At 41.9% G+C, this 107744-nt stretch overlaps 3 protein-coding genes and 1 long non-coding RNA gene across 6 annotated transcripts; 3 read left to right on the plus strand and 1 right to left on the minus strand.

Annotated features, from left to right (window-relative positions):
- Positions 1-22262: 22262 nt before the first annotated feature.
- Positions 22263-37200, plus strand: LOC110493211 (synaptoporin-like). The gene is made up of 5 exons (XM_036950132.2): positions 22263-22491; positions 24388-24512; positions 30044-30242; positions 33862-34053; positions 36032-37200. Exons 1-5 carry the CDS (start codon positions 22468-22470, stop codon positions 36410-36412), a joined length of 921 nt encoding a protein of 306 aa, XP_036806027.1. The 5' UTR covers positions 22263-22467; the 3' UTR covers positions 36413-37200.
- A 7523-nt stretch (positions 37201-44723) lies between these two features.
- LOC149975934 (uncharacterized) lies at positions 44724-48302 on the minus strand. Its single transcript, XR_016487921.1, has 2 exons — positions 47977-48302; positions 44724-45343 (listed from the first exon to the last, which is right to left on the minus strand). It is a non-coding gene; the product is annotated as an uncharacterized LOC149975934 (long non-coding RNA).
- Positions 46092-87446, plus strand: LOC149975935 (sodium- and chloride-dependent GABA transporter 2-like). 3 transcript variants are annotated; one of them, XM_090205449.1, is made up of 15 exons: positions 46092-46479; positions 64348-64556; positions 68709-68843; positions 69981-70121; positions 70492-70582; positions 70724-70856; positions 70969-71103; positions 71488-71591; positions 73148-73272; positions 73467-73579; positions 73752-73889; positions 74208-74310; positions 76114-76214; positions 82000-82170; positions 82821-87446. In XM_090205449.1, exons 1-15 carry the CDS (start codon positions 46439-46441, stop codon positions 82980-82982), a joined length of 1902 nt encoding a protein of 633 aa, XP_090061575.1. In that variant the 5' UTR covers positions 46092-46438; the 3' UTR covers positions 82983-87446. The 3 variants fall into 3 exon arrangements, with proteins under 3 accessions (XP_090061575.1, XP_090061576.1, XP_090061577.1); XM_090205451.1 differs by having other exon boundaries at positions 46324-46479; positions 68774-68843; XM_090205450.1 differs by lacking the exon at positions 68709-68843 and having other exon boundaries at positions 46318-46479.
- A 4516-nt stretch (positions 87447-91962) lies between these two features.
- Positions 91963-94722, plus strand: LOC149975936 (sodium- and chloride-dependent GABA transporter 3-like). The gene is made up of 4 exons (XM_090204188.1): positions 91963-92214; positions 93804-93948; positions 94148-94260; positions 94436-94722. The coding sequence occupies exons 1-4, from the start codon at positions 91963-91965 to the stop codon at positions 94652-94654; spliced, it is 729 nt and encodes a 242-aa protein (XP_090060314.1). The 3' UTR covers positions 94655-94722.
- Positions 94723-107744: the final 13022 nt, after the last annotated feature.

Raw genomic sequence — 107744 nt, forward strand, 5'->3', positions numbered from 1 at the left:
TGTAATTGTCAATAAAATCCTTTGACACTTATGAAATGCTTGTAATTATACTTCAGTATTCCATAGTAACATCTGACAAAAATATCTAAAGACACTGAAGCAGCAAACTTTGTGGAAATTAATATATGTGTCATTCTCAAAACTTTTGGCCACAACTGTACATACTGTATTAATGCTGAAATAAAAATACACCATTTACCATTAAACTACATATTTAGTTACGGATATAAGGATATGAACACTAAATAAACCTGTATGAATTTTGTGGATTGTAGCATACAGTGACTGCACACACACAAACATTGTAACATCAGATCCGATTTCACTACATACTGTAGTTGAACTCAGACTAAACCCATTGATTTTACAAATCTGATCACTGCCATAATCATAAACCAGTTAGCCATAACTAGTGGTGACCAGGGCTGCAGGTTCACTGATGATGACAATAACTAGCACAAGCTGTGATGAGCAAATAGTTCCCATGTTAAGTACTGTACTAGAAAATGTTTGCATCTAAGAGGCACTATGTAGATTTAGGAACTGCATTACTCTGTCTGAAGGAATGTGATTTTAAGATTGATGTTTTATAACTGTAGCATATCAAATATGGTGATTGAAGTATGTAATTGTGTCTGACCTGTGCTTCATGTGACGTCAAACTGTCATTCAAACTCAATTTACCAAAACAATATCAGATCTCGTTTCCACAATTGCATCACTGGAGAGGAGGATAGGGCTGTAGTTCCATTGAAAGTTATGATTCTTTAAAGCGTGTCTTTGAACTAACATTTTGGACTGCTCAAAATTCCTGGTTACTATGGCAACTTGAGCGATTTATTTTGAGGAACGGGATCGTCTCTGACTCTGTGCTCAAGTAGACCTATGTCATTTTCTTCCCCTCTCAAATGAATATACCACCTGGTAAAAAGAGAGCGTGCCATGATGTGGGATTCCATGAACGTGCTGCTATATATTGTTAAGACAATTTGGGAAATGAGAGTTTTTATTCATATGTAGTCCTCTGAAATTTCAAATAAAATCTGTAATCTTGTGATTTATGCTTTATTTGCATAAAATAAATACAATTCAGCTTATTGATGTTTCATTTAGTGGGTAAGTTAGATATTGACCAAAGTAATGGAACAATGCAACAATGGGCTTACTACCAAGTACCAACAATCTTTTCTCCCAGCATGATCGCTACCCAGCTGGTCTTTAGAGGAAGGGGAGACCAGTGCTCATTTGTTGTCTGCTAATTACTGTAATCATTATGTTGGACCGCCCATCTGCCCAACAGAAATACAGAACCGTTAATAAAAGTACTTTATGTTTCACAGGGGTGATGGTAAAAAGGTTAGTGGGTGTTTAATATAGTCCACCACCAAGGTTATAAAGGAATACTAGAACTAGAGACGCAGTATAAAGAGATGCAGTATGTATGTACAGTACCAGTCAAAAGTTTGGACAAACCTACTCATTCAAGGGTTTTTCTTTATTTTTACTATTTTCTACATTGCAGAATAATAGTGAAGACATCAAAACTATGAAATAACACATGCAGAATCAAATGTTAAACAAATCAAAATATATTCTATATTTTATATTTTTCTTTGCCTTGATGACAGCTTTGCGCGCTCTTGGCATTCTCTCAACCAACTTCATGAGGTAGTTACCTGAAATGCATTTCAATTAACAGGTGTGCATTGTTGAAAGTTAATTTGTGGAAATTCTTTCCTTCTTAATGTGTTTGAGCCAATCGGTCGTGTTGTGACAAGGTAGGGGTGTTATACACAAGATAACCCTATTTGATAAAAGACCAAGTCCATATTATGGCAAGAACAGCTCAAATAAGAAAAGAGAAATGACAGTCCATTATTACTTTAAGACTTGAAGGTCAGTCAAACCGAGAAAATGTCAAGAACTTTGAAAGTTTCTTCAAGTGCAATTGCAAAAACCATCAAGCGCTATGATGAAACTGGCTCTCATGAGGATTGCCACATGAAAGGAAGACCCAGAGTTATCTCTGCTGCAGAGGATAAGTTCATTAGAGTTACCAGCCTCAGAAATTGCAGCCCAAATAAATACTTCACAGAGTTTAATTAACAGACACATCTCAACATCAACTATTCAGAGGAGACTGCGTGAATAAGGCCTTCGTGGTCAAATTGCTGCAGAGAAACCACTACTAACACCACGCCCAAACCGGACCTGCGCATGCGTCTGTGTGCTTCATCGTGCACAAATTGATTTTGTCCCCCCACACCAAACACGATCACGACATGTAGGTTGAAATACCCTAGACAGGTCAAAAAACACATATACCCACCCTTGTCACCCTGACCAAAATAATACAGCAAACATAGATAACTAAGGTCAGGGCGTGACAGTACAACCCCCCCAAAGGTGCGGACTCCCGGCCGCAAACCTAAACATATATGGGAGGTTCTGGGTGGGCATCTAACTTTGGTGGCGGCTCTGGTTCTGGACGCCGCCTCCCCTTCTTTACTCCGAGTCCGCTCTTGTAGCACCGACCCGTGGATCATCGTCAGCTCTGGAATGCAGATCCTCGCCGTAGGCCCCGGGCTGGGGACCCTCGCTGCGTGGATCGTAGCCGGATGTTCTGGACTGGGGACGTCGCTGGAGACCCCGGACTGGGGACCATCGCTGGAGACCCCGGACTGTGGCCCGTCGTTGGAGGTTCCGGACTGTGGCCCGTCGTTGGAGGTTCCGGACTGGGTACTGTCGCCGGACGCTCTGGACTGGGTACTGTCGCGGACGCTCTGGACTGGGTACTGTCGCCGGACGCTCTGGACTGCCGAGGCGCACTATAGGCCTGGTGCGTGGTGCTGGCACTGGTGGTACCGGGCTGGTGACACGCACCTCAGGGTGAGTGCGGGAAGAGGCACAGGATACACTGGACCGTGGAGACGCATTGGAGATCCAGAACATAGAGCTGGCTCAATACGTCCTGGCTGGATGACCATTCTAGCCTGGCAAATGCGAGGAGCTGGAATAGAGTGCACCGGGCTAGAATAGCGCACTGGAGACACCTTGCGCATCTCTAAATAACACGGTGCCTGACCAGTTACACGCTCCCCACGGTAAGCACGAGGAGTTGGCTCAGGTCTCCTACCTGACTCAGCCAATCTCCTCGTGTGCCCCCCTCCAAAAAAATCTTGGGGCTGCCTCTCGGGCTTCCGTGCTAGCCGTGTACCCTCATATCGTCGCCGTTCCTCCTGTGCCTTCTCCACCTGCTTTCATGGCAGGGTCTTGTCCCCTGCCATTACCTCCTCCCAGGTCCAGGATGTCCTCCGCTCCTCTTTCTCCTGGGTACACTCCTTTTTAGCACGCTGCTTGGTCCTTTTTTGGTGGGTTATTCTGTTACGTTCGTCGTAAGGAGGAGAACAAGGCGCAACGTGATATGAATACATAATCTTTAATTAAACGAAGAAACACAAAACAAACTTACAAAATAACAAAACAAACATGAAGCTATATAAACCGAGTACTGACACAAGCAACTACACAATAACCCACAAAATACCCATTGAATATGGCTACCTAAATATGGTCCCCAATCAGAGACAACGATAAACTGCTGCCTCTGATTGTGAACCAATCTAGGCAACCATAGACATATAAACCCTTAGATTAGAAAAAAATAAACATACAAAAACACATATACCACCCTCGTCACACCCTGACCTGACCAAAATAATACAGAAAACATAGATAACTAAGGTCAGGGTGTGACAATTATAGACATACTTCTCCCCAGTTTACACTTTACTGTTACTCCAAGCAGTTTAGTCATCTCAATTTACTCAATTTCCACATCATTTATTACAATATTTAGTTAAGGTTTAGAGTTTAGTGAGTGTTTTGATCCAAATACAATGCTTTTAGTTTTAGAAATATTTAGGGCTAACTTATTCCTTGCCAACCACTCTGAAACTAACTGCAGCTGTAGCAGTAATTTCAGTCGCTGTAGTAGCTGACGTGTATAGTCTTGAGTAATCCACCTACATAGAAACTCTGGCTTTACTCAAAGTCAGTGGCATGATGTTGGTAAAAATGGAAAAAAGCAAGGGGCCGGAACAGCTACCCTGGGGAATTCCTGATTCTAACTGGATTATTTTTGATATGCTTCCATTAAAGAACACCCTCTGTGTTCTGTTATACAAGTAACTCTTTATCCACATTATAGCAGGAGGTGTAAAGCCATAACACATAAGTTTTTCCAGCAGCAGATTATGATCAATAATGTCAAAGCTGCACTGAAGTCAAACAAGAATGAGTGAATGAATGACAGTCATATAATATACTGTAATAGAAATAAGGCCCATAAAAAAAATATCCTCCCTCATCTTAAATGTCAACGACCGCCACTGGTGTCGTCCCTAACAAGATGTGTTAAAAATTCCAACACAGTGATTGTTTGAATAGCAACACAACATTTGCCGTCCCTAACTAGACACAGGGATGTGTCAAAATATGTTTTGTTTTTTTAAACACATTGTGTTGTTTTCCACTTAAATCCATTTTAAAATACTGTTAATAACTGGAAAGATGTGTATAAAAAAATATATTTATTCAACTGATTCATACAATTTTTGGAGGGCAATGAAGTTATACAATTTGTAACTGGGATTTAGGTCAAGTTAGTCTCCCTGAAAACATGACAGCATATCCAATGGTCTGAAATTATTTATCCTAAACATTTCATACTCTTTTCTACCAAATAAGCGGGTGTCGTAATACATCACAAAATACATCACAGTGGCAATTATAAGAAACACCTCTTCCTTTTAACATTCTGGAATGATGTGAACTATTTATCCAAAAACACATTCACCTCTGTTGTCACAGTTCAGAGGGAGGAAACTTTGTTCTGTAAGTCTGACTTCAAGCAGACCACCATAGTCCCTGTGCCCAAGGAAGCGAAGGTAACCTGCCTAAATGATCACCGCCCTGTAGAACTCACGTCTGTAGCCATGAAGTGCTTTGAAAGGCTGGTCATGGCTCACATCAACACCATCCTCCCCGATACCCTAGACCCACTCCAATTCCCATTCCTCCCCAACAGATCCACAGATGATGCAATCTCAATCCACACTGCCCTTTCACACCTGGGCAAAAGGAACACCTATGTGAGAATGCTGTTCATTTTGTACAGCTCAGCGCTCAACACCATAGTGCCCACGAAGCTCATCAATAAGCTAAGGACCCTAGGACTAAACACCTCCCTCTGCAACTGGATTCTGGACTTCCTGACGGGCCACCCCTAGGTGGTAAGGGTAGGCAACAACATGTCTGCCATGTTGATCCTCAACACTGGGGCCCATCAGGGCTCTGTACTTAGTCCCCACCTGTACTCCATGTTCACCCACGACTATGTGGCCAAAAACGACTCTAATACCATCATTTCATTTTCCGAAGACACAACAATGGTAGGCCTGATCACCAACAACGATGAGCCAGCCTATTGGGAGGAGGTCAGAAAACTGTGTGGTGCCAGGACAACAACCTCTCCTTCAATGTGAGCAAGTCAAAGGAGCTTATCATGAACTACAAGAAAAGGCTGGCCGAACCGGCCCCCATTAAAATCTACTGGTTGCATCATTGCCTGGTATGGCAACTGCTCGGCATCTGACCAGAAGGCGCTGCAGAGGGTAGTGCGTATTGCCCAGTACATCACTGGGGCCAAGCTTCCTGCCATCCAGGACCTATATAATAGGCAGTGTCAGAGGAAAGCCCATCAAATTGTCAGAGACTCCAGTCACCCAAGTCATAGACTGTTTTTTCTGCTACCGCACGGCAAGCTGTACCAAGTCTAGGACCAAAAATCTCCTTAACAGCTTCTACCCCCAAGCCATAAGACTGCTGAACAATTAATCAAATGGCCACCGGACTATTTACATTTTCACCCCCCTCCTCCATTTGTTTTGTACACTGCTGCTACTCGCTGTTTATTATCTAGGCATACTTACTTCACCCCTAACTACATGTACAAATGACCTCAACTAACCTATTACCCCGCACACTGACTGTTATTGTTATTTTATTGTGTTACTTTTAGTATTTTTTACTTTAGTTTATTTGGTAAATATTTTGTTTGACTCTTCTTGAACTGCACTGTTGGTTAAGGGCTTGTAAAGTAAGCATTTCACGGTAAGGTCTACACTTGTTGTATTCGGAGCATTTGACAAATAAAGTTAGATTTTATTTGATATAAGTGGTCGTCAAAATACTTCACAGTGCCAATCCTAACAAACATCAACCAACACGTCTTGTTTTTCACATTCTGGAATGATGTGAACTGTTTCTCCAAAAATACATTCATCTCCGGTGTCACAGTTCAGAGGGAGGAAACTCCCTCTTCTATAGGTCTGACCCAATACATTAACTGAGTGTGCAACATGGATAGTGCGACAAATTCCAAAATCATTGTCAATAGTTTGCTGGTTTTGAAAGGGCAGATTGCTTTTTTTGCAATTATCCTACCATGAAAGGAGAGGCATTTGGGATTTTTCGTCAGCAGCTCGCTCAATTTCCAGCTGAACATACTCTCGACTTGGTTCTTGTAAGCTAATGTTAATGCTAGCCGTTTCATTGGGCAGTTACACTCTAATCTCATGCACCATAACTTTACAAGTGGTGCAAACATTGCAATCATACACCATTAATGAATCAAGAAATTATGCTTAGAGATGAGCGGCCTATCTGGATAGAGGGATTTAAATAGGTTGTGATGGTCTTTAATCAACTGCTTTAAAATCACAGCTAGTCCATTTGTGATTTCAGGGGAACATATTATGATGCATATTTCCCTCAGAAGAACAACTGCCAATTCGGACTTTGCAAATTGACGTGGTCCAGTAAGAAAGGCAAGAAAATGATGACACCGAGGTTCTCAAGTTCAGATCTACGCTTGGTTTATTCTTCTCATTCCCAAAATAAAAACTTGATATTCTGTAGTTGCTGTTAAAAAGTGAAACGTTTTTTCGTCATAGATAAAATACTGTAACATTAGTTTTACTTCCAAAGGGGCCAAATATTCTAATACATAATGCATTCTCAGTCAGTTACATTAAAGTATAGAAGTGTGTTGAAATGGGTGTCCCCTGTTGAGCTGGAATCATTAAGCCTGATTATTATTATTTTTTTTAACCTTTATTTGACGAGGCAAGTCAGTTAAGAGCAAATTCTTATTTACAATGATTGCCTACCCCGTCCAAACCCGGACGACGCTGGGCCAATTGTGCGCCAACCAATGGGACTCCCAATCACGGCCGGATGTGATACAGCATACGGATGTGATACAGCCTTTGCTGTTGATAACTTTTTATTACGTTTCTCAAGCTTATCTTCATTAAACACATGTTGAACAGTTAGTTTGTCAGTCAAACAAAAATTGCAAAATGTGTTAGCAGTCTGCTGTTCCCACATGCTTCAAGAGGGCCACCATTGTTCCTGTTCCCAAGAAAGCTAAGGTAACTGAGCTAAACGACTACCACCCGTAGTACTCACTTCCGTCATCATGAAGTGCTTTGAGAGACTTGTCAAGGACCATATCACCTCCACCCTACCTGACACCCTAGACCCACTCCAATTTGCTTACCGCCCCAATAGGTCCACAGACGATGCAATCGCAACCACACTGCACACTGCCCTAACCCATCTGGACAAGAGGAATACCTACGTGAGAATGCTGTTCATCGACTACAGCTCAGCATTTAACATCATAGTACCCTCCAAACTCGTCATCAAGCTCGAGACCCTGGTTCTCGACCACGCCCTATGCAACTGGGTACTGGTGGTGAGGGTAGGTAACAACTTCTCCACCCTGCTGATCCTCAACACTGGGGCCCCAAAAGGGTGCATTCTGAGTCCTCTCCTGTACTCCCTGTTCACCCATGACTGCGTGGCCATGCACGCCTCCAACTCAATCATCAAGTTTGTAGACGACACTACAGTGGTAGGCTTGATTACCAACAATGACGAGACGGCCTACAGGGAGGAGGTGAGGGCTCTCGGAGTGTGGTGTCAGGAAAATAACCTCACACTCAACGTCAACAAAACAAAGGAGATGATCGTGGACTTCAGAGGGAGCACCCCCCTATCCACATCGACGGGACAGTAGTGGAGAGGGTAGTAAGTTTTAAGTTCCTCGGCGTACACATCACGGACAAACTGAATTCGTCCACCCACACAGACAGCGTGGTGAAGAAGGCGTAGCAGCGCAACCTCAGGAGGCTGAAGAAATTTGGCTTGTCACCAAAAGTACTCACCAACTTTTATAGATGCACAATCGAGAGCATCCTGTCAGGCTGTATCACCGCCTGGTATGGCAACTGCTCCGCCCACAACCGTAAGGCTCTCCAGAGGGTAGTGAGGTCTGCACAACGCATCACCGGGGGCAAACTACCTGCCCTCCAGGACACCTACACCACCCGATGTCACAGGAAGGCCTTAAAGATCATCAAGGACAACAACCACCCGAGCCACTGCCTGTTCACCCCGCTATCATCCAGAAGGCGAGGTCAGCACAGGCGCATCAAAGCAGGAACCGAAAGACTGAAAAACAGCTTCTATCTCAAGGCCATCAGACTGTTAAACAGCCACCACTAACATTGAGTGGCTGCTGCCAACATACTGACTCAACTCCAGCCACTTTAATAATGGAAAAATTGATGTAAAAAATGTATCACTAGCCACTTTAAACAATGCCACTTAATATAATGTTTACATACCCTACATTACTCATCTCATATGTATATACTGTACTCTATACCATCTACTGCATCTTGCCATCTTTATGTAATACAGTACATGTATCACAAGCCACTGTAAACAATGTCACTTTTATATGTTTACATACCTTACATTACTCATCTCATACAGTGCCTTGCGAAAGTATTGGGCCCCCTTGAACTTTGAGACCTTTTGCCACATTTCAGGATTCAAACATAAAGATATAAAACTGTATTTTTTTGTGAAGAATCAACAACAAGTGGGACACAATCATGAAGTGGAACAACATTTATTGGATATTTCAAACTTTTTTAACAGCCCCTTTACTTTCAGTGCAGCAAACTCTCTCCAGAAGTTAAGTGAGGATCTCTGAATGATCCAATGTTGACCTAAATGACTAATGATGATAAATACAATCCACCTGTGTGTAATCAAGTCTCCGTATAAATGCACCTGCACTGTGATAGTCTCAGAGGTCCGTTAAAAGCGCAGAGAGCATCATGAAGAACAAGGAACACACCAGGCAGGTCCGAGATACTGTTGTGAAGAAGTTTAAAGCTGGATTTGGATACAAAAAGATTTCCCAAGCTTTAAACATCCCAAGGAGCACTGTGCAAGCGATAATATTGAAATGGAAGGAGTATCAGACCACTGCAAATCTCCCAAGACCTGGCCGTCCCTCTAAACTTTCAGCTCATATAAGGAGAAGACTGATCAGAGATGCAGCCAAGAGGCCCATGATCACTCTGGATGAACTGCAGAGATCTACAGCTGAGGTGGGAGAATCTGTCCATAGGACAACAATCAGTCGTATATTGCACAAATCTGGCCTTTATGGAAGAGTGGCAAGAAGAAAGACATTTCTTAAAGATATCCATAAAAAGTGTCGTTTAAAGTTTGCCACAAGCCACCTGGGAGACACACCAAACATGTGGAAGAAGGTGCTCTGGTCAGATGAAACCAAAATTGAACTTTTTGGCAACAATGCTAAACGTTATGTTTGGCGTAAAAGCAACACAGCTGAACACACCATCCCCACTGTCAAACATGGTGGTGGCAGCATCATGGTTTGGGCCTGCTTTTCTTCAGCAGGGACAGGGAAGATGGATAAAATTGATGGGAAGATGGATGGAGCCAAATACAGGACCATTCTGGAAGAAAACCTGATGGTCTGCAAAAGACCTGAGACTGGGACGGAGATTTGTCTTCCAACAAGACAATGATCCAAAACATAAAGCTAAATCTACAATGGAATGGTTCAAAAATAAACATATCCAGGTGTTAGAATGGCCAAGTCAAAGTCCAGACCTGAATCCAATCGAGAATCTGTGGAAAGAACTGAAAACTGCTGTTCACAAATGCTCTCTATCCAACCTCACTCAGCTCGAGCTGTTTTGCAAGGAGGAATGGGAAAAAATGTCAGTCTCTCGATGTGCAAAACTGATAGAGACATACCCCAAGCGACTTACAGCTGTAATTGCAGCAAAAGGTGGCGCTACAAAGTATTAACTTAAGGGGACTGAATAATTTTGCACGCCCAATTTTTCAGTTTTTGATTTGTTAAAAAAGTTTGAAATATCCAAAATTCGTTCCACTTCATGATTGTGTCCCACTTGTTGTTGATTCTTCACAAAAAAATACAGTTTTATATCTTCATGTTTGAAGCCTGAAATGCTCAAAAGGTCGCAAAGTTCAAGGGGGCCGAATACTTTCGCAAGGCACTGTATGTACTGTATATACTGTACTTGATACCATCTACTGCATCTTGCCTATGTCGTTTTGTACCATCACTCATTCATGTATTTGTATGTACATATTCTTCATCCCTTTACACTTGTGTGTATAAGGTAGTTGTTGTGAAATTGTTAGGTTAGATTACTCGTTGGTTATTACTGCATTGTCGGAACTAGAAGCACAAGCATTTCGCTCCACTCACATTAACATCTGCTAACCATGTGTATGTGACAAATAACATTTGATTTGATTTGAAAAACAGTGAATGACAAGCAAGGTTGTCAGCTGTCAAGAGGCAAATGGTTCCATAGAGCAAATGGCTCTGACCTTTGATTTCGATCTCAATACCATGACTTTCAAGACGTCTAATGTCTGATAGTGGCACCAATATTTTGCCAAACCCATAAACTTCTCTATCCTTAGAATTACAAGTGAACGTTTGTAAAGTAATAGTTCGACTCAGGAAGCAAGTTCCTCAAATAGAAATATACAGTCCCCCATTTTGGTTTTAGAACCCTAAGGATTGGTTGTTGACAAATCATCATAGTACAATTGTATCCGCAAGGCATCTGGACAGCTACTGTACAATGGATGTGTTTCAAACTGTGTACCTGTCACGGAAACTTCCTCTAGGTCATCAGGCTGCTGATTATCCCGCACACCTGTCACCATCATCAAGCGCACCAGCGCCTCATGATACTCACCTGGACTCCATCACCTCCTTTATTATTTTACCTATATCTGTCACTCCCCTTGGTTCTTTCCTCAGGTGTTATTGACTCTGTTTTCATGTTGATGCATTGTTTGTGTTTTGTGTTTATTATTTTATTTATTTGTTGAAACACTCACTCCCTGTATTTGCTTCCCGACTCTCAGCGCACATTGTTACAGTACCATCAATAGTCATAATTTTACCATCATCTACACCAGGGGTGTCAAAGTCAAATGGACGGAGGGCCAAATAAAAAAATCAGCTACAAGACGAGGGCCGGACTGTTCGAATGTTCATTGAAAAATTTTTAAATGACGCATATAGTCTAGTGAACCTAATTGAACCTACTGAAAACCTAACAAATATATTACAATATGATCAGATAAATAAAGCAATATTTTCTTATGGCTCTGTCAGTAATCTTTAATTTTCAACAGACACAAAAGACAAATTTCCTTTATATAAATATCCCCATAACATGAACATTAAATGAAAGAAACCGGTATTCAAGGCACCATCAGTAGACTATATTTTCTATTTTAGCAAAAGTGGGCTAAATTTACTTCAAAGAAAAAACAATAATAGCAATTTTCTATCATCCACTCAACTGAAATATTTTTAAAATATAATTGGATTGAAATACAAAAAAATAAAGTGCAAAAATCTATTAATCAAAAACAACACTTTGTTTAAGGAGAAGTAACATGCAGTGAAAACAAATATTAAATTTTAACTTTTAAACTTGAACTGAGTAAAAACTCTAAATATGTGATTGCACAGTAATGTTCACTTGTTTGAGGTTGAGGGTGATACTTGGTGGTGTCCCATCTTTTCCACAAGTTCATCAATGTTCGGGGTAAGGCTCTGAGCTGAAGAAATCCTCAGAATTGAGTGGAGGTGTTCAGCAGTAAGTCGACTTCTGTGTGATGTTTTGTTCAGGTTCATCAAAGAAAACAGTTGTTCACACAGGTATGTGCTGCCAAACATAGACAACGTTTGAGCAGCCTGGATGCGCAGCTGGGGCATTGTGCCGGGGAGGAAACGGGCGAACTCCGCAGCACCCACTGCCGCATATTTTGCCCTCAGTACATCATTGCATTGGAGGTCAATCAACTCCATTTGGAGGTTTGGTGGTGAGCTTTCCACGTCAACAGCAAATGGGTTACCGAGCAGTTCCAACCTGCTTTTTTGTGCTTCAAAGTCAGCAAATCGGCGTCGAAAGTCAGCGGCAAGCATACCTATTTTATCAGCCAACTGTGTGCTCGGGAACGCACTGGTAGAGAGCTTCTCTTTCATGGTCTGGCAGCTGGGAAAGTGGCTCAAATTTTCTTTCCGCATCTGCGTCTCCCACAGAGTCAGTTTGGTTTTAAATGCCTTCACTGTACTGTACATATCAGAGATGACACGATCCCGACCCTGCAGCTGCAAGTTTATTGCATTCAGATGACTCGTAATGTCACACAGAAAAGCCATTTCACACAGAAACATTTCGTCTCGGAGTTGTGTTGTGTCTTTCCCTTTGCTGTCCAAGAACAGACAAATCTCCTCACGAAGCTCGAAACATCTTTGAAGCACCTTTCCCTGGCTTAGCCATCGCACCTCTGTGTGATAAGGCAAATCACCATGCTCCGTTTCTAACTCCGTCAGAAATGCCTTGAACTGGCGGTGATTCAAACCTTTGGCTCTGATAAAGTTAACTGTGCGCGTGATGATGCTCATTACATGCTCCATTTTCAAGGCTTTACCGCACAACGCTTCCTGGTGTATGATACAATGATAAGCTGTCAGCTCACCTGTCGCGTTTTCCTCTTGCATCTTTTCCCGTATCTTCGCCACCAGTCCGCTCCTGTGTCCACACATCGCAGGTGCTCCGTCGGTTGTCAAACCCACGAGTTTTTCCCAAGGCAGCTCCATCTCATTTACACATCTTGACACCTCTTCATACAAATCATGCCCCGTAGTTGTGCCATGCATAGGACGTAAAGCCAAAAACTCCTCTGTCACGCTTAGGTTGGAGTCCACTCCGCGGATGAAAATTGACAACTGGGCAATGTCAGAAATGTCGGTGCTCTCATCCACAGCCAAGGAATATGCAATAAAATCTTTTCCCTTTTTCACAAGCTGCTCTTTTAGATTGATGGACAACTGGTCTACTCTCTCGGCAATGGTGTTTCTGCTCAGACTCACATTTAAAAAGAGTTGCCTTTTTTCTGGGCAAACTTCGTCACAAACTTTAATCATGCAGTTTTTGATGAAATCCCCCTCCGTAAATGGCCGGGCTGATTTAGCGATCTCTTCTGCCAAAATAAAACTGGCCTTTTGTAGCCTTTGTTCCATGTCCATATTCTTGTTTTTGTCCGCGTGTTTCGTTTCATAATGTCGTCTCAGATTATACTCTTTCAGTACCGCCACACTTTCTCCACACAGAAGACACACAGGTTTTCCAGCTACCTTCGTGAACATATACTCCGACTCCCACCTTGTTTGAAACCCCCGGTTCTCAGTATCCACCTTCCGTTTTGCCATTTTTGATGGGTATCTGAAAGTTAATTTTACTGTGATGCTGACGACTGCTGTGCCAATAAATATTGAAATGAAGCAGCCTACTGCTCGGTGCGTCACCTTTGCATTGTGGGAAATGTAGTATTGGTGCGTGTAAAAGATCTGCGGGCTGCCGGCTTGCTGCGGGCCGGTTCTAATAATAAATCAAGATCATCCCAGGGGCCGTAAAAAACCTTCTTGCGGGCCGGATGTGGCCCGCGGGCCTTGACTCTGACATATGTGATCTACACTTATTATAGACTGCATATAGACCCTCTGCATTCTCTCATTGCTGTAGAGGAACTTGATGATAGAAATATACTGATGTGTCAGATGCTAGTACTTATGTCACATTCTGGCTGTATCATCTCCGTGCCCAAGGAATATTTCTATGGGCTTCACAAGAGAGAGTTTTTCAGATAATTATTTACACATTCTGCATCAAAGCCTGAACAGCGACATGAACAGAAGTGTCTTGGCCGGTAGTTTCCACAATGTTAGTGGATGTTGTTGCTCTGTCTTGGTCAAAAGGTTCCTCCAAGATACCTTGGACATTGTACTTTAATTCAAGTTAATTCAAATCTTAGAATGATCTCTATTGTGATGCTTTCGATAAGAATTGAAATTGTGATAAGTTCTTCGGCAACCATTTTGACAAAAAATAAGTGTAAAGTTCTGTCCATCGGACATAGCATGAATACCTCTGAGATATCTGATTAGTTTCCTGACATTTCCAGAGATTGCTTACATTTCGGACACACGTACTGTACATGGTAAGTTTAAGTTAAATTAAGACATATTGTCCAGCCTGGAACTAGCATACCTTAGGACATTGCATGGAGCTTGGCAATGATCTCCATGACTCCATGACCAGATATATTTCCACCAGAGATGGGCATGAAATAAACATACTCGAACAAAGAGAAAAAAGACTTGAGTTGTAAAGTGTATGCCAAATTGCAAAACCAGTAAAGGCACACCAGCTAGGGTTGTTGGGTTATCCCTGATGTCTCAGAATTCTCATAGAATGAAGGGATGCTAGTTCCAGGCTGGAAAACATTGACAAAATGTATTTAAACATATATATATATATATTTCACCTTTATTTAACCAGGTAGGCCAGTTGAGAACAAGTTCTCATTTACAACTGCGATCTGGCCAAGATAAAGCAAAGCAGTGTGAGCACCTTAAGTGCATTGAAGCAAAGCATTTCTAAACCGAGTGAACACAATAGGAATGAGAAATGTCACAAAATGTCATTTCACCCCCTTCGCCGGTGATCCGGGGGCGTCACTTGGCTTGCGCTTCTGCATGTATCGTCTTTGGTCTTCCTGAAGAGTCCTCCGGAGGTTCCTAAGTTTGAGGTTTATTAATCCATTGTTGGATGATGGATTGTAGAAGTGTTCCTGGACAAGAGTTGAACAAAGGGGCATAAATAATATGCTTTCATTGAACATTGAACACTTCACTATTAAAGCTGCAAAACTGCTATCAATGCGAATGATATATCTATACTAGCATTTCTATCTGAAATCTGTCTGGTTGTTTCAAAACTTACATGGGGCATGTTTAAATAAATCAACAAAGATGAAAACGTTCTTAAATCTATATCAGTGTAATTCAGTAATTAGGGCTTCACATACAAATCCTTCATTCTGCCTCAGGGGGGATATGAACCCTCAGCAACAGGAAGACAGTGATCGTGTTCTTGGCCAGAGAGCTTGTCAGCACTAGATGCTGGGAAGAGTGAGAGCACTGCAATTACCAAACCACTTCAGATGACCAATAATTAACATTTTACTGCAGTGGACTAAATCATGTAGAGACCTCACACACAAGGTTATGGGCTTAAACAAAGAAGACACCTGTACCATGTCCAATATAGAGTTGAAATGTATTCAATTTTGAGTTTGCATCCCAATATTACTCTTTGGATACATGACAGAAGACTGAAACAGGATTTGGGGCTTTTTAAAATTTGTATAATGTTGATTAATTATGAAAATTATGAAAAGTATTAATAACATTTCATCCATGAGGCCACTACTGCAGGAAAGGGGTGTCACGCCCTGACCTTAGAGATCCTTTTTATGTCTCTATTTTGGTTTGGTCAGGGCGTGAGTTGGGGTGGGCATTCTATGTTTTGTGTTCTATGTTTTCTATTTCTTTGTGTTTGGCCGGGTATGGTTCTCAATCAGGGACAGCTGTCTATCGCTGTCTCTGATTGGGAACCATACTTAGGCACCCTTTTTCCCACCTGTGGGTGTGGGAAGTTGTCTTTGTTTGTAGCATTATAGCCCTTAGGCTTCACGGTCGGTTTTGTATGGTTATTGTTTTTGTCAGCGTCATCCGAAATAAAGGAATATGTACGCTCACCACACTGCACTTTGGTCCTCCTCATTCAACGATCGTGACAAGGGGTCTATCCTCCAGACCAGGGGAATGCCCAAGCTTTTGGACTTGGTGGGAAGAAATGTAATCAGTTGAGGCCTACACTTTGGCCAGCCATGAAGTCTGATAATCTGCCAATATCCTTGGGGCCTTCCTTTAAATCAGTGCTTTATGTACAGCATCATCCAGCCCTCCACCAACCTTGACAGGCAGAAGCGAAATACAAAACTGTGAATCATTCACACAATCTCAACATACAGCCAAATGTGCATGACCGTAGCTAGAAATCCAGCGCCATTTACGTCAGACTGATGATCAACTGGACAAACCACTTGAGTCTGTGTATCTGACTATGTGCTTGACTTAGTTCCAGGCTGAAAAATATAATCAAACAAAATATCAAAACTACTACATGAGAAAAAAATGGGAGAATTATTAGTACAATAACTACAACTACAAACAAAAATGATCAGAAGGATCCAGAACCACAGAGACACTGACACACAGAGAAAGAGACAAAGACATAAGAGAGGGGCATCAGACAACTGGACAAACCATTTGAGTCTGTGTGGTTGACATTAAGGTTATAAATGTATCAAAATCTTTGTCTGTATTGTAGTCTGTGTCAATAAAGTCATTAAATGAAAGTCTACATTGCAGTTAAAAAAATCTGTCCAACTATGGTGCAAGCCACTTGAGAATTGTTTGCATCTATTATTTCCGCAGCATTGCAGAGTTGAAATATCTTCTTATAGATCTTTCTGCCATCCAGGAACATTTTCACAAGGGACTTGACTGCAGCCTTTTCCATTTGCTACAGTAAATAAAATAATTGTGTAACTTGTTTTGTTGTGATGGGATGAAAAATGACCACATATTGCAAAATCCACTGAAAGGTGAATTTCTGGGACATTTTTATTAATATCCTAATTAGCCGATGCCAATGGCAACAGTGAGTCTTACTGGAGTCCCCCCCAAAAAGACATTACAGACAAAGTACTTTACAATTTACATATGTTTAAGAACATGAACATGTACTGTGTGCATCTATCCATTACATATACACGTCAGTACATACACACAACAAGTAGGTCACATGGGGAGAGGAGTTGTACAGTGAAGTGTTGCTTTATTTGTTTTTTTAAAGTTCACTTGCGCTACATTGTTATGGTTTTCTTCTGGTGAAAGAGAGGAGGACCAAAATGCAGCGTGGTTATCTTTATACATCTTTAATGAAAGATGAAAAATACAAACAATTTACAAAACAAGAAACGTGAAAACCGAAACAGCCCTATCTGGTGCAACAAACACAGAGACAGGAACAATCACCCATGAAATACTCAAAGAATATGGCTGCCTAAATATGGTTCCCAATCAGAGACAACGATAAACACCTGCCTCTGATTGAGAACCACTCTAGGCAACCATAGACTTTCCTAGACTACTTAACTAAACACAATCCCATAAACTACAAAACCCCTAGACAAAACAAACCACATAAATCACCCATGTCACACCCTGGCCTAACCACAATAATAAAGAAAACACAAAATACTAAGGCCAGGGCGTGACATACATAAGATGGAAGGGAGTTCCATGCACTCATGGCTCTATATAATGCTGTACATTTCCTTGAATTTATTCTGGGCTTGTGGACTGTGAAAAGACCCCTGGCGGCATGTCTGGTGGGGTAGGTGTGTGTGTCAGTGCTGTGTGTAAGTTGACTACAGTATGCAAACAATTTGGAATTTCCAAAACATTAATGTTTCTTATAAAAACAAGAAGTGACACAGTCAGTCTCTCGTCAACTCTTGGCCAAGAGAGACTAGCCTGCATAGTATTAATATTAGCCCTTCGACTACAATGAAGAGTAAGACATCCCACTCTGTTCTGGGCCAGCCGCAGATTAACTAGGTCTTTCTTTTCAGCACTTAACCATATGACTGGACAATAATCAAGATAAGATAAAACTAGAGCCTGCAGGATAGGCTCTGTGGAGTGTGGTGTCAAAAAGCAGAGCACGTCTTTATTACGGACCGACCTCTCCCCATCTTTACAACCATTGAATCAATATGTTTTGACCATGACAGTTTAAAATCTAAGACAACACCAAGTCATTTAATTTCCTCAAATTGTTCAACAGCCACACCAATCATTACCAGATTCAGCTGAGGTCTAGAACTTACGGAATGATTTGTACCAAAAGCAATGCTCTTAGTTTTAGAAATGTTCAGGACCAGTTTATTACTGGAAACCCATTCCAAAACAGACTGCAACTCTTTGTTTATGGTCTCGGTGACTTCCTTATTTCTGGTTGCTGATGCGTATATGGTTGAATCATCAGCATACATGGACACACATGCTTTGTTTAAAACATCTACGGGATTGATGTCCCTATACCGGGACGGTTGAGCTAACGTGTGCTAATGTGATTAGCATGATGTTGTAAGAAACATCAAACTTTCCAGGACATAGACATGTTTTATATGGGCAGAAAGCTTACATTCTTGTTAATCTAACTGCACTGTCCAATTTACAGTTGCTAATACCATGCTATTGTTTGAGGAGAGTGCACAGCAACAACAAAAAAACATTTATCACAGCAACTGGTTTGATACATTCACCTCTGAGGGTAAATAATGTACTTGCATTCAGTAATCTTGCTCTGATTTGTAATTCTGAGGGTCCCAGAGATAAGATGTAGCATAGTTTTGTTTGATAAAATCAATTTTTATATTCAAATGTATGAACTGGGTTCTACAGTTTGAACCCCTGATGTCTCTGGCTCCACACCCACCCCGCCCAGCCATCTAGATGTTTAAAAGTTAGTGTATAAGCCAATGATCCATCATGTATGACATTCCGGGGAGTGTGTAAACTTAAACTGTGTTTTACCATATCATTTTTGTATGTTCTCTATAGTTATGTACTTGAAAATGTATCAATTGACCAATTTGACACATTTGGGCAGACTTCACTGGATCAATCTGATGCTTTGCACACACACTGCTGCCATCTGTGGCCAAAATGTAAATTGTACCTAAACTGCAACTTTATATTATGGCCTTTCTTTTGCATTGCAAAGATGATAGAACAAAAAAAATGTTTTGTTTGTATTATCTTTTACCATATCTAATGTGTTATATTCTCCTAAATTAATTTCACAATTCCACAAACTTTTAAAATGGTATCAAGCATATGCATATCCTTGCTTCAGGTCCTGAGCTACAGGCAGAGTTTGGGTATGTCATTACAGACACGGGTCCCCAAGAAAGTAGACCTCTCTGTTTACATCACATACATTATCAAGCTTTTCACACATATTATTTAGTACTGACTGTTAGCACTTGGTGGCCTATAGCAACAACCCAATATAAAAGGCTTCGGTGTGCCAGGTAAACTTGCAACCACAACACTTTAATAACACTTGACATAAGATCTTCTCTAAGTGTTACAGGGATATTGCTCTGAATATATACAGTACAGCAACACCTCCCCCATAAGCATTCCTGTCTCTTCTATAGATGTTATATCCTTGTATTGCTACTGCTGTATCATCAAATTAGTTATCTAAGTGATTCTCAGAAATGGGTAATATATGAATGTTATGACCCTTTTTTTTCCACCTAAAATGACATACCCATATCTAACTGCTTGTAGCTCAGCCATTGAAGCAAGGAATTGCATATTCATGATACCATTTGAAAGGAAACACTTTGAAGTTTGTGGAAATGTGAAATGAATGTAGGATAATATAACACATTAGATCTGGTAAAATAAAATCCAATATACTTTTACCCATACATCTTAGAAATGCAAGAGAAAATTCGATTTTGGCTAGATGGTAAATCAAATCAAATCAAAATGTATTTGTCACGTGCGCCGAATACAACAGGTGTAGGTAGACCTTACAGTGAAATGCTTACTTACAGACTCTAACCAATAGTGCAGTGGCCGAGCAGGGAAGGGTGCAATGGGTTTATTCCACCCACACAACTTGCTGGCTCCAGGTGGTGGAGTTGGCGGAGACGAGGCCACGAAGAGCCGTCTCCAGGTCCTGATTGGCCCGCTCTGACTGGCCGTCAGATTGGGGACCATGTCGACCGGAAGCCCATGGATCCAGAAGACATGCTGCACCCTGAGCTGAGCCGTCTCCTTGACTGAAGGTATCTTGGGAATCAGGATCACCATCAGGATCGTGGTGTTGCCATCTGACGGAGGAAGACCAGTAACAAAGTCCAGAGAATGGGACCAGAGGTGGTGAGGAACAGGGAGTGGTTGAAGAAGGTCAGCCAGAGCTTGCTGCAGAGTCTTATTTAGTGCACACACAGTGCAGACATCAGGAACCATGGAAAGCCACCAAAAGCATTGTCGGATGAAGTCCAGAACAAACATTCGGTGAGGTGGACCCCCTCACCCCTGGGAACGCTGTGCCTTTTGAACCAGGTTCTCTATACTCTAGACGAGTGCAGCTGCTAGACAGGAGGTAGGAAGGATGGTCGCGGGGTCAGCCAGAGTAGCAGCGGGGCTATACAAACGTGAGTGTGCGTCAGGGTGCTGTAACCCTGAATGAAGCGGCGGTAGAAGTTAGCAAATACCAGTTAACATTGCAGCTGCACTCTGGATGTGTGTTGAGGCTAGGGTTGCAAAGGGTCGGAAACTTTCCTGTAAATTTCCAGAAGTTTTCCAGAAGTTTTCCATGGGAAGTTAAGCCTGGTAATTTTGGGAATTTTGCCTAAATTCATCAAAAAAGTTAGCTTATAGCAGTGAACCTTGTTTGTGGGATACACATAAGGCAATTCTAGGTATTTGGGTTAAACTATCCCCAATTCAATGGAATTGGGTAGTCAAATGTTCATGGGCAAGGAATAATTAACTACATAATTTCAACCCCTCAACCAATATTCCAGAGCACAGACACAAACGACAACAGACACACCAGTCTCTACATTGCAGATGAGCTAAAGGCAGTCATCAATGACCTTGGACCACAGAAGGTATTTGCACTGGTGACAGACAATGCTGCGAACATGAACGCTGCTTGGTCTAAAGTGGAGGAGTCCTACCCTCACATCACACCCATTGGCTGTGCTGCTCATGCATGGAATCTGCTCTTCAAGGACATCATGCCACTGAAAACAATAGATACACTCTACAAGAGAGCCAAGGAAATGGTTAGGTATGTGAAGGGTCATCACATTATAGCAGCAATCTACCTCACCAAGCAAAGTGAGAAGAATAAGAGCACCACTGAAGCTGCCCAGCAACAGCCGTTGGGGTGGTCTTCATGTTTGACAGTCTCCTGGAGGGGAAGGAGTCTCTCCAAGAAATGGCCATATCACAGTCTGCCAATACGGACAGCCCCATCAAGAGGATCCTCCTGGATGATGTATTTTTGGAGAGAGTGGTAAGCAGCCGGAAACTCCTGAAACCTATAGCAGTGTCCATTGCACAGATCGAGGGGGACAATGCCATCCTGTCTGATGTTCAGACTCCGCTTGCAGATGTAAGATAAGACATTTGTACTGCCCTGCCCACTTCGCTGTTACTCCAAGCAGAGGAAACATGTTAATCACTATTATTGCACGCAGAGTGAGTCCATGCAACTTATGTGATGTGATTTGTTAAGCATATTTCTACTCCTGAACTTATTTAGGCTTGCCATAACAAAGGGGTTTAATACTTATTGACTCAAGATATTTCAGTTTTTCTTTTTAAATTAATGTATATTTATTTTTTAAGATAATTCCACTTTGACATTATGGGGTATTGTGTGTAGATCAGTGACACAACATCTCAATCTAATCCATTTTATATCCAGGCTGTAACAAAATTTGGAAAAAGTAAAGGGGTGTGAATACTTTCCGAAGGCACTGTGTCCCTGTCTGAATCTATGGGTGGAAATCTCCTAGGTGAATGCTCATACTTTTACAGATCTGTCATCTGTCTATCTGTCATCTACCAGTGTCTGGTAGGTAGGTCTGTCCTCGAAGAGAGGAGCAGAAACACCAAGTTACACTACAGACACTCTCTACACTACATCCTCTCCTCTCCCCCCCCCCCCCCCCCCCCCCACCGCAACACCTACCCCAACCCCAGATAGCTCGCTTTGCTCTCTCCTCTCCTCACTTCAGATATCTGGTCTCTGCTCTCCCCACCCTCCGGGCAACCTCTGCACTCTGCTATCTCTCTCTGCTATCTCTCTCTGCTATCTCTCTCTCTCTCTCTGCTTTCTGTCTTTGTGCCATCTACATCAGTGACAGTACAACAGTATGAGGAGAAAGCTGCTAACACCATCTTGTGGAGTAGAACTTGTTCACTTTGCTTTTTAAATGTGTATGGTCATATTTGCTCCGGTAAGTTGTTGTTTCTTTCATATTTGGACTGTGGCTAATTGATTTTCATTAGTAAGTACATTCCTGGTTAAACAATATAATAGAGCATTACAATTATCCAGTTATGAAGTATGGATGTGCTCTATGGTAGGCTAGTGATACATCTGTTTTTTAAATCGTTTTTTTCATATCCAATTTAGTTTGTAAGGAATAATATTTATGTTTAGTGGGAATGTTATCAAATGTTGTTTCCAGTGGAGTCTTTTGGTGTGTGTGTGTGTGTGTGTGTGTGTGTGTGTGTGTGTGGCATGTACAGTATTCCAACAGGTTGAGTCACTCTGCCCACCCTCTAACCCACAGTAGGCGATCCTCTGTTTGCAGTCAGCCCATTTCTAAATTATTCAGTTGTTTTTATAATGCTGTTTTCAAGGAAATCAATCCCAAACCTTGATCATCAGTCTGCTTAATAGATATGGTGCCAAGATTAGGGGCTCGATTAAATACGCAGTGCTGAAGTTCAGTGTTATAGCACAATTAAAATTGAAAGGTAATTTTCGATTGAGCCAACAAAACCAGTATTTTCCGTAAATGCAGTTTCTGCTAACATTGCATTTAAATGTCTATCACTCTACAATGCATATCTTCAGTGCTACGGATTAAATTGACGCCAGCTTTCATCTATCACCTCTCTCTCTAATGTCATTAATGATCAGAATAATTTAGAAAGCATCCTTATCCATTTGAATATTAATGAGTGAATGACCAAGGGGTTTGCAGACAACAGACAGATCAATCCTTCCATAGATCCATCCAATCACTGACTTTTAATTATAGCCACACGTACTTAATTAGATGGGGTCTCCTGGCTGTATGTTATCCCTTTAAGGAACTCTCTCTGTCTATGTCTATGTCTCTGTCCCGCTCTCTCTCTCTGTCTCTGTTTCTGTCTTGCTCTCTCTCTCTATCTGTCTCTGTCTCTATCCCTGTCACTGCCAATCTCTCTATTTCTAAAAGAAAAACAAACCCACACAAAGAAACACAACAAACAAACATAACATTTCATCAGAGAGATAAGTTGTGTCGTCTTTCTAAATTATGGTAAAGGCTAAAGATTATGGATAATTACTTGCTGTGTGTGTCCATGCACGGGCGTGGGAGTGCTAGGTCTTGATTAGAATTGACCAATGCTTCAGTCCTTTCAGAGGAATCAAAGGTAGATAACTGAAAGAGATTAGTGCCAGTAGCCTACAGTATCTGACTGCCTGCCATGCCCTCGGACGGTTCCTGATGAAATATGTATAACATGCTGACATCAGTCTCCCGGCCACTGACAGAAATTATAGACACATGATCCCTTTGAAAGATGTGCATGCCTCATAGACGTCCAATAGATGTATACGGAGATACAACATGCATTCACCTGTTTGCATTCAGCTCTGACAAACGCAGAGTGACTGTTGCTTCATAAACCTAAGTGATACTGGAAAGAGCAGGTTTTATTTTCTTTAGGGATCGATCAACAGCTCCAAGTTGGCAAAAGCTAAAGACAACCAACTGTATAACACCATATCCATACCATATACCATGTTACACATGAAAAATTCCCTAATTACTTTCACAGAGTCAGCCTTTGTCAGGATGTTGATGGTCCTCTGTGGCCCATTAATTCCAGCTGCTAGTCTAGCAGCTCTGTAGAGGGCCAGACAGGAGAGGTGTGACTAGGAGCAACTATGGGGGCATTCCAAATGGTACCCTATTCCCTATGTAGTGCACTACTTTTTTTTTTTACCAGGCCCAGGGCTCTGGTCAAAAGCTGTTTACTATGTAGGGAATAGGATGCCATTTTGGGACACAGCCTATGTCTAGAATGCTCAATGGGTAGGAGTCTAATGAAGTATTTCATTTTTGTTTTCCCAGATTTTTGCCGTCTGTGCATTTGCAACATGTGGAGGGTACTCTGGTCACCTGCGGGTTAGAGTGGAATGTCTAGACAAGAGCCAGAGCAACCTCAGCATCACCGTAAACTTTGCCTATCCCTTCAGGTAACACATGCTGACATTTTCCATAGTCTGACTACTATACTTTTACCCATTTTATTGTGGTTCATGGTCAACTTTCTCCAAAACAGGAATTCAGCAGAATTTACATTGAAGTACACTACAGTCATGTGCAACCTGGAGCAGAAGGCTCATGCCATTATCACATGTACTTTCAGACTCATGGGTATGTCACATTGAGAGGCAAGTCACATTTACCTAGATTAACACGGTGACCACCCTGCTCGTGTCACGTGCGCGAGCATTGCAAAATAAGATACGTTATTCAATCAGTGCACCCACACTGCTCGAGCTCGTCAACGAGCATCTGCGTACCCAGAACTTGGTTCTATTTGCGACGCTTGTGTCATGCTGGTATAAAGGATTTTGGAGACAGGCGCAGGAATAGACAATAGGGGTTTTTAATACACCCAAAACAAACACGTATACAAAAACACTGGGCTGTACCCAAACAAAAGCGCGAGGGTAAACCTCATTGAATGAAACGGGACATTACCCGTAATACACTATATACACGGCTAAAAAAAATAAAGGGAACACTTAAACAACACAATGTAACTCCAAGTCAATCACACTTCTGTGAAATCAAACTGTCCCCTTAGGAAGCAACACTGATTGACAATACATTTCACATGCTGTTGTGCAAATGGAATAGACAACAGGTGGAAATTATAGGCAATTAGCAAGACACCCCCAATGAAGGAGTGGTTCTGCAGGTGGGGACCACAGACCACTTCTCAGTTCCTATGCTTCCTGGCGGATGTTTTGGTAACTTTTAAATGCTGGCCGTGCTTTCACTCTAGTGGTAGCATGTGTCTGTCAGCGTAGTGTCCAGAGCATGGAGACGCTACCAGGAGACAGGCCAGTACATCAGGAGATGTGGAGGAGGCCGTAGGAGGGCAACAACCCAGCAGCAGGACCGCTACCTCTGCCTTTGTGCAAGGAGGAGCAGGAGGAGCACTGCCAGAGCCCTGCAAAATGACGTCCAGCAGGCCACAAATGTGCATGTGTCTGCTCAAACGGTCAGAAACAGACTCCATGAGGGTGGTATGAGGGCCCGACGTCCACAGGTGGGGGTTGTGCTTACAGCCCAACACCGTGCAGGACGTTTTTCATTTGCCAGAGAACACCAAGATTGGGAAATTCGCCACTGGCGCCCTGTGTTCTTCACAGATGAAAGCAGGTTCACACTGAGCACATGTGACAGACGTGACTGTCTGGAGAGTCTGGAGATGCTGTGGGGAACGTTTTGCTGCCTTCAACATCCTCCAGCATGACCGGTTTGGCGGTGGGTCAGTCATGGTGTGGGGTGGCATTTCTTTGGGGGGCAGCACAGCCCTCCATGAGCTCGCCAGAGGTAGCCTGACTGCCATTAGGTACCGAGATGAGATCCTCAGACCCCTTGTGAGACCATATGCTGGTGCGGTTGGCCCTGGGTTCCTCCTAATGCAAGACAATGCTAGACCTCATGTGGCTGGAGTGTGTCAGCAGTTCCTGCAAGAGGAAGGCATTGATGCTATAGACTGGCCCGCCCGTTCCCCAGACCTGAATCCAATTGAGCACATCTGGGACATCATGTCTCACTCCATCCACCAACACCACGTTGCACCACAGACTGTCCAGGAGTTGGAGCATGCCCAGGCATTGTAGGGAGGTTATACAGGCAAATGGAGGCCACACACACTACTGAGCCTCATTTTGACTTGTTTTAAGGACATTACATCAAAGTTGGATCAGCCTGTAGTGTGGTTTTCAACTTTAATTTTGAGTGTGACTCCAAATCCAGACCTCCATGGGTTGATACATTTGATTTCCATTGATCATTTTTGTGTGATTTTGTTGTCAGCACATTCAACTATGTAAAGAAAAAAGTATTTAATAAGAATATTTCATTCATTCAGATCTAGGATGTGTTTTTTGAACAGTGTATATATATATATATAGCACTCTGCATAACAGCTGCACCAACGCATAGGTACTCGCACCAACGCATAGGTACTCGCACCAACGCATAGGTACTCGCATCACCAACGGACATGGGAACAATAACCGACAAAGACAGAGGGAACAAAGGACACATATATAATATACTAATCAGGGGAAATGGGAGCCAGGTGTGTGTAATCAGACAAGACTGTCCGGGGTTGATGATAATGAATCCCGTTCAGTGAAGCCTAGAAAGCAGGTGACATAGACCTCCGAAACTGGTGAACAGAATGAGCATCATAACCGGGGATCCGTTACAGCTTGACATGCTGCAAGTCCCGCCTCTCCCATCTCCTCATTGGTTTTTAGGAGCATATACCTACGTGGGTGTTTGAAAGATGAACTGAGGTCAACACACCAGTCCAGTTGGTAGTGGTAATCCACCTTAAAATTGGTTGCCAACCACCATGTCAAGTCCAAAGAAGAAGAAGATGTCTGAAGGAGGAGAGATTACTAGAAGCAAACTTTTACCCTTTTATGTGTGGATTAAATGTTCCGGGATATACTGTAGGCCTACTGTAGCCTACCCATACTGTGCATTTCAGGAAAAATAACGACCCAATGTTTATATCCCAAAGCAAAATAGCGTGCAACAGCAAGCTATCTAGCTAAATTGCCATTAATGTTTAATGTGTTTTGATCTGTCCCCAAATGAATATAGTTGGTTCAGAGTTTGCTTTGATATTTCAAAGCAAGAGCGCTTCCGGTCTAGGTATCATTGAATCTACGGTGCATGTGGGGATATAGCTTTGATGAGACAATGACAGTGTTGTCTGCCTGTGCATGTGTTTTGAAAAATAGTGTGGTGGCTGAGTTTTATTTTCCATCTATAAAAGATGGAAGAAAGATAACAGCATTGAGTTGATGAAATATGGAGCTGTCAGACAGACTGTGGTGTCAGAGTCTTTGTCTGATCCCCAGAAATGATTCATGTTTCCACATTCAGTATCTCATGTGTATCTATCTACAGTACCTGCTCCCTTGAAAACCCTTAACCTTTTCAACTCCTGGGGCCTCATTTATCAACCGTGCATACATTTCTTAATGAATGATGGCGTATGTGGAGATTCTAGGATTTCTGTAACAAATGATTGGGATTTATCAAACTGTCGCTCGCAACATTATATGCATGTTTTCATTGATAAATCAGAGCCATAGTATATTTGTGTGCTTATGAACAAGCGCTAAAACCTCACCTTTTATGGTAACAAAACTTCCTCATTTGCTGTATGATTTGGTTGATGTTAGAATTGGGCCATGTCAGATTTAGGTCTTTATAATAAAAGTGTACATAGGCTATACATGCTGTTATGCAACCTCCTTACCAATGGCAAATGCATCGTTTTTATCATTAGGCATACTCTTTAATGTTCATATTATCCAACTATTATCATAATTCCCGTGTGTCAAACACCTCCATTTGACCCAAAATAGCAATATAAGCATGTAATACAATTCTTCAACCACTTGAAGTTGTGCGTACGCATGGTACAGTACATGGAGATATGCACACTTCCTCGTCAAAACTGGCACATGCAAGGTTTAGTCTTTTTTGTGTGTGCAAGCACCTTTGATACAGCTGTACATACAGCTGAAGTCGGAAGTTTACATACACCTTAGCCAAATACATTTAAACTCTTTTTTTTTTTTTTACAATTCCTGACATTTAATCCTAGTAGGTATTCCCTGTCTTAGGTCAGTTAGGATAACCACTTAATTTGAATAATGTGAAATGTCAGAATAATAGTATAGAGAATTATTTATTTCAGCTTTTATTTCTTTCATCACATTCCCAGTGGGTCAGAAGTTTACATACACTCAATTAGTATCTGGTAGCATTGCCTTTAAATTGTTTAACTTGGGTCAAATGTTTCAGGTATCCTTCCACAAGCTTCCCAAAATAAGTTGGGTGAATTTTGGCCCATTCCTTCTGACAGAGCTGGTGTATCTGAGTCATGTTTGTAGTCCTCCTTGCCCGCACACACTTTTTCAGTTCTGCCCACATATTTTCTATAGGATTGAGGTCAGGGCTTTGTGAAGGCCACTCCAATACCTTGACTTTGTTGTCCTTAAGCCATTTTGCCACAACTTTGGAAGTATGCTTGGGGTCATTATCCATTTGAAAGAGCCCATTTGCGACCAAGCTTTAACTTCCTGACTGATGTCTAGAGATGTCGCTTCAATATATCCACATAATAGATAGATGCCATCTGTTTTGTGAAGTGCACCAGTCCCTTGTGCAGCAAAGAACCCCCACACCATGATGCTGCCACCCCCGTGCTTTTCATTTGAGATGGTGTTCTTCAGCTTGCAAGCCTCCCACTTTTTCCAAATAAACATAATGATGGTCACTATGGCCAAACAGTTCTGTTTTTGTTTCAGTAGACCAGAGGACATTTCTCCAAAAAGTACGATCTTTGTCCACATGTGCAGTTGCAAACCGTAGTCTGGCTTTTTTATGGCCGTTTTGGAGCAGTGGCTTCTTCCTTGCTGAGCGGCCTTTCAGGTTATGTCGATATAGGACTCGTTTTACTGTGGCTATAGATACTTTTGTATCTGTTTCCTCCAGCATCTTCACGAGTTCCTTTGCTGTTGTTCTGGGATTGATTTGAACTTTTCGCACCAAAGTGCGATCATCTCTAGGGGACAAAACGTGTATCCTTCCTGAGCGGTATGACGGCTGCGTGGTCCCATGGTGTTCATACTTGTGTACTATTGTTTGTACAGATGAACGTGGTACCTTGAGGTGTTTGGATATTCCTCCCAAGGATGAACCAGACTTGCGGAGTTCTACAATTTAAATTCTGAGGTCTTGGCTGATTTCTTTTGATTTTCCCATGATGTCAAGGAAAGAGGCGCTGAGTTTGAAGGTAGACTTTGAAATACATCCACAGATACACCTCCAATTGACTCAAATGATGTCAATTAGCCTATCAGAAGCTTCTAAAGCCATGACATCATTTTCTGGAATTTTCCAAGCTGTTTAAATGCACAGTCAACTTAGTGTATGTAAACTTCTGACCAACTGGAATTGTGATACAGTGAATTATAAGTGAAATAATCTGTCTGTAAACAATTGTTGGAAAAAGTACTTGTGTCATGCACAATGTAGATGTACTAACCAACTTGTCCTAACCGACTCTGTTAACAAGAAATGTGTGGGGTGGTTGAAAAATGAGTTTCAATGACTCCAACCTAAGTGTATGTAACCTTCCGACTTCAACTGTATACCCCAATCTCCTTAGATGAGTATTCTTTCTCCCCCTCTTCCCCTTTTTCTTCTCCCTCCCTCCCCCCTCCCAAAGCCTGTCAGATCAGGTCAGATGCCATTGCTAATGGAAGGATTTCCCCCCAATGTAGTAAAATCAATGTAGTAACATGTTTGCTGTTGTAATATCACAAACGGATGTGGCAGTTTCACTGCTATGCATTCATGCTTGAAAGGTTTAAATTGCCTACACTGTGATCAGAGCCTTGCGTTACTCAATAAAGGTCTCTGTGACCATGTCCTTGTTCCTGTCATCTGATAGGTTACAGCAGGTCCATTTCAAGCCCACATTGTGTGAGGGTAACAGACAGGAGACCATCTTCATGGTAGGCGACTACTCCTCCTCAGCTCAGTTCTTCGTGACCGTGGCAGTTGTTGCCTTCCTCTACTCCCTGCTGGCCACCGTGGTGTACATCTACTACCAGAACAAGTACCGCGAGGGTAACAGAGGACCACTGGTGGTGAGTTGATTTACTTACCAAGAGCTGCCTTTGATTCATTCATGCCATGGGATTTGTATAATTTGCATGTGTATTAATTGAGATACAATAAATTGAATAATTTACAGGACTGTAGTTTAGCATATAAAGAAATGTGATTCAAGATTATTACCTATAAAAGGCGTGGTACATTATTGCATTCTTTAAATAGCAGTTACAGGACAGGAGAAAAAGGGCTGTGTGACATAGATTTAATCACAGACACATAAAAAGTGGAATGTATACGGAGGGTACGGGGCAACAGAAGACGAACAGCAGAGGGGCTAATGATCTTGGAGATGGGGAAAGGGCCGATAAAGCGGGGAGAAAGTTTGAGGGACTCCACGAGTGGACAGCCATACCCTCTGCCCGAGACTATACCGGGGAGCCGGGGTCCGGTATAGCCTGTCATCAATACCTGGACATGGTCTTGAGAAGAGACGACCGGGCTCTCTTCCAGATACAGCAGCAGTGGAGGACAAACATCTGGACCGAGGGTATCCCGACCTCTTCCTCTTGTTCTGGGAAGAACAGGGGCTGATACCCCAGGGAACACTCGAAAGGCGAGAGCCCAGTGGCAGAGCAGGGGAGGGTGCTGCGGGCGTATTCAACCCACACGAGTTGCTGGCTCCAGGTGGTGGGGTTGGCGGAGACAAGGCAGCGAAGAGTCACCGCCAGGTCTTGATTGGCTCGCTTCGACTGAGCCCGAAGGATAGACTGGCTAACGACCCGAACCGGGACGAGAACTGAGGACCCCGGTCGGAGACCATGTGCACTGGGAGTCCATGGATCCGGAAGACATGCTGCACCATGAGCTGGGCCATCTCTTTGGCAGAGGGTAGCTTGGGAGAGGAATGAAGTGAGTGGCTTTGGAAAACCGATCCACTACTGTCAGGATGGCGGTGTTGCCATCAAACGGGGGAAGACCCGCAACGAAGTCCAGTGATATGTGAGACCAGGGACTGTGAGGGACATGCAGTGGTTGAAGGAGACCAGCCAGAGCTTGCAGAGGAGTCTTGTTCTGTGCACAGACCATGCAGGCAGCGATGAACGCGGAGACATCCAGGACTATGGTAGGCCACCAAAAGCGTTGTCGCACAAAGGCCAGCGTGCGACGGGAGCAGACAGCGTCAGGTACAAACATCCAGTTATCTGTGCCTCCCCCCGGGATTCGTCTGGGAACGCTGTGCCTCACGGATCTGCTTCCCTATTATTTCCCAGCTAAGTGCCGTCGTCAGACAGGAGGTAGGAAGGATGGTCTTGGGGTCCGAGAGTGTAGCCACAGGGCTATAGCGGTGTGACAGCACATCCGGCTTGATATTCTTGGATCCTGGTCGGTGTTAAACCGGGTGAAAAGCAGGGCCCACCTAGCTTGCCTGGAATTGAGACGCTTGGCGGTGCAGAGATATTCCAGGTTTTTGTGGTCCGTCCACACAATGAATGGATGTTCCACCCCATCCAACCAGCATCTCCACTTCTCCAATGCCATCTTCACCGCGAGAAGCTCATGATTCCACACATTGTAGTTCCTCTCCGTGGAATTGAGGTGATGAGAGAAGAAGGCGCAGGGATGAAACTTGAGGTCCAGGGCAGAACGCTGGGATAAGACAGCTCAAACTCCGACATCCGAAGCATGAGACTCCACCACGAACTGATGGGACGGGTCAGGATGAAACAATATGGAGCAGTGGTGAAGTGCTGCTTGAGGTCCCGGAACACCCGGTCAGAAGCTGGGTACCGTATACCCTGACCTTATACCCTGATGAAGGCAGCTTGTCTGTTAAAACGTTGGATATCAGGTTATTAAATTATTGCATCTGAGCTCCTAGAGTGTGAGCTCCTAGAGTGTTCTCCGTTTCTTTTTCAAGTGTTCTACTCTGCTAGCCAGCACCCCACCTAAACAGGTGTGCATTTCTTTCGCCTCCAGATTACCATGTGAACTGAACCTTGGGAGAAGTAAGTGCAGACAGGGGGAAGCCAGGGTCTCCGGACCAGAAGGAGAGTAAAGTCGTCCCCCGGGCGGTGTAGTGCCTGGAAGAAGGTCGATCCCGCAGTCATAGGGTCAGTGCGGAGGAAGTGAAGTGACCCGGACCTTACTGAAAACCTCCTGGAAGACCTGGTACTTCGCGAGAATGGCGGAGAGGTCTGGGGCAACTTCCAAGCCCACAGGAAGATGTCCTGGGGCAGGCTGTGCTGACTTCAGACAATGGCCGTGGCTCCAGTCCATAATGGCTCCAGCAGTCCAGTCTATGAGGGGATTGTGTCGCTTGAGCCAAGTTAGTCCCAATACCATGGGAACCTCAGGAAACTTAATCAGCATAAATTGAATTGCCTCACTGTGTTTGCCTGACAATGGTAGGTTGATGGGAGTGGTATTATGAGTGACCCGGCATATAGAGTGCCCGTCCAGCACTCTAACGTCCACCGGAATGGAGAAGGGCTGAGTGGGGATGCCCAGCTCGGATGCCAGGGTAGCATCCAAAAACTCTCATCTGCCCCAGAGTCGATGAGTACACGGAGAGATTTGGACTGTTCCCCAACAGCAGGATGGCATGTAAAGGGTTGCGAGTTAAGGGAGAGGAAAAGTTCTCCTTATGGCCCACCAGAGTACTCAACCCCTCTATATGATGAGGGGGGGTTTTTAATGGGCAGGTTGCTACGAAATGTCCCGTAGCTCCGCCATTTAGACAGCTCTGTGTGTGGAGTCAGAGTAAGCACTCAGCCGGAGTAGATGAGTCGGCAGCCCTTGGTGCTTCCCAAGAGAACTCGGATGATGTCGGGTTCACTCAGACACATAGACTCTGGGGGTCTCCGGGATTCCTCAGAGGCGAGGTGGGAATCGAGGGTGAACGAGCGTGACAGGGCAGACTCCCTCTCCCTCCCACATTCTCAAAGCCGCCCATCAATCCGGATGGTCAATGCTATGAGGGAATCAAGGAATATGGGCAGCTCCAGGTCTGTGAGCACATCTTTGATCACCTCCGAATGTTTCCGGGTTCCAGGCACTCTCAGCCGCCAAAAATCCACTGCGTAGTCTGCCGCACTGTGGGAATCTTGACCTAGCTGGAGCAGTGTACGAGCAGCCTCTCTCCCGGACAATGGAGAATCAAACACCTTCCAAACTTCTGCCACGAACTCCTCCAGACTGAGGCAGATGGCGGACTGTTGCTACCACACCGCCATAGCCCAAGCATGTGCCTTCCCGGACATCAGCATTATGAGGTACACTATCCTCGAGCGGTCCGAGGGGAACGAAGAAGGCTGCAGCTCGAAAATGAGGGAGCACTGGGAGAGAAAAGTCTGGCAGTTTCCATAATCTCCTGCATAGCGCTCCAAAGGAGGTAAGCGGGGTTCTCGCGACACTAGTGTAGGCTGGGAGATTACTGGTGTGACCCGATGCCCAGTAGGGAATCCACGGAATTGCTCCAGCAATGTATTGAACGCCAGGGTATGGAGTCCCTCCATACGACATTGCAGTAACTCCTCGTTTCTTCCAATGTCCCCTTAAATCTAATTTATAACTTCACCCTATCCTCTTCCTCAACTCTCACAATCTCATTACATCTGATAATAACCTCCTCCATGTCTCCCTCCTAAACAGGACTTTGTAATGACTGTGCTTTTCGCCTTCATGTGGTTGGTGAGCTCCTGTGCCTGGGCCAAAGCTCTGTCTGATGTGAAGTCAGCCACAGATCCCACCCAGGTTCTCCTGCTCATCTCCGCCTGCAGACGCCCAGCCAACCGGTGTTCAGCTTCCCACCACCCATTCTGGTCTGAGCTCAACACGTCTGTGGTGAGTCATTGGATGCATCCCTAATGGCAACCTATTCTCTATATAGTGCCCTACTTTAGACCAGAGCTCTATGGGCCCTAGTCAGAAGTAGTGCACCTTATATGGTAGGGGTATTCAACTCTTACCCTATGAGGTCCAGAGCCTCCGGGTTTAGCTGTTCTACCTGTTAATGAATTGCACTCACCTGGTGTTCCAGGTCTAAATCAGTCCCTGATTTGAGGGGAACTATGATACAATGCACTGGAACTGGCTTCGAGGTCTAGAGTTGAGTTTGAGGGATATATGGAGTAGGGTCCATTTGGGACACAGCCCTTATACTCTATGTGAAACATGAATGCTGATCAACGTTAGCTCCATTGCCTTTTTTTTTAACTAGGTAGGCCAGTTGAGATCAAGTTCTCATTTACAACTGCGACCTGGCCAAGATAAAGCAAAGCAGTGTGACAAAAACAACAACATAGAGTTACACATTGGATTAACAAACGCACAGTCAATAACACAATAGAAAATCTGTATACAGTGTGTGCAAATTAAGTAAGGAGGTAAGGCAATAAATAGGCCATAGTGGCGAAGTAATTACAATTTAGCAATTAACACTGGAGTGATAGATGTGTAGATAAGGATGTGCATTTATAAATACTGATATAAATACTGGTGTGAAAAAGAGCAGAAAAAAACAAAAAACAAATATGGGGATAAGGTAGGTAGTTGGTTGGATGGGCTATTTACATATGGGCTGTGTACAGCTGCAGCGATCGGTAAGCCGATGCTTGTAGTTAGTTAGGGAGATATAAGTCTCCAACTTCAGCGATTTTTTTCAATTCGTTCCACTCATTGGCAGCAGAGAACTGGAAGGAAAGGCGGCCGAAGTAGGTGTTGGCTTTGGGGATGAGCAGTGAAATATACTTGCTGCAGCGCATGCTACGGGTGGGTGTTGCTATGGTGACCAGTGAGCTGAGATAAGGTGGAGCTTTACCTAGCAAAGACTTATAGATGACCTGGAGCCAGTGGGTTTAGCAACAAATACGTAGCGAGGACCAGCCAACGAGAGCATACAGGTCGCAATGGTGGGTAGTATATGGGGCTTTGGTGACAAAACGGATGGCACAGTGATAGACTGCATCCAATTTGCTAAGTAGACTGTTGGAGGCTATTTTGTAAATGCCATCGCAAGAATCAACGCAGCAAGGGCAACATCATTGATACAGTATATACAGAGAAAAGAGTCGTCCTGAGAATTGAAACCTGTGGCACCCCATACGGACTGCCAGAGGTCCGGACAACAGGTCCTTCGATTTGACACACTGAATGCTATCTGAGAAGTAGTTAGTGAACAAGGTGAGGCAGTCATTAGAGAAGGCTGTTGAGTCTGCCGATAAGAATGTGGTGATTGACAGAGTCGAAAGCCTTGGCCAGGTCGATGAAGACGGCTGCACAGTACTGTTTTTTATCGATAGTAGTTATGATATCGTTAAGGACCTTGAGCGTGGCTGAGGTGCACCCGTGACCAGCTCGGAAACCGAATTGCATAGCAGAGAAGGTACGGTGGGATTCAAGATGGTCGATGATCTGTGTGTTCACTTGGCTTTCGAAGTCTTTAGAAAGGCAGGACAGGATAGATATAGGTCTGTAACAGTTTGGGTCTAGAGTGTCTCCCCCTTTGAAGAGGGGGATACCGCAGCCGCTTTCCAATCTTTACGAATCTCAGACGATACGAAAGAGGTGGATCATTTTAGGAAGAGATGGTCCAGATTGTCTAGCCCAGCTGATTTGTAAGGATCCAGATTCTGCAGCTCTTTCAGGACTTCAGGTCTTCAGTTCCGACAGGTGGTGTTTAACGGTTGTTGATTACGTTTTACATCATGTGTACACACCAACCAAAATTCTTAGCAACCTTTTGTTACATTTTCTGATTCTAAATCTGTCATTTTTACGTTTAGACCCAAACTAAACACCCTCTATCTATACCTCTATGCAGGCCTTTGGTTTTGTAAACTTTATCCTCTGGGCCGGCAACATCTGGTTTGTATTCAAAGAGACTGGCTGGTACAAGACTGGCCAGCGGTACCCGATGAGAAGCGCCTCTGAGAGACGGGCCAATGGGATGAGCCAACGACTCTGCAGCCAGAACAGTTTCGACCAATCAGGGGACAGCTTCTATCAACATCCATACAGGCAGGCTAGTTTTGACCTATCACGGGAGAGCTTTGGCCAACAGCACTACAGCCAAGGCAGCTTCAACCAATCAATGGGCAGCTTACGCTTGCCGCAGACTAGTCTAGGACAGCCAATCATCATCAGTCAGGGGGATGTCACCCCTAAAGGGCCTAATCCTATCATATTTGTCAATGATATTTAGATCACATTTCGTATACATTTTGCCCTCATCTACTTACCCTCACAAACTTGACTAGATCTGAAAATACTATTGTATATTGATTGATACCTGATCATAAGGTATAGGTCATAAGTCATGTAGATTTTCCGATGTGAAGTTTGCGAGGGCCAGGAGGTTGTAATTATCTAAGGGGGTGGAATATAAGAGGGAATAAGATGGTATAGTAAAAGGAGGTAAGGGATATTTAGCAAGTGAGTTATTGAGAGGAGATCGGAGTGAATTGGAGAATATATCAAAAATCGAAATGGAGTGAGAGAAGATTGTCTGTGTGAGTAGTGACTTTGCATTATATGTGGTGGCTGTCTTATGGAAGTGGTTTTCTTGGTGTGTTTAGTCTAGAACTTGGTGTGTTTTGTTTAGAACTTGGTGCACCGGTGCACAGGTGTTACCTGTGTTTCACTTGAGGTTCAATGATTCATGTTTTTACTTACAAATTGTTTTATGCTTCAGTAGGTTTGTGCTATTGAATTTAAAATTGCGGTGGGTACATTTGTTTGTGAACTGTATATTATATATACTCTAATTATACAATCTGATTCTTCAATTGATGCAGTGTGCTTGATTGGTGGTGGGTGGCTGTGCTGTGTGTTGATAGTGTTATGCGGTGATGCTCCACAGTCGTTCCACACATTTTGTATACTTGTTGTCATTTCTCAATGGTTTTAAAGTGATGTTGATATTTCACAGGGATCTTAATAATACTGATTTTGAAGATGCACAAATAAAAAATTACATTGGCATTATCCAAATGGTTTGTTTCTGTGTGAATACTGTACAAAACATTATGAAACTAAAGTCAAACCAGTCTGTCTGTCTCTATACAACAACCAACTACAAGGGCAGTTTATGAACACACCTATGGACTTAGATCTGACATTCTAATGCTATGGACACTTACTGCTGAACTCTAACTCTGAGCCCTGACAAACATGTGGTTTCCATATGTTTGATACCATTCCATTTATTCCATTCCAGCCATTACAATGATCCTGTCCTCCTATAGCTCCTCCGACCAGCCTCCACTGCTCTGAGCCCTGACTTTCCAAATATATGAACACTTACAGCTCGACTGTAACTCTGTGCTCTGAATACACGGTCTATCACACAGGTGAAAGGTGCTCTGATATTCTGCTGTCCTATCACAGTGATCAGATCAGGTCTACCTGAGAGCTGTTACCATGGCAATGCAGGTATGGTACAATAGGTGAGAGCTGTCATCCTTTTCTGCTTTAGTGGGAGTCTGTAACAAGACAAATAAGATTCAGCACTCCCTTGTTTCCATGGCAATGTGGGCTATTTGATACAAAACAGGGAAAGGAAAGAGAAAAGGAGGATATTAAATACAGAAGTAACAGAAGAAGGAGAAGGAGAAAAGATCAGAAAGCACATTGATAAGAGAGAAAAATAAAGTGTGTGAGTAGGTGTGAATGTATAGTTTGTGTTGAGGGGAGTGCTAACTGCACCTGCCCGGTCCCCTAGATATTGTCATGCACACAGTACCTTGTTTAGCTCTGTGGCTAGACTAGACAAGTGAGTAGAAAGGCTGTCAGATTAAAGGCTCATACAGGCACAGACACAAGGGCCCATGGGGCCCCTCTCTCTGGCTCAGGGACTCTATTCTATTCCTTTGAACGCAGGTATTTTAATGAGATCCAAGCCTGCTCACATCACAAAACATGGATTCTCTTTCTCTTTCTTCAATTCTGTCTCTTACTGAGGGTCATGCTAAGAAATTATAGTACTGTATCTTGGCTGAGTATTCTAAATGCATGCCTTTCATATACAGCAGCTAATGCATTGCAGCCAGTGCTGCATAATTAGATCTCTGCAATATCAGCAATCAAATGTTATTCGAAGAGCCCCAAAGATATTGACATAATAAAAACAAATGTTTTAATCCAGATAAAGTCCTAATGGTGAAATCTAACACCTTATGCAACAGCTTTCCATCATTTCAGTCCCTATAATTGAGACCAAGTGGGAAAGCTTTTATATATATATTTTCTATCTTTGCATAATTGAATTTACAGGCTCCCAAGGAGCAGGCTAATGGAATGAGGAATCCAACTAAGACAAATACCATGACGAAATGCCAAACACTGAAATGGGACTAACATCCCAGTATGACAGCTGGGATGTAAAATACATGAGAAGAGATGAGATAAGAAAAGAGCCCGAACAGAACAGAAGAGAACAGAGCAGGAGAGAGCGGATGGACAGACATTACCCAATGGTAAGCCTGTTTAATAACGTGGCACGAGGGTTGTAATTAAGTTTCTGTGGGCTGCATGGAGTCTTCTGTGTGTGAACAGCCATTAAATACAGTGTGGAGAGAGCGAGGCAGTGTTTCTCTGGTCACATGCCAAATGGAACCATATTCCCTGTGTAGTGCCCTTCTTTTGACCAGGGCCCATAGGACTCCGGTCAAAAGTAGTACACTATTGTATATGAAATAGGGTGCCATTTGAGATGCATACTTTGTGTGTTAGGCCGACCCTCCACAGAGATGTTAGCTAAACGGCAACAGCAGGTGTCCAGGCCACAGAAAGACAAGGATGGAAATTGCAGTGTAGGTGTCCCACAGTATAACAATTAAGATCACCAGGAAATGAAGGGTTAGAATGCACATGCCACGGCTGTGTGGAGGGCGGGAGATGTGGAAGGGGTTTGGAGAGATGGAAGGGTTCGAGGGTTGATGGGTTCAAACACTGGTCGTGTCCGAATACCCATACTCGTGCCCTAAATAGTAGGCCGTTTTGAGTATGTGAAAAAATGAAGTTGATGTCATGTTAATCAGGCCTTTTGATTTGAACATATGGATTGTTTGTTTTGTAGGCTAGGCTTTCTGTAATTTATATTTATTTATGGATCAAGCCTAGTTCCCAATGATCAGTACTTTAGTTTATTATGATACTGTCCAGCGGTTCTGAATTTGCGATGTACACGACTGTATACGTTTCTCTGTGCAATAGCCTTTCGATTTGAACATTAGAAAATGTTTGGTGTGTGTACTAGGCTGTTATATATGCTACATCACTTGGGTTTTACTAATAAATATGTTGAAATCAACTAGCCCATGCCTCCACCAATCCTATGCTTTTAGATTGATGGGAAGTAGTGAATGAGTGTACACTTCAGGAGCAAGGACATATTATTAGGATGCACCCAGGATTTCTATCGCTACAGTTTATTTCAGTATGGACATGCTTGGAAAGCTATGTTTTTGCGGCAATTTACTAATTTACTCATCATCACAATGCATCATACATCTCTCAGCACAGCATATATATACAAAACACCGCCAAACACCATTATAAAAGCTTAGATCTTGTTTACATTATTCTTTTTTTTACATGTAGGGTCTTGAGACAGCCCCAAAGGCCTTATTTCAAATCCACAGTGTTACTCTGGAACCTGCAGGGGGAGCCAAACACCTTTAGAAGACTTTCAGAGACTGAACCTCTTCAGTGGCTTTTAAGATCCCCCAACCCTGACATCTTTCCACAACCTATATAGATGGTTCCTATCTTTTGCCAGTAGTGGGTGGAAGCCAACTTACAAAAACGTTGCTGCTTTCAAGATCCCTCACTCCTGACACCTTCCCAACACAACAGTATTTAGGCTGGGTTTACCTGTAGCTGCCTGTAGGGGTGTTAGCCACCTCTCATAGACTTACAGTGCCTTGCGAAAGTATTCGGCCCCCTTGAACTTTGCGACCTTTTGCCACATTTCAGGCTTCAAACATAAAGATGTAAAACTGTATTTTTTTGTGAAGAATCAACAACAAGTGGGACACAATCATGAAGTGGAACGACATTTATTGGATATTTCAAACTTTTTTAACAAATCAAAAACTGAAAAATTGGCCGTGCAAAATTATTCAGCCCCCTTAAGTTAATACTTTGTAGCGCCACCTTTTGCTGCGATTACAGCTGTAAGTCGCTTGGGGTATGTCTCTATCAGTTTAGCACATCGAGAGACTGAAATTTTTTCCCATTCCTCCTTGCAAAACAGCTCGAGCTCAGTGAGGTTGGATGGAGAGCATTTGTGAACAGCAGTTTTCAGTTCTTTCCACAGATTCTCGAATGGATTCAGGTCTGGACTTTGACTTGGCCATTCTAACACCTGGATATGTTTATTTTTGAACCATTCCATTGTAGATTTTGCTTTATGTTTTGGATCATTGTCTTGTTGGAAGACAAATCTCCGTCCCAGTCTCAGGTCTTTTGCAGACTCCATCAGGTTTTCTTCCAGAATGGTCCTGTATTTGGCTCCATCCATCTTCCCATCAATTTAAACCATCTTCCCTGTCCCTGCTGAAGAAAAGCAGGCCCAAACCATGATGCTGCCACCACCATGTTTGACAGTGGGGATGATGTGTTCAGGGTGATGAGCTGTGTTGCTTTTACGCCAAACATAACATTTTGCATTGTTGCCAAAAAGTTCAATTTTGGTTTCATCTGACCAGAGCACCTTCTTCCACATGTTTGGTGTGTCTCCCAAGTGGCTTGTGGCAAACTTTAAACGACACTTTTTATTGATATCTTTAAGAAATGGCTTTCTTCTTGCCACTCTTCCATAAAGGCCAGATTTGTGCAATATACGACTGATTGTTGTCCTATGGACAGAGTCTCCCACCTCAGCTGTAGATCTCTGCAGTTCATCCAGAGTGATCATGGGCCTCTTGGCTGCATCTCTGATCAGTCTTCTCCTTGTATGAGCTGAAAGTTTAGAGGGACGGCCAGGTCTTGGTAGATTTGCAGTGGACTGATACTCCTTCCATTTCAATATTATTGCTTGCACAGTGCTCCTTGGGATGTTTAAAGCTTGGGAAATCTTTTTGTATCCAAATCCGGCTTTAAACTTCTTCACAACAGTATCTCGGACCTGCCTGGTGTGTTCCTTGTTCTTCATGATGCTCTCTGCGCTTTTAACGGACCTCTGAGACTATCACAGTGCAGGTGCATTTATACGGAGACTTGATTACACACAGGTGGATTGTATTTATCATCATTAGTCATTTAGGTCAACATTGGATCATTCAGAGATCCTCACTGAACTTCTGGAGAGAGTTTGCTGCACTGAAAGTAAAGGGGCTGAATCATTTTGCACGCCCAATTTTTCAGTTTTTGATTTGTTAAAAGAGTTTGAAATATCCAATAAATGTCGTTCCACTTCATGATTGTGTCCCACTTGTTGTTGATTCTTCACAAAAAATATAGTTTTATATCTTTATGTTTGAAGCCTGAAATGTGGCAAAAGGTCGCAAAGTTCAAGGGGGCCGAATACTTTCGCAAGGCACTGTATACAAGTTGTTCATCTCCCTCTGAAGACGTTGGCTGGCTCCCCGGCCACCAGATCAGGCCTGTGATAAATGTAGTTTTCAAAAAATACAAATATTTGAATACTGATCCCTACAAAATACTACTTTTTAAAGCTATTTGCATACAGATCTCAGAAGTGACTACTTTTTCTAAAATTCAGATCTGAGAAAACTATATTTCAATACAGATCTAGAAAAGTGACTACATTTCAGACACTATTGGGTTGGCTGCCTTCAACTAATGTCACTGCATGTTGAAGATAGAAATATAATTAATAGAGAATACATAATCTCCTATACTATTCCAATCTATCTTGCCTTCAGAAAGCATTTACATGCCTTGATTTTTTCTATATTTTGATGTGTTACAGCCTGAATTTAAAATGGATTACATTTAGATTTTGTGTCACTGGCCCCCACACAATACCCCATAATATCCAAGTGTAATTGTGTTTTTAGAAATGTTTACAAATTAATTACAAATGAAAAGCTGAAATATCATGAGACAATAAGTATTCAAACCCTTGTTACGGCATTCCTAAATACGTTCAGGAGTAAAAATGTGTCTAACAAGTCAAATAATAAGTTGCATGTGCAATAATAGTGTTAAACATGATTTTTGAATGACTACCCCATCTTTGTACCTCACACATATAAATATCTGGAAGGTCCCTCAGTTGAGCAGTGGATTTCAAACACATATTCAACCACAAGGACCAGGGTGGTTTTCCAATGCCTGGCAAAGAAGGACACCTATTGGTAGATGGGTTAAAAAAAGCAGATGTTGAATATCCCTTTGGGCATGGTTAAGTTATTAATTACACTTTGGAGGGTGTATCAATACATCCAGTCACTACAAAGATACAGATACTAACTCAGTTGATGAGGAGGAACGAAACCACTTAGGGATTTCACCATGAGGCCAATGGTGGTTTTAAAAGTCCTCATCAATCTTCACACAATACCACATAATGACAAAGAAAAAACAGTTATTTAGAAATCTTTGCAAATGTATTAAACATTAAAAACAGAAATACCTCATTTACATAAGTATGCAGACCCTTTGCTATGAGACTCGAAAACGAGCTCAGTTGCATCCTGTTTCCGTTGATCATCCTTGAGATGCTTCTACAAATTTATTCAATTGATTGGACATGATTAGAAAAGGGGCACACATGCCTATATAAGGTCCCACAGTTGACAGTGCATGTCAGAGCAAAAACAACCCACGAGGTCGAAGGAATTGTCTGTAGGCACAGATCTTGGGAAGGGTACCAAAACAATTCTGCAGCACTGAAGGTCCCCAAGAACACAATAACACAGTGGCCTCCATCATTCTTAAATGGAAGAAGTTTGGAACCATCAAAACCCTTCCTAGAGCTGGCTGCCTGGCCAACTGAGCAATCGGGGGAGAAGGGTCTTGGTCAGAGAGGTGACTAAGAACCAGATGGTCACTCTAACAGAGCTCCAGAATTCCTCTGTGGACAACAATCTCCAAGGTACTCCACCAATCAGGCCTTTATGGTGGACTGGCCAGACAGAAGTCACTCCTCAGTAAAAGTCACATGACAGCCTGCTTGGAGTTTGCTAAAAGACACCTAAATGACCCTGATCATGAGAAACACGATTCTCTGGTCTGATGAAACCAACATTTAACTATTTTGCCTGAATGCCAAGCATCACTTCTGGAGGAAACCTGGCACCATCCCTACGGTGAAGCATGGTGGTGGCAGCATCATGCTGTGGGAATGTGTTTCAGTGGCAGGGACTGAGAGACTAATCAGGATCAAGGGAAATATGAACATATCAATGTACAGAGAGATCTTTGATGAAAAACTACTCCAGTGTGCTCAGAGCCTAAGAATGGGGCGAATGTTCACCTTCCAAAAAGACAACGACCCTAAGCACACAGCTAAGTCAACACAGAAGTGGCGTCGGGGCAAGTCTCTGAATGTCCTTGAGTGGGCCAGCCAGAGCCGCTCCCCTTCCAACCTGACAGCGCTTGACAGATCTGCAGAGAAGAATGTGAGAAACTCCCAAATACAGGTGTGCCAAGCTTGTGTCGTCATACTCAAGAAAACTCGAGGCTGCAATCGCTGCCAAATGTGCTTCAGCGAAATACTGAGTAAAGGGTCTGAATACTTATGTAAATGTGATTTTTCAATTTGGTATTTTTAAGAAATTTGCAAAAATGTATAAAAAACTGTTTGCTTTGTCATCATGGGGTATTGTGTGTAGATTTTTAGAATAAGGCTGTAACATATCAAAATGTAGAAAAGGTTAAGGGGTCTGAATACTCTCCGAATGCACTGTATTGCATGTGCCAAGTTTATAAATCTAAATATTTGTGAAAGTCAAATCAAATCAAATTGTATTTGTCACATGCACCGAATACAACAGGTGTAATGCATACTTACAAGTCCTTAACCAATAGTCTTCTTAGAAATAGTGCACACAGTGCACATATCTGTATGTGAAATGTATACAAAAGTTATAAATGAGATCCCAGGACTTCCGTTGAAAAGTTTGTTATGCCACACCTTTCAAAAGCAAATCAAATTAATTCTCCCCTAGAACAGATCTGCCCCAGGAACTTTCAATTGCAGTTGCCAGGTAAACAAATCCAAAGCATGGATTGCTGTTATACCTTGTCCATAGACTGTTTACAGGGTAAGAAAAACAGGACATAACTATTCCCTTAAGTAAACTACAATCAGGGCCGGACTACTGCCGAACTCCAGGTGGCCCCCAACCCTCCCTGAAAAGAAATCTATGTTTTTGTGTTGTTGGGAGTTTTCGTGCCCTTTAGGGAATCCGGCCCTGGCTGCAATGAGCTAGAATGCTTGCTGATGTACTTTAAACACAACATTAAAGGGATAGTTCATCCAATTAACTTAACAACATTTAAATAAATACAGAATCCTTACTTTGAAAGCATGGACAAGAGGAGACCGCAATCAACTTTTTTATTTGTATTTATTTACAGTAAACTACACACTGGGCACAAACTGGTTGAATCAACTTTGTTTCAATGTAATATGTCAATGATCTACATGGAAAATACTTTGATTTGAAAAAAAAATGTCAAACTGTTTTGAGGGTGACATTTCTAGCAATCAATCAAATGTATTTATAGTATTATGTTGAATTTGTACCTTGAAAACAACGTCTATCAGGACTCAGGCTAAGACCCAGATGCAGAGGCGGATAGTACGAGCCTCAGAGTTTATTATAGTACAACGGGCAAAAGTTAATTCAAGACAGGAAATGGTCCTAATCCAAATCAGAGTCACGCAGGTACAGGACGGCGGGCAGGATCAGGGTCAGGACTGGGAAAATTTCAAGAACAGCCAGCCAACAGCCAGTGCAGCCAGCTGGGTCTGATAAAGTCTGTCCTCTGTCCAGTTAAACGAGAGTCATCGTAGGCATTGTGTAGAACGGATTCCTACTGCTCTGGGGCTGCCTCCGAGGGGTCTGTTGGTCCTGCAGTCGTATCAGGTCTTGTTGGGGGTAAAGCTGCGTCGGGGGAGGCAGCTGAGTGGGGTGCTGTTGGACAACCAGGGCAGGTGCTGGTGCATTGGATACAGGGGTATAATAGAAAGGTGGAAAGTCATTATCATCATCCCTGTCTGTCCTTCTCTTCTTATCATCCTTCACCATTTTTCCTTACATTTTCTTGTCTGCCCTTCTCTCTAATTCTCTTTCCCACTTTCCTAAAATCCTCCCAGTCTATTCTACTTGCCTTGCCTTTTTTGGTTTCTTCAAAGTCCTGTAACTTATTTCTACATTCTGCTAATAAAGCTTCACTCAATGTGCCTTTTATGGGAACGCCTAATACCTTGTGCCAGAGCGGTACCTGTTCCAGAATATCCCTGACCAACTTATTCAACATTACCTTCACCGGTCCAGTCAGAGGGTCGAGCAGGCAAAATTCTGTACCCATACAACATTTTGTATAGTGGGAAATACTGTATGTGTTGTATGTACGTAAACAATTATTTCCCAAGTATATCCAATTCTCCTATGGCTCCATTGGTCAAATTGTGCAAACTTGCAGGAATATTTTCTTGCTTCTATCTCAGGACCCTTTCCTGGAATCAAATACTGTAGTTCATGCATTTACATCTGACGATTGCAAACCATGGCATATCAGGTAATATTAATTTAGTATTTTGCCAAATAATGCATTTACACATACCTCTGTTATAAAACAGGTTTTTCTCCACACACAGTAGAGCACTCCTTGTCACTATGACAAGGTCTTTTTCACACAGTGAAAACTCACACACAGTGAAACCATATTATGTCATCGCATAGCCTCTTCTTTGCTTCAACAGAAACCCCTACCCTGGGTAACTCGTCCCAGAATATCTCCTTTAATTAAAGATATCTCTGTTTCAACAGAGTTCCTAATCAGAAATTCCATATGTGATTCCATATGTGTTATTTCATAGTTTTGATGTCTTCACTATTATTCAACAAGAACATTTTGAAAAAAGGGGCGGATCCTTAAGAGGTTTCACATTTAGAATAAAGGAGCATCTTTCTCAGTTGTGTCTTTTCAGAGTGCTCTGCCGTACAGTATGTCCACATAGGCAAAATATAGTACAACATTCAAGTCATAAAAATAGGTTGTGAATTAAGTTGAGAGGCATCCAGAGGAAATGCTTGAAGAAAACTGCTCAGCTACAAAGCATGGAGAATGGTAAGCACTACAGTTTCCATTATTTTCTTTGAGCTAGATGTTTTGGTAACACTTTATATTACAGTGCCCTTATTACAGTGGAATTATTCCTGTAAGTACAGTGCAACAGTATTGTAATTACTCATTATTATACTGTACTTACACTGTAATGTAAAATGTAACAGATTTTCTTGACGTGACCTAAAGGTCACGAGATATATGTACACTACTTTTAACATAATTACTGTGTCATTAACATGTTATTTCTTAGTAAATGGCTGGTCATTTATGTGCTGTAAAATATAGTTTGGACACACCTACTGTAGTCATTCAATGGTTTTTCTTTATTTTGACTATTTTCTACATTGTAGAATAATAGTGAAGACATCAAAACTATGAAATGGCACTTATGGAATCACACTATGGGCCTTAAAGAGGCCTTGACAGAATGCTTTTATTTAAATCATATTTCATTGGCTGAAGTTTTAGATTCCATCCACAGTCATTAGGCACAGTCCATCAAACTAGCAATTGTTGATCATGCTGATGTGTTGAAATACTACATAATATACAGCATATTTTAGACTGTTGAAATCAGTGGAATTTGGTATAAAAAATAATAAAGGTAATAAAAAAATACATCTGTCAAACTAGATGTAACATTATCACTCTCCATTACATTTCAATAGTTTTGCAAGAACTGTCCATTAAATGTATTGTGCCCCCTTTTCCTAATAATTTAAGTGCTTGTGTTCTGTCACTTCTCTATCCTCTATCCATTGTAAAGTCATAATGCAGAGAGTTTATTTGTTCACATTACACAAATAGATGCCCCTTCAGCATTCACATTTGGTGCGATAGGTGTGGTGGATAGTGGTTAGAGTGTTGGGCCAGTAACTGAAAGGTTTCTGGATCGAATCCTCAAGCTAAGAAGGTAAAAATCTGTCATTCTGAACAAGGCAGTTAACCCACTGTTCCCTGGTAGGCCGTCATTGTAAATAAGAATTTGTTCTTAACTGACTTGCCTAGCAGCGTAATAGTCAAAACTAACTGTCGCCAACTCTTAGGTATGATGTGAGCTTGCCCCAAGGGAAAGGGGGATACCTAGCGTTACAGTTGTGTCAATTCGAATCTGGTATCAGAACAAGTTATGACACTGAGTCACCGATTGTATACTATGTACTTTTATTAGTTAACGACTTACGGAGGTGGTCCCTGCACAGGGACAGCTCAGCGGAAATTTCAGAGCGCCACCTATAGTACTCGAGTGTAGTACTCGATAAATCTCAAACTTTCATAAAAATACACATGCAAGGTACTGAATTAAAGCTACACTCGTTGTGAATCTAGCCACCAAGTCAGATTTGTAAAATGCTTTTCGGCGAAAGCATGAGAAGCTATTATCTGATAGCATGCACCCCCCCCCCCCCCAAAATACCAGCACGACACGTAAACAACAGATTTTGCGGGAGCCGGCGGTACCCTAAACGCAGAAATAAAATATAAAACATTCATTACCTTGGACGAGCTTCTTTGTTGGCACTCCTATATGTCCCATAAACATCACAATTGGGTATTTTTCCCAATTAAATCCGTCATTGTATACCCAAAATGTCATTTGCTGAAGGCCAGTCTGATGCTGCAAAAAGCCCATTTACAAGACGCAACGTCACTTTTTAAAATTACAAAAGTCGCCTATAAACTTTTACAAATCACTTCAAACGACTTTTCTAAACCAACTTTAGGTATTAATAAACGTTAATGATGTATCAAATTGATCACGGGGCGATCTGTATTCGATAGCAGCAAGTCTGGAAATCATCGTCCATTTTTTCAGTTTCACAACATACTGTGGTGCGCCTCAAGAAAGGAGGGGTCTATTCGTGTTGTAACCAAGGACAAATGAGTCAGAAATTGACAGCAATGGCGACATTGTGTGGAAGCTGTAGGCGTTTACAGGGGATTCGTATATATTTTCTGTCGCCTTAAATAATACATTGAATGGATTTACACTGGCTGCTGTAGGCCTACATCAGAATCATAACTCTTATCAGGATTTTCGTTACCATCTTCGTCAAAGAAACATTCTAGCATCAAAACAAGAAACAACCTAGAATCTATAAACATTAAAATGGTCTCATCAAACATAGGCTCCTCTATGTGAAGGATACGGATTCATTCATCTACTAGGTCTGAGGCATGTATTCATCATTCCACTGGTCAGAGCCTGGAATCGGTCTGTATCTCACCATCTGTTGTGTCATTGATTTCTCCAGAGTCCTGGAAATAAGAACCTTTCACACCGGAATCATCCGCACAAAACTAACACAGTCACACAGGTGAAGGTAGCCCACATACAGTGATTATGACATTTTTCCATTTCACAAACACACTATCAAACCAATTTGTTGGAGCATTATCTATCCCAGAGTTATCAGCCAATTCATGAGCTAAGGTGGTTAAACAAGCCAGGGCCTTGGTCACTGATCCATCCGGAGCCGTGTCATCGGGGATGAAATTACAACATTCTGCTCAGAACCTCATACACCCTTTTCAGCCAGTGACATTTTCAAGGCTATTCTATTCTGTAATCCCATCAACCTAGTTGCAACTGTTATCACCAGAATATGCTTGATTCCTATCCAGTACTCAACAGGTAACCCTTGGAACTCCAATGCTATCAATTTAAACTCTATTGTCAAAAGATTGACGGAGCACTCCTTCTCACTCTTCTACCTGACTCTGGGTAAGAGTAAAGAGCATGCCTAACTGCACTAGTGCACAACTACCGGTCCAATTGGTAGGCAGGTTAGGTCACAGCTTCATACCTCCTCACTCTAAGCCTTTTCATCTGTCAGTCAGGTCCCTCATTCTCTTATCGGTAAAGATTCTCTTTCTTATGGCAAGTTCTATGTTCTTACTTCCCCTACGTCCCATCCGTGTGTGGTGTAGCGAGCCATACAATAATAATATCCTCCTATAACTGTGAAAGGGGGAAGTCTGGATGTAATCGGCACCTGGGGACACAGATATCACAGATCAATACAACTGTCATTGTTCAGCTCCCTGCCCTCTTGAACAGCTTTACCATACAGGCCATTCCCCTAGGTGAACAATTCCATCAAATGGAAAGGGAATGGTTATGAACTGGGGTTTTGCTGAGGCGCAGGCCTAACATTCTTCTTTCGCTACTGATCTGGCTTTATACTGAATCCATTCTAACCATAGGTTGTGTCCAGCTTTGGATAGAAAACACTCTGATGTTTCCAAAACTGCAAAGATATTGTCTGTGAGTGCAACAGAACTGTTGTTACAGGCGAAACCCAGATAAAAATCCAACCAGGAAGTGCCCCATATTTTGAAAGCCCTGCATGCCAATGACTCCTTATATGGCTGTGAATGGGCTACGAATGAGCTTACGCTTTCTACGTATTCCCTTAGGTGTCTACAGCATTGTGACGTCTTTTTACGCATTTATGTTGAAGAATAGCCGTCACATGATTGCTCCCGCAGAAAATCTTGCGTAAAGTACTGAGGTAGCCATTATTCCAATCGCTTCTAATGAGAAACCAATTGTCCTGACGGATATATTATCGAATAGATATGTGAAAAACACATTGAGGATTGATTCTAAACAACGTTTGCCAAGTTTCTATCGATATTATGGAGCTAATTTGGAAAAAAGTTTGGCGTTGTAGTGACCGCATTTTCCCCTCGATATCTCAGCCAAACGTGAAGAACAAACGGGAGCTATTTCGCCTACAAAAATAATATTTTTGGAAAAAAGGAACATTTGCTATCTAACTGGGAGTCTCCTGAGTGAAAACATCCGAAGTTCTTCAAAGGTAAACAATTTAATTTGATTGCTTTTCTTATTTTCGTGAAAATGTTTCCTGCTGCTAGCAGAGCCTAGCATAGCATTATGCCATGATAAACTTACACAAATGCTTGTCTAGCGTTGGCTGTAAAGCATATTTTGAAAATCTGAGATGACAGTGTGATTAACAAAAGGCTAAGCTGTGTCTCAATATATTTCATTTATGATTTTCATGAATAGGAAGATTTTCTAGGAAGATTTATGTCCGCTGCGTTATGCTAATTAGTTTGAGGCAATGATTACGCTCCCGGATCCGGGTTTGAGAGTCACAAGAAGTTTTAACAAACAGTTTCTCATTTAACCTCTTGAAACTAGGGGGCACTATTTTTATTTTTGGAAAAATAACGTTCCCAAAGTAAACCGCCTACAGGACCAGATGCTAGAATATGCATATAATTGACAGCTTAGGATAGAAAACACTAAAGTTTCCAAAACTGTAAAAATATTGTCTGTGAGTATAACAGAACTGATTGCAGGCGAAATCCTGAGAAAAATCCAATCAGGAAGTGACTATTATTTTGAAACCCCTGTCTTTCTATGCATCCCTATTGCCCATTGAAAGGGATATCAACCAAATTCCTTTTTCTGTGGCTTCCCTAAGGTGTCTACAGCCTTTAGCCTTTATTTTGAAGAAGAAGAGCGTAAACGACTACATTGCGTAAGTGGCCAGCTGAGGGCTCTCAGAGTGATTCTTGCGTAAAAGACAGAGGTAGTCATTTTTCCTAGCGCTCCTACTGAAAAGCTAATTGACCCAGTTGATATATTATCGAATAGATATTTGAAAAACACCTTGAGGATTGATTATAAAAAACATTTGCCGTGTTTCTGTCGATATTATGGACATCATTTTGAATTTTTTCCGCCGTTGTCGTGACCGCTATTTCCGGTGGATTTCTCAACATAACGTGACCAACAAAAGGAGGTATTTTTTGGTATAAAAATAATCTTTATGGAACAAAAGGAACATTTTCTGTTTAACTGGGAGTCTCGTCAGTGAAAACATCCGAAGATCAGCAAAGGTAAACGGTTAATTTGATTGCTTTTCTGATTTTCGTGACCAAGCTTCCTGCCGCTAGCTGGACATAATGCTATGCTAGGCTATCGATAAACTTACACAAACGCTTATCTTGCTTTGGCTGTAAAGCATAATTTCAAAATCTGAGATGAAAGGGTGATTAACAAAAGGCTAAGCTGTGTTTCACTATATTTCACTTGTGATTTCATAAATATGAATATTACGGGGCCTTATCCGTAAAACAGATAATGTTTAGAATACGTTAACTTCTTGTTCAAATTCACTGGTGTTACCTAAAGAATCAAACCAAAAATCAATAGCCGGGAACTACCACAACTCTTTACGATTCAACTATTCAGACCTCCCTCTCTTATAGCCAAATATAGCCCAGTGAACGACACCAATCCGTGATGGCCACCTAGCAATTTTGTTGCTAGTTTTAGCATCTTTTCAGACTATCCTAACGATATTCAGATACTTTTAAAAATGTATTTGGAACTTTTTCTGAAAAGTGACTCAAAGCTATAATGCACGCATTTTCCCCCTAAATGACACAAACAATTTTCTCTGTCCCCCTCAGTCACAACATCCTTGCCTGGCTGCAAAAGTGCATTGTGACTGATCTCAGCAACAGGCGCTCAGCCCAGCCCAGGCCGCAGCAACATTCAACGAATTGCAATTCGTGGTTCGATTGGTTCGATAAACCAAACCCAATTTATCACAACTGTTGGATCTTGAATAGAACTTACAACATCAATCAACATCTCTCAATCAAAATTGTACTGCCAGGAGTACAGAAAAGAGTGTACCTGAACAACGGTCAAATCAATTTGAGTAACGTTATTGTGTATCCAACGTAATGACGCAGTTTTACTTTCCAACTTTCTCTACCCCAAAATTTAAACGTACCATGTATTTCGCAAAATTTATAAGAAAATTTCAATGGGCAAAAATCAATCATAATTGTCTCTTCATTATTATTTAGAATTCATTAGATTTAGGTAACTGTCTCATCTTTGATTCAGCATTTTAAATACGACTCCATTCCCAATACGTTATTCAAGCAGATCATTTGGGCAACACAACGTATTACATCGAAATTGTCTCAAAATTATTTTGAATGAATTAGTCTCTTAATTCAACCTAAACAAACTATTAAAACATTCAGTTCATATCTTGAACAAACACTAATAACCGTATCTTTCCGGGCAAAACCTATAAATATTTGAATTACAATCAGAATTAATTTTAGTCTATCGGTGCCAAGGCTGAGATACAAACCCGAGTCTCCCGCATTGTAGGCAAATTTTTTACCGCTGAACCATCAATGCTATTGGAATGACAGAGCCTCCCCGCCAACAACCCTATTGTTATAATTGTCTGTAGTCGCAAATTACGGCACCGAGACAATTCCCAAAAAATAGCCCCAACTTAAAGGTCAAGGCATCTCTCCGACGATGATTCTCCTTACTCTCTCTTCTCGTTTCGACTCCGAGCTGGTTTTATATGTTTTCCATTTCAGTGTCTCCGACGGGCTCCCCGTCGACTGGGAGTCCATTGGGCGCGGCAATACTGCCTTCTTCTGTCCATTCCCTGTATAGCTTTTCTCCCCGCTTCTCCATTCCTTTCCGTCTTTACCCTTGTTAATTTCCAGTGTTGATTTCAATGTTTTCAACACCTTCTCAGCCTTCTGACTAGTCATTGTTAAGTAAATTTGGGGTGTGTATCATATAATTTGGTGTGTATCATATAATGTCAACGTTGCTACCTCCTTAGTCAATTAACCTGTCTAGGACACAGGATCCGCTAACGGACCCCCCCCCAACATTCCGCTGAAAAGGCAGCGCGGGAAATTCAAAAATATTTCTGGCATTCTGCCAGACCAGTGACTCATTCCCCTCCCATCCGGCCCCACATCACACTAGAGGCTTCATTCTACGTTCTACTGACCGTTGACATCTAGTGGAAGGCATAGGAAGTGCGAACAGATCCATATCTTACTTGCATGTGAATAAGCGATGTGTTGAAAATCAACCAGCCCCAGAATTTCCACTTCCTGTTTGGAAGTTTGCCTGCCCTATGAGTACTGTTATACTCACAGATATAATTCAAACAGTTTTAGAAACTTCAGAGTGTTTTCTATCCAATAGTAATAATATGCATATATTAGCATCTGGGACAGAGTAGGAGGCAGTTCACTATGGGAACGCAATTCATCCAAAGTGAAAATGATGCCCCCTATCCCTAAAAGGTTATTAACAGTATGACTTCAAGAAATACCCGAAGGTCATTCAAACTGGTTTTAGCTATTCCCACTCAATACCCAATGTACTACATTCAGTGAACTTATCTTATTTCCAATAAAACCCATCTCATTACCCTTAGGTCATTCAAACTGTTATTGTACGCCGACTAATAAATAATGTACCACAGTCACTCGATGAACTTCTCTTATTTCCAACATAACACAAGTCTCTTGCCTGTACTATTATTCGTAGATCATTCAGCCCGTCATCAGTACGCCAACTGATAACTAATGAACCACAATCATTCGATTTGTCCTTATCAAATCTTCATTCACACCAGTAAGTATGCCGACTCACCCACACACAAACCAGTAGGTACGTCGACCCACCTAGTACATTACATTCGCAGTTATATGCCGTTCACCTCACACTCACACTGGTAGGTTCGCCGACCCACCATCACACAAACTAGTAGCTACACCTGACCACCTAGTACATTGCATTCACTGTCATACCATAAAAGTGATCGATCAGTTCAAAATTGCGTTCACCACAGCATATATGTCACATTCAATTACTATTGTCAATTGTAACATTCACATCATTTTGTTAACTTACATCAAACAGGTGTCTCACAAAAAAATGTGGATAATGCCAATGTGCAGAACTTTAGTTATTCACAATAGGTGTCTGCTGTCCTTTTTAGTTGACCGGTCAAGATTTGTGAGGCACACCGTCCGACGACAGCAATGGCCAAAACGGCCGGACAATCTCCAGCGAAGTCCGGTTACCAGATCACGTTCGGGGTCACCAATTGTTAGGGTTGCATCAATTCGAATCTGGTATCAGAACAAGTTATGACACTGAGTCACCGATTGTATACTATGTACTTTTATTAGCTAAGCAATAAATGGTAAGTGCAATTTTTGCATATACGGGTTCGCTGTAATACCACTCAGGGCAGAACAGAGAACTAGCCAACACACTAATATTATCTTCTAAAATACTCTGACAGAAGTAGTTCATCTTCTGAGCTGGCTTGTCACAGTAGAGACTGGGCATGGTTTAAACTCACTCAGCCTATCGTTGGCGCACAGGCTGGTCCCAGCCCCCGGGCGCTCCAGTTGATAGATGTAACTGTTGCTGTGTAGAATATCTATGCGCTCATACCCTAGATACTGTTATCACACATCTGGTTCCTGTTATTGCTAAGTTTGAGTTCTAACAAAAGACAGTCTGTTTGCTACACTACGTTCTGTATGTGTCCCCCACAACTCATGATAACTGAAATGTGTCTTCTGCATTTAACCCAACCCCTCTGAAGCAGAGAGGTGCGGGGGGCTGCCTTAATCAACATCCACGTCTTCAGCGCCTGGGGAACAGGCGGTTAACTGCCTTGCTCATGGCAGAACGACAGATTTTTACCTTGTCAGCTCAGGAATTAAATCTAGCAACCTTCCGGTTACTGGCCCAATGCTCTATCCACTAGGATACCTGCCACCATGCCGCCCAAGGGTCAATACTGTACATTCATGATTTGCCTTCTGTCTGTACTGGGTCTGAAATTCAAATGTATTCAGATGATACAGCGATATATGTCCATGCAAAGAGCAAACAACAAGCTGCATAAGAACTCACTACTGTAATGGTCCAGGTTACAAAGTGGCTCAGTGACTCATGTTTGCATATCAAAAAACAGTCAGCATGTTCCTCACTAAGAGGGCAACTGATGCTACTGAGCCAGATGTCTATGTGTCAGGGGAGAAGCTCCAGGTGGTATCTGATTTTAAGTTAATTTAAAGTTCATTATAAGGCATCATACTTAAATAACCAAATTCAACCTAGCTAATTCCCGATATATGTCACATATATATGAAATTGTACAAAATTGTTTGGCTACAGAGGTAGCAAAACTGTACTTCAAATCTATGATACTCCCCCACTTAACATACTGCTTGTCTAGTTGGGCCCAAGCTTGCTGTACAACATTAAAAACCCATTTAGTCGGTCAACAAAGAGGCTCTCAAAGTGCTTGATAGAAAGCCCACTTGTTACATCCATGGGAAGCATGAACTCCTGTGCAATACACCGATGAATGTCTTGTATTCAAGATCCGAAATGGCCTGGCTCTTCCTCCACTCAGTAATTTTGTTAAACAGAAAACCCAAACCTATGGCAGCAGATCCACAAGGTCTGTCATGAGAGGTGACTGTATAGTTATGGCTGGGGGGCAGTATTGAGTAGCTTGGATGAATAAATGGCCTGCTCCTTAGTCTCAGTTGCGAATATATGCATATTATTAGTATAACAGAACTCATATGGCAGGCAAAATCCTGAGGAGAAATCAAAACAGGAAGTGAGAAATCTGAGCTTCGTATGTATTCACCACAGTTCCCAATAAAATCCCTTTGAGATATTAATGATGTTGCACTACCTAGGTGTTCCACTAGATGTCAACCATCTATAGAAATTTGAATGAGACTTCTACTGTGTTGCGGGACTGAATGAGAGCAGAATCTATCAGGTGACTGGCAGTCAGCCATTTTCTGATCACTCACATTCCTCATGGTATCCACTTGCGTTCCATTGCTCATCAAGACACAAAGGAATACTCCGGTTGGAACTTTATTGAAGATATTTGTTAAAAACATCCTAATGATTGATTCTGTACATAGTTTGAAATGTTTCTTCGACCTGTAATATAACTTTTTGAAGTTTTTGTCCGACGTAACGCTGACCAGAATAAGCGTTTGGATATGTATACCAAATGCGCAAACAAACAGAGGTATTTGGACATAAATAACGGACATATCGAACAAAACAGTGAATGTAACGCGCCAATGTAAACTCATGTTTTGATAAATATGAACTTTATCAAACAAAACATACATGAATTGTGTAACATGAAGTCCTTTGAGTGTCATCTGATGAAGATCATCAAAGGTTAGTGATTAAATGTATCTCTATTTGTGCTTTTTGTGACTACTCTTTGGCTGGAATAATGGCTGTTTTTATTGTGGTTTGGTGGTCACCTAACATAATCGTTTGTGGTGCTTTCGCCATAAAGCCTATTTGAAATCGGACACTGTGGTGGGATTAACAACAAGACTACCTTTAAAACAATATAATATACATGTATGTTTGAGGACTTTTAATTATGAGATTTTTGATGTTTTGAATTTGGCGCCCTGCACTTTCACTTGCTGTTGTCATATCATTCCGTTAACGGGATTGCAGCCATAAGAAGTTCTTAAGGAGAAGGACCTTTAGTCAATCTGCTTTCTCTGTGAGAGCTTCCCATGTCTGGAATAGCCTACCATCAGACACACCCACACACACAACATACCACCTATAACAAAGAAACATGAAGACAAAAAGGAATCCCTAGCTGTGTATTGTTGCTTTCCATGTTGTCTGTAGCTGGTGAAGTGTGGATACACTTTGTTGCTTTTATGTATTTTGTTTTGTTGCTTTTTGCATGCTGTTTGTTCTATGTTTACGTGTGCTCACTGCTCTTTAATTGTCTGTATTGTTATTGTAATTGTTTTTAATAACCTGCCCAGGAACTGCAGTTGAAAATTATCCAGCTGGCTAAAACTGACACTTTTCCTGAAATGTTGATTCATGTGCACTTGTCACGGTCATCATATGGAGGAGACCAAGCCGCAGCGTCGTAAGAGTACATACTTCTTTATTAAAGAAAGAACACTGAACAAACCAACAAAACTAACCGTGAAGCAAATATGAGTAGTGCAGACAGGCCGCTAAACAAAGAATAAGAACCCACAAATACCCTAGACAAAATGGCTACCTAAATATGGTCCCCAATCAGAGACAACGATAAACAGCTGCCTCTGATTGGGAACCAATTCAGGCCACCATAGACATACAAATACCTAGACTCACAAAACCCCCTGGAAATACAAAAACATACCCACCCTAGTCACACCCTGACATAACCAAAATAGTAAAGAAAACAAAGATAACTAAGGTCAGGGCGTGACAGTTTTATGTTGAATAAATGAGCTTTTCAATTTGAGCTAAGCAAGCTGTTAAAATGTTCAGTTTATATCTTAAACAAACACTGGTGGAAGTATATGTCCAGACAAAACATGCCAATACTTGAATTACAATCAGAAACCCATTTTTTTTGTCAATATCAAAGACCCAATGCTATTGAAATGACAAATAAATCCTGCAAATAACACAATTGCAATGGTTTGTAGTCTTAAAATCTGGCACATAATAACAACACATTTTCCAGAAAATAGTTGTAATGAATGGTCCAAGCTTTCTCCGCAGAGATTCTCACATGCGCAAAGGGAATAGATTTGCAGTCAATGAGTTAAATCGACATTCATTGACTCGGAAACAGATCTTGTGCTTTCCAATAAATTCAGATTATGTGTAAGGGGTGCGTACTGGCGGCAGAGAAGTCAGACGCAGGAGAGCAAAAACTGTGTTTCCAACAGCTCAGTTTAATAATAAAAACCCACCGGAAACCAGAACAATCAATAAATGGGTACAACACCCGACGCACACCAGACATAACGTGCATAAGCACTTACAATAAACAATACTGGACAAGAACATGGGGGGAACAGAGGGTTAAATACACAACATGTAATTGATGGAATTGAAACCAGGTGTGTGGGAAGACAAGACAAAACAACTAGAAAATGAAAGGTGGATTCGCTCTAACTTTATGGAAAAAGGTTTATTCAATAAATATAGCAACTCCTCTCATACTGGGATGTTGGCTGGATTCACAACGAGCAGTTTTATTTCAAATGTAGTACCCGAAAGGAGAAAATCCAATAAGCGTTTTATAGTTACATCGTTAGGGTAAATTAATCAAAAGTGGACACACTCCAATCAGTTTCTGAGACAATTGTCCAGACTCATATTTAACTTTTAATTTTTTCCGTTATTTTACCAGGTAAATTGACTGAGAACACATTCTCATTTACAGCAACAACCTGGGGAATAGTTACAGGGGATGAATGAGCCAATTGTAAACTGGGGATTATTAGGTGACCGTGATGGTTTTTGAAGGCAAGATTGGGAATTTAGCCAGGACACCAAGGTTAACACCCCTACTCTTACGATAAGTGCCATGGGATCTTTAATGACCTCAGAGAGTCAGGACACCTGTTTAACTTCCCATCTGAAAGACGGCACCCTACACAGGGCAGTGTCCCCAATCATTGCCCTGGGGTATTAGGATGTTTTTTAGACCAAAGGAAAGAGTGCCTCCTACTAGCCCTCCAACACCACTTCCATCAGCATCTGGTCTCCCATCCAGGGACCTGCTTTGATTCAGAAGTAAGCCAGCAGTGGTATGCAGGGTGGTATGCTGCTGGCAAATAATAATAATGCTTAAAGCTAGCGTCCCTCCTGGCCAACATCCAGTAAAATTGCAGAGCGCCAAATTCAAAAACAGAAATATTCATTGTGCTGCCATCCTGTTAGAAGGTAACATATTATTTTATTACAATGGTTAAAATGTATTTTCATTGTGTTCAATGGTGTTATTTGCCACCTGGGCTTTCTGGTACTTTCTGGTACTTAGACTGTACGCAAACAGGAAGTAGAGAATTGTTCTGCACACATAGAAGCAACTAAAAACAACGCTACGGTGCAGGTCTTTCAGTGTAGTTATTTCTTGTCAGGCTTCAGCCTTGGAAAATATTTGTTTGTAAATTTGATTCAAGCATTTAGCTAGTGATGATAATCTTGTTATTGATAGAGTTGCTTACATATCAATGTTGGTTGCATTTACTCACACAAATTGCAATGCCTTTCATGTATGTCGTTAGCTGTATTACTTTGCTCGTGCGTCATGCAAACGAATTGTAAAATATACAATACTGTAGTTTTATTACTGTTTCTAGTGTAATATGCTTTGTTATTCTACATAGATGGTTGTACATTATTAGAGTAGTGAAAGGAGTTAGCCAATTACCATATTGGTAACAATTAGCTATATGGTTTGGCATCATGCCAGATGCATGGTACCTTAGCACGTGCTTTGTATTTATGCAACTTCAAATGTATAATGTACAGCTACAGTATATCGGTGTGAATTGAATACTAAAGTATATTCTTTTCTGTATTTTGCAGTTTCACAACATAAACGTTTTCAATATATTCATTCAAGAAAAGTCACGCCTTGGGAGTTTTATTGAAGACTTAGTTGTTAGCTATCTGTCTAGTTTTGCATGGGAACGCAACTCAAGGGCAGAATACTCATAATAAAAATTCCTAAAACATACAAGTGTTATACATGGGCTTAAAGATAAACTTCTTGTTAATCCAACCACTGTGTCAGATTTCAAAAAGGCTTTACTGCGAAAGCATACCATGCGATTATCTGAGAACAGTGCCCAGCAGACAAATTATTACAAACAGTAACCAGCCAAGCAGAGTAACAAAAGTCAGAAATAGCGATAAAATGTATCACTTACCTTTTGATGATCTTCGGATGGTTGCACTCATGAGACTCCATGTTACAAAATAAATGTTAATTTTGTTCGATAAAGTCCATGTTTATGTCCAAAAACCTTTTGTTCGCGCGTGTTGTTCAGTAATCCATTCGCAAAAAGCGCGGTCATAGCAGACAGATGAAAAATCAAAAAAGTACCATAAAAGTTCATAGAAACATGTCAAACGATTTTTCTAATCAACCCTGAGTTTGTTTTTGTCATAAATAATCGGCATATTTCAACCGGACGATAGCTCCGTCAATAGAAAAGAAAAACAAGAAAGGCACGCGCCCGGTCACGCTGGACTCATGTCTGAAAATTTCCACTGTCCTCTCATTGAAATTGCTGCATCTCCCTAATTTTTAAGAGTAATAGCTAGAAGAAATGCCTAAAGACTGGCCACATGTAGTGGAAGCAATGGGGATTGTGAACTGCGTCATAAGTCTTTGTATGGTGGATAGGCTTTCAATGGAAAAACAGGCATTTCAAAATAAAAGCATTTCCTGGATGGATTTTCCTCAGGTTTTTGCCTGCCATATCAGTTATGTTATACTCACAGACAAGTGTTTTCTATCCAAATCTACCAATTATATGCATATACTATACTGGGCACACTTTTCATCAAAAAATCAGAATGCTGCCCCCTATCCTAGTGAAGTTAAACCTCATGTTTATCATATAATCCATTAAAGGTACCAACTCAAAACCTCGTCTTTATCAAATGATTCATAAAAACCTCTTGAGGATAGGGAGATGCTAGCGTCTCAACTGGCTAATTGCCTGGGGAAATGCAGAGCGCCAGATTCAAATAAAATGCTATAAAATTAAAACTTTCATTAAATCACACATGTAAGATACTCAATTAAAGCTACACTCGTTGTGAATCCAGCCAACATGTCAGATTTTTAAAATGCTTTTCGGCGACAGCATAAGAAGCTATTATCTGATAGCATGCACCCATCTGAACCAGTAGTAAACAAAAGAGCTAGCATAGCAGGCGCTACACAAAACGCTGAAATAAAATATAAAATATGCATTACCTTTGACGAGCTTCTTTTGTTGGCACTCCAATATGTCCCATAAACATCACAATTGGTCCTTTTTTTGATGAATTCCGTCCATGTATACCCAAAATGTCCATTTATAAAGCACGTTTGATCCAGAAAAAAATTGCTTACCAAAACACAACGTCACTACAAAACATTTCAAAAGTTGCCTATAAACTTTGCCAAAATATTTCAAACTACTTTTGTAATACAACTTTAGGTATTTTTAAACATTAATAATCAATACAGCAAGTAAACAAACCATGCTCCTTTTTTCATCTTGCGCAACTCTCAACAGTGTAGCCTTGTTCCAGGATGTGCTTCTTCTTCGTTGCACAAATGATTAACCTGTTAAGGTATAGGGGGAAGCAATTTCACTTTTGGATAAATAGCGTGCCCAATTTCAACTTCCTGCTACTCATGCCAGGAATATATGATATGCATATGATTAGTAGGTGTGGATAGAAAACACCCTAAAACTGTTTCAATCATGTCTGTGACTATAACAGAACTTATGTAGCAGGCAAAACCCAGAGGACTAACTTTTCAGATTGTTATTTTTTTGCCTCTAACCATTCCCTCTGTTGTCTTTGCCAAGGGATATTTGATAGGGACCATTTTACAGTTAGTACGACTTCCACTGGATGTCACCAGTCTTTGGAATTTGGTTGAGGTTAAAGGGACCAACTCAAAACCTACGTACGTCTACGTATGGGTTGTTTCAGTTGCATTTCATTATATTCACAGTATTACTTTCTCAAATCTCCAGTAATTGATTATACACACATACAATTCATCATATTTTCATATCATCACAGAATCCATATAAAGTGTAAGAATTTCTTAGGTACTCACATCAACCATTCCATTTGCATTTTCAAGGATTCTCCACAGCTACGAAGCAGCTCTCCAAACATACTCCCAACTTTTGTTTCGCGGACAATGACCGGTCTGTCATGGAATTCTCAACGGTTATCTAACCCCCCAGAAACCACGGGAAAGTCTAGCCTCCCAGAAACAATAGACTTGCTGCTAACATCCCTCTCTCAATGGCACCCAGAGATATTCTATGAGGGGCAGTGATGGACAGAACCTCAAAATAACATTATATAAACTCTACCAAATTTCAATCATCGTATTATGCAAATGTCTATATCTTATTTACACACTCACACAACTCTCATATCACATTCACACAATGCTATTCCCAAACATGCCTAATCAATTAGAGTTTAACCTGCAGGAATATTTTCTAATTTCTATCTCATGGTTAGTTACTATGATTATGTAACTCATACATTTAAATCTGTCAATAGTTCTAAAATGGGGTACAGGTTTAAAACAATACTGGTGCACCTTACTATCTTATACTATATCATAAATGGTCTTACCTAGTTCACACAGATTCTAGTTTTCATCCAGGTCACATAGATTCTGGATGTTTTAACATTAAATAGCCAAAACTAGTTCACACAGATACTAATGCTAAATGACCAAACCCAGGGCATACCTGGTTAGCACATTTAAAATAATTGGAATTCACCACTTCTGAGGGTCACTTAGACTGTCACACAGACACTTTTCAGAATGAGGTCCTTCTTCCAATAGGGTTTCACAAGGTACCGTGCTTCACACAGAACCCACAGTCACCCTGGCCCATCACTCCTACAGACCGCACCAATCCCCTCTGTGATCAATTCAGTGTCAGGACGGCTCTAGATCGCCCGCAACTGACCAATGATAGGTGTCTTTGAGTCGACTAACTCTCAGATCATCCTCCACTGACTCAGCCCTGTTTACACCTCCAAGGTGCCCCCCTCACACAGGAATACACACCCAGAGCCTACGTAACAGAGGCTTGTCTTAAAAACTCGACATTGCATGTTTCGCTCACCTCTTTCTTTTTTAAAACTAAGTTCGGGACGTGGTATCCACTCGGCTCACTGCCTCTCAGATCAAAGGTGGGTCAATCTGCTTCATTCCCGAAGTATGGTCTCCCTGTGATCCCAAGTTTGAGGGATCCCTGGTGCACCATTTACCCTGGTCATCAGGGGCGGTCACCAAGTGAAGATTCACATCCCATCCTTGTCGCCAAATGTGGTGGTTCATTTATTTACTATCAAATGAGAAGAAACAAACTTATCACACAAGTCAGAGTTATACTTAAACCAAATCTTTATTGACTTATTAATAAGGGAGCAAGTCAATACAACACACAAAGTTAATAAATTGAGTGATCTACAATAAGGATAGCTGGTCGATGAATCAACCTCAGATGATTCGTTGAGAGCCCTGAGACAAAGTTACAAAGGTTTTATAGCCAAGATACACCCTCTTCAGTCTATATGACAAACAACCGATGTATGGAATGGGTCACAAGGTAAACATTTGTATAAAATATACTTGTAATTCACAGCAGACAGTACTGTAGCTGGTCGTATGTAGCTGTTCGTATGTAGCTGGTCATATGTATCTGGTCATATGTAGCAGGTCATATGTAACTGTTCATATTTAGCTGGTCATATGTAGCTGGTCATATGTAGCAGGTCATATGTAGCTGGTCATATGTAACTGTTTATATATAGCTGGTCATATGTACTCTAGCTGTTCATATGTAGCTGGTCAAATGTAGCTGGTCATATTTAGCTGGTCATATGTAACTGTTCATATGTAGCAGGTCATATGTAGCTGGTCATATGTAGCAGGTCATATGTAGCTGGTCATATGTAACTGTTTAAATGTACCTGGTAATATGTAGTCTTGCTGTTCATATGTAGCTGGTCAAATGTAGCTGGTCATATGTAACTGTTCATATGTAGCTGGTCATATGTAGCAGGTCATATGTAGCTTGTCATATGTAACTGTTTATATGTAGCTGGTCATATGTAACTGTTTATATGTAGCTGGTCATATGTAGCTGTTCATATGTAACTGGTCAAATGTAGCTGGTCATATGTAGCTGGTCATATGTAGCTGTTCATATGTAGCTGTTCATATGTAACTGGTCAAATGTAGCTGGTCATATGGAGCTGGTCAAATGTAGCTGGTCATATGTAGCTGTTCATTTGTAGCTGGCCATATGTAGCTGTTCTCATGTAGCAGGTCATACAGTAATGTAGCTGTTAGCTGTGTGTCCTTATACTGTCTTCATAACACACAGACTATGTTAGATTAACGTGTGTTCACCGCATAAAACCAACTTTGTCTTTGTCTTCCTCAGTGTTATGGAAAAGCATAATGATCCCAATTTGAGGTTCAATACGCTTTCCCAGCAGGAGATGGGTCTGGTCCATCCTGTCCCTGTGCCAAGCACCCAGACCAGGGGTCAGTGGTCAAACAAGCTGGAGTTCCTCCTGGCTGTGGCCGGACAGATCATAGGCTTGGGGAATGTATGGAGGTTCCCATATCTGTGCTACAAAAATGGAGGAGGTGAGTCTCACATAGCATCTTTACATGGTCATACATTTAAACACATATTAAATGTATGGCAAGGTGAGCCTTTGTCTTTTACATTATCAATGCAAAAGAGCTAGTCACTTCATTTAACTTCATTGTGGTGGAGACAGTACAGAGTTGTTCTTTTCATATCTTAGGCTAATATTGAAATCACACAATTACAAGACGGTAATAGAATAATCATTAAGAGATGTGTAATCATGGCCTGATATAAACATATCAGTGGTTTCTATAATATTATAGGGATATTTACACACTAGGGCTAGATGCTATCAGGCGGGCACAATCATAAAAACAACCGCGCCTGCCTGTGTGCACAAAAGGATCCAAAACCTTCTAGGTGCTTCCAGAATCTCTATACTGATATGCACATCACTACTGTACAACGTTTTGTTAAGCTCTGATAGAAATATGCTATGAAGTACAAACATGTCTCTCTGACATGTAGAATTAGGAATCACAATGACTCTTCATGACCTTTCTATCTGCAATGTTCGATGATGTTAGGCGACTGAGCGTGTCCCAGAAACCCCATGATAATATCCCTAACATTTACATGACAAATGGACGCACAACACTTCAGGTGGTAGCTAAGTCCGTCAGCTACACAAACACATACTTGCATTCCTGTGGTTAAATTCAAACATACTAATAGATTTTTTTTCGATATTTAAAAAAAAAGTATAATCTTTATGAATTATATCATGAATAGGACTGGTGGAGTTATGTCACACATGCAGCTAACACAGACATGTGGAAATGTCTGCTCTACCTAAAATTATAACCAAGTAATTGCAGTATTTCCTCAAAAATGGAAAAGGCAAGTGGAAGGGGCATAAAGTAAGGAACTTGTCTGTCGGCCCTGCCTTAAAGACCAAAATTGGTTAAAGAAAATTGTGATAAATTAAAATATTTACCAGTTTTATTTAAGGACCAAAAATTGACAGCTGTGCCATATAAATTGCAAAATAGTTGGGAAGAGATTTTCAATGCACCGATTCCATGGCACATGGTTTATGAATTGACACAAAAAACGACACCGGATTCAAAACTTTGAATTGTTCAATTCAAATTAATTTGCTAAATTCTTGCAACCAATAGAATGTTATATATATATAACATATATATATATCAAGGTAATTATCAAGGTAATTGTTGCAATTCTTCAGCTACATATGGACGGTACCAAAATAAATGATCTAATGACTCTGCCTTCACGCAGCAAAATCTGCAGAGCTGGGAAAATTGTTTCCCCTATATATATATATAGGGGAAACAATTTTCCCAGCTCTGCAGATTTTGCTGCGTGAAGGCAGAGTCATTAGATCATTTATTTTGGTACCGTCCATATGTAGCTGAAGAATTGCAACAATTACCTTGAGCTAATGCAGCAGATAGCAATACTAGGTGATTTAAAAAGTCATAGTCAATTGATCAATAAAATAATTATTATTTTAGCAAAAATGTTTATCTTTCATTTATAATCTGTAGAAACTATGAGAATAGAAAGGTTCAGTACTTTTGTGAAGCATCTGTCAAGCCCTGACCTTAGAGAGCCGTTTTATTTATCTTTTTGGTTAGGTCAGGGTGTGATGTGGAGTGGGCATTCTATGTTTTGTTTTCTATGTTTATTTATTTCTATGTTTTGGCCGGGTATGGTTCTCAATCAGGGACAGCTGTCTATCATTGTCTCTGATTGGGAATCATACTTAGGTAGCCCATTTTCCTTCCTTTCAGTGTGGGTAGTTGACTTTTATTAGTGGCACAATAGCCCTGTAAGCGTCACAGTTGTGTCTTTGTTTGTTGTTTTGTTGGCGACATTTTAAATAAAAAGGAATATGTACGCTCACAACGCTGCACTTTGGTCCACGTCTTTCGACGGCCATGACAGCATCACAGTACAGTTGAAAAATATATGGCAAATAGAAATCCAATATGGACGGTGTTAAGAGATAGATGGGAGGGGTTGAATGGAGCTGAAGGGTGGGAATAATAGCATCAAGATAACAAATGTAAAACATATGGGGTCTGTAAAATGTATATAGGTTCAGAACTGTTGTGAAATAGCACAGTTATAAATACAGTGGGGAGAACAAGAATTTGATACACTGCCGATTTTGCAGGTTTTCCTACTTACAAAGCATGTAGAGGTCTGTAATTATCATAGGTACACTTCAACTGTGAGAGACGGAATCTAAAACACAAATCCATAAAATCACATTGTATGATTTTTAAGTAATTAATTTGCATTTTATTGCATGACATAAGTATTTGATCACCTACCAACCAGTAAGAATTCCGGCTCTCACACACCTGTTAGTTTTTCTTTAAGAATCCCTCCTGTTCTCCACTCATTACCTGTATTAACTGCACCTGTTTGAACTCGTTACCTGTATAAAAGACACCTGTCCACACACTCAATCAAACAGACTCCAACCTCTCCACAATGGCCAAGACCAGAGAGCTGTGTAAGGACATCAGGGATAAAATTGTAGACCTGCAGAAGGCTGGGTGGGCTACAGGACAATAGGCAAGCAGCTTGCTGAGAAGGCAACAACTGTTGGCGCAATTATTAGAAAATGGAAGAAGTTCAAGATGACGGTCAATCACCCTCGGTCTGGGGCTCCATGCAAGATCTCACCTCGTGGGGCATCAATGATCATGAGGAAGGTGAGGGATCAGCCCAGAACTACACGGGAGGATCTGGTCAATGACCTGAAGAGAGCTGGGACCACAGTCTCAAAGAAAACCATTAGTAACACACTACGCCGTCATGGATTAAAATCCTGCAGCGCACGCAAGGTCCCCCTACTCAAGCCAGCGAATGTCCAGGCCTGTCTGAAGTTTGCCAATGAAATAAGGGAAGGGAGTGGGTGCTGCTATGGTGATCAGTGAGCTGAGATAAGGTGGGGTTTTACCTAGCAGAGACTTGTAGATAACCTGTAGCCAGTGGGTTTTGCGACGAGTATGAAGCGAGGGCCTACCAACGAGAGCATGGGACGTTGGTGACAAAACAGATGGCACTGTGATAGACTGCATCCAAATTGTTGAGTAGAGTGTTGGAGGCGATTTTATAGATGACATCGCCGAAGTCGAGGATCGGTAGGATGTTCAGTTGTATGAGAGTATGTTTGGCAGCATGAGTGAAGAATGCTTTGTTGCGATATAGGAATCCGATACTAGATTTAATTTTGGATTGGAGATGCTTAATGTGAGTCTGGAAGGAGAGTTTACAGTCTATCCAGACACCTAGGTATTTGTATTTGTCCACGTATTCTAAATCAGAGCAGTCCAGAGTAGTGATGCTGGGTGGGCGGGCAGGTGCGGGCAGTGATCGATTGAATAGCATGCATTTAGTTTTACTTGCATTTAAGAGCAGTTGGAGGCCACGGAAGGAGAGTTGTAGGGATTTGAAGCTCGTCTGGAGGTTAGTTAAAACACAGTGTCCAAAGAGGGGCCAGAAGTATACAGAATTGTGTCGTCTGAGAAGAGGTGGATCAGAGAATCACCAGCAGCAAGGGCAACATCATTGATGTATACAGAGAGTCGGCCCGAGAATTGAAACCTGTGACACCCACATAGAGACTGCCCGAGGTCCGGACAATGGGCCTTTCCTATATGACACACTGAAATCACACTTGTGACACACTGACACACTGAAATCTATCAGAAGTAGTTGGTTAACCAGGCGAGGCAATCATTTAAAAAACCAAGGCTGTCGAGTGCCAATAAGAATGTGGTGATTGACAGAGTCGAAAGCCTTGGCTGCACAGTAATGTCTCTTAGCGATGGTGGTTATGATGTCGTTTACCACCTTGAGCGTGGCTGAGGTGCACCCATTTCCAGCTCTGAAACCAGTTGCATAGTGGAGAAGGTACGGTGGGATTCGAAATGGTCGGTAATCTGTTGGTTAACTTGGCTTTCGAAGACGTTAGAAAGACAGGGTAGGACAGATATAGGTCTGTAGCTGTTTGGATCTAGAGTGTCACCCCCTTTGAAGAGGGGGATGACCGCGTCAGCTTTCCAATCTTTGGGAATCTCAGACGATACGAAAAAGAGGTTGAACAGGCTAGTAATATGGGTTGCAACAATTTCGGCAGTGGTTTAACTTGTGTTGTTCGTAAGGGGTGTTCTTCATCCCTTATGTGCTCTTTCTGTTCACCTGTGGCATTCCACTCTTTCTCCTGGAGACCTCCTTGGGCCAGTACACCACGCAGGGCAGCATCACCTGCTGGAGGAAGATCTGTCCCTTGTTTGAAGGTAAATATCAGGTCTCATATTTATAAAGGGTCATTGAATAAGACTGCCGATCTAGAATCAGGTAGCCTCTGTCCGTATAAGCTTAGTCATTATGATCTAAAAGGCTAATCTAATTCTAGATCAGCCATCCTACTGGTATGCTTTATGAATGCGGCCACGGGGCCTTGTTGTACGTATTGCATCCATATTAGGGATTCAGTTGTCAGTGTTTGTCTGACCATTGAGAGCATTTACTTCCTACGGTGGATGCCATCTTGGGGAAATAGACATGAAAGCCTGATAGGTAGAAGGAAGAAAGGCTAAAGCCTTCAGTAAAGAATAGATAACATTCAGAGGCACTGCAGGACAAACTTTGTCTGTTTGTTGCATGTGTACTCAAGAAAACTGAGAAAGTAGTATTGCAATCCAAAGCAATGTCAATATGATTTAAATTGATATTCAGCACGTAAACTCAAGGTTTCTGTCTGGAGCCTTTGTCAAGAATGTGCTGGTTGAGGGGGACATATAGGGCCAGACAATTAGCCATAATAGGTACAGTATACGCACAGTACAAGCAGGCTTTTCCTTCTGTAAATTATATTGCACTATTGTATTTGTAAAAGTCAATTCACCATGATTTTAATCACATTGCTTTAACAGTTTGAAACAATATAAGGATACATTTTAGATTGCTTGGGGGGGGGGGGGGGGGTGACTGGTCTGTTTCTAACCTGATTTAACTTGAAAAAGGGGTTAAAGTAACGAGACATTTCACTCAAGTTATTGGATGAAGCTTGGATTAAGCATCAACAGTATACTACAGGCTCACACTAATTCATGAGCTATTACATGATAGAGTAAGTGACAGTCCTTAATGTGACATGACACGTGCATTCAGGACACTTGTCTTGTGTTCAAACATTCACAAATGTCTGTCTTGTTGGAATGCCACCATAACTTATTAATCAGAGCTGGTGACTTTGAAAGGAGTCTAATCCACATCAAAAAGTAACACAGCTAAATGTTTTTTATGGTTTTAGGTTGAGAATGTGATTGGATATAACATATGTCACATCTATTTCTTAGAAGAAGACTTTTTTTACATTTAAATCTCCATGTTTGTCTATAAAATCTCCTCCTCCTCATCTTCCTCCTCAGGACTGGGTTATGGTAGTCAGGTGGTGGTTCTATATTCCAGCATCTATTACATCACCATTCTAGCCTGGGCCTTCTTCTACCTCTTCTCCTCATTCAGCTCTGAGCTCCCCTGGGCCAGTTGTAGAAACAACTGGAACACAGGTATGTATATCAGTGTAGCCTGAGTGCCAGTCTGCTTGTGCTGTCATACCAACTGCCTGTCATTCATTGTCATAGCAAACCTGTTTGGATTGACAAGGACAGCAATGGAGTTTGCATTGCATAGAACACAAACAGATCTGGGACCAGGTTAACTTCAGTGTGTAGACATGTTGACATTGACATACCTTTGTCATGCCCAAATGATAGATAGTATCTTAAATTGTTGGACACCACTGGGATATCCACTGAGATATTACGTTTTTGACAAGTGAGTTGATTAATGTTTTCTTTTTGTAAATGTCTCCTTATCCAGGAAAGATTCAGAGAGTTCTGAGACATGCTTGTTATTGTGTAATTTCCTCCTAACCAGCAACCTGCATGGAGTTTGACAGAAGAGTAGTGGGACATCTAAATTGGACAGTAGTAGGGAACGCAACATCGCCAGTGAGAGAGTTCTGGGAGTGAGTACACAAAATCATTCCAATTTATCAACTCCTTATTAAGTCCTTACAGATGGAAATCATGGCTATGTTCCGTTTTGAAGGCGTTGAGAGAATGGTGAAAAGCAAGTGGTGGGATTGTAACTGAAAATATGATTTCAGAAGGAGAGTTTTGAGTCTCACAGACAGTCCAAACAAGCTAGGCACTGTTCGCTGGGAGCTGGCTCTGTGTCTTCTACTGTCATGGATTCTCTGTTACTTCTGTGTCTGGAAAGGAGTGAAGTCTACTGGGAAGGTAAGGTGGGATCTCTGCCATTCAACCTGATGACACCATGAATACTGTAGAGTTGTTAAGATGAGCCATAGACTGAGGGAATGTAATGCTGGTCTGGTCCCCCTCCCCTCAGGTGGTCTACTTCACTGCCACCTTCCCCTATCTGATGCTGGTGGTGTTGCTGGTCCGTGGACTCACACTGCCGGGGGCAATAGATGGTATCAAGTTCTACCTTTACCCAGATCCAGCCCGCCTCACTGACCCACAGGTAGGAACACACTTCACTGTATAATTTGTGTCCAGGTGTAACAAACTATCAGTACATACTGTAGTGATTTGTGGGGGATAAATGGTAACGTCTCTGTCTGTGTTTGAGCCCTAGTCAACATGACCGAGGGCAGCAACCATTACCACTGACCCAAGAAACGTAACTCCCTTGGTGCAACAGTTTGTGGTTTTAAGAGCATCAGATTTGTTACAACATCAATACTTCATAAAAAAAATAACTCTGAATTTCAAAGCAAATATATTTTCTCTACAAGGTCAAAATAAGTACCATTTGAATTCACCTCTAATACCCTGGGATGAGACTAGTATATCGGAATTGTGAAACTATGAAGACTATTGTGTCTCTCTCTGGTGTGTCTCACAGGTGTGGATGGATGCTGGAACACAAATCTTATTTTCCTATGCTATCTGCCTCGGCTGTCTAACTGCTCTTGGCAGCTACAACAAATATGACAACAACTGTTACAAGTGAGTGGAGGAATGGACTGTATGATGGGCTATGGAGAACCTACCTCAGAACAGTAACATACAATACATGGACTTTGGGACAATATGTTTCGTCAGTCAAAATGGGGGTAATGACGATAGATGGAACATGAAAACGAGTGTCGTTTTTGTTATGTTATGAAAAGTTAACTTACAACGTTATAAAGGAAACATTGTAACTTGAAGAGTTTTCATAATATGTACCTGATGTTTACACACTGTACGTTATGTGGAAAATGTCCAGATGAAATAGAATGTTTTTGTAAAGGTGAAATGTGAAGTTAGTTGTCTAAATTGGATCTGAGTGAAATCCAGACCTTGCCTCGTAACTAGCGACGCCCAGAGAACTTGCCATAAGACGGAAACGCCCCTTTCTGACCCGAGGATATTACACATGTGAGTTAAGAATTTACATAGCAGACTAGGTGAACAGGGTCATGGTCTTAGTTACAGTAGTCGCAAACACAAAATGCAACACGAGGTCGAAGAAGACAAAGGAAGCTCTTAATCTATGCTACAGATGAGTAGCTGTGTCTAAGAGGGTGAATGCAAGCAGGAACAACTGGTTATTCTTTCCAAGGAATCGTGTGTCTACACTGCTTTCATTCCCACACTGGAACCACCTATACGCTAATTAGTCGTCCTCAGGAGACCCCTTTTCAGAACAAGAGCGAGGAAACAGACCACTAAGACAAAGGACACTTACATCGTGTGGACAATCAGAGACTTACACCCGGTAACATCAGAGGAGAAGGAGGAACTCGGTCCACGAGGAGCTACCCCACCAGAGACCGTCGACACATAATTACATCATTATATTCTAACCATATAACCATAAGAGCGGCAGTTCGGGGCAAGGTTAGGGCTAAACTTAGCATAGTTTACAAATGTTCCCAAATGTGCATTTTTCTTTTTAAATCCCCATTTTGTGTAACACGTGCCATACTGTGTTGACTCGCTAGGTACCTGTTTCAGTGTACTAAGTTCTAATCAATAGCCTAGACGGTATGTTTGTGTATCTTATATTATCATTTAGCTTGTTAGTAAAGAAATAATCAACTCAATTGGTGTGGTACAGACTTATTTAGTGGGACTCGGGTTTGTGCAGATTCACAGATTATGCGATATTCAGGACGAGACTGTAGAGGAAATTAATGAATTACCGACTTTTGCAAAATCAATATACTGACATTCTTTGAGTTAATTTGGGAAATGGAACCTCAATAAAACCAAACTTTCCCATGGTGCCCAGGTTGCTGTGATAATAATTACCTGAGTAATTTAATCACGTAATTATAAACAGTTAATTATTCGATGAACAGCAGTCATCACATTAATCAATACAACATCACGACACTAGATAAAATGTGCTGGCAGAAAGTTTTCTCTTGCCTGCAAAAACGTCCCCTGTGCACATAATTCTTTGGAGGTAGGGTTGCAGAAATGGTAGAGTATCTGGAAAGTGTGATGATCTACATATTGTAGGTCATTTGGATGCCTTTGTGTTGTGACTAACAGGGAAGTGAATCTCTTTTTAGGGACTGTGTGTACCTGTGCCTTTTGAACAGTGGAACCAGCTTTGTGGCCGGTTTTGCGATCTTCTCTGTTCTGGGCTTCATGGCTTATGAACAAGGGACAGATATCTCAACCGTGGCCGAATCAGGTAAGTGTTGCAGCAGTGAGATATGAATGCATGAATGAATTCATGAATAAACAACAATGCACAAACAAACAAATTAACATACCCTTGTAAATTCTGCTTTGTTACAAGACAGTTGTCTTAGCATTTCAGGGATCTAACTATTCCCTCAGCTTCTGAGAGTTCAGTAATGAGTTTACCTGTATTGCTGCATATAGGTCCTGGCCTGGCATTCATTGCCTACCCTCGTGCCGTGGCCATGATGCCATTACCCCAGCTTTGGGCCATCTTCTTCTTCATCATGATAATCCTCCTGGGTTTAGACAGTGAGGTGTGTTAGTGTGGCCCTGAAGGTCTACAAAATATTTTCTTTGCGAAGGATATTTACATAACCTACAATAGATGCTACAATCATCACTAAACTAATGGATGTGAAACTGTGAATGAGTAGCTAGTATTTCAAAGAAGAGCGTTTCCACTGAACCCCATCATCTCTCCTTCAGTTTGTAGGTCTGGAGGCATTGATGACAGCCATCTCAGACATGTATCCCTCTTTCTTCCTGGTTGGCCATCGGCGTAAAATCCTCCTCCTCATCATCAGTGTGGGTAGCTTCTTCATCGGCCTGGTCATGGTCACAGAGGTGAGAGATCATTTGAAGTCATCATTTTATAAGGATATAGGATATACAATATAGAATTTAAAGGCCATCGTTATTAGATCAATCATGACAGTAACGAGATATATGATCAATAATGTTTCAACATATCCCTGTATTTCAACAAACCTCCTCATTTCGCAGAATTGTTGGTTGATTTATTCCGTAAGCGATTGGGCTTATGGACACACCTACGATCATTGTCTGAGTGTTTTGTAGACTCTGGAGGTAGATTATAGTCTTATTGTTGTGTTCAGTAAGACTGTACCTTATACTTTCTTTCTACCCCTCCTCTATTTGCAGGGAGGCCTGTATATCTTCCAGCTGTTTGATTACTATGCCTGCAGTGGGATGACTCTGCTTCTCTTCGCTATACTACAGTCAGTGTGTATCAGCTGGGTTTATGGTGAGATAGCCCGGCCTACTCCCAGTGCCGTTTCTAAGTATAAGTTCCCATTTATGGCCCTCAACCACTTTTGTTCAATGTCAGTCGGGGTCTCAATTTACTGTCAGTTAAGATTGTGTATTCTACTATGTGACATTTTGAAATGTGGTAGTGCATCTGCAGTTTTCCTCTTGTTATGTCGGTCACTGACAGTCACCCAATTAGCCCATGTCAGCTACCATGTTATAGTTGGCTAAGTAAGTTAGTCTAGCCAGCTATCTAAACCTTGTATTATATTACAAACGTTCATGAAGGCATTTTCATGTAAGTTATTACTAAGTGTTACCACTATCATTGTAGGTGTTATGAAAAGATAAGAGTCAAATATGGTCAGTGCTATCAGGGATCCTTGGAACGTCCCTACCTTGAACCCTAACCTTAACACCTACCCTTACCTTAACCCTTACCTTACCCATTTTAAAAGTCAACTACAATGGAGTAGGAACATCCCAAGGATCCCTGATAACAAGGAATAAAAGATCCTGCATGGCCCCATTCCATCGATCCCAGATAGTCAATCACAGAAACCCTAATTGCAGGTCAGTTTCCCTCAGGAGGTTTCTGTTCAAGGTGTTTATGGTGTTTTCCAAGTTGTTCCTCTAGCAGACATTGCCACTTTGGACATTGACGTGAAACGACACCTCGTTACCTTGGGATTATCAGGTTCTGACATGTTGTTCAAAAATGAGTTGTTCACATAGCGTTGCTCTTTAGGTGGTCCTTTACATGTGAGATAAGTAGTATTTTTGAAAAAGTTAATTTACAATGAAAAAAAAAGACATAGGAAGTTCTTTCTACACAAACACCTTTTCACTTGGTGCTATAAGGTTCTATATGTAATCAAATCACAATGCTATGTTGTCAATATAATTGTACATAAGGTGATATACATGAAAACAGGAGGACATCACAAAACAGTTCTTAGATCTGTGACTTGAAACATTTTCATTATCTCAAAACTATTAATTTTGCACGTAGAACCTTATAGTCCCAAGTCCTTGAGGATTCACATCACAGGTTCTTGTTGTAACATGTACGCTGGGAGTCGGGAAGCAAGTTCAGGGAGTGAATTTAATAACTCTAACATCGAACATATCAAAAAAATATAGGTAGCGTACAGACATGAACACCGGAACAGAAACAATAACACCTGGGGAAGGAACCAAAGGGAGTGACAGATATAGGGATGATTTATCAGGAAGGTGATGAAATGCATGTGAGTCTGATGAGGTGCTGGTGCGCGTAACTGAAGTGACAGGTGTGCATAATGATGAGCGGCCTTGGTGACCTAGAGAGCCGGAGAGAGAGTACACTTGACACTGGTCCTCTTTTTATATTAATTAGATTTCTTTTTCACCAGTTTTTCAGAAGAATGGCCATAACGTAAGCTCTTATTTTCTAAACAAAAAATACAGGTACCTTAGACCAGTGTTTCCTAAACTCGGTCCTGGGGCCCACCCCTGGGTGCATATTTAGTTCTTTGTCATAGCACTACACAACTGAATCAAATAATAAAAGCTTGATGTTGAGTTAGTTATGAGTTAATCAGCTGTGGGGGGCACAGGACCGGGTTTGGGAAACCCTGGTTAGAGCTGTTGTCCAGGTTTCCTAATCTGTAATTGTTTGAACCTGTCTGTTACTTGGTGGTTTGAGAATGTTTACATGGGTATTTGACAAACCAACTGTGTATTTGACAGACCAACTTTTAAACCCTTTTATTGACTGCTGTGATTTTGAGTCCCTGTTGATATGTTTACTCCACAGGTGCAGACCGTCTGTACGATAATATAGAAGACATGATCGGTTATCGACCATTACCCATCATTAAGTACTGTTTGAAGTATGGCACTCCAGTCATTTGCACTGTAAGTTTTATTTATTTACACCACACTGTCAACAGCAAATTAATTTGTAATTTGTCCAATAAAAGTTATAGTAAACATGACGTTTACATTGAATATATTAGGCTATTGTTATCATTAACATTAACATACATTACTGTTTAATTTAATTTCACATATACAGTGAAACGTTTTGACACACCTACTCATTCAAGGGTTTTTCTTTTTTGTGACTATTTTCTACATTGTAGAATAAGAGTGAAGACCTCACGACAATAAAAAAAACACAAGGAATCACTTAGTAAAACAAATCTAAATATATTTTTGATCTTAGATTCTTCAAAGTAGCCACCCTTTGCCTTGATGACAGCTTTGCACACTCTAGGCATTCTCTCAACCAGCTTCATGAGGAATGCTTTTCCAAGCCCCCACCCCCCACACCATCACACCTCGTCCTCCATGCTTCACAGTGGGAACCATACATGCGGAGATCATCCATTCACCTACTCTGCAACTCAGAAAGACACGGTGGTTGGAAACAAAAATCTCAAATTTGGACTCATTAGACCAAAGGACAGATTTCCACTGGTCTAATGTCCATTGCTCGTGTTTCTTGGCCCAATCAAGTCTCTTCTTATTATTGGTGTCCTTTAGTAGTGGTTTCTTTGCAGCAATTTTACCATGAAGGCCTGATTCACAGTCTCCTCTGAACAGTTGATGTTGAGATGTGTCTGTTAATTGAACTCTGTGAAGCATTTATTTGGGCTGCAATCTGAGGGTCAGTTAACTCTAATGAACTTGTCCTCTGCAGCAGTGGTAACTCTGGGTCTTCCGTTCCTGTGGAGGTCCTCATGAGAGCCAGTTTCATCATAGCACTTTTCTGCAACTGCATTTTTTTTGCAACTGCATTTTACCCTGTTACGGATGGTGGTTCCTGTACAGGAACCAAATCAGCGGAAATTTCAGAGCGCCACCTATAGTACTCGATAAAACTCAAACTTTCATTAAAACACACACGCAAGATACTCAATTAAAGCTACACTCGTTGTGAATCTAGCCAACACGTCAGATTTGTAAAATGCTTTTCGGCGAAAGCATGAGAAGCTATTATCTGATAGCATGCACCCCCCGAACTACCTGAACGAGACCTAAACAAAAGATCTAGCGGTAGCCGGCGCTACACAAAACGCATAAATAAAATATAAAACATTCATTACCTTTGACAAGCTTCTTTGTTGGCACTCCTATATGTCCCATAAACATCACAGTTAGGTCTTTTTCCCGATTAAATCCGTCCATGTATACCCAATATGTCCATTTATAAAGGCCGTCTGATCCAAGGAAAATTCACCTTTTCCAGACGCAACGTCACTTTTTAAAATTAAAAAAGTTGCCTATAAGCTTTTACAAATTACTTCAAAATACTTTTGTAAACCAACTTTAGGTATTAATAAACGTTAATAATCGATCAAATTGATCACGGGGCGATCTGTATTCGATAGCAGCAAGTCTTGAAATCATCGTCCTTTTTTTTCACTTTCATAATTTCCTGGGTGCACCCCAAGACAGGAAGTGCCTATATGTCATCCCACCAAGGATAAACCTGCAATGAAATGCCAGTACTGGCGACATCGTGCGACATCATGTACTGGCGACATCGCCGTAGACAATTCAAAGACTGGCGGATGAATATATATATTTTTTGGGGGTGAACAGTTTTCCCTGGGATTTTTACTCCTGAACACGTTCTGTTATAGCCACAGACATGATTTAACCAGTTTTAGAAATGTCAGAGTGTTTTCTATACACACATACTTATCATATGCATATACTATATTCCTGGCATGAGTAGCAGGACGTTGAAATGTTGCGCGATTTTTAACAAAAAGTTGCGAAACGCTGCGATTATTCGCATCATCCCTAATGTTCTTGAAATTTTCTGCATTTTCTGACCTTCATGTCTTAAAGTAATGATGGACTGCCATTTCTATTTGCTTATTTGAGCTGTTCTTGCTATTGTATGGACGTGGTCTTTACCAAGTAGGGCTGTCTTCTGTATACCTCCCCTACCTTGTCACAACACAACTGACTGGCTCAAATGCATTAATTCAACATATTAACTTTTAACAAGCCACACCTTTTAATTGAAATGCATTCCAGGTGACTACTGTACCTCATGAAGCTGGTTGAGAGAATGCCAAGAGTGTGCAAAGCTGTCATCAAGGCAAATGACTACTTTGAAGAATCTAAAATAAAATATATTTTGATTTGTTTAACACATTTTTGGTTACTACTTGAATCCATGTGTTATTTCATAGTTTTTTTTATGTCTTCACTGTTATTCTACAATGTAAACATTGGTAAAAAATAAAGAAAAAACCTTGAATAATTAGGTGTGTCCAAACTTATTACTAGTAATGTATATTTAATTGTTCCAATTTCATAAAATGTTTGTTACTGTAACGGTTTTCTTCTATCTCCTCCTCTGACGAGGAGGTGAGGCAAGGATCGGACCAAAATGCGGCATGGTTGGTGTTCATGTTCTTTAATAAAGGAAAAACTCAAACATGAGAACCTAAACAGCCTATCTGGTGAAAACAAACAGAGACAGGAACAATCACCCACGAAACACTCAAAGAATATGGCTGCCTAAATATGGTTCCCAATCAGAGACAACGATAAACACCTGCCTCTGATTGAGAACCACTCCAGACAGCCATAGACTATGCTAGATACCCACACTAAGCCACAAACCCAATACCTAACAAAACCCCAAGACAAAACACACCACATAAAAAACCCATGTCACACCCTGGCCTGACCAAATAAATAAAGACAACACAAAATACTAAGACCAGGGCGTGACAGAACCCCCCCCCCCAAGGTGCGGACTCCCGGCCGCACAACTAAACCCATAGGGGAGGGTCCGGGTGGGCATCTGTCCACGGTGGCGGCTCCGGCCCGGTACGTGGACCCCACTCTAACAAAGTCTTAGTCCATTTGCCTTTCGTCCTTAGATAGGCGACCCTCGCCGCCGACCTTGGCCTAGTAGCCCTCACCAAGGGCCCCACTGGATGGAGGGCAGCTCGGGACTGAGGGGCAGCTCGGGACTGAGGGGTAGCTCGGGACTGAGGGGTAGCTCGGGACTCAGGGGAAGCACAGTACTGAAAGGAAGCCCAGTACTGAGAGGAAGCCCAGTACTGAGAGGAAACCCAGTACTGAGAGGAAGCCCAGTACTGAGAGGAAGCTCGGGCAGGTAGTTGGCTCTGGCAGATCCTGGCTAGCTGGTGGTTCTGGCAGATCCTGGCTGACTGGCGGTTCCCGTCAGATCCTGGCTGACTGGCGGATCCTGGCTGAATGGCGGATCCTGGCTGAATGGCGGATCCTGGCTGACTGGCGGCTCTGGCTGCTCCATGCTGAGACTGGCTGCTCTGGCTGCTCCATGCTGACTGGCTGCTCTGGCTGCTCCATGCTGACTGGCGGCTCTGGCTGCTCCATGCTGACTGGCGGCTCTGGCTGCTCCATGCTGACTGGCGGCTCTGGCTGCTCCATGCTGACTGGCGGCTCTGGCTGCTCCATGCTGACTGGCGGCTCTGGCTGCTCCATGCTGACTGGCGGCTCTGGCTGCTCCATGCTGACTGGCGGCTCTGGCTGCTCCATGCTGACTGGCGGCTCTGGCTGCTCCATGCTGACTGGCGGCTCTGGCTGCTCCATGCTGACTGGCGGCTCTGGCTGCTCCATGCTGACTGGCGGCTCTGGCTGCTCCATGCTGACTGGTGGCTCTGGCTGCTCCATGCTGACTGGCGTCTCTGGCGGCTCCATGCTGACTGGCGGCTCTGGCGGCTCCTTGCAGACTGGCGGCTCTGGCGGCTCCTTGCAGACTGGCGGCTCTGGCGGCTCCTTGCAGACTGGCAGCTCTGGCGGCTCCTTGCAGACTGGCAGCTCCTTGTAGACTGGCAGCTCCTTGTAGACTGGCGGCTCCTTGCAGACTGGCAGCTCCTTGCAGACTGGCAGCTCCTTGCAGACTGGCAGCTCCTTGCAGACTGGCAGCTCCTTGCAGACTGGCAGCTCTGGCTGCTCCTTGCAGACTGGCAGCGCTGAACAGGCGGGAGACTCCGGCAGCGCTGTAGATGTGGAAGGCTCTGGCAGCGCTAAACAGGAGGGAGACTCCGACAGCGCTGGAGAGGAGGAAGGCTCTGACTGCGCTGAACAGGCGGGAGACTCCGGCAGCGCTGTAGAGGAGGAAGACTCTGGCAGCGCTAGACAGGCGAGGCGCACTGTAGGCCTGATGCGTGGAGCTGGCACTGGGCCGAGAACACGCACAGGAAGCCTGGTGCGGGGAGCTGCCACCGGAGGGCTGATGCGTGAAGGTGGTACTGGATAGACCGGACCGTGCAGGCGCACTGGAGCTCTTGAGCACCGAGCCTGCCCAACCTTACCTGGTTGAATGCTACCGGTCGCCCTGCCAGTGCGGCGAGGTGGAATAGCCCGCACTGGGCTATGCAAGCGAACCGGGGACACCGAGCGCAAGGCTGGTGCCATGTAAGCCGGCCCAAGGAGACGCACTGGGGACCAGATGCGTAGAGCCGGCTTCATGGCACTTGGCTCGATGCTCACTCTTCCGTCCGCTCACTCTAGCCCGGCCGATACGCGGAGCTGGTATGTACAGCACCGGGCTATGCACTCGCACTGGAGACACCGTGCGCTCCACAGCATAACACGGTGCCTGCCCGGTCTCTCCAGCCCCCCGGTAAGCACAGGAAGTTAGAGCGTAGGTCTCCTACCTGGCATCGCCATACTCCCTGTGAGCCCCCCCCCCCCCCCCAAGACATTTTTGGGGCTGACTCTCGGGGTTCCGTCCGCGTCGCCGTGCTCGTCTCTCCAACTCCATTCTCTTATAACCTTCTTCGCACTGCTCCAGCGAATCCCAGGCGGGCTCCGGCACTGTCCCTGGGTCGACCGCCCACCTGTCTATTTCCTCCCAAGTAGTATAGTCCATCCAAAACGTCCTCCCACGTCCATTCCTCTTTTCGCTGCTCCAGCCTTTCACCACGCCGCTTGGTCCTCTTGTGGTGGGTGATTCTGTTACGGTTTTCTTCTATCTCCTCCTCTGACGAGGAGGTGTAGCAAGGATCGGACCAAAATGCTGCGTAGTTGGTGTTCATGTTCTTTAATAAAGGAAAAACTCAAACATGAACATAATACAAAACAACAAATGTGAGAAAACCTAAACAGCCTATCTGGTGAAAACAAACAGAGACAGGAACAATCACCCACAAAACACTCAAAGAATATGGCTGCCTAAATATGGTTCCCAATCAGAGACAACGATAAACACCTGCCTCTGATTGAGAACCACTCCAGACAGCCATAGACTATGCTAGATACCCCCACTAAGCCACAAACCCAATACCTAATAAAACCCCAAGACAAAACACACCACATAAAAAACCCATATCACACCCTGGCCTGACCAAATAAAGAAAGAAAACACACAATACTAAGACCAGGGCGTGACAGTTACTTGTAATATTTTGTTTCAACTATAATGCCTGATAAGCATCATCAACAGGGGGAACATAGTGGGTGTGCGCCAGCTCATGCTTTTTATTAGACCATTATAAATGCTCCACCAGAAGCCTGACCTGGAGAAACTATAACATTGTTCTTAACCTTATCTTGTTAATCTCAGTCCTCACTCAACCCTCACTGTTACCCTAATATGTTATAATTAGTACAATGCTATCAGAAAATACGTTGTGTTCTTTAATGTTTATTATACAACCTCCATCCATATCTTTTGTTCTAGGTTACATTTGTCTTTTCCTTGATAAAGTTAGCCCCGCTGAAGTTCAACAACACCTTTCAGTATCCTTGGTGGAGTTCCGCCATTGGCTGGTGGTTCACTCTCTCCTCCACCCTCATGGTTCCTCTATGGATGGTTTACATCGTGAGCGTCACTCCTGGTACACTGCGACAGGTAAATAGGGACATAATTTATTATGTTTCTATAGAGTTTCACATTGCTTGACTTGGGCAGGAGCTCTCCGGAGCTGAGTACCGGCACCTAAAATGTTTAACAGCTTGAGCTCCTGTTCCTTTTTTACAATATTATCTCAAAAGTATTGTGGAGCTCCTGCACCTAAATGTAAACAGTACCGGCAACTGTCTCAGCCCAAGTCAAGCACTAGAGTTTCAAAACAGAAAAGCATCTCAAAGTGGTCCAAAAGCAACAAAAATCAAGCAATATATCATAGGTAGCCTAGCTATAGCTAGTTACGTAGGTTGGCGATAGAGGCTAAGTCTTTGAGTACATTCTCCAAAGATGGAGCAATGGTCATGAGAGGCCATGGTTAATTTCTCACTATCAATTCCAAACTTCAGATCTTTTAAAAGTTGGCAGGTACCACTTGTGTTGTTATCGCTAGTTATGTCTCTATTTATACAATGATCAGATCCATTACCCAAACACCCATTTACTCCCCAATACACACTGATGTTGTTTCTTCTACCAACTAAGAAAGAGGAAAAACAATCAACGTTCTGCAAACATCACCAGTTATTTTATGTCTCATTCCTTTGGTGGTCTGTCTTTGAAATGCTCCTCTGTCCTCTTTATTGATTCCTCAGAGACTGTCCATCCTCACCACGCCGTCAAAGGATCTCCCCATGACCAAGGCCCAGAAGAATTCCCTCCTGGCCAAGCAGTCAGAGCAGGACAGACCCCTGGGGGACACGGAGATACCAGCCTGGGGCCACAACCTCCTAGACAGAGACACGGGCCTCCTGTAGAGACACTGGCCCCCTCTCTCAGCTACCATCCCTATAGGACTAGAGATAAGCAGGTCCAGCCAGTCACTCAAGGTCCTGACATAAACAATACAAATACTTCCTGTTGTGTAACAGAGACAAATGTGACCCTTTGCTTGGTCTGAGAGGCTTAGAAAAGTATAGTACAGAACATAATCCACCCCATGCCTTTTTCTTGGGAGGGAGATGTGGGCAAGTGTTTCCAAAACACACACTGTTTCCGGTATGTAGAGCTGATGAGACGTAGAAGCACTGGTTATGGGAAGTCTTGGTGTGAAAAAAGAGATGCGGTCATTCTGTTTGGCCCAGAAAACCCTGAATTAATAGAATTGCAGGTCAATCTTGGTGACTCATGTCAGAATGAGGAGAAAACATATTGAGTAAGGTCCGGCACAAAATATGGACCTTTGCACTTTTCCTTTAATTAACCAGGACTGTGGTCATGGCAGAGTAATGATGAATGGATCAAACACCTGTCACACAACATGATGGAAACAAAAACATGACATGTATGCTATTAGTTCCTGTTGGTTAACTGAGTCTGTATATACAAGTGAACAAACTATTTTTTTGAAGATACATTTTATCTTTGGGTGGGTTTAATAATCATATACCTTTATAGTTTTTTCTACTACTATGTAATTTCTTAAGACTTTGTGAAGAATGACATTTGTGAAAATATATTGATGGTTAACGAGAAGGGATTGTGGAAATACATATATAGTAGAAACACTGTAAAATACTGTGATAGGATTTGATGCCAATATCAATAAACTTATCAAACCTTGTGCCATGATTTATATCTTATTTTTTCCACCATTATTCTTTGGAGTACGTTAAATTAAAAGTGTAACTCGCTGCAGAAATATATTCAGGTGTAACATGAATCTGAGACCTGCGTCCTAGAATAGAAGTGATGATCTAGGATCATAGAAAAGGCTAAACTGAACCTAGATAAGCGCTCCTACTCTGAGGTAATTGAACAGAGACATCGTTATTGCACTGACTATAAATAAGTTTCCCCCACAGGGTACAGACAGTTTTCTATAGCCGAGCTGAAGACTAATACAGGAGCAATGCCCTTCTATGAGTTACAGATAAGACCAGTAAGACCAGTTAACAGCAGTTATCATTAGTTCAGGCTAAACCAACACAGAGCACACCCCACCTGCAATTGTGTCTGAGGTGAATTTAGCCTGATATGAAAAATGAATACTTGTAGCTTTAGACAGTTGTTTGTAGAATATCTATATTCATCCTTTATTGAGGTACTGTGGTCTGTATTAGTGTACAAATGGCTCTGATGATTGCTGACCAAACGAGCAGAACCAGCTCTACTATCCCTGATGACAGTCTGTGTTTTATCATTCATAGATACCATTATGACCATCAATGTAGCAGGTTAGGGTGATAATAGTGTTTCAAGATTTTGATGTATTTTTGTTGTTCTCATGATCATTTTACACAATTCCCCAGCTGCACATGACGTATTACAGTAGTATTTGACATTGAGGTCCAGTGATTGGTTGTGTCACTCCACATGTCAGGCTATCACCCTTAGTGCTTCAGCAAGTTGTAATACTAGTTCTAACAGAGATGTTAGACTCTGCTTCTCCACTGAGTTTAAAGACTAGGGGCTCTATTCAATCTGTAAATCTGAAGCGTTACAGATTCTGCGATAGAAATGTGAAGGTAATTTCCGATTGGACCAACATATACAGTGTTTACGGTGAATGCAGACTCCACTAAAGCAGGAACATTGCCTTTAAATCTCAATCACTCTGCAAAGATGAATTTATGCAACACAGATTGAATTGAGCCCTGGGTCATTCAGGTTTCCTGGACAAATAATTATAATTAGAATTAATGAATTCACACAACATATCTCTCAGAATCTCCATTGAGAATGCCTTTTAGTCCTGGGTTAGGCTTAATCTGTGTCTGGGAAACTGGCCCATTATTTCCTGAAATTTCAAAGAGTAGCCAATCCAGGGAGAGACTGACAAAGTATAATGCCAAAGTCATCTTAACATAAACAAGCATTTGAAAGGGTCCCTTGTTGCCCTGTTATGTTATTGCATTACAGTAAATAAAGAAGAACAGAACAAAACTGATATCCATCAGATAATTCCTGGGCTTCAATACCTCTTTTGCCAATTGGCCTGGACCCTTTGCTGCCGACACGGAGCCCCGCCGATCCATCACTACTGATCTGCCGATGTAACCGTCCGGGGGGGTTTAAATAGGCTCTCCCATTGCGACGTCCCCTTGAGGCACATCTGCTAGCCTGCAGCTAGCCCTGGCCTGCTTGCTGTCTGAATCGCCGTGCCACCAGCTCGCCTATCTACTCATTGGACCCTATGATCACTTGACTACACATGCCTCTTCATAACGTCAATATGCCTTGTCAATTGCTGTTTTGGTGATTATTTTTTGTCTTATTTCACTGTAGAGCCTCCAGCCCTGCTCAATATGCCTTAGCTAACCTTTATGTTCCACGCCCCACACATGCAGTGACCTCACCTGGCTTAAATGGTGCCTCTAGAGACAAAACCTCACTCATCGTCACTCAATGCCTAGGTTTAACTCCAACGTATTCACATCCTACCATAACTTTGTCTGTACATTATGCCTTGAATCTACTCTTACAAACCCAGAAACCTGCTCCTTTTACTCTCTGTTCCGAAAGCACTAGACAGCCAGTTCTTTCAGCCTTTAGCTGCACTCTTATCCTACTCCTCCTTTGTTCCTCTGGTGATGTAGAGATTAACTCAGGCCCTGCAGCCCCCAGCATCACTCCAATTCCCCAGGTGCTCTCATTTGTTGACTTCTGTACCCGTAAAAGCATTGGTTTCATGCATGTTAACATTAGAAGCCTCCTCCCTAAGATTGTTTTATTCACTGCTTTAGCACACTCCGCCAACCCGGATGTCCTAGCCGTGTCTGAATCCTGGCTTAGGAAGGCCACCAAAAATCCAGAAATGTCCATCTCTAACTATAAAAATTTCTGACAAGATTGAACTGCCAAAGGGGGCGGAGTTGAAATCTACTGCAGAGATAGCTTGCAGTGTTCTGTCATACTATCCAGATAATTCGAGCTTCTAATTTAAACATCCACCTTTCCAGAAACAAGTCACTCACTGTTGCCGCTTGCTATAAACCCCCTTCAGCCCCCAGCTATGCCCAGGAGACCATATGTGAATTGATCGCCCCACATCTATCTTCAGAGTTCGCACTGTTAGGTGACCTAAACTGGGACATGCTTAATGCAACCGCTGTGTCTGATTTCAAAAAAACTTTACGGAATAAGCAAACCATGCAATAATCTGAGATGGCGCTCAGAAGAAATAGTCACAATAGCCGCCATTTTGGCGTCAACATAAACAAGAAATTACACGATAAATATTCCCTTACCTTTGATGATCTTCATCAGAAAGCACTTCAGGAATCCCAGGTCCACAATAAATGTTTGTTTTCGATAATGTCCGTTATTTATGTCCAAATATTTATGTCCAAATACCTCCGTTTGTTAGCGCGTTTGGTATACATATCCAAAACGCTCATTCTGGTCAGCGTTACGTCAGACAAAAACTTCAAAAAGTTACATTACAGGTCGAAGAAACATTTCAAACTATGTACAGAATCAATCATTAGGATGTTTTTTAAATATAGCTTCAATAAAGTTCCAACCAGAGTATTCCTTTGTGTCTTGATGAGCAATGGAACGCAAGTGGATACCATGAGGAATGCGCGTGATCAGAAAATGACTGACTGCCAGTCACCTGATAGATTCTGCTCTCATTCAGTCCCACAACACAGTAGAAGTGTCATTCAAATTTCTATAGATGGTTGACATCTAGTGGAATCCCTAGGAAGTGCAACATCATTAATATCTCAAAGGGATTTCATTGGGAACTGTGGTGAATACATACGAAGCTCAGATTTCTCACTTCCTGTTTTGATTTCTGTTATACTCACAGACATCATTCAAACAGTTTTAGAAACGTTGGAGTGTTTTCTATGCATATATTAGCAAATGAGACTGAGGAGTAGGCCGTTTACTTTGGACAACTTATTCATCCAAGCTACTCAATACTGCCCCCCAGACCGTTTTGGTCTAGAGTGTCTCACCCTTTGAAGAGGGGGATGACCGAGGCAGCTTTCCAATCTTTGGGGATCTGACGATACAAAAGAGAGGTTGAATAGACTAGTAATAGGGGTTGCAACCATTTCGGCAGATTATTTTAGAGATGGTTGTGGACAGGTGTCTTTTATACTGATAACAAGTTCAAACAGGTGCCATTAATACAGGTAACGAGTGGAGGACAGAGGAGCCTCTTAAAGAAGAAGTCTGTGGTCTGTGAGAGCCAGAAATCTTGCTTGTTTGTAGGTGACCAAATAATTATTTTCCACCATAATTTGCAAATAAATTCATTAAAAATCCTACAATGTGATTTTCTGGATTTTTTTTTCTCATTTTGTCTGTCATAGTTGAAGTGTACCTATGATGAAAATTACAGGCCCCTCTCATCTTTTTAAGTGGGAGAACTTGCACAATTGGTGGCTGACTAAATACTTTTTTGCCCCACTGTACATGTATCTTATACCGTTTTAAAGGTAGTCTTGTTGTTAATCCGACCACAGTGTCCGATTTCAAATAGGCTTTACAGTGAAAGCACCAAAAACGATTATGTTAGGTGACCACCAAACCACAATAAAAACAGTCATTTTCCCAGCCAAAGAGGGAGTCACAAAAAGCACAAATAGAGATAAAATGAATCACTAACCTCTTCATCAGATGACACTCATAGGACTTCATGTTACACAATGTATGTTTAGTTTGATAAAGTTTATATTTATCAAAATATGAGTTTACATTGGCGCGTTACATTCACTAGTTCCAAAAACATTCAGGGATTTTGCATAGCCACATCATTCAACAGAAATACTCATCATAAATGTAGATAATAATACAAGTTATACACATGGAATTATAGATATACCTCTCCTTACTCTGTTGAAGAGCACGCACTTAGTTTTACTAGCATTTAAAAGTGGTTGGAGGCCACAGAAAGAGTGTTGTATGGCGTTGAAGCTCGTTTGCAGGTTTGTTAGCACAGTGTCCAAAGAAGGGCCAGATGTATACAGAATGGTGTCGTCTGCGTAGAGGTGGATCAGAGAATCACCAGCAACAAGAGCGACATCATTGATATATACAGAGAAAAGAGTCGGCCCTAGAATTGAACCCTGTGGCACTACAATAGAGACTGCCAGAGGTCCGGACAACAGGCCCCCCCGATTTGACACACTGAACTCTATCTGTAAAGTAGTTGGTGTACCTGGCGAGGCAGTCATTTGAGAAGCCAAGGCTATTGAGTCTGCCGAAAATAATGTGGTGATTGACAAAGTCGAAAACCTTGGCCAGGTTGATGCACAGTACTGTCTTTTATCAATGTGGGTAATGATATCGTTTAGGACCTTGAGCATGACTGAGGTGCACCCATGACCAGCTCGGAAACCATATTGCATAGTGGAGAAGGTACGGTGAGATTTGAAATGGTGATATGTTTATTACTGCCCACACCTTCCCGCACGACTAGCATCACTACTCTGGACGGTTCTGACTTAGAATATGCGGACAACAACAAATACCTAGGTGTCTGGTTAGACTGTAGACTCTCCTTCCAGACTCACATTAAGCATCTCCAATCCAAAGTTAAATCGGCTTCCTATTTCACAACAAAGCCTCCTTCACTCATGCCGCCAAACATACCCTCGTAAAACTGACTATCCTACCGATCCTTGACTTCGGCAATATCATTTACAAAATAGCCAACACTCTACTCAGCAAACTGGATGTAGTCTATCACAGTGCCATCCGTTTTATCACCGAAGACCCAAAGACAGTACTACACACCATTGCGATCAGCATGCTCTCGTTGGCTGTCCCTCAGCAGATATCAGTCGCCAAACCCACTGGCTCCAGGTCATCTATATGTATTTGCTAGGTAAAGCCACGCATTATCTCAGATCACTGGTCACCATAGCCTAAACCCACCCGTAGCCAGCACTCCAGAAGGTAAATTGCACTGGTCAACCCCAAAGCCAAAACTTCCTTTGGCTGCCTTTCCTTCCAGTTCTCTGCTGCCACTGACTGGAACGAATTGCAAAAATCTCTGAAACTAGAGTCTTATATCTCCCTCTCTAACTTTAAGCATCAGCTGTCAGAGCAGCTTACCGATAACTGTACCTGTACACAGCCATTCTGTAAATAGCACACCCGACTACCTCATCCTCATATTATTACTTACCCTCTTGCTCTTTTGCACCCCAGTATCTCTACTTGCAAATTATCATCTGCACATCTATTACTCCAGTATTAATGCTAAATTGTAATTATTTCCGCCTCCGTGGCCTATTTATTGCCTACCTCCCTACTCTTCTACATTTGCAAACCTTGTACATTGATTTTTCTATTGTGTTATTGACTGTACGTTTGTTTATGTGTAACTCTGTGTTGTTGTTTTTGTCGTACGGCTTTGCTTTATCTTGGCCAGGTTGCAGTTGTAAATGAGAACTTGTTCTCAACTGGCCTACCTGGTTAAACAAAGGTAAAATAAAATAAATGAATGAATGAATGAATGCTCCTTGCTATTCAAATACGAGGAAGCTTGACAAGTTTGTCGTTGTGTGTAAGGTGAGACAGATTGCCTATATGCCTATATGTGCCAGTTATCGGGTCGTACAACATGCCTACAGTATGTGGTACTATGAGATCTCTCAGTGTGACTGTGATGAGTGACAAGTTGTACTTTGTAATACTGCCTTCTGCATTCATATGTTAAATGATAATGACATTTGGACCCTATTTAAATTTGACATTTCAGGCCAGAAGAGAAGAGAACTGAGAGCTTAGTGCCTGAGTATAACAACAATTTTTTTCTGCTTGAAGATATACATATATATTACCTCCACCAGAGTACTTATGAGTTGTGCAGTAAAAAATAGTAAGTTACAAGTTACAACAGGAGAAATACGACTTGTAGTGAATATGTAAGACAACGAAGCCTACAACAGCAACACACTATCTCATCAACTGAAATGGTGTCTGACGTCACTTTTATTTCCATAGATAGGCTGTGATAGGAGAAAACTGAGGAAGATCAACAATATTGCCTAGATAAATAAAGGTTCAACAAAATACAATCAACAACATTGTAGTTACTCCACAAAACTAACCAAATTACAGAGTGAAAATAACGCAGTCTGTACTGAACAAAAATATTCCAAAAAAATAAGGTACTAATATAAAACTGCAAAAAAATCTGGCAAAGAAATTAACTATATATCATGAATACAAAGCGATACGTTTGGGGCAAATCCAACGCAACACATCACTGAGTACCACTCTTCATATTTTCAAGCTTAGTGGTGGCTGCATCGTGTTATGTGTATGCTTGTCATCAACAAGGATTAAGGAGTTTTTTAGGATAAAAAAAATGGAAAGAGCTAAGCACAGACAAAGTCCTAGAAGAAAACCGGGTTCAGTCTGCTTTCCATCAGACACTGGGAGACAAATCCACCTTTCAGCAAGACAATAACCTAAAATGCAAGGCCAAATACAGTGCCTTCAGAAAAAAATCATACCCCTTGACTTATTCCACATTTTGTTGTATTACAGTCTGAATTCAAGATGGAGTAAAAAAAAAATAATCATCTCACCCATCTACACACAAAACCACATAACGAGAAAGTAAAAAAAAAAATATTGGGAAGTGTTTGAAAATATATTGAAAATGAAATACACATATCTCATTTACATGAGTGGTCACACCCATGTTAGAGTCAATACATGTTAGAATCACCTTTGGCAGCGATTACAGCTGTGAGTCTTTCTTGGTAACTCTAAGAGCTTTGCACACCTGGATTGTACAATATTTTACCATCATTATTTTTTTAATTATTCAAGCTGATTTAAGCTGTTTGTGCCCAGTGGGTGCCTTGGCATAATTCCAATACTTCCAAAGTGTACAGCAAATGAGGGCATTATTATGAAAATAAACGGTGAATGATGTTTTTCTTTTCTGTTTTAATACGCGCTCATGTACACATAGTTTCAGGAGGGGTCTGATTTATAACGCAAACCATGCGTATGTACACTGCATTTGGAAAGTATTCAGAGCCTTTCCCATGTTCCACATTTTGTTAAGCTACAGCTTTATTCTAAAATTGATTAAATGTTAAAAAATCTTCATCAATCTACACACAATACCCCATAATGATGAAGCAAACACAGGTATTTAGACATTTTTGCAAATGTATTAAACATTAAAGGGGGGACTGTACACCAAATGTTGTCTGTTCGTTGTATGTACTCAGGAAAACTCATAGCTGCAAAATCCAAACATGAGAAAGTAGCATTGTAATCCAAAGAAATGTTATGATTTAAATTGGTATTACAGACATAAACTCAAAGTTTCTGACTGGAGCCTTTGTCAAGAATGTGCTGGTTGAGGGTGACATATAGGGCCAGACAATTAGCCATAATTGTCACACCCTGACCTTAGAGTGCCTTTTTATTTCTCTATTTGGTTAGGTCAGGGTGTGATTTATGTGGGCATTCTAGTTTTCTATTTCTATGTTTCCCAATCAGAGCCAGCTGTCTATCGTTGTCTCTGATTGGGACTCATACTTAGGCCGCCTGTTTTCCAGCCTAGTTTGTGGGATCTTGCTTTTGCACAGTTACTAGGTTGCCTGCAGAATAATACATTTGTTTATTCTTTTGTTGGTGTTCATCTTAATAAAGAAAGATGTACGCTTACCACGCTGCGCCTTGGTCTCCTTCTAACAACGAGCTTAACAGAAGTTCCCACCACAAACGGACCAAGCAGCGTGTCCAGGAGGAGAGGACATGACGGAAACCCGAGAGGCAGCCCCCAATTTTTTTGGGGGGGGGGGGCAGATGACGTGGGCGTTGGTGCTGAGGGGTGAGTCCGAGACAGAGGAGGAGAACTTGGACCGTTTGAGCGAGGAGTGGTTGGCAGTGGAAAGGGACGAAAGAGTTTGGAGGGGTTGGAGGCTAGAGCAAAACAGTCGCTTTGAGGAGCGTGTGACCCTTCTGACACCATGCTTTGCGGTTACACGTACTGTGTCTCCGGTACGCATCCACAGCCCAGTGCGTCCTGTGCTACTGCCCCACAATTGCCAGGCTAGGGTGAGCATCCAGTCAGGACGGGTTGTGCCAGCTCTGCGCTCCAGACCTCCGGTGCGGCTCCACGGCTCCGGACTGGGGACCGTCGCTTCGTGCCATGGATCATCACTGGAGGCTTCGGGCCATGGATCATCACTAGAGGCTTCGGGCCATGGATCATCACTGGAGGCTTCATGCCATGGATCATCACTGGAGGCTTCGTGCCATGGATAATCACTGTAGGCTTCGGGCCATGGATCACCACTGGAGGCTTCGTGCCCTGGAACATCACTGATGGCTTCGTGCCATGGATCATCACTAGAGGCTTCGGGCCATGGATCACCACTGGAGGCTGTGCGCGTAGAGCTGGCACAACGCGTCCTGGCTGGATGCTCACCCTAGCCCGGCAACTGCGGGGCGCTGGCACAGGATGCACTGGGCTGTGAAGGCGCACCGGAGACACAGAGCCGGCGCAGGATATCCTGCAGAGCCAGCGCAGGATATCCTGGGTCGAAGAGATGCGCCGGAGACCAGGAGCGCTGAGCCGGCACAATCTGTCCTGGCTGAATGCCCACTCTAGCACCTCGCTGCCTCCGCCTGTTTCCATTGGAGGCGATCCCTTCCGGCCAGGATCTCCTCCCACCTCCAGGTCCTTTGCCGTCCAGGATGTCCTCCCATGTCCACTCCTCCTGGCCACGCTGCTTGGTCCGTGGTGGTGGGATCTTCTGGTACGTCCGTCGTTGGAATGAGACCAAGGTGCAGCGTGGTAAAATACAAAACAAACGTAAAGTTCTGCAGGCTCCACAGCAACTATGCAAAACCATGCAATAAACAAAGACAAGATCCCACAACCTAATGGTGGGAAAAAAGGCTACCTAAGTATGATCCCCAATCAGAGACAACGATAGACAGCTGCCTCTGATTGGGAACCACACTGCCAAAAACAAAGAAACAGAAAACCTAGACTTTCTCACCCGAGTCACACCCTGACCTAACCAAACATGGAGAATAAGGATATCTAAGGTCAGGGCGTGACACCATGTTTGTATGTAAAATCTCCTCCTCCTATACTTTTTCCAACCTACACTGTGAATGTTTAAATTATGTTTTCAATATAGACAAGAGAAATACAATAATTTGTGTGTTATTAGTTTAAGCACACTATGTTTGTCTATTGTTGTGACTTAGATGAAGATCAGATCAAATTTAATGACCAATTTATGCAGAAATCCAGGTAATTCCAAAGGGTTGACTTACTTTTTCTTGCCACTGTACAAGGTCAAAATAGGTACCATTTGAATTTGCCTCTAACACCCTGGGATGAGACTAGTGTATAAGAATTGTGAAACTATGAAGACTATTGTGTCTCTCTCTGGTGTGTCTCACAGGTGTGACAAAAACTGTTACAAGTGTGTGGAAGAATTATGTACACAAACAATAAATGTGCCTTGCTAGATAAAATGTGCTGGCAGAACGTTTTCTCTTGCCTGCAAAAACGTCCCCTGTGCACATAATTATTTGGAGGTTGGATTGAAGAAATGGTAGAGTATCTGGAAAGTGTGATGATCTACATGTTGTAGGTCATTTGGATGCCTTCGTGTTGTGACTAACAGGGAAGTGAATCTATTTATAGGGACTGTGTCTACCTATGCCTTTTGAACAGTGGAACCAGCTTTGTGGCTGGTTTTGCAATCTTTTCTGTGCTGGGCTTCATGGCTTATGAACAAGGGACAGACATCTCAACCGTGGCCAAATCAGGTAAGTGTTGCAGCAGTGAGATACGAATGAATGAATGAATTAATAAAATAAACCTTAAAAAATGTGCAAACAAACAAATTAACATACCCTTGTAAGTTCTGCTTTGTTACAAGACAGGTGTCTTAGCATTTCAGGGATCTAACTATTCCCTCTGCCGCTGAGAGTTCAGTAATGAGTTTACCTGTATTACTGCATACAGGTCCTGGCCTGGCATTCATCGCCTACCCTCGTGCCGTGGCCATGATGCCATTACCACAGCTTTGGGCCATCTTCTTCTTCATCATGATAATCCTACTGGGTTTAGACAGTGAGGTGTGTTAGAGTGGCCCTGAAGGTCTATGGAATATTTTCTTTGCAAAGGAATGTTACATAACCTACAATAGATGCTGCAATCATCACTAAACTTTTGGATGTGAAACTGTGAATGAGTAGCTAGTATTTAAAAGAACAGAGTTTCCACTGAACTTCCCCATCATCTCTCCTTCAGTTTGTAGCTCTGGAAACTTTGGTGACAGCTATCTCAGACATGTATCCCTCCATCTTCCTGGTTGGCCATCGGCGTAAAATCCTTCTCCTCATCATCAGTGTGGGTAGCTTCTTCATTGGCCTGGTCATGGTCACAGAGGTGAGAGGTCATTTGAAGTCATCATTCTATAAGGATATAGGATATAAAATATGGAATTTTAAGGCCATCGTTATTAGATAAATCATGACAATAACCAGATATATGATCGATAATGTACCTCCCAAGTGATCTGTTTCCACATATCCCTGTGTTTCAACATACCTCCTCATTCCGCAGAAATGTTGGTAGCTGTTGGATAACTAATCATGCAGATGACTCTGCTTCTCTTCGTTATAATACAGTCAGTGTGTATCAGCTGGGTTTATGGTGAGTTAGCCCGGCCTACTCCCCTCCCAGTGTCGCTTAGGGCCCGCAACTACTTTTGTTCAATGTCAGTCGTGGTCTCAACTTACTGTTAGTTAATATAGTATATATATATATATTTTAGTAGAATACACAATGTGAAATTTTGAAATGTGGAAGTGCACCCACAGTTTTCCTCTTGTTATGTCAGTCACTGACAGTCACCCAATTAGTCCATGTCAGCTACCATGTTATAGTTGGCTTGGTAAGTTAGTCTAGCCAGCTATCTAATCCTTGTATTATATTACAAACATTTATGAAGGCATTTTCATGTAAGTTATTATTAAGTGTTACCACTATCATTGTAGCTTTTATGAAAACATAATAGTAAAATTAGTGCTACCAGGAATCCTTGGGATGTCCCTACCTTAAACCCTAACCTTAACCTTAACACCTACCCTTACCCTAACCCTTACCTTAACTATTTTAAACGTCAACTTCAATGGAGTAGGATCATCCCAAGGATCCCTGATAACAAGGAATAAAAGATCATGCATGGCCCCATTCCATCAATCCCAGATAATCAATCACAGAAACCCTAATTGCAGGTCAGCTTCCCTCAGGATGTTTCTGTTCAAGGTGTTTATGATGTTTTCCAAGCTGTTCCTCTAGCAGGCATTGCCACGTTGGACATTGATGTGAAACGACACCTCGTTACTTTGGGATTATCAGGTTCTGACATGTTGTTCAAAAATGAGTTATTCACATCGAGTTGCTCTTTAGGTGGTCCTTTACGTGTCAAATTTACAAACACCTTTTTTCTTGGTGCTTTAAGGTTCTATATGCAATCCAATCACACAATGTTGGGTTGTCAATATAAATAATTGTACATAAGGTGATATACTTGAAAACAGGAGGACATCACAAATCAGTTATGAGATCTGGTACTTAAAAGTACTCATTATCTCAAAACTATACATTTTGCAGATAGAACTTCATAGTCCTGAGTCCTTGATGAATGTTCAAACCACAGGTTCTGGTTGTAACATGTCCGCTGGGAGTCAGGAAGCAAGTTTAAGGAGTGAATTTAATAACTAAATGAACATAGAAGAAAACAAGAAAGACGGGTAGCGTACAGACATGAACACTGGAACAGAAACAATAACACCTGGGGAAGGAACAGATTGACAGATGTAGGGAAGGTAATCAAATCACATGTTATTTGTTACATGCGCCGAATCCAACAGTTGTAGTAGACCTTTCAGTGAAATGCTTACTTACAAGCCCTTCACCAACAATGCTTTAAAAAGTTATGGGAAAAAAATACAAATAAGTGTTAAGTAAAAAATAGAAAATTAAAGTAACAACTAATTTAACAGCAGCAGCTAAAGAGCAAGCGAGGCTATATACAAGGGGCACCGGTACAGAGTCAATGTGCGGGGACATCGTTTAGTCAAGGTAACTGAGGTAATATGTACATGTAGGTAGAGTTAAAGTGACTATGCATAGATTATAAACAGAGCAACAGCAGCGTTGCTAGGTCTAGGTAGCCCTTTGATTAGCTGTTTAGGAGTCATGAAGGTGATGAATTCCAGGTGACAGGTGTGTGTAATAAGGAGCAGCCTGATGACCTAGAGAGCCGGACAGGGAGTATATGTGACAGTACCCCCTCCCTGACGCATGACTTTAGCCGCAGGACGCCGACCAGAGGGACGATCCCAGTGACCAGGAGCGGACCGGTCCCCTCTGCTGAGTCTTGGGAACCTGGGTGAGAGACTGGGTGATGCGCGGGAACTAGGAGAGCCAGCTAAGGCATGGAATCCTAACAAGCCGGCCAATGACCCAGACCCGACATAAAAAAAACTAAAGACACTGATGCTCCCCTTTGGTGAGGTATTATTCTGTAGCGTGTAGGCTGGGACTCGAGAAGCATGTTCCCGAAATGAACAAAACAAGAAACACAGGTAGCATACAAATCAAATCAAAGACCAGGAAGCAATAATACAGACATAAACTGGAACAGAAACACTAATGCCTGGGGAATAAACCAAAAGAAGTGATAGATATAGGGAAGGTAATCAGGAAGGTGATGAAGTCCAGGTGAGTCTGATGAGGCGCTAGTGCGTGTAATGATGGTGATGGGTGTGTGTAATAATGAGCGTCGGAGAGAGAGTACATGTGACACTGGTCCTCTTTTTATATTACTTAGACTTTTTCAGAAGAATATCCATAAAATAAGCTCTTATTTTCTAAACAAAGAAATACAGGTACCTTAGACCAGTGTTTCCTACTCGGTCCTGGGGCCCACCCCTGGGTGCATATTTAGTTCTTTGCCATAGCACTACACAACTGAATCAAATAATAAAAGCTTGATGTTGGTGATTTGAATCAGCTGTGGGGGGCACAGAACCGGGTTTGGGAAACCCTAGTTAGAGCTGTTGTCCAGGTTTCCTAATCTGGTGGTTTGAGAATGTTTACCTGGGTATTTGACAGACCAACTGGGTATTTGACAGACCAACTGTGTATTTGACAGACCAACTGGGTATTTGACAGACCAACTGGGTATTTGACAGACCAACTGGGTATTTGACAGACCAACTGGGTATTTGACAGACCAACTGGGTATTTGACAGACCAACTGGGTATTTGACAGACCAACCTTTAAACCCTTTTATTGACTGCTGTGATTTTGAGTCCCTGTTGATATGTTTACTCCACAGGTGCAGACCGTCTGTACGATAATATAGAAGACATGATCGGTTATCGACCATTACCCATCATTAAGTACTGTTTGAAGTATGTCACTCCAGTCATTTGCACTGTAAGTTCATTCTTTACACCCCACCCTCAACAGCTAATTTTTTAAAATTATTTTTCCCATTGTAGTTATAGTAAACATGACATTGATGTCACAGTAATACAAGTGATTTACAGAAAACCTAAATGTTTAGTTGGCAATACAGAGAAATATAAATGGATTCCTATGTGTAACCTATGTAAAGTAGATCATCCCAACTTTATGTTCATTATAAATGCTTCTATAAAAACAGAGTCGCACACTCTGTATAAACTCACCCTCATTTATTGGGTAAACCACCAACGTTTCGACATCATTGTTCCTTCTTCAGGGTAATGTCATGAATGCCTGAACCAGGTTATGTAGACAAAACAGTGCAATTTGTGCAAACTAATGACTAGAGGGGTGTGTCATAGTTATGATTTTTAATTAGAATGAATTGAGTGAAACTTTTAAAAAGACAATGAGAGAATATAGTAGATGTCATCGTGTGATTTATGCAACATGATAGTGCAGCTGTTCCTTTGAAGGAAAGCAAATGTTTGCAATAAAAATGTCCTGGTGATTGATGTGATGTGATTGATTTTGAACTGTTGAATGTGTTAGAACATTTGAAACAGTTGGGAATTTCTGTGGTGAATGGGGTTGAAAAGTTTTAATGTGTCAAAAAGTGATTGATGAGCTATTTTTAGTGTCTGTGTTTATGCATTTTTGTGTTCATTCTGTCCGGATGTTCTCACGCTATCGAGTGATTGCTTATATTACATGATATTGCAGCTGTTCCTTTGAAGTAAAGCGAGTGTTTGCAATAAAAATGTCCTGGTGATTGATTTGTTGTGACCTTGTTGAAATGCTGAATGTGTTTGAACATTTCTAACATTTGGGAACTTATGTAATTAATAACCAGGGTGGCTATAGAGTGGGCAAAAGTTCAACACTCAGGAGTCAATGTCACGTCTTTTGTATTTTTCGTAGCCTGAGACAGGGAGAGAGAGGATCTATTACATAAAGTTTTCACAGACGCACACTATGTAACACATTATATGAATCATTCCCTAATAATTGGATGTCATTGCCTTTCATAACTGTTGCAATACAAAACATTGAAACACTGTTAAATATTTGTTACTTTGGTATACATTGATGGAAATGTTATACACTGCTCAAAAAAATAAAGGGAACACTTAAACAACACAATGTAACTCCAAGTCAATCACACTTCTGTGAAATCAAACTGTCCACTTAGGAAGAAACACTGATTGACAATAAATTTCACATGCTGTTGTGCAAATGGAATAGACAACAGGTGTAAATTATAGGCAATTAGCAAGACACCCCCAATAAAGGAGTGGTTCTGCAGGTGGTGACCACAGACCACTTCTCAGTTCCTATGCTTCCTGGCTGATGTTTTGGTCACTTTTGAATGCTGGCGGTGCTTTCACTCTAGTGGTAGCATGAGACGGAGTCTACAACCCACACAAGTGGCTCAGGTAGTGCAGCTCATCCAGGGTGGCACATCAATGCGAGCTGTGGCAAGAAGGTGTGCTGTGTCTGTCAGCGTAGTGTCCAGAGCATGGAGGCGCTACCAGGAGACAGGCCAGTACATCAGGAGATGTGGAGGAGGCCGTAGGAGGGCAACAACCCAGCTGCAAGACCGCTACCTCCGCCTTTGTGCAAGGAGGAGCAGGAGGAGCACTGCCAGAGCACTGCAAAATGACCTCCAGCAGGCCACAAATGTGCATGTGTCTGCTCAAATGGTCAGAAACAGACTCCATGAGGGTGGTAAAGAGGGCCCGACGTCCACAGGTGGGGGTTGTGCTTACAGCCCAACACTGTGCAGGACGTTTGGCATTTGCCAGAGAACACCAATATTGCCAAATTCGCCACTGGCGCCCTGTGCTCTTCACAGATGAAAGCAGGTTCACACTGAGCACATGTGACAGACGTGACAGAGTCTGGAGATGCCGTGGGAAACGTTCTGCTGCCTGCAACATCCTCCAGCCTGACCGGTTTGGCGGTGGGTCAGTCATGGTGTGGGGTGGCATTTCTTTGGGGGGCCGCACAGCCCTCCATGTGCTCGCCAGAGGTAGCCTGACTGCCATTAGGCACCGAGATGAGATCCTCAGACCCCTTTTGAGACCATATGCTGGTGCGGTTGGCCCTGGGTTCCTCCTAATGCAAGACAATGCTAGACCTCATGTGGCTGGAGTGTGTCAGCAGTTCCTGCAAGAGGAAGGCATTGATGCTATGGACTGGCCCGCCCGTTCCCCAGACCTGAATCCAATTGAGCACATCTGGGACATCATGTCTCGCTCCATCCACCACAGACTGTCCAGGAGATGCTTTAGTCCAGGTCTTGGAGGAGATCCCTCAGGAGACCATCCGCCACCTCATCAGGAGCATGCCCAGGCGTTGTAGGGAGGTCATACAGGCACGTGGAGGCCACAGACACTACTGAGCCTCATTTTGACTTGTTTTAAGGACATTACATCAAAGTTGGATCAGCCTGTAGTGTGGTTTTCCACTTTAATTTTGAGTGTGACTCCAAATCCAGACCTCCATGGGTTGATAAATTTGATTTCCATTGATAATATCTCTGTGATTTTGTTGTCAGCACATTCAACTATGTAAAGAAAAAAGTATTTAATAAGAATATTTCATTCATTCAGATCTAGGATGTGTTATTTTAGTGTTCCCTTTATTTTTTTGAGCAGTGTATATTAAGAGAGAGAGAGAGCGATATTACACAATTAAATAATAGATCATCACTCACACACACATACATGGCTTGATAGTTGTTCGTAGTTTTTGATCATAGTTTCTCATAGTTTCTCATTATCGTTTCTAGTCATAGTTTGAACATAGCTGGCCAAAGTTTCTAATTATTGTTTCTATTCTGAGAGGTTTTGATATAATAAGAGGGTCAAATAGAACATAAGAGGGCAGATGTTATTGTCTACACACAGTATGAATAAAAACAATAGCTACTGCTCAATGGATAAATAGCCTTCATTTTTAATACATTCATTCTTAAATTATATATATATATATATATATATATATATATACATATATATATATATATATATACATATATATATATATATAAAACTTCCTGAAGACAGAACATCTAAAGATAATCCAGGAATCCTTTCTTCCTCATGTAACTTTTTGAAGGTGAGTTGAATATTCAATGTAATGTTTGTATATATATATATATATATATATATATATATATATATATATATGTAGAGATGTTTGGACACTATAGGGGCCTCCTAGGCCTTGTTCTGGATACATGTTTATAAAGATAGGTTGGTATAAGATATCTGCTCCATTTGTGGGGCCCATGTTGACAAGATGTTGGGTAATCACTGGAGGGGAATATTGACCAACTGAGCATCTCAGTGTACCTCTCAATAAACACAATAGGTGTGTTGTTACATTTCAGTCTTCTGTGAAGTATTTAAAGTGTCATAAAATGTCAACTATATCTGACCTGTTACTGTTGTCTCGTGTGTGATGTGTATACTTTTGTTTCACAGTAGATTTGTTTAAGACCACCAAGAAACACCCCAAGCCCACTGCAGTAAAATAATACTAAGGGGGTAAAATTGATCTGTTTAGGTCATCATTAAAATTGGCCCATCTTTAAAACAAATAATACAATAACCCTTTCAAAGAGGAGGGTGTGATTAACAGAGACATACAACTTACATTCCATCCTTGGACACCCCAGACATCCTTGGACATTCCCAACGGACATCCTCTGGGAAAAAAAACAACAGTTGTTTGCGGGGACCCTTATGTACATATAGTAGTAACCTAATGTGTAAGGGCCAACCTGTTGACTATTTACATATGGATTTGATGAGAACTCTTTTTTAAAAGGTTAAAGGTTAGACAGGTTTTAAAAAGCATTGGTTCAAATAGACATACTTACACGTTCGCACCAACGGTGTGAGAGACAGAGGTCCGGAGGCCCCTGATGGCCCAACTGTTTGGGGGGGACATCCTCGGAGGCCCCCGGAGAGTTGTTTTCAAGGACATACACACGCTCTCTCACACAGACACACACACACACACACACACACACACACACACACACACACACACACATCCCTTGTGTAGAGATAAACAGATCGGGGAGACAGACAGAGAGATTTCATTCAATGAAGGTAAATACAATTTTAAACCCCTTTATTTAATTCAAAATCTTTAGTACCAACCTTAAAACATATTACTATTATTAAAAAGTGTACTATGAAACTATAACCATAATGTTTTTTTTATTAAATAAAAGTCTATACACATCCTCCATATTATTATTGAAAGATTAGTGGAATCTGTGTGGGTAGCTGGACAGGTAGGATGACTGACAGTGAAGGTGAACGTGTCAGGTGACAGAGGAATGGATGAGACTGAGGCAGGAATTCCTTTAACCATAAAGTGGTATATTTACTGAGTAGTCTGTGGTGGATTCATGGACGCACAGAACTTCTGCATCAGATGGAGTTAAGGAAGAGAAAGCAGCGAGATCAGGCAATGGCAATTTCCTCCTTTTATGGAGTTGAGATCTGTCGGACATTTCCACCTGACCTAATTAAAGCGCCCCTGGCCCAGCTGAGTAAATGGCAATGAATTAAAGGATTATTCCACCAACTCCATGGGCCTTTTCTACAATTATTAAACTGTAATACCCATTAAATGTTTACATGTATAATCATTATTTTGTATTTTTCATATTTTTTTTGTAGGAAAGCTTTTTAAATGTTTTTGATCCTTTTCAGGGATCTCTCTCTCTCTCTCTGTACCTCTCTCTGCTTGTAATCTACCTACCAATGCAGCCTGGATCCTGAACACACACACACACAAACACGCACACAGACATAGGGCCAGAGGAAGAGCTGTCATTCATTGACGGTAAATACAATTTTCTTTTTAAAGTCCTTTTATTTTTCCTTCTAAACTTTAGTACATAAATTTAAACATATTGCAATTATTAAAAGTTTACTATACAATATCAAAATATGCCAGAATGTTATTTTTTGTATTATTATTTTTTATTTTTTACTAAGCCTGTATATAAATCGTACATATTATTTCACAATAGTACACCAATAAGTGTTCATATGTATAAATACACTTGGTGGAAAGACTGTTTTTAAAATGTATTTTGTTCATGAAAATAAGGTTTGCTCAGGGATTCTCTCTCTCTCTCTCTCCCTCTCTCTCTCTCTCTCTCTCACTCTCTGCATGTAACCCGACACCAGGCCTCAGACACACACACACACACACCTCTTAGAGGAGAGATTTCATTCATTGAATGTAAAGAAAAATGGTTTTAACTTTATTTTATTCTAAATCTTTATTCCTTTCTTAGAGAAAAAGAAGCCCTTGGGAATGGCCAATTCTAACCCAACACCCCCATGAGTCTTCAAATCCCCTTATTCAAGCTGTGAGCACCTCAGACAATGTCTCTTCCACCCTGGATCTTCAGGGCCTTACAGGTTTTGAATGTTTTCTTTTCCATGATAGATCAACCTTCTTGCCGTTACCCAAGTTATGTATTGAGGAACAGGAGGGCCCATATTCGTAAATGTTCACGATGGTGAAAAAACTGCTATGCTTCTTTCATGATATCAAGCACTTTAAAATAATCTCCCCACCTGAAGCTAAAGTTGACCTATGTGCTTGCTTTTGAAGATAAATACTAACTAAGAAATTTGGTGGCATTTGAGCTATTGAATTTGGCACTACCTAAAATTGTCACTTTTGAGTCTGGACCATATGCGACTGAAGAGATTCTCATGGCTTTCAAATCACCTCGCCCGCAGATGTCCTCTCACAATGAAAAGCCAGGCAGGGATGTTCCACCCAGGGCCTGTTCGATCTGACAGAGAGAAAGTCTTATCTTAAGTCATTCTCTCAAGTGAAATGTAGGAGAAAATGGCTTAAGATGGTTTTGTCATTGTGTCCCAGACATGAAGGACACAAAACACCTAGAATCGGTCTAGGGTACATGTTTTCTATAGTTTATCTGTGTTACACATGACACAGGACTAGTCTAACCCTTTCTTATACTCAGACAAACGTACCCCGGAAATTACTTATTCATATACAAGGGGCTCACAAGCTAACTCCATAAATTCACTACAAAAATTCCCAAATGTCTAAACTTTTCAAACTCAGGCCTCCCCCTCACACTACATAAAATCCCAACTGTTTCAAATGTTCAGACACATTCAACAGTTCAACAAGGTCACTATACATTATCACCAGGACATTTTTATTGCAAACATTTGCTTAACTTCAAAGGAACAGCTGCGCTATCATGTTACATAAACACTCACTCGATAGCGTGAGAACATCCGGGCAGGATGACCATAAAAGGGTATAAACACATGACACTAAAAATAGCTCATCACTCACTTTGCCAATAGCCGGGGAAAATGCAGAGCGCCATATTCAAATAAAATACTATAAAAATCAAACTTTCATTAAATCACACATGTAAGATAGCAAATTAAAGCTACACTCGTGAATCCAGCCAACATGTCAGATTTCAAAAAGGCTTTTCGGCGAAAGCATAAGAAGCTATTATCTGATGAAGGCACGACAGTAAACAATGAGAGAGTTGCATATTTCAACTCTGCAGGCGCGACACAAAACGCAGAAATAAAATATAAATTATGCCTTACCTTTGATGAGCTTCTTTTGTTGGCACTCCAATATGTCCCATAAACATCATAAATGGTCCTATATATATATATATATATCCAAAATGTCCATTTATTTGGCGCGTTTGATCCAGAAAAACACTGGTTCCAACTTGACCAACGTCACCACAAAATATCTCAAAAGTTACCTGTAAACTTTGCCAAAAGATTTCAAACTACTTTTGTAATACAACTTTAGGTATTTTTAAATGTAAATGATCGATACAATTGAAGATGGGATGATCTGTGTTCAATACAGGAAGAAAACAAACTCAAGCTTGCTTTCTTGTCTTGCGCAACTATCAAACAGTACACATAACGTGACACTTCTTCAAGATGGCCTATAGCATTTGCCAAGGACAGCTGTTGCTTAAATTCAACCCAGAATTCAACTAAAAATAGAAAAATCAATAGGCCTAGGGTTTCAAGCTGTGGTTAGAATGTAATGATAGTTAGTGATATTGAATTGTGTTTGATTGTCAGCGCAACCAAAGATCAACATTTGAAGAGATTTTGCCTTTTGCCCCAGCACCTTAAAATCAAGTCACATTTTATTAGTCACAGGCTCCGAATACAACAGGTGAAATGCTCACTTACGAGCCCCTAACCAACCCCTAACCAACAATGCAATTAAAAATATATATATGAATAACAATAAGAAATAAAAGTAACTAGTTGTCAGATCTCCCCAATGAGATGTGGGTGTGGAGTTAGGCGCAGGAGAAACAAGTTTAGAAGAAAAGGGCGTTTTTTTCAACCAGCTCAAAAATAACAGGACACACTACAGCAGTAGCCACGAAACCCCACTCAGACACAGTCCAGGGAAAAAACACCTGTTAAACATGAACTAATGAAAACGAAACCCAAACTCACTGACAGTCACATGAAAACAATCCCGCACAAAACCCCAAAGGAAATGTCGAGATAAACACCCCCCTAATTAACCCAAATGAAACCAGATGAAACACAAAACAGACATAACTAAAAGAAAAGGAAAAAAGGATCAGTGGCAGCTAGTAGACCATCGACGACGACCGCCGAGCGCCACCCGAACAGGGAGAGGAGCCACCTTTGGTGGAAGTCGTGACACTAGTAATTAAAGAGCAGCAGTAAAATAACAATAGCGAGACTATATACAGGAGGGAGCAGGTACAGAGTCAATGTGTGGGGGCACCGGTTAGTCGAGGTAATTGAGGTAATATGTACATGTAGATAGAGTTATTAAAGTGACTATGCATAGATGATAACATCAGAGAGTAGCAGCGTTGTAAAAAGGGACGGGGGCAATGTGAATAGTCTGGGTAGCCATTTGAGTCTTATGGCTTATGGATTGTGGGAAGCCTCTTGGACCTGGACTTGGCACTCTGGAACCGCTTGCCGTGCGGTAGCAGAGAGAAAAGTCTATGACAAGGGTGGCTGGAGTCTTTGACAATTTTTAGGGCCTTCCCCTGACACCGCCTGTTATAGAGGTCCTGGATGGCAGGAAGCTTGGCCCCAGTGATGTGCTGGGCCGTACGCAATACCCTCTGTAGTGCCTTGCTGTCGGAGGCCAAGCAGTTGCCATACCAGGCAGTGATGCAACCAGTCATGATGCTCTCGATGGTGCAGCTGTAGAACCTTTTGAGGATCTGAGGACCCATGACAAATCTTTTCAGTCTCCTGAGGGGGAAAAGGTTTTGTTGTGAACTCTCACGACTGTCTTTTTGTGCTTGGACCATGTTAGTTTGTTGGTGACGTGGACACCAAGGAACTTGAAGCTCGCAACCTGCTCCACTACAGCCACTTCGATGAGAATGGGGGAGTGCTCCGTCCTCTTTTTCCAGTCCACAATCATCTCCTTTGTCTTGATCACGTTGAGGGAGAGGTTGTTGTCCTGGAACCACACGGTCATGTCTCTGACCTCCTCCTATAGGCTGTCTCGTCGTTGTCAGGGATTAGGCCTACCACTGTTGTGTCATTGGCAAACTTAATGATGGTGTTGGTGTCGTGCCTGGCTGTGCAGTCATGAGTGAACAGGGAGTACAGGAAGGGACTGAGCACGAACCCATGAGAGGCCCCTGTGTTAAGAATCAGCGTTGTGGATGTGTTGTTACCTACCCTTATCACCTGGGGGCGGCCCATCAGGAAATCCAGTTGCAGAGGGAGGTGTTTAGTCCCAGGGTCTCTAGCTTATTGTTGAGCTTTGACAGCACTATGGTGTTGAACGCTGAGCTGTAGTCAATGAACAGCATTCTCACATACAGTTGAAGGTGGAAGTTTACATTAAAACTCCGTTTTTTACAATTCCTGACATTTAATCCTAGTAAAACATCCCTGTTTTAGGTCAGTTAGAATCAATACTTTATTTTAAGAATGTGAAATGTCAGAATAATAGTAGAAAGAATGGTTTATTTCAGCTTTTATTTCTTTCATCACATTCCCAGTTGGTCAGAAGTCTACATACACTCAATTAGTATTTGGTAGCATTGCCTTTAAATTATTTAACTTGGGTCAACCGTTTTGGGTAGCCTTCCACAAGCTTCCCACAATAAATTGGGTGAATTTAGGCCCATTCCTCCTGACAGAGCTGGTGTATTATTTGACCATGCTGGTCATTTATGAACATTTGAACATCTTGGCCATGTTCTTTTATAATATCCACCCGGCACAGCCAGAAGCGGACTGGCCAGCCCTCATAGCCTGGTTCCTCTCTAGGTTTCTTCCTAGGTTTTGGCCTTTCTAGGGAGTTTTTCCTAGCCACCATGCTTCTACTCCTGCATTGCTTGCTGTTTGGGGTTTTAGGCTGGGTTTCTGTACAGCACTTTGAGATATCAGCTGATGTACGAAGGGCTATATAAATACATTTGGTTTGATTTGATTTGTGAGTCAGGTTTGTAGGCCTCCTTGCTCGCACATGCTTTTTCAGTTCTGCAAACAAATTTTCTATGAGATTGAGGTCATGGCTTTGTGATGGCCACTCCAATACCTTGACCTTGTTGTCCTTAAGCCATTTTGCCAGAACTTTGGAAGTATGCTTGGGGTCATTGTCCATTTTGAAGACCCATTTGCGCCAAAGCTTTAACTTCCTGACTGATGTCTTGAGATTTTGCTTCAATATATCCACATAATTTCCATCCCTCATGATGCCATCTGTTTTGTGAAGGGCACCAGTCCCTCCTGCAGCAAAGCACCCCCACAACATGATGCTGCCACCCCCGTGCTTCAAATTTGAGATGGTGTTTTTCAGCTTACAAGCCTCCCCCTTTTTCCTCCAAACATAATGATGGTCATTATGGCCAAACAGTTCTATTTTTGTTTCATCAGAACAGAGGAAATTTCTCCAAAAAGTACGATCTTCGTCCCCATTGTCACGAACCGGCTCAAAGCCCATAATAAAGGGAGACAACGTGGAGATAAGGAGTAACAAAATATA

The sequence above is a fragment of the Oncorhynchus mykiss genome, chromosome 17 (assembly GCF_057628025.1).
Source record: "Oncorhynchus mykiss isolate SJ-2025 chromosome 17, ASM5762802v1, whole genome shotgun sequence".
Taxonomy (NCBI): Eukaryota; Metazoa; Chordata; class Actinopteri; order Salmoniformes; family Salmonidae; genus Oncorhynchus; species Oncorhynchus mykiss.

Coding starts and splice junctions, on each gene's coding strand:
- LOC110493211 (XM_036950132.2), top strand. CDS start 22,468: ATGTGTATGGTCATATTTGCTCCG. Junction 22,492..24,387: donor GTATGGTCATATTTGCTCCG/GTAAGTTGTTGT, acceptor TTGTTTTCCCAG/ATTTTTGCCGTCTGTGCATT. Junction 24,513..30,043: donor AACTTTGCCTATCCCTTCAG/GTAACACATGCT, acceptor GTCATCTGATAG/GTTACAGCAGGTCCATTTCA.
- LOC149975935 (XM_090205449.1), top strand. CDS start 46,439: ATGCTTGAAGAAAACTGCTCAGCTACAAAGCATGGAGAATG. Junction 68,844..69,980: donor GATCTGTCCCTTGTTTGAAG/GTAAATATCAGG, acceptor CTTCCTCCTCAG/GACTGGGTTATGGTAGTCAG. Junction 73,580..73,751: donor TCCTGGGTTTAGACAGTGAG/GTGTGTTAGTGT, acceptor TCTCTCCTTCAG/TTTGTAGGTCTGGAGGCATT.
- LOC149975936 (XM_090204188.1), top strand. CDS start 91,963: ATGACGTGGGCGTTGGTGCTGAGGGGTGAGTCCGAGACAGAGGAGGAG. Junction 92,215..93,803: donor CCCACAATTGCCAGGCTAGG/GTGAGCATCCAG, acceptor TGTGACTAACAG/GGAAGTGAATCTATTTATAG. Junction 94,261..94,435: donor TACTGGGTTTAGACAGTGAG/GTGTGTTAGAGT, acceptor TCTCTCCTTCAG/TTTGTAGCTCTGGAAACTTT.